General features: G+C 33.3%; 8 protein-coding genes across 10 annotated transcripts; 3 read left to right on the top strand and 5 right to left on the bottom strand.

Annotated features, from left to right (window-relative positions):
* The first annotated feature begins 4,946 nt into the window (after positions 1 to 4,946).
* LOC140041581 (cytochrome P450 2J4-like) lies at positions 4,947 to 7,318 on the top strand. Its single transcript, XM_072087646.1, has 4 exons — positions 4,947 to 5,301; positions 5,509 to 6,164; positions 6,555 to 6,927; positions 7,080 to 7,318. Exons 1-4 carry the CDS (start codon positions 4,947 to 4,949, stop codon positions 7,256 to 7,258), a joined length of 1,563 nt encoding a protein of 520 aa, XP_071943747.1. The 3' UTR covers positions 7,259 to 7,318.
* Positions 7,319 to 7,336: 18 nt separating this feature from the next.
* On the bottom strand, positions 7,337 to 12,027 carry LOC140046543 (small ribosomal subunit protein uS14m-like). The gene is made up of 3 exons (XM_072091233.1): positions 11,906 to 12,027; positions 11,143 to 11,331; positions 7,337 to 8,090 (listed from the first exon to the last, which is right to left on the bottom strand). Exons 1-3 carry the CDS (start codon positions 11,960 to 11,962, stop codon positions 7,908 to 7,910), a joined length of 429 nt encoding a protein of 142 aa, XP_071947334.1. The 5' UTR covers positions 11,963 to 12,027; the 3' UTR covers positions 7,337 to 7,907.
* Positions 12,028 to 20,077: 8,050 nt separating this feature from the next.
* On the bottom strand, positions 20,078 to 31,789 carry LOC140041565 (uncharacterized). Its single transcript, XM_072087645.1, has 7 exons — positions 31,720 to 31,789; positions 27,566 to 27,670; positions 26,902 to 27,000; positions 26,184 to 26,414; positions 23,286 to 23,546; positions 22,019 to 22,600; positions 20,078 to 21,768 (listed from the first exon to the last, which is right to left on the bottom strand). The coding sequence occupies exons 1-7, from the start codon at positions 31,772 to 31,774 to the stop codon at positions 21,512 to 21,514; spliced, it is 1,590 nt and encodes a 529-aa protein (XP_071943746.1). The 5' UTR covers positions 31,775 to 31,789; the 3' UTR covers positions 20,078 to 21,511.
* Positions 31,790 to 46,825: 15,036 nt separating this feature from the next.
* Positions 46,826 to 49,351, bottom strand: LOC140046533 (uncharacterized). The gene is made up of 3 exons (XM_072091220.1): positions 49,228 to 49,351; positions 47,819 to 48,736; positions 46,826 to 47,510 (listed from the first exon to the last, which is right to left on the bottom strand). The coding sequence occupies exons 1-3, from the start codon at positions 49,323 to 49,325 to the stop codon at positions 47,363 to 47,365; spliced, it is 1,164 nt and encodes a 387-aa protein (XP_071947321.1). The 5' UTR covers positions 49,326 to 49,351; the 3' UTR covers positions 46,826 to 47,362.
* Positions 49,352 to 49,710: 359 nt separating this feature from the next.
* Positions 49,711 to 60,212, bottom strand: LOC140056414 (dolichyl-diphosphooligosaccharide--protein glycosyltransferase subunit STT3A). The gene is made up of 15 exons (XM_072101784.1): positions 60,150 to 60,212; positions 59,216 to 59,347; positions 58,134 to 58,316; positions 57,573 to 57,718; positions 56,901 to 57,098; positions 56,320 to 56,511; positions 55,685 to 55,841; positions 55,086 to 55,238; positions 54,526 to 54,608; positions 54,217 to 54,378; positions 53,700 to 53,888; positions 53,474 to 53,590; positions 52,688 to 52,790; positions 51,737 to 51,925; positions 49,711 to 51,029 (listed from the first exon to the last, which is right to left on the bottom strand). Exons 2-15 carry the CDS (start codon positions 59,325 to 59,327, stop codon positions 50,884 to 50,886), a joined length of 2,130 nt encoding a protein of 709 aa, XP_071957885.1. The 5' UTR covers positions 59,328 to 59,347; positions 60,150 to 60,212; the 3' UTR covers positions 49,711 to 50,883.
* A 382-nt stretch (positions 60,213 to 60,594) lies between these two features.
* Positions 60,595 to 84,650, top strand: LOC140046523 (solute carrier family 12 member 8-like). 2 transcript variants are annotated; one of them, XM_072091207.1, is made up of 11 exons: positions 60,595 to 60,653; positions 61,623 to 61,889; positions 69,986 to 70,129; positions 71,366 to 71,557; positions 71,782 to 72,013; positions 74,031 to 74,320; positions 75,250 to 75,396; positions 78,006 to 78,474; positions 78,915 to 79,003; positions 79,464 to 79,639; positions 83,952 to 84,650. In XM_072091207.1, the coding sequence occupies exons 2-11, from the start codon at positions 61,686 to 61,688 to the stop codon at positions 84,139 to 84,141; spliced, it is 2,133 nt and encodes a 710-aa protein (XP_071947308.1). In that variant the 5' UTR covers positions 60,595 to 60,653; positions 61,623 to 61,685; the 3' UTR covers positions 84,142 to 84,650. The 2 variants fall into 2 exon arrangements, with proteins under 2 accessions (XP_071947308.1, XP_071947299.1); XM_072091198.1 differs by lacking the exon at positions 83,952 to 84,650 and adding an exon at positions 81,642 to 82,000.
* A 4,904-nt stretch (positions 84,651 to 89,554) lies between these two features.
* LOC140056404 (very-long-chain (3R)-3-hydroxyacyl-CoA dehydratase 2-like) lies at positions 89,555 to 95,189 on the bottom strand. Its single transcript, XM_072101772.1, has 6 exons — positions 95,059 to 95,189; positions 93,937 to 94,054; positions 93,484 to 93,591; positions 92,916 to 93,077; positions 91,259 to 91,397; positions 89,555 to 90,845 (listed from the first exon to the last, which is right to left on the bottom strand). The coding sequence occupies exons 1-6, from the start codon at positions 95,145 to 95,147 to the stop codon at positions 90,766 to 90,768; spliced, it is 696 nt and encodes a 231-aa protein (XP_071957873.1). The 5' UTR covers positions 95,148 to 95,189; the 3' UTR covers positions 89,555 to 90,765.
* A 362-nt stretch (positions 95,190 to 95,551) lies between these two features.
* LOC140056388 (ras-related protein Rab-32-like) lies at positions 95,552 to 108,893 on the top strand. 2 transcript variants are annotated; one of them, XM_072101761.1, is made up of 6 exons: positions 95,552 to 95,693; positions 99,767 to 99,892; positions 102,448 to 102,526; positions 103,348 to 103,529; positions 105,620 to 105,763; positions 106,203 to 108,893. In XM_072101761.1, exons 1-6 carry the CDS (start codon positions 95,691 to 95,693, stop codon positions 106,311 to 106,313), a joined length of 645 nt encoding a protein of 214 aa, XP_071957862.1. In that variant the 5' UTR covers positions 95,552 to 95,690; the 3' UTR covers positions 106,314 to 108,893. The 2 variants fall into 2 exon arrangements, with proteins under 2 accessions (XP_071957862.1, XP_071957855.1); XM_072101754.1 differs by lacking the exon at positions 95,552 to 95,693 and adding an exon at positions 96,464 to 96,536.
* Positions 108,894 to 109,863: the final 970 nt, after the last annotated feature.

Raw genomic sequence — 109,863 nt, 5'->3', positions numbered from 1 at the left:
TATTTTAACATGATGAACAACATAACAGTAATGTTTACAGATTGGAAGTACTTCCGTACTTTGTTTTATAAAACGCGGAGGAATGTAGTTTTAATCAGATAATAGTAAAGCTATTATGTGACATTATACCTTATGTAACATTGAAAAAAAATCAAATGAAGAGGATTTTAACAGACTAATCAAACCCACTGAAATTCCGTTACAATTAAGTGTAAAAATATAATATAATAATAGAGAAATAAGTATTATTACTGGATTATTTCTCCATGACAAAATTGATCTTGGTTCCCACTACTATATGACGAAACGCAAGAACCTACGCCGAACTCAATTGGAATTATATCACCTTGTGATTGGTCAATCTATATATATATGTGCATCCTAGTGGGACCATCTTTTTGATCTCGAAAGAAGAGGTCTACGGCGGTTGCTAACAACACTGCTTTCGTTGTAAAATACAGCGTCTGCTCGAAAGCTCTGTATTAGAGCCACGGGACGAGTTGAAATACTGACCGGCCAAATGAACCTGTAGAAAAAAGCTAATAGCTATAAATAGATTTTTTAGATGTTTCCTGTACATTTTAGGACAGTCAATAAGGCAACACAATTCTTCTTCCTCGTCCAATCTCATGTATAGAATAACAAATAAGGCATTGCATCCTAATTTTACGCCTACCTCTACGGGTGCAGGTCAACTCGGCCCTAAACCGTCTCGGCCAAAGTCAAGTCGGCCCCACGTCAAGTCGGCCCCAAGTCAAGTCGGCCTCAAGTCAACTCGGCCTCAAGTCAATTCGGCCTCACGTCAACTCGGCCTCAAGTCAACTCGGCCTAAAGTCAACTCGGCCAAAAACTAATCCGTCAACTCGGCCTTTAAAAAGTATGGAATGCAAAAAGTGCTAATATAGTAGTTCATTTATTACAATGGCAGGATATGTACGGTTAGGCCTATATAATAGACGAAATAAAACGGAAATTTCAATGTAAATTATAACACACTGGCTGATCGTTTTTCGTTTAATTGATAGGTAATTTTTATTTATATTGTTGGTTGGTTTGTCTCAGTAAGAACCCTCAGTAATGTGTTTGTTAGATCTATTTTGAGGATGTTCCCAGAAATAATCGCAAATATTCTTAGAAGGCCTATATATTATATAGATATTATTAGATTAATACAGTAAAATAAAAATGGGTTTTTTTTTTGTATATATTCTCTCTCAAATTATTAGCAATATGTCACGGTCAAAGTGAATAACTATATGTGACATTAAAATGGTATATTACAGTAACAAAATCTTTTCACACATTTATTGACGATGTCAATCAAACTACCGAAGAGATTATGGAAACAAATTCGGAATGTTCTGTCATGTTAAATTTCTATTGCAATTGTGCGCTATTCAAATTGTTTTATTACTTTTGTTATTTGATTATAATGGAGAATCCAATGAATACATTTATGGGAAATTAATCTAAAACACACTGAAGAAATCATCATGAATAAATGGTGTATTTTTATTTTGTCAAGCATAAAAACTAATCTAAAACACACTGAAGAAATCATCATGAAAAAATGGCGTATTTTTATTTTGTCAAGCAAAAACTAAAACATATTGTTTGATTCCAAAACAACGGAATTCCTAAACAACATAATATTGCCTTTGCATTCTCATCTGTTTTTTAACACCCACCGCGCCCTGTATTGTTCAATAAAATTGATCACCTAAAGGGGCATTCCCACCGTCCGTACCTGTTCCGTTTCGCGGACGGCGCCGTTTTTTCAACGTGACGCGCGCCCGTTCACCGTTCCGTTTTAAACATTCACACCTGTTCCGTTTTGTGACGTGACGTTAAAATAGCAGCCGTTTCTGGATGATCATCGGATGATAGTGAGGAAGAAATTATTCTTTTTAGTTTAATTAAAGATGATATTACAAAACGGGACACAAGATTCCCGATGATAGTACTGTATAACAACACACACCATGACAAATTCCATGAATCCATAATTAAATACAATAAAATCACAATCACTTCCCTATGGACTGTTATGGAAGCAAATTTCTCTCTTCCCATGGTGTACTGTATTAATTATGAATAATTATGAAGTACTAAACGAAATGAAAATAAAAATGTCATACAAAAAAAACCGTAAGGCCTATTTGAAAATAATGCACATTCATGTCTGGGGTGTGTGTGCGTAACCTATACCCATAATGCTTATGCAATTTGTTTTCTTGCCTTTTGATTTGTTTTGATTTTAATGTCATTTTATTCTTTTTATATTGATGTATATACAGTTGTAGACCGAAGTATATTGTTTAAATATTATTTTTTTTAATGTCTTCTTCGACAGATTCCTGTATACAAAATGTGAAGAAATATTTGTTTGTTTCAAACAATATAAATAAATACTACCTATCAATTAATATTATATAATCATTTATATTGAATTTTCCGTTGTATTTCGTCTATTATGTAGGCATAACCGTACTATATCCTGCCATTATAATATTAACTACTATATTAGCACTTTTTGCGTTTCATAGTTTTTAGAGGCCGAGTTGACGGATTAGTTTTTGGCCGAGTTGACGTGAGGCCGAGTTGACTTGAGGCCGAGTTGACGTGGGGCCGAGTTGATGTGGGGCCGAGGTGACGTGGGGCCGAGTTGACTTGGGGCCGACTTGACTTTGGCCGAGACGGTTCAGGGCCGTAACCAGGTTTGACGGCGGGGTGGATCGTTAAGTTGTTTAGTGGAACCCAGGGGAGGATCCAGGATATTGAAATAGGGGTGGCGTAGCTTTGCGAGCGAAGCGAGCAAACATTGGCTGGGGGCCAGGGGGCCGCCAAGGGCCCCCGGTCGGGATCCAGGGGCCGACGGCCCCTGGAAATTTTGGCATTCTAGCGCATTGTAAGTCGTTTAAAACGATTTACAAACAATTCATAATGTCATTTACCAAACACTCTAAAGCTCGCAAATTACGACATGTGGAATATGCAGCTGATACTTACCTAGGGTACCAAAAGCAAGCTAACAACTTGCCTGTACTTTACATCTAAATTTTTACAACGCGACAATGTTTTTCACCTTTATATTATTATAAACTTGCCCTAGTCTAGGCCGGTATTATTTTTTTACACGCGCGCCGGGTCGATCGCGGTCACTATACTTCGCATGCAGCTAAAGTAAAATTACGTCACGTTAAAGCGGGTCGTCACAGAGTCTCATGCATATTAATGAAGCAAACTTGCTGAGAGTGTTTTCACCACGCAACACATGCGACGACAGATTTATCGAAACTCCGAGCCATCGACTGCTGACGGTCATGTTTTTGACAATTAAAATCACGGCATATTCAACGACCTGGTTTAAACGATCGTTTAAAAATTAGCGGTCCGGCTCGATTACATTATATTTAGTGATTTGAAAAAAACAAAACACCTCTTTTGTCATGATGTCATCGCGATGTGTTTATGAGAATCATCGACGGGAAATCAAATAAAACAACAAGGGTCATGAAATGCTGCAGCATTGTTAATATTTTAATAGTAATACGTTATAAAATTTAGCCCTAACGGGATAATTTTCATAGGCATACAGTCCTAGCCTTTGTTTTTATTGTACTTAATAAATGGGCGCGTAGTATAGTAGCACTGACCATGTGGCTTCATCAACTCTATTGATCGTCTGAGGTACCGCTACTCTACAATGCGGGAGTGACGATCACAAAGGATGCCGCCTGCTTAGTGGAACGCGACCAAGCTCACCACGTGGCTTTTATCAACTTGCTCCTTTTACACACAAAGGATGTCGACGTACATGCTTGGTGGAATGCGATCAAGCTGACGATGTGCTCCGACGTACTATTTTCACTATGAAAATGTGCAAACCATCGGTGATTGATGACCGTCGAAACGATACGTGTTTTTAAAATCTATTTAATTAAAAAAAAAATACGCCCCCGCTAGATCCGCCACTGGAACCATACCCTCGAATTTTTTTTCTCTATAGGCCTATGGCCGCAAATCGCATTTCCGGCTATTCTCTTTTGTTTATGAACTATATTGTTGGTGTAATTTCCAGCCCACAAATTTCAATTGCCGACCTTAATATTGCCGACCTTATATTGTCAGAGGACGGCATTCTCTTGCCGACCGAAATTAGGCTAGATCCCTCCTCCTTTCAAGCCTCCTCGCAACAACATGGTACATTAGGGATCGTATCATTGAGACTTTAACAGGCATATTCACCATCATGTGGTGTTTAGGTAAAAAACCATGGAATTAAGATGATTCCTGAATTCACTCAACCATTGCATCTTGCACTTGCGTCCGTGTGAGCTGCATGCTTTCTCTATCAAGCAGCTGGCTGGGCACGTCACACACGCACGCGGAGACCTGTGTAGGGGAATACCCTGTTATGTCAACCAAACAACAACTATGCTCTGTGTACAGCTCGCTAGCTCCAGAACCACGATGTTCAGCAGTTATGAAATAGAACTTATCTTGTAAATTTTAGTGTTAGGTTTTTATATTTTAGTTAAAATATATATATATATATATATTAATTTAATTTATTAAGGCTTGACTAGGCCTGTAGTGAACAATCGTCGTGTTGTGTTAGTATGCCCAGCAAAAAAAAAGTGGGAGGCCAAGCGGAACTCGCTGTTCAGCGGGGGGGATCGTACGATCCCCCCGATCCCCCCCCCCCCCCCTGGTTACGGGCCTGCGGTTTAGGGCCGAGTTGGATCGAAACCGTTTCTAACACTGTACCGATTCGCCCGAATAAATTCGGTTAGTGGAAAACAGACTATAGAGGTCCGGTACATGTTAACGCTTCAATGCGTTACAAAAACAGTAAAGTCTGCATTACTTTGATTTGTACTATGATCATTGCAATCAATCATTGTAATCAATCAACATAACAAATACTATAGAAAGGCTAAGATATGGAAACGATTGTACTTGTAGGCTCCTGGTTTTCACCAGGCTTACTAGTGATACTGATAGCCGCATGCGTGTGCCTTTTGTGTATGAATGCAAGCAAGGGTTCGACAACAACACATATTCCTGGGCCTAAACGGTGGCCAATCTTTGGGAACGCTTTAAGCATAGATCGTAATGCGCATGTCACCTTCACTAAATGGGCAAAGACATACGGATCAGTGATTGGAGTTAAGTTGGGACCTATGAATGTTGTGGTGTTAAATGATTTGCAATCTATTGAGTCAGCTTTTACTAAAAGTGGGGGTATTTTGAACAGACCTGCTCCTGGTTTATTGAAAGCTGCATTTTCTAATGACGGTAAGCTATTGAATTATTGAATGCTCTGTGTACTAGCATATTGTAATCTACAGTCTATACTGGATGGGCGAAGGTATTGGGTTAAACAAGGATGTTGAAGGATTCCCCAAGTAAACTTCTCTTACTGGGATCTTTACTTAGTAAAACAAATTACATTCCTAATAAAGAACATGAGAAAGTAATGTTTCTAAATGCTTATTTCTATAGGTAGTTTGCTTTGGGAAAATGGAGAAAAATGGAAAGAGACAAGAAAATTTGTTTTGCGATTCCTACACGATTTCAAACAACAAAAGTTGATAAAGTTACTTAATTTCGAGAGTGGAAAACTCTGTGACCTTATAAGGCAACATAATGGAGCAGCTATTGATGTTTGCCAACCAATCAATATGGCAGTGTCAAACGTGTTGTGTGCATTGTGTTTTGGGCATCGTTTCGAATACGACGATGACAACTTTCGATCGCTTCTTAGTAATTTACAAGCATTAGGTAAAAGTGTTTCTGGTACAACAATTGGCCATTTTCTACCGTTTTTATATTACACACCTTTGTATAGCAATTTTCGAAATCTTGCTACGAGTTTCACGGATTTCATAGATGGAGAAATCTCTCAACATATTGAAAGTTATGACCCAATCAACGTTCGAGATCTGATTGACGCTTTCTTAACAGATGAAGTAGAACTTGACAGAGTACCAAACAAAAGAACTGAAACCCGTGTAAGAAGAGCAATTATTGATATGTTTGCATCGGGAACTGACACAACAAGTACTGCTCTAGAATGGTCAATACTTTACATGACACAATACACAGAGCAGCAAAAAGCTGTAAGTGAAATATTTCAAACATTTGTCATTTTAATTACAGTTCCTCCTTCATCTTGACTGAGTTTATCATCTTGAAAGACGTTTGATATTGACAGAAGTTTGTTTCCTTTGACAGAATTTGTTTTCATCTTTGACTGAGTTTAATCATCTTTGTTTGTTGATATTGACAGACGTTTGTTCCTGTTGACAGAATTGTTTTCATCTTGAAAAAAGTTGACTTGACTGTCAGTTTGACAGAAATGTATTTATATTTACACATGACAGAATTGTGTTGGTTATGACAGAAGTTTGTCCATATTGACAGAAGTTTGTCCATATTGACAGACAGACATTCATACTGACTGAAAATTCTATATATTGACAGAAATGTGTTCATACTAACAGAAGTCTGTGTACTTTAAAAAACAATAATGAATCTGTCTTTTTTAGATTAAAAGGGAAGTGGATGATGTAACACGACAGCATCAACTACTAACGCTACAATCTTATTATGAGAAACTGCCATATACTCAGGCAACTATAATGGAAGTTTTGCGCCATGCCAACGTTTCGCCGCTTGGACTACCTCGGAAGGTATCAAAGCCAATGTCAATTCAAGGCCACTTGTTTCCTCATGATTCTTGGGTGTTTGCGAACTTATGGGCTGTACACCATGATGAGCAGTACTGGAATGATCCAACTAACTTTAGGCCAGAACGATTTCTTTCGGTTGAAAAGAAGACCGTAATTTCTTCAAAAGCATTCATGCCATTTGGTTTAGGTAGGAATTTACACAACACAAATTGTGAATTGACAGATCTATAGATAAATTGTTACATATGTTTAATTTTGTTCCTGTAGTATTATTGTATTGTATAAGTACAACAAACGAGTAGAGTCTCAATACAGTCTAAAACCTCTCCAACAATTATATTACAATTGTCATACATAACATGTTATTATTTCTTTTTTCAGGTAAAAGATGTTGTGTTGGTGAAAAGATCGCTATGTCTACAATTATTGTTATATTGTCAAAGATAATGCAGGAGTTTAATTTTAAAATCCCAGAAGAAGACCCAAAACCTAGTCTTGTGGGCATAAATGGACTCACTCTTTCACCTGCTCCATTTAGAGTTTGTGCAGTTCCTCGCTAAATATATTGAAGATATATAAGAGCAATTATATCCTGCCTATTGGCTTTTTTTTTATGACTACTGTTTTTTCCTACTAAATTCAAGAGAATTTTATGGAGAAATTAATTAATTACATTTAATAGAATCAAATTTATTTGATAAACATTTTTTTTGCATTGTATGAAAATTATCACTACAATCTGTTTATTATCAATGTTACTCTGGGCAATTATCAATGTTACTTTAAGCACCATTCAATGTTACTATAGGCACCATTCAATGTTACTCTGGTCACCAGTCAATGTTACTCTGGTCACCGTTCAATTTTACTCTGGTCACCGTTCAATGTTACTATACGCACCATTCAATGTTACCCTAGGCACCATTCAATGTTACTATACGCACCATTCAATGTTACTCTGGTCACCATTCAATGTTACTCTGGTCACCAGTCAATGTTACTCTGGTCACCATTCAATTTTACTCATGACACCAAAGCATTTAGTATGCTTTGCCATACAGTATACAGGTGAGTAATCAGTGGTATCACTTGATATTAATATTTTAGAATGTCTTCTTAGTCTTAAATTGCCAACAGAAGCGTTAGTATCAGATCCAATAATGAACTTGATTAATCATTGCAATAATGTGTGATAAGTGCAGTTAGACCTCACCACCACGCTCTGATGACCCCTGCCATGTGATTTCCATCTGCTATTTGTCTCCACATAATTCTACTAAGTCTCCACCTATGTTGGACAGAACGTGCTCTTGATGTTAACCCACATCTGTGACGTATACGAATGTAGTTGCTGTCTCGTGGCAAGGCTATTACTTCTCGATGTGCTACTTCCTGGAAAATTAACACCACTAATTAGAATGGATGCATAAATTATTATTATTTACTAAACACAAAATGTAACATAAAATGAGTTTCATTATTGGAAAAAGTAAAATTGAGATCAACAAATATAGCACTTTCTGAAGTCATTTTTTTTTCCAGATGCAATAAATTTTCATTCCTTTCTTTGACAGATGAAATTATGATTTCTATTTGATAGACTACTTCAGTGTTCTCCCAATAGAGAAATCAATTCCGGACAATTAAGTGAAAGTACAGTAGGCCTACCAAATCATAAGTGATCTGTTAATGTAAGATTTATCACTGAATACAAAAAAAGTACATTGTACTTTATCAATCCAATTTACAAAATATAGGCTGAATCAGAGTAATCAGCCTGATTACTCTTGTATTTAAAGGCTAGGGCTATAACTTAATAGACAAGAATTTTCATTTATAATTTTCTTATCTCCGGATATTTGGAAACTTTCATGCATAATACCGGTACCTAAGAAACCTAAGATTAACAGCATGAATGATTTGAGACCCGTTGCACTCACGTCTGTCGCGATGAAAATATTGGAACGTATTATTTTAAAAATTATGCAACCTTATGCTGAAAAAGTGTTAGACCCGTTGCAATTTGCTTACCGATCACTCCGTAGTACCAGTGATGCAATTTATTTCAAATTACATAAATTGTATTCACATCTAGATAATGTAAAGAAAGGCCACTCGGCACGTATTATGTATTTTGATTTTCAATCTGCGTTTAATACCATACAACCCCATATCTTAGCAGACAAAATGTTGAATATGGAGTTTCCCCGTCCGATTGTTCGTTTAGTTTTAAATTTCATTTGTGATAGAAAACAATTTGTTAATATTAATGGTGTTAAGTCAGAAATCGTAACCTCTGACACCGGTGTTCCTCAGGGTACTGTCAACGCACCTAAATTATATTCCTTGTATACGGCGGATTACAGATCTTTAAATGATGAGCTTTGCCCCGTTGTTAAATTCGCTGATGACACTAGTACTATTGGTCTCATAGTTTCAAACAATGATGAAAATTATCGTAGCGAAATACAAAGATTTGTTAAATTTTGTGACGATAATTATCTCCAAATAAATGCATCAAAAACAAAGGAGATGATCATTGATTTTAGGACTAAACATAAATTTAATTTTCAACCAATCACTATCAAAGGTAAAGAAATTGAAATTGTTGACCAGTACAAGTATCTAGGAATTGTTTTCAATGATAAACTGAGTTGGGGAGACCATATAGACTTCATCAGCAAAAAATTAAGTCCCAGAATGTATTGTATGAGAACTTTATATAAATTTAACTCCTGTGATTTGATGTTACTTTCGTTCTATAGATCCGTTATATGTAGTGTTTGGACGTATTGCCTCTCCTGTTGGGCTGGTAATGTTACCGGAGGGAATAAAGGACGCCTTGAAACTTTCATCCGTCGGGCTGGTAAAATGATTGGTCTGGAACTGCCTTCCTTTACCGATGTGCACCTAGAACACCTCCAGAAAGATTTCGAACGCATTGAGTCGGATGCCTCTCATCCTCTCCACAAAGTGATCATAGACCAACTTAATCCAAGTGGTAGATTGAGGCTCCTCAGTGTGAAAACAAATCGATTTGCTAAATCCTTTATTCCCTCCGGTATCATCCAGTACAACAGGAAGTCAAGAAGATAATTTTATATTGTAATTTTTTAGATGTTTTTATATGAATGGTTTTATGCTATATTTGTTTTTATTGTGTTTTCTTTGTTATTATGACGAGCAATGAATTTCCTTTTTGAGGATCAATAAAAGTTATCTTATCTTATCTTATCTTATCTTATCACTATTTTTAATATACAGTACTGGTTGGAGCTACCGTAACTGGCAAATCTTGTTAGCTAAACCTGCTTTGGGACAACACTGAATACAAATACTAGTAATCTTATACTAAGTATAAGATTACTAATATTTATACTCAGTGTTCATACTATGTATGAGTATGCACCTTAAATTTGTCAAATGGATGCTACAGAAAGACAAGGTGGATTCTAGAAACCTTGGGGTGCTTCTGTATTTAACGCCCGTATTCTTAAACCGGACTTTAGTCGTAGTTCGAAGTTCGACTTGGAAAAGTCGTAGTTCGAGCTATTACTTCAAATTCGATTCAAAAACGAAGTAGTCGAAGTTTGCAGTTCGACTTAATGAAGTCGAGCTTTTAGTAGAGTTGCACACGTCTGGGTAACAAAGGCTATACATTGGCCAATGACAAGAGAGTATTTGAGGAGCAGACGAAATTTTGCGCATTGATATCACTTTCCATTTCTTACAACACTTTTTACGCATCAGGACTATATACATGAAAAATAATTTTAATCGTTAATTATTAGAACAATATCAGTATTAATTTAACAGTGAAGTATATTTGATTAACAAAAAATAAAATCTTAAAAATATATTTAGGAACCATGGCGGTACGGTAACTTTTATATTTTCTAGGCCCCCAACAAAGTATGATCGCCACGAACCACGCACTTCATAGCGTGACAAGAAAGCGCTAGGCCCCCTAAACATTCCATCGCGTGGTGAATTGCCACATCTCCCATTGTCGCTATGGCGTGACGTAGCTCAAGTCGGACTTGCGCGAAGAAAATAATGTAATTTGTATACAGTTGTAAATAAAGATGATTTTCATTATTATAATTTATACCAATGTATATTTAATTAAGCTAATATAAATATAGATATTTCATTCTTTAATATCTGGCCAATATAACAATTCAATGACTGTTACGTTTTTTTATAAACATCGTTTAAAAACCATTTAGTTGACCATTTAGTCTGCCCCCTCCAGGACTCAAAAAATCGATCAAAATCCGTCTCGATTTAGTCGAGGTTGGCCTGATTTAGTCGGTGATTTAGTTGAAGTTCGGTTTATGAATTAAAATGACGTCATTTTTTTAGTTTTAGCTTGAACTACGACTAAAGTCCGGTTTAAGAATACGGGCGTAAATGTTAAGATTCAAACTCTGATGCGACTTACCTGTAGTTCTGCAGGCAATATATCATTTTTTCTAAGAACATTGATGGAGCGTCTTTCTCTTCCCATTTCTTTTACAAGCCGCCTTCGTTTGACATCACGTAACATTCTCCAATCTACATAACGTGTCCTGACTGATGTCACCTGACTTGTTTGTGTTGATAACAATGGCTGTCCGATGACAGTACCAACCTAAAATAGAATGTCAAGTATATTACTATATTTAGTGGCTTGATTTCTTTGTTCAAAATCAACTAGGCCTAGAGGCTTATTTTACAGTATGTTTGAGTTATATTTGAATATTATTATCCCCTGAAAGAATATTAATTAATAAATATGCCACCAAAGGGCTACTGAGTGCAGTAGGCCTAGGCCTACTAGAGGCCTAGCCTAGGCCTATACTGTATTTTCACAATTAATTAATATAACATCTAATTCTATTTATAATAGGTCCTCGCTCGGCCTACTTATATATTGTAATTTATATATAATATGACATAGGTCAACCGGCAGCCCATTGCGTACTAAACCTAAAAAGTCAATGTTGCCTTTTTGGTTAAGCCTACCCTTCGGCTTTCTGGCTAGTTAAGCCTAGGCTAGGCTAGGTAGGAGGGTGCCGGTCTCGACTCGTGAGTGAGGCCAGTCCAGTTGGCAGTCACAGTCAGGCTAGGCTCTAGGGTAGGTCTACCCATTGGTTTTTCATGGACAAAAGTATACTTAAATTCACAAAACATTGCATAAGCAATGAAAAGAAAATTATACGAACCTGATTCAAGCACTTTGAAGTCATGTTTACAAAAATTCTGCCTAACAAATTCGCCATGATTTCACACAGTCACGCATGAATGCATCATCAAAGTAAAGGATTATTACCCCTCTATAGTCTATAGTTTTACTTACTTTTTTCTACCAAATTAATATACAATCTTTGCTCCGTTATTTAAATTCTTATAGGCCAATGCCAAATTTGACAATCTCATAGTAGGTAAATAGATACAATTTGAAAGTATTGTAAAGTAAATATACTAACCAAGTATAAGGTATATTACTTATTATTATTTGATTACCTGTTTCTGTGCAAAAAAAATGCGACAACCCGTTCATATTATGTTTTCTTGATTTCTAATGTTTCAATATTTAAAAAGTTTAATAGTTCGAACTGTATTGCATCTGGAAAGTTCACATAATCAAATTGTCTTTCAATATTTTTCTAACAATCTTTCTTCTACCATGATGAATTTATTCAACACTGCTAATTTTAACCATGGTAATAACCTAAGAAGTACTGTTTATTTATTATCATTGTACTCAAACTAGACCTTTTTTTGTCATGACCTTTTTTATTTTATATATAATTATATACAAATGTATTTTCTTCTCTTCGTTTATGGGTTTTGCATGACCAGAAATTTCTTCTCGCAAGATCCTCTATTAATGGTATTTGTGTACTCATCTCATTAAATTACCACTCTTTAATTATTGCATTGCTTTACCATGGATAGAAACTAATAAATTTTGAATTATTGTTATTATTAACTAAATCACAGAACGAACAAATAAATTACCCTACATACTCCAATTAATGAAATACAATTCTGATTAGGACATAATCAATATCATATTTGAGCAAAATTCACTTATTAATTCTCTATAATTATACATTGACTATTTTATTAGTTCTGTTTGCATCAGGAAGTCTCTCTAAACATAAACCGGAAGGCCGGTCCGCCTATCGAATAAAAATTTAAAAAATAAGGAATAAATTAATCTAGACCTAGTGTCCATTCAATGAAATATGATTTTTGATTATAGGAAAAAATCAATAATCTGAAGATTGGGCACAATTCGATCAATTATTAATCATTCTAAATTGACTAATTGTTGTACAACACTTAATTGATGTTACCATAGGTGCATTCACGGTGGTAATAATCTTTACAATGCTAGTACGTCATGCATATTGGTATATTAAATCATATTCAATAAATAGTGATAATGATGTGTAAGAAATGATCTTACTTTGAAAGTACCTATACCGTAATTAGAGAGCCGTGTAAATGGTTTTTCTGCTTTTTTTGTGTGTGGTTATTTTGGGATATTCTATGGATTATTTTTGTGTGTAAAGCGCTTTAGAAACATTGTATTAGGCGCTATATAAGGCTACCATTATTATTAGCCTTATCATATTCTTGTCCGACAATGTTTCCAGCTATCATTCTGTTCTTCTTAACGCAATAGAAACATAATTGTGTATCAATCAATGATAGCATAGTACAGTACTACATTTTATTACTTTCAAATGAGACAAAAACCACAACGAATACAAGTGTCATTTGTGTCTGAGTTCTGCATGGGTAAAGTAACATCTACACAGTAACTGTAGCTCTTTCGCAAGTGAAATACTTGTTATTGGCACCCGAGGAAAACACTAATCCCAATACACAGTAGTTTTACTTTACAACACTGCACATTGAATCTCATGGCGACCTCTGACCTCGCAATGTATAGAAGGAAATATAAACAGGCCCTACGTACATAAAAATGTTTTTGAATACATTTCCGGCTTAAAATATTATATAAAAACATGTTTTCAAAATTCTTCGACGATAACGAACGAAACTTTCCAGCTGATCATCCTTTCATATATTCATGAAGTTTATTCATTTTGACGAATATTAGCAGTCGTGTTCGTACTCTAATTACGAAATGAATATGTTTTTGATATAGGATAGGATAGCAGTTTTACATTTCTCGCCCGCTCTCATTTTTACTGATGGCCTAAAAAGTCTACGCTGGCCTTTGGATAGTACCGTCGTTGTTTTGGACTATCTTCGCTCTGTCTACACTTTCAAACTAGTTTGACAAATAGTATGTTGGCATATCAAGCAATTCATCTTTTCGTTCTGTTGACACACATGCCAGCAATATGCACCTGCCTTCATAATACGAAAACCCTTCGCAGAAAATTTTGCCAAGACACAATTGAGAGCATTGTATCAAATATCGACAAGTGTGCTTAGAAATTGTTTTACCGTGAACTCGCTCATTCTTGGGGACTTTCTTCAAGATAGATTGTTGAAGAAATTTGAATTCTGAAGAAAAAAAACAAGAAACCAACTTTACAATAAAAACATCACTGGTAAATCTGTCACTGGTAAACATTCCACTGGTAAACATGTCACTGGTAAACATGCTACTGGTAAACATGTCACTGGTAAACATGCCACTGGTAAACATGTCACTGGTAAACATGCCACTGGTAAACATGTCACTGGTAAACATTCCATTGGTAAACATGTCACTGTTAAACATGCCACTGGTAAACATGTCACTGGTAAACATGTCACTGGTAAACATGCCACTGGTAAACATGTCACTGGTAAACATGCCATTGGTAAACATGCCACTTGTAAACATGCCACTGGTTAACATGTCACTGGTAAACATGCCATTGGTAAACATGTCACTTGTAAACATTTCACTGGTAAACATGTCACTGGTAAACATGTCACTGGTTGGGCAGAGATTAGAAAGAATATTAAATCCGTCTCATTGTGTCGTGAATAAAATTAACTCATAATAATAAAAAAAAAACCTACTATTAAACTGAAGATCTCTTGCCGCTTTCATTGCCTCTTCATTGAGTACTTTATCGTAGATTTGCACCATGGCCAAACCGGTATCAGTAAACTCAGTATTGAGGTCAATATCTTTTTCAAATTCCAAATTCGTGAATGACGTATATCCAATGCTCGCAATTTCTCCATTCCTCCAGAGTTTTATATTTTTGTTCTTTCCATCGAACGTCACACCAATGAAAGTCCATACGTTTGGTTGTAAGACGAAAGCTCGAGTCAGTACATCATCTTTGTAGTTAACCGTTACCTCAGAATGATAAAACTGCTTGTCTGACACGGTTTGTTTAATACTAAGATAGTTATCATTGTTACCAAGACGCACAATATCCCCTACCGGGTTGTAATCAGAGTGAAAGTGAAAACATAAAGTAAAAGATTGGCTTGTAAAAAAAATCGGTTTTAAACGCCGTGGTTGGACAACCTGGTATTTCATTGATGTTAAATGTAGTTGTAGATCTGTATTGGTCTGATGACAGTAATGCTGTATAATCCCTCGCCACTATTCCCATAGGATTTGGAATGTCTTTAGAATCTGAAAAGCGACAAATAGCTGCAGTTAATAGCTGGAGCATTAATTTAATATTTTGTGGGCCAAGTAATACAAGTATGTTGCTAAAGTAGTGTGCAGAGTTTAGTATTAAATAATAGTGAACTAAGTTTTAGAATCATTAAAACATACCCAGTGGACAATATTCGTTAACTTCACCAACGTCACAATATTCCCATTCAGTATCTACATCGTTGGTATAACACCACGGTCCTCCTGCTTTGCCATCTGGGTTCCTGCACAGATTATGATCACCAATTCCTTTATCTGGATCTTGTATAACAGAATGAGAGTGTGGAGTATTTGACGTCCATTCTTGACAAACTCGACCGTTCCTGGTGATGGCCACAATACCTCGATAATCCTCACCAGATTCAGTGACTCTGCATTCATCTAGTATAATATTATCGTTATTTTTTTTAAATACACAGTAGGCCTAAATTGTAGCAAAGTCAGGTGTTTTCTTTTTTTGCGACGCGATGCTGGTGACAAAACAACTAATGAATGTTTATATTCTTTATTAAATAAATACCGTTGATGCTATGCATTTAAAATAATTTTGTCTATAATAAAATTCATTTAAAATGCATAGTATTAACAGTTTGTATAATAAAATTTATTTTAAATACATCATCAACAGTGCATTTAGGCCTATTGTATACCTACAACATCATAATCATTTCCACAATAAAATAATAACTTTCATAAGATCATTTGCATACCGCATGCAAAATGACACACTAGGATTAAACTCGCTTCATGTAGTCTTCGAGATTTGCGGCCTATCGACATTCGAGAGCTTTTGCGCCAGACCAGGTACAAAAAATGAAATGCATCATACGCTGTTGCTATTGTAATATGTTTTGCTATCAAAGTTTGTGTTTCTGAATTTGTACAATAATATGTTCAAAGTACAGTATGTATAGGAACGATTTGCAGTAACAGCAATAACAACGTCACCTTTGTCTAACTTACTTATTTCAGGTTCGTCCTCGTTATATACACGTATTTCGCAAACATGTAAATATTCATATCTTGGATTCCATATAAACACATATCGACCTCTGGTTTCTTTCTGGCACAGAAAATCAATGATTGGGCTCGATTCAGTATCAGTAACACTTTCGCCACATTTGTCTGCTCTTCCAATAGCTGCTTGTGAACTGGTTTTTACTTCAGCGTCCTCAAGCCTGTTATCAACGAAGTCTAATAAAAACATAATAATTTTTCTGTGATTTAAAGATGCATTGTCCCTCAAAACATGAAAAAAGTGGGGAATAAAATAATTTTTAATGAATAGCTAAGTCTGTAGTTATTGTCTTTTAGTTATCTTCTTTTATGTTAGTCCACTGTTCGGCGGTTCGAAAACTATGAGAGCAATATTATACGTATGAAACGCCATATGCGCCAAAATATTCACCTAGATACGGTCACCTTTGCCAACAAAAAGGTAACAGTTTATCAAGAGTTCATTTGACCCTTCCAAGTGATTGGAAGGGTCAACTGTGCTTGATAGAAAACTTCAGCTTTGGTTGTTGTTTGTTTATTTTAGTTTATATGTTAGAAATAACCGTACCATTTATTCCAAATTGAACGCGGTTGATTACTGTCACTCTTGTTATGTTATACTCTTTTTCCAGATCTACTCTTAACCATTCACCTGTGGACATTCCTGTAAAGGCAAAAATAGATTAACATACTATCTTTGTGACTATCAATCATTACTGAATCATAGAGGTTATCTAGATCCATTCAGACGTTAGGAAAATAGACGAAGGTTTGTAAATGGGTTTCATTTCATTTCATTTCATAGTAACATTTATTTCCTTCATAATATACAAAATAAATAATATAATACAAAATTCATGACGAGAAGAAAGATAGTTAAAACAATACAATTTTTTTTTCTCATCTTTAACATGAATAAAACAATATTATGAAGGAGGCACAATTTCTAAAAAGCAAAAGCTTGTGTTGAAAGTGCCTGAAAAAAACAAAAAGTAACTAAAATCAAATTAGTAAATAATAGTAAATGGTATATAGGAATAAAGTAATTACCATAACGGAATATGAAAACAATAAAAAACTGATACCAGAATATAACTAGTTAATTAATTTACTTTTGTATTAGATATTGTTTAGTGTTAAAGACGAAGCTATGTTTGTTTGCAGAAGTTGTAATTTTGTTAGGAAGTGAGTTCCATATCTTGGGTCCAGTAAATCTAATATTATGTTGAAAAGAAGTCTTTTTGTGTTTAGGAATATAAAGGTTGAAGCAAAATCGGTTTGAAGAAGACTCTAATCTTCCTTTTCTTTTGTTTGTATTTTGTAAATACAAATGGTTCGAAAATTCTTAAATGTTGGTATTTTTAACATGTTCAACGTCTTGGTTGTGTCCTAAAGTTACATGAAATTTTCTGTAAATATTTTTAACTTCTTGAACAATAACAATTGTTTTACAGTACCTGATGAGTGCGTGCATCCATACACAAGAAAGTCGTTGCCATCAGTTGCCTCCTCAGAGAAACCTGATTTAGATGATGTGGGTTTCTTGAATGAGAGGTACGCTGAAAAATAAAAACGTTTTGAAGAAGAAAAATTCCATAATTACAGCTGGTACAGTTGTTATTTTGAAATTTTAAATAGGCATAAAGTAAGTAAAGATTATCAAAAATACAATGAGAAATAAAAATGTCACACAAAAGTTGAAAACAACAATGTATAACAGCATTCACTTATTTAAAAGAACACATATCGTTTCTTCCATAAATACTTAGCCAATGACTTATATACTTTATCAATTAGAGATTTTCATCAAATATTTCAATGCTTTTAAAATTGCTTTTGATCAGATGAAGGAATGAATTGATGATTGAATGACCCGGAAGGTTGGAATATCACTGATAATAACGAAATCAAAGTACAAAAGCAGTAAACAACACCAACCAATGAAGCGTGAATTTGTGATTTAATATAACTTAATTAATCTCAATGTTTCGCTCAATTCACTCAATAACACCATTATGCTAAAAGTATTGTATAACGTATGATTGCTGCTATGAATAACATGGCGCAATATTTAATCAACGTAATGCTTGGAGGCATTTTTGTCAATAATCATCGAAATAAGGAATGACATAAATGTGACAACATCTTATACGTTTAGAGTAGTTTAACTTCTGTGACCACAGCTGCATTATTTACTTTCATCGCGACAGAAATATAATTATGCTTAACATTAGGAAAGAAAGAAATATAATATGTTTAACGTTAGTAAAGATCGCTTCGCTGTAGATTCTCTGTTTCCTAACAGAAATAATGCAATTGTTGATAACCGTCTTCTGAGAGAAAGATGAAGAGTAATTGTTTAGTTCGACTCATTGCCATACATTCAACATTCTCCATAAAACAGAAACATTAAAACATTCTCAACCATACTTTAGAAACACATTGTCTACCGCAAACCTACGTCACTATAATAGTGTTAATTTGCCACGCGGACCTTTAAACAATGGTGCTTGACGAGACCATGAACATGTTATAAGTAGGCCTATACTAACTTCAATAATCCCATCCCAATATCTTTTATAACACAAACTACATGTAGGAATCGAACCGAAGCACTTGATTTTTTTTCATTGGTTCATTAGGCGAGTATTTTCAAACAAAGCAAATACGCATCGAACTTAATTTTAATTTTAAAATATTTTACTTGATCTTTTATCCGAATTCTAAGTCGTCCAATACCGTATTTATTAATACAATTAAAACAATGACGTTGTATTTTACACAAGTATATAACACTCGATTAAAAAGCCATACAGTGTCGCATAATCGAGTATATCAATCTTACCCTTATTGAATCACGGACAACTAATGTTAATTTTAATTGAATACAATGAAATACAATAAAAACTATATGTACTCACCAGAATCGCTGACTTTCATAAAAGACATAGTCAGAAAAAATAATACGAATACCAGTTTCATTTGTGTAAATTGCTGCATGGTAACTTCCTCCATGGTGGTTGAATCACAAATACAATACGGTACTTGTTATTGGTACCGATGCAAATACTAATATCCGTATACACTTAGTAACTATAGCAACTTTATACTTTACAGTAAGTCGGTTTTTCTTTAAAGATGTCACTATCACCTAATAATAGGGAGCTAGCTTTCGAGGACCCAGGAGTTCGTATTACGACGTCATATGGAAAAACTATTCGAATACATTCAGTTGAGTTTGTCAAAGTGACAACATAGGATTTATCTAAGCTGGACGACGAAATTACACTGCATAATTTACAGACCTAGTCCAGAAATCGAAGACTCTTTAATACTTGGTTCCCACTTGAACGACGCAACACAACGAACGTAAGCGCAGCAGCTCAACCTATTTAACAAATCACGACTCAATAGATAACGCTTGTGATTTGACAATTCCTAGCGTTTGGTCTACTTCGCGTTGCGGGTAACAATAAATGTAAAATAAATGTACATGCATGTATGTATTCGCGCAAATCGATCACCCGGACTCTGGTGGCAAAAAAAAAACTGCACGAAAATGGTGGTGGTCTGGAAACTTAAGTATGCTATTGTATACTAGGCTTTAATCTAAACTTCATGCAACAAAAAGTAGAAGATCATCACTAACAGAAACTGAATATATTAATATAAACGTCTACCTGCGCATATTGATTCAAGATTCAAGACATTTTATTGGTCCACTTAAAATGGAAATTCATTTTCTTGACATATTTATGACAATAAAAGACAATAAAACTACAAGAAAAATACATTGCATGCACATGATTGTTTTTTTTTTCTCTTTTGTGAACACCACCTTAATCCACATACATTTGCCCTCCAGGGTAAGTACATTTTGTTTGGATATATTTTTTTAAACCATTATATTTTTGCATTTGCCTTGCCATCCCCTTTTTGCAATGAATAGTCCTTGCTTAAGGTAAGCATTTGTCTTAGGATTTGATTCTCTTATTTGATTGTGTACTGATTGCCTTTTGTTTCATTGAATAAAAGTGGTTTAACAAAAAAACATACAAAAATGAGTACAACTTTACAATTTTTCTTATCTGGATCGGTGGTCTAAGCATAACAAAGCAGAATAATGTAAAATCTAAATATTTAGTTAATTTTGCAAACTTAAGAAAATATCCGTTATATACTCATTATCTTATTGTTTATGCTTTCTTCAAACTTAAATCAGCTATTCTGCACTTCATTAGCACTGGTATTTTTCACTGCTGAATCTATATTTCACTTTGCTACCATCAATGGTAAACTTTACCAAGGTGGGAACATTGCCTGCGAACACGCCATTAATATCGATGTCTGTTTTGGCCAGTAGAATTTCTATTTTAGCATACTTATTGCTGTTGTATCAATTGCTACTAGTTTACTTGCTACCACTTTATTTTGCCATTGATATTGCAAAAAAACTTGAGAAACTGACAATTGCTGTTTCAGCATTCTTTTGTTGTTTTATTACGCTAAAATAAACTGGTTATACTGTGCTTAGACTGCTCTTGCTATTTTAAGCAATGATTTTGCTAATTTCTGCTAAAAAACTTTACTTTTATAAGTAAGTTTTAAGCTGATGAAACTGTGATTGCTCTATTGTACCATTGATATTGCTAATATCTGCTAATACAATTTTCCCATAGTGCTAAATGCAATATTTGTAAGTGAACCAATTTTCTACGTACAATACAAAATAAATATATTGTGTGTACGTTACAAAGTATATGTGTATGTATAATGAGACAATGACATAAAATATTAAATATTCAAATGTTGAACTCTACAAAACTTAGGCACACTTGCTGACTTAGTGTACTGTGCGGGAAACTATCTGCACAGGTTACAAAAGGCACAACTCAACCATGGCTCTGGTGGCTCTTCTCGGGAAGAGGACTTTAAACTGTCCAATGTACACATCTGGCTCGCGTTTAAAGAACACAGTGCAATTGGAAGGTAAACATTGAACACTTTTGATTGCAATGGTTTCCTCAACGTGATAGAATCCAACATTAATACTTCCTAATTTGATAATACGAAGATTTGTTAATTAGTCTCTAGTAATAATCTGAAATCGACTAAAATACCCTCAAATACAAGAAAACTGTCATCAATAAATCATACTAATTATTTCGTAGAGGATCTCCTAAATAAATTGATTATGACCCTTCAAGTAGTATGTACCAAGTATTTCATCTTCTTTTCCTTTTGAGATCTGAACACATCCCAACAACGTACATCTGCCTGTGTAAAACCAAAACCCTTCGCAGAAAATATTGCCCAGACACAAGTGAGAGCATTGTATCAAATATCGACAAGTATGTTTCGAAACTGTTTGGCCGTGAACGCGCTCATTTCTGGCGAGTTTCTTTAAGAAGGCAGCTTGTTGGCGGGATTTCATTTCTGAAGAAAAAAAAACAGACATACACATTCAAGAAAAAATGATGTACGTTGATAATATTTTTTATTTAAACTGTTATCAAAGATGGCTGAAGACGTATTGATTGGGTAAAATTTAAACGAGGATCAGAGAGCTCGGCAAATAAATAATGGAAAAAGTCTAAGATTCACCTCTGGTCAGAATAATGATGCTTTGTACGTGTAACCAAAATGATTGTTTTGGTAAATTATTTTGCTATAATAGAACACCTACTAGGCATATTAAACTGAAGATCTCTTGCCGCTTTCATTGCCACTTCGTTGATCACTTCATCGTAGACTTGCACCATGGCCAAACCGGTATCAGTAAACTCAGTTTTGATGGTATGTTTAAATTCCAAATTTGTGAATGATGTATATCCAATACTCGCAATTTCTCCATTCCTCCAGAGTTTTATATTTTTGTTATTTCCATCAAACGTCACACCAATGAAAGTCCATACGTTTGGTGGTAAGACGAAAGCTCGAGTCAGTACATCATCTTTGTAGTTAACCTTTACCTCAGAATGATAAAACTGCTTGTCTGACACGGTTTGTGTAATAGTAAGATAGTGATCATTGTTCCCAAGACGTACAATGTCCCCGACCGAGTTGTAGTCAGAGTAAAAGTGAAAACCTAAAGTGAAAGATTGGCTTGTAAAGACATCTGTTGTAAACGCCGTGGTTGGACAACCTGATATTTCATTGATGTTAAATGTAGTTGTAGATCTGTATTTGTCTGATGATAGCAGATAGCAGATAGTAGCTGCATAATTCACTACCACTATTCCTATAGGATTCGCAATGTCATCAGAATCTGAAAAGCGAAAAGTTTAGTTTCAAAAACGATCTTAATAATTTTTTTTCGTAATTTGATTTGATTTGATCACTTTATTTCAGAATAAATATTCCATATATACTGTACAACAAAACAATAATACAAACCAGAAAATCAAACTAAAATAGGATTTTTTTTACACCTAGTGTAGAGATTTGAATGTCGTAACAAATAGTTTGTAATACACCTAACCAGATCATTTTCACTATTCACAATTTGAACTCGCCAATTGAAAAATGGATACACTCATCATGCTAATATGCTATATCTTATTTGATGCTTAGGGGGTGTAGAAAGATTCATGTCGAGTAACCCTAGCAGTAGGTCAGGATTGAACCCTGTACATTGGATGAGAAGCACGTTAACCACTAAGCTACAGTTAGTGATTGGCATCAGCAACAGGATCGTTCATGTTGGAGAACATATGTATTATAGTATGTACTAGCAGTAGTTGCGGTAGTAGCAAGTATAGAAAAGCATCACATTTCAGAAGTACGGTAGCAATTGTAGTGAGATTGTAGCAAAAAGTAGCAAGGAAAGTAATTGTTGCAGTAAACTACAGGCGTAGTGAGTAGTAGTAGTAAATTAACATGCTTAGCCGTATTATAGTATTACTATGAATATCGTGTAGGTTCCGTTATCACGCAAAGTTGGAGAAACATACCAAGTGGACAGTACTCGTTAACTTCACCAACGTCACAATATTCCAATTCAGTATCTGCATCGTTGGTATAACACCACGGTCCTCCTGCTTTGCCATCCGGGTTCCTGCACAGATTATGATCACCGATTCCTTTATCTGGATCTTGTACAACAGAATGAGAGTGTGGAGTTTTTGACGTCCATTGCTGACAAACTCGACCGTTTTTGGTGATGGCCACATTACCTCGATAGTCGTCACCAGATTCAGTTTCTCTGCATTCGTCTATAGGATTATCATTTAAGTATGGATTAAAATTTAATAATGTATAATCGTGGATCGTACAAAAATGCCTAAATTATCAAATATTATTAGATAAATTCCTTTTGTGGTCCAACAAATTTTCAATACTTTTTAAAACAAAAATAAACCTACCATAAAATAAAAACAATACGACTGGTGGTGTTGTATAAAGTAATGAAAGTCCATTCGAAACATTTTTTGAAGTAGTATAGTGTAATATAGTGTTGTGTTGTTGAGGTACTGACTTGTAATGAAGACTCTTACTCGCTTAACTGTCGTAACACATATATTGTTTATTCAGTATAATACTTGATGATACAATAATACTTCAGTACAATATACAACTATAACTAAGGATAAGTATAGATAAGGAACAGAGGATCAGTGATGCTGTCGGTGAGGTGTGAAGTGTGTAGGTCTGCTTCTGAAGAAGTGGCTGTGAGGTGTGTGCTCCGTGAGGTGACTGTAAGGTGTGTCTAGGCTCTTCTGAAACTTGGGGGTATATTGGCTTCGGTTCATTTGCATACGTCACTACGTCATCTGTGAGGGTAACGATTGGTCCTAAGTTGATCCAGGGGTGTTTAAGTGGGAGTAATTGATCTTATCTGGGAGGTTACAATGATGAATTGGCCCTGTCGAATCTTTGCTTAAAACTGTCAATATCTAATTGTTTTACGATGGGAACAGTTAGAGAGGTCAAATAAACTGTTTACTTTTGGAATTTAATTATGAGCTAAATTTACTAAATGTACTTTTGAAACATCTGGACAATTTCTCCTCTGGACTTTCTGGGTCAAGTTTGCGAACTTATTTGAATTCTGATACAAAGGTCGATTTCTTAATTATAAAAGTATATCATTATATTACATCCCTCTGTTTCCCTTTTTTTTTCTAATCTATTTAAAATATAAAAATGGTTATAATAGTGGCATGCAAAATTAAAGTTATATAAAAGGAAAAAAAACATTATTATACATATAAGCAAAAATTGAGTTAGCCAAAACCATTGACTCTGAAGTGTAACCTTATCACTTTCACTCTCTCTTCTCTCTCTTAAAAAAAAATGAAATTAAAAATGAATTTGGTATAAAATTCGCGTAAATCAAACATAAATCAGTTAAAAATAAAATACAAAACTTAAAAATAGTATGTTACATTGAACATACATCAAATCTTGCGACAACTTATCGCGTTCTAATGGCCTTCAACATAAATCAATCAAATCAAAACATAAAACTCAAGAAAATCAAAATGTCAAACTTAATCACTTAAAACTTTAAAGAAACAAATGTGTGTGTCGTTGACACAAACTTATCCACAATATATCATTATTTTCACAACTTTATCAATATAATGATATACTTTTATAATTAAGAAATTGACCTTTGTATCAGAATTCAAATAAGTTCACAAACTTGACCCAGAAAGTCCAGAGGAGAAATTGTCCAGATGTTTCAAAAGTACATTTAGTCAATTTAGCTCATAATTAAATCCCAAAAATTAAACAGTTTATTTGACCTCTCTAACTGTTCCCATCGTAAAACAGTTAGATATTGACAGTTTTAAGCAAAGATTCGACAGGGCCAATTCATCATTGTAACCTCCCCAGATAAGATCAATCACTCCCACTTAAACACCCCTGGATCAACTTAGGACCAATCAGTAACCTCTAAAATTACGTAATGACATATGCAAATGAACCGAAGCCAATATACCCCCAAGTTTCAGAAGAGCCCAGACACACCTTACAGCCACCTCACGGAGCACACACCTTACAGCCACTTCACGGAGCACACACCTTACAGCCACTTCACGGAGCACACACCTTACAGCCACCTCACAGCCACTTCTTCAGAAGCAGACCTACACTCACACCTCACCGACAGCATCACTGATCCTCCGTTCCTTATCTTTAGTTATAGTTGTATATTGTACTGAAGTAGGCCTATTATAATGAATAAAAAATATATGTGTTACGACAGTTAAGCGAGTAAGAGTCTTCATTAGTACCTCAACAAACATTATATTACAATAGTAGTAAAAGTACAAAAATGAAAAACTTAGTATCGAATTTCATTGATCACTTTATGACACAATTTAACTTTGTTAATGACACAAGCATTTGCTTTCTTGGTGACGCCACCATTATTTGGAAATAAATGTTATTTTTTGTTATTCAATTCAATTCAATTTCTTTGTATTTCGGAAATATCATCCATATTAATAAACTTATAAACAGAAAAGAAAATTCGTAAACTCTAAACTTGTTTGGATATTACCACTATTCAACATACGTTGAATAGCAACTGCTTCTCCCTATACTGTATAATGCCTATGAGCTTCGTTGCAAATAACGCAACCATTTTCATACATACTGCATTTTGCCCAGTACCATAGGAATATTTGGTAATAGAACATTTCATTTGTATCATATGTGGTGCTTGTATTAAGTAAGGTTAGGTGAGGTTAAGTGTTTTATATACAATAATAAAATACATGTGAAACACATGTGATGTTGTATTAGTAAAAGTTGCCGATAATCGAATAACATTGTATTATGGCCTTTTGTTTATTATTTTGTTAATTAAAAAAATACAATTTCGCATTTTTTAAACATACTTATTTTAGGTTCGTCCTCGTTATATACACGCATCTCACAAATATGCAAATATTCTTTTCTAGGATTCCATATGAACACATATCGACCTCTGGTTCCTTTCTGGCACAGAAAATCAATGATTGGGCTCGATTCAGTATCAGTAACACTTTCGCCACATTTTTCTGCACTTTCAATATCTTCTTCTGAACTTGTTTTTACTTCAGCGCCTTCAAGCCTGTTATCAACAAAATCTAATAAAGAGTAATCAATAATTAATTGATTGTTTTAATTTACTGTGATAAAGTTCGAGTTGAGGGCGCAATTCACACGCAATGTAACCCACGACTATGTAGGTGATTCCTGCAAACGTATGATTCGTTAACAATTAATTAACCACTCTATAGATATAGAACGTTATATTACAATTGTTGAGCAACAAAAGTGTGCTCTTTTGAATGTGATAAACTACATAACACTAAAAGAGATAAAAATCCTACATTTTGAATTCAGCTGGTCATATGACGTTTTAATTAAATTCGGTTTATCATTCGATTCTTACAACGTCGGTGATTAAGCTTGGTTCCTACTACAAGGACGTAAACTCTCAAGCGATCGTGGACCAATGACAAGCGACAGTTCGAATAATCTATCGCTTGTGAATGGTAAACCCACTTTGTTGCGCGTACGTGCTTGTGTTGCGTCTCAGAGTAATAAAGCATTAGAGACAATCCTACTTACGATGGTTTTCATATTCAACGCGGTTGATTACTGTCACTCTTGTTATGTTATACTCTTTTTCCAAATCTACTCTTAACCATTCACCTGAAGATGTGCTTCCTGTAAACAAATAAAATGAAATGAAATGATCGATCCGGATTGTTTTTAATGGAAGTAAAGTGATATGAACCAGAGTTAAGACAGAATAAGTGGGTGGTTGAAGAAGGAGAAATTTCAAAGAGAGATCTATTAATCATGCATTCTAGTACAGGCATAGGTTTATTTGCCTCTTCAATATTGTTTGTTTCTACCGAGACTTCAGAAGGGATCGAGTTGTTTTCGAGTACAGCCTTTTATGGAATATAAATATATCAGGGAAGAATGAAATTACAGTAGTTTAACTCTTCTCTGAGTATATTAATATAATAACCTAGAAAAGAGAGGTTCGGTCACACTTCGTTAAAAAGTGTGGATCTTCTATCCAACTACTCGTATAAGTGGACACTCCGTAAGCGAACTCTTTTCCAGACACGGGTGTCCGCATCAATTCCCCGTGTCTTTGGGGAGGTGTCAGTAAGAAACTATCTAAAAATATATATTCTAAAAATGCAATATCAATTGGGGATGATCATCGAATAAACTGAACTTTTCTCAAATAAATAGATGTACATGTAATTAAGCCTACCGTGGACTGAGTGCGTGCAGCCTTCCTCAATACCGTCTTTGCCATCAGTTGCCTCTTCAGAATTACCTGATTTAGATGACGTGGGTTTCTTGAAGGAGAGATAAGCTGAAATAATGAACACGTAGTTTAATTGATTTTTTTAACACGTTTAGAAATCGGATGTTTCTTAATGTCACTTAATTGTAACAGGCAGGGAAAAATGAAATTGTAGTGATAACCAACTGAAATACGTCTATATTGAAATGATACGCGTTGCGTTGCAATGAATTTGTCCTCCAATCTTTTAACTTTAAAAATAGAAAGAATGTTGTAATTTTCTTCATAAAACGTTATAAATACAGTAAAATACTATTTTGTATTCGTGTCTTCACTTAACTTAATTCACTGCAATAAACTCTCTAAATTGCACGACAAAATCGATTGGTTTAAGTTATAAAAACTGTTTTTATTTTTTTATTTAATTGTTTATTTATTTATTTATTTATTATTTTTTTCTTTTATTAAAACTATTTTTTATTTTAAAGTATCACTGGCATGTTAAATCATATTTAACTATACTGTATTGGTCATGGAATCTGTGATAGTGTAAAGTACTTTATATTTTTTAACGATGTTGATAGATATGTGTAGACTATTACAACTTTTTAAACATTTAATTCTTGTATTTTAAACATTTGTAGCTTATGCTTCTCTTTCGGGAGGTTTTTGAAATAAATAAATAAAAATACAAATTACTTATTAATACTCTTAAAACAAATTATTTAATTTTTCACAATTCTCAACGTAAACTAAAAGTTGATGACCTAAATATACTTCTTGGCGGAATTCAAATTGAACGCAAAACTGAAACACTTTTTTTAGGTGTATATATTCATGAAAACCTCAAATGGACCAGTCATCAAAATTACGTTTCGAAAAAAATATCAAGATCTATTAGTATTATTAACAGACTTAAGCACTTCTTCCCTCTAAATATTTTAATTTCTCTTTATAACACACTTGTACTTCCTTGTTTCCAGTATTGTAACATTATTTGGGCTGCAGATTACTCTTCTAATATTGCTAGATTAACTAAATTACAAAAACGTGCAGCTAGAATTATTACTTTTTCACCATATAGAACCTCATCTGAACCCCTTTTTAAACGTCTTGGTATATTAAAATTAACGGATATCCACAATGTTCAAGTTGCCAGTTTTATGTTTAATTATTTTAAAAACCAACTTCCTATTTCTATGATTGATATGCTCTGTAAACATACCAAATTTCACAATTACAATTTAAGAACTTCTCATTTAAACATTCCTTTTGCTAGACTTACAAAAACTAAATTTTTTATAACTATATCAGGTCCTAATTTGTGGAATCATATCCCACCAAATATCAAAACGTCAATATCATTATTTACTTTCCGAAAAAAGTTAAAGAATCATTATATATCTAAATATTATACTGCTTAGTTAATATGCTTATTATCATTATTTATACTCACTATTTATGTCTTACACAAAATATTAGTTGTTGTTTATTATTGCAATCTTTAATCTATACTATATATAATGTATATATAGTATATACTATATATATACTGGAATTATAATTTATGTATACATATTTTTTTTTCATTTACCAATATCGGTAGTTATTTCATTTATAATTATCATGAAACTATTGAAATATAATTTAAATAATTTGTATAAAGAAGATGTTAGTTATGTTATTATACTGTAATTTTTTATCCTAAATTATATAATTATATATTCTAGGTTATTTTTATTTTTTTAGTAATGTGTTTTGTTATGGGTCCCTACGAGACAAGTTTTTAACTTCTAGAAGGGATCCATGGTAATAATGACTACCAATTACTGTTTTATCTATGTTCACTTTAATATCTTTTTTCTATTTTGTATATATTCATTCATTATTATCTAAATAAATATTATCTGAATCTGAATCTGAAATGGTTTTGTACTACGAAAGCCATATAATTTACAGAGATGACAAACGTCATCAAGACCAGCCAGACCAACTGTTAACATAGCATTTTGAGGAGATTCTTCCTCCATGGTATTCATACCGGGAGGTCCAGATATATAAGCTTAGTCGTAACAGTTAAAAGATAATGATCCTTTTCCGATTTAGAAATCTGTTCATATCGAAAATCAATCAAAGTTTAAGGTACGAAGGAAATGTACTCGTGCTTGTAATTATTATTACATAATTTATATACAATCGTAATGTAACGTTTCAATTATTAGACCAAACAACAAATTTTACTAGCTACCGTACTCTTGCCTACTCTGATGCATAATTCTAAAAACGAGTGCCCTAAGGCTTAATCTCCAGAGTTTTGCTTGGTGCTTTCATTAATCGTTTCTTTGTGTCCTCCTCGTTAATGACCTCTGAATCTTAAAGGTCCAGTAATACTATAGAATACTTTATTTTCAATAACTAGTTTCAACTCCATAATAATGCAATGGGTAACATATTGGGCGTGCGGTTAAGACATTTATTTCCACATCTTATGGCAAGGTTTCAATGCTCACTCGCTTCATGGTTCTGGTTTGGTAGAACGAGTCTCTTCGGATAAAGATTATAAACCGTAGGTCCAGAGTGTAGGCCCACAAAATGCGCATATACACTTTAAAGTTTTTTTAGATGAGTATAGGGGCAGCTGGGGTTACCCCGGTGTAGGCCTACTATTTACAACATTTCGGATTTGAGTTACGGTACAATATTAACTTTCATTCGCTCTCCTTTTATTTCATGTCTTTTTATTGCACTAAACCCTTGTTTCTAAAATTGCACTGTGAACCATTTTCAGTATAACATTTAGTATAACGTTATTTACGTCAAATGTATTATCGAAAAATACGTGACGTAATCTTAATTTGCCAATTTGTAAATGTTCTATTGATTTGTTTTATTCTTATTTTATGTAGGATTTTGTCCATGGCATTTTAAAACATTTATGTAAATACTAAAAGTATTAGTTCTAATAGGCCTAAGGGAGGCAATTTTGACATTAAAAACAAAATATTCTTGGTCGTAACAGTTAAAAGATAATGATCCTACATTTCTTTTCCGATTTAGAAATATATTCATATGTAAAATCGACCTACGTTTATAGGCTACGAAGGAAATATGCTCATGCTTTTAATTATTATTACACAATGTACATTAATCGTAATGTAATGTTTCAATTATTAGATCAAACAACCAATTGTGCAAGATATCGCATAAATACACTCTAGCCTACTTTGATGCCTACTTCTAAAAACGTGTACCCTAAGGTACCATAATTTCTAGAGTTTTGTCCGATGCTTTGTTAAATCCGAAACCGTTTATCGTTTTGTTGTGTCCGATGACCTCTGACCGCTGATAAGTCTTAAAGGTCCAGCAATTGATATAGAATATTTTATTTTCAATAACTAGTTAACTCTAGATAAAAATGAATGGTTATTTAAGAAAAGTGATAAGATGAGTGATTGGGAGAGTGAGTGAGTGCAGGAGAGAGTGGAGGAGTGGGGTTTAATACGTGGAACCGTTTTCCACAGCCTCATATGGTAAGGTTTCGATGCTCACTCGCTTCATGGTTCTGGTGGTAGAACGAGTCTCCTTGGATAAAGATTATAAACCATCAGAGTGTTTGGCCTACAGAAATGCTCGTGTGCTCTTTAAAGTCGTTCTAGATGAGTATAGGGGCTGGGTTACCCCGGTGTACCGGACTATTTACAAGATTTGGGATTTGAGTTACGGTTCCCAATATCTCCAATTATTTATCTTTTTTTAAGCGCTAAACCCTTGTTTCTAAAATAGCATTGTGAACAATTTTCATTATAAAATTTAGTGTAACATTATAAAGTATTTTCTCAACTTCAAATATACTCCTAATTTGCCAATTTGTAAATGTTCTATAGATTTGTTTTGTTCTTATTTTATGTAGGATTGTGTCCTTGGCATTTTAAAACACCCATTTTAAAAATACTTATTCACAGAAAGTAGTTCGAATAAGCGCGGCAATTTTTACATTGAAAACAAAATCTTCTTCCTTTCTTATCACTGTTGTTGAATTACAAACGGCACATAAAACACACTATTATTCTTACAATTTTATTATTAATTATGTATGAAATGAAAGATAGCCTACTCACCAGATTCGCCAACTTTCAAAAGAGACAAAATCACACATAACACGCAAAGTTTCATTTTGGTGTCTGTTTGTTGCTGGTTGAATCACAAATAAAATACTTGTTCTTAACACCCGATGGAAATACTAACCCGTTTATACATTAGTAACCATGAAAAGCAAAGTTATAAATCTTTTCAAGATTCACACGAATTGGAAATCGTTGACTAAAGCGCATGCGTATTCATATTTTCATCTACTGCTTGTGACGTGATAAAATGCTTAACCAATGTTCGAATTTAAAATAACAGTCAAAAACAGCCTTGAATTCACCTCTTAAAAAGTATATATAATAGAATACGCAAGCGCATACAATTCTTTCTTCGAAATGTTCAATGTGCATTCGTAATATACAAAATGTATAAAAGCTTTGACTAAATGAATTAATCGCTTAATAATGTAGAGCCTGTAGGAGGCCTGTCGTGCTTGTAATCAAACAATTATGCACATAAAATCAATATTTCATTGTATATTTTAATGGTAAAATCAAAGTAAGGACAACAAGAAACAGTACATAATAGTGAATAAAACCTTCTATACACAATAGCAAACTTAGTTTGCAAACTCAAAGTTTGGTAAACTTTGCTGCTTCTGAACCCTGGTTTGCACAAGTTAAGCTAAGGCCTAGTCCATAGTCCTAGTAAAAATTCGTTTTCATACGAGTTTGACAAGACAAGTTTGCTACTGTAGAACAGTTGTTTCAGAAAACTGCAAAAACCTACTGATTTGCACGAGTTAACCCTATACGATATACAAAGGAATGGACTCGTGTTTGTAATTATTATTACAGAATGTAGGCCTACATTTAATCGTAATGAAACGTTTCAGTTATTAGATCAAACAACCAATTGTAAAAGATGTCGCATAAATATACTCTAGCCTACTTTTATGCATAATTCTAAAAACCTACTGATTTGAACGAGTTAATCCTATAGGCCTAGTCCAAACTTGTCTTGCCAAGCTCGTTTGATCTAAGTCTTAGTAAACATTCGTTTTCAAACGAGTTTGGCAAGACAAGTTTGCTAGTGTAGACCAGTTGATTCAGAAACTACAGAAACCTGGTTAAGCCTAGGCCCGGTCCATACTTAGTGAACATTTGTTTTTCAAACCAGTTAATCAAGACAAGTTTGCTACTGTAGACCACCAGTTATAGGTCTATAGTCTACACTTAGTAAACATCGAGTTTGAAGACAAGTAGTTTAGACCAATTGTTTTTGAAACTTAAAAGCTATTAATCCACACTAGCAAACTTAATTTACAAACCTAAATTTGTTCTTGGTGTATTAATTCTAAAGCCTAGTTTACACTAGCAAACATTACCAAATGTTCGTTTACAAACTCGGGGCTTGCAAACTAGACTTCTGCAGTTTGTCAACTGGTCTGGTCTAAACTCTAAACCATAAAAACGGTTTTCTTTTTTGACAAACAAACAAAGGTTTGCCATTGTAGACTAGGCAACATTATGTTTGATTAAGTTTGCAAGTATAGTATAGACTAGGCTTTAGAATTAATAAGTAATAGTTATGATGAATAGTATTTATTTTACTTGTTAGCACAAGCACATTATTAAGTTTCTCTCGCTTTTCTTTGCCACGTTTAATTTGTTTGTCTGGATCAACTGGGGTATGGGAATGCTATTACACCAAAAAAAGGCTGAGGCTAAGAGTTTGTTTCCATTTATAAAACACGTGGATTTTTCCGATCAAGATCAACGTGATTTACAACACACTTGGATTTTCTATTTAAGATCAACGTAATTTCATTTTATTTTCATTTATTTATTCGATATCATGTCCTGGGAAACCAAAAGCAACAGAGTCACCATATTATGAAATGTCTGGGGTCCCAGAAGAACTTAACTACATAAAATTAAAATCAATATACAGTTCAAAAACATTGATTTAAAAACATTTTAAAACCAGAAAAAGAGGAAAAAGAAAGCACACCGGATTCGAATTAAGAATCAGTAAAATGTTGTTTTAACTGCCTGAGGAAAACAGAAAGAAAAGAAAGGACAGACGAGAGGAACGAAGGGAAGACCAAAGCACAGGGAGACGATGTATAGGCGAAGGTTTGAGTGAGTTTGTAAGAGCATAGCATGATTTTTAAATGTGAGGGAGTCAGGATAACTATAGAATTTATTACGATATGATCAGTGACATTATACAGAGATTAAAATAACTTCACGTCGTTCCTTAACGTAATACAAATCACGTGGACTTTTCCGTTCACGACCAACGTGATTTACAAAACACATGATCAACGTGATTTACAACACTGGACTTTTCCATATAATACTAAGCAATGGTACTTGGTGAATTGATTCTGTTGAAGCTCATAACGAGGCTACACTGGGGTTGTAGCCTGGGTACAGTACAAATTTTGCGGAAAAAAAGTATAGGAAAATTGTTTTAATTTTTTTCTGATAGAGTATACCATATAGAATGTCAGAAAAAATCCCCATCCCAGGGTCTTGGGAAAATGTTGTAGTGTACAACACACTGGGTATGTCCATGTAAAAAACAAATTAAATTTCTACTGCTAACTACTTATTTTTGGGGTAAAAAAATGATTGCTAATTTTTAACCAAAAAATGATGTTTATCCCCAAAATAAGTAGTTAACAGTATAAATATAATATTTCATATACCCAGTGGGTCGTACACTACATGATTCAATCACTTTTATACTGGTTCGGTGGGGTTTTCTATGTTTTTTTGGAGGTTTGCGAGGGTTTGCGGGGTTTAGCAATACCCTGTTTTTCCCGCCAAATTGGACACCATATTGGATTCTGGTCGTATCGACTTGATTCATCAACTACTATAAGAAGTAGTTATTAAAGTAAGCCTATACTAATTGTAATCATTAAACACAACTGCAAGTAACAAAACCCGTTAATTGATTTTCCCTATCCCCTATATAGGTATTTGTGTGTGTTAAAAATAGGAATTTGTGTGTGTTATATAGGCCAAAATTTAAAAGTGCCGTAAAAAATTTTCCCCAAGATGGGGATTTTTTTCTGACATTCTATATTATGGTATACTCTATCAGAAAAAACCAAAAAAAAAAATTTCCTATACTTTTTTCCCGCAAATGTGTATATTAACTGTTCTGCATCCAGGCTATTGGGTGTAGATGAAGCACCAGAGTCAAAATGTGCAACAACGTATTTACAATTGAAAGGACAACTAACGGGAAACAAGGGTGCATTAAAACTGGTCTTAATATAAAGATGATACTTGCTTTACAACATACGTGGACTACTTTCAATACACATACAGCTTGAAGAAATAGAGTAATATAATGTAATTAACAGGTTGGCTTTACAATACCGTTTGTGATATTTCTCAACTCAACTGTCTTGTTTGATTAAGATTTTTAACGGCGATTCGTATCACAATCATTTTCGATCACATTATTCGAAAGTTTACACTATACTGTTATGATCCAAGCTGCACTAATATTCCCTACCCACTCGCAAAGTTAAAAGACGAAACGGCAAATATATAAGCATAATATAGCCTACAGGCAATTTAAATTTACCAAAAAAAGTTATGCGCAGTAATTCAAGAGAGCGCAATCATTAATAACGATACATAATTAGTTAATGTTTCTATTTATAAATGTGAATAATTGTTAAAAAACATAAAATACTAGTACTCTAAACCTATAGGCTTAATTTATTAGGCCTATGTTTACCGTATGCATACTGTTTATGTTTAGTCTAGTTTAATTCACAGTTTACATTTATTAAAATTTGTAATATTCCATTCATTTTTTGCAACATTAATAAACAATAAGCAGCATTGTTAATTATTATATAATACTACTATAACTTAGTACATTTCAGAAAAATGCTGCAATAAACATGATTTTGTTCTAAAAATCTTAAATTTGTATTTGCGTTGAATGCTAATTTTACAACATTTTCATAGTTGTCTTTTTTATGCTTTTAATGTTTTTTCTAGATGTTACGTGTTTTTTAATGTTTGATTACTATATAATGTACATTAGTTTTAAAGTTTTTATATCTGTACAATTGTACTCATTTCAGCCTTTGGCTGCCTGTATGATTTCTTTGATTGAATAAATATACCTTGAATAATAATAATCTTTTTTAAATAATCGCGTAGTATGTACCAAGTATTTCCTCTTCTTTTCCTGTTGAGATTTGAACACATCCCAACAATGTGCATGTGTCTGTGTAATACCAAAAGCCTTCGCAGAAAACATTGCCAAGACACAAGTGAGAGCAATTAATTATAGACTGACAAGTGTGCTCAGAAATTGTTTGACCTTGAACACGCTCGTTTCCATCGATTCTCCTAAATATATCTTGTTGGCGAAAATTCAATTCTTTAAAAAAAAAATACAACAAAGATTAGAAATCCTCATAGTCTTTGTCTTTCCTTCATTACAAATTCAACAGTAAAATATTACTCAATTGATGAGGCTTGAGGGTTGAATAGGAGGAGTGCATCCTTGTTACTAGGTCGGGATTGAACCCTCAACCTTGGAATTGGATAGCAAGCATGTTTACCTTAAAACTACAGCTTCACTACATTGGTTATTTTAATAGAGGTTAAATTAGGTTAATGAAGAGGTTAAATGAATAGCAAATTAACATTATCATTTATATAGCGCATTTACACAAAGATAATTTATGCAGCAACCAAAGCTTTCAATTACTATAAATAGGCCTATACTTACTATTAAACTGAAGATCTCTTGCCGCTTTCATTGCCACTTCATTGAGCACTTCATCGTAGACTTGCACCATAGCTAAATTGGTGTTACTAAACTCACTAAACGTCTTGAGTGCAATATCTTCATGTTCAAATTCCAAATTCGTGAACGACGTATATCCAATACTCGCAATTTCTCCATTCCTCCAGAGTTTTATGTTTTTGTTCTTTCCATCGAAAGTCACACCAATGAAAGTCCAGACGTTTTGTTGTAAGACGAAAGCTCGAGTCAGTACATCATCTTTGTAGTTAACCGTTACCTCAGAATGATAAAACTGCTTGTCTGACACGGTTTGTGTAATAGTAAAGTAGTTATCATTGTAACCAAGACGTACAATGTCCCCGACCGAGTTGTAGTCAGAGTAAAAGTGAAAACATAAAGTGAAAGATTGGCTGGTAAAGACGTCTGTTGTAAACGCCGTGGTTGGACAACCTGGTATTTTGTTGAATGGTCTGTATTGGTCTGATGATAGTAACGCTGTATAATTCAGTGCTACTATTCCTATAGGGTTTGGAATATTTTCTGAATCTGAAAAGCGAAAAGTGTAGTTTCAGAAACGATCTTAATTCTTTTTTTTTCATTAATTTAAACGCGCACAGTAAAGGATGGATACATTCATCGTACTTATATGCTATATCTTATTTTAGGTTTAGGAATGTATAATGGAAAGAGTCATGTCGAGTTACAACCCTGGCAGTAGGTCAAGATTGAACCTTGTACATTTGATAACAAGCACGTTAACCACCAAGCTAAGCTCGTCATTGGCACCAGCAACAGAATCGTTCATGTTGGAGAACTTGTGTATTATAGCATGCATGAACTTATGTATTATAGAAATAGTTAATAGTGGTATAGCAGTAAATATAATAGCATTGGTGGCGGTAGTAGCAAGTATTGAAAAGCATCACATTTCAGATGTAGCAATTGTAGTGAGATTGTAGCAAACAGTAGCAAGGAAATGAATTGTTACAGTAAACTACAGGCGTAGTGAGTAGAAGTAGCAGAGGTTAACAAGGTGTGCAACACAGAATGTCGCTGCCGCTAGGCCTAAAAGAGCACACCAGCATGTAGTGTCATATAGGTGCCATTACACGCAAAATTGAAGAATCGTAGAAACATACCAAGTGGACAGTATTCATTAACTTCACCAACGTCACAATATTCCCATTCAATATCTACATCGTTGGTATAACACCACGGTCCTCCTGCTTTGCCATCCGGGTTCCTGCACAGATTATGATCACCAATTCCTTTATCTGGATCTTGTATAACAGGATGAGAGTGTGGAGTATTTGACGACCATTCTTGACAAACTCGACCGTTCTTAGTGATGGCCACAATACCTCGATAGTCTTCACCAGATTCAGTAACTCTGCATTCATCATCTATAAGATTATCATTACATCTTCCATAAAATATAATTTAAATTCCACATTTATAATAAAGATGATGCAAATTGTGTGACATATTGCTTTACCATTGATAGAAACTAATAAATGGTAAATTATTATATAATGCTTAAATGTATCAAGCAGTAAATAAATTCATCAGGTGGTTCCAAATAATATTATTAGGTTTTGAATCGTTTTTTTTTTTTGTTACACGTACTTTTAAACAACGACTGTCGACGTTGTACAACGTCATAAATCTATAAATCTATTACAGGCCAATCCAAACATTAGTTGTACAGACGTAGTACAAACAAAATAAACACCTAATATCGAATATTAAAATGAAAGGCACCTTTAAATGCATGTTTGCACCGATAACAGTATCCATAATATACTCCAACACCTTTTTAGTCTTCACTGCCAAAACGCAACCACTTGGTGCAAATTTTGCTTTTTTACATTTTAACTTTGTATATATTATATTTATATAGGCCTATTTGTTATCTTTGTATTGCATATCTTTGTATTTTTATATTTATATGACTAATTAATTGTTTTTTTGGTCACCCGTCACGGCGGAGAAAATGTGTAGTACCAGCAATTCAGTTTACTTTTGTTTATTCCTGACACCGTCGCGGATTTTGCTATGTTTTGTTTATATGTTTATCTGTACTGACAAAATAAACGATATGAATTGAAATAAAACTTAACCTGAGCCTACATGTGAACGACTACCTGTAAATATGGATTATTTTGTGAATTAAAAAATATAATACCGCATTTAAACCTACTTATTTCAGGTTGGTATTCGTTATATACACGCATCTCGCAAATATGTAAATATTCATGTCTAGGATTCCATATGAACACATATCGACCTCTGGTTCCTTTCTGGCACAGAAAATCAATGATTGGACTCGATTCAGTATCAGTAACACTTTCGCCACATTTTTCTGCACTTTCAATATCTTCCTCTGAACTAGTTTTTACTTCAGCGACCTCGAGCCTGTTATCAATCAAATCTAATAAAGAGAATCAATTGTTTGTATTTATTGTGATAAAGTTAGAGTTGAGGAGCGACACACACAACACTATATCATTCATAAGTAGTCGAACAAGAAATATTGGAATCATAGTTGGTAGACCAACTGGTCAATCAATAGATTTACTCACAGATTTTAACCACCAAATGTAAACCTGTTCAACAATTGAGTTTAGCTAGAGAATTAGTAACGATTAAAAACGAATTTAGGTTAAACAATTTTTCCCCGAAATAGAGTTATTTTTCAATAAATTTAGATAAAGTTTGTATGTTTTTATTGTACCCAGTGTATTTTTAATCTATCAATGAAATTAAATTAAACTTAGGTTTCAATTCATCTTCCGCGCAATTCGCACGCAATGTAACCTACTACGATGTAGGTGATTCCTGCCAACGCAATATGATGCGTTGACAATTAATTAACCGTGCTATAGATCGAGAACGTTATTACAATATGTTGGGCACATGAGCAACACAAGTGTGCTCTTCTCTTTTGAATGTGATAAACTACATAACACCTGCTGGTCATATGATGTTTTAATTAAATTCGGTTTATCATTCAATTCTTAAAACTTCGGTGATTAAGCTTGGTTCCCACTAGATACGCAATACAAGGACGAAAACTCAAGCGATCGTGGACCAATGACAAATTAATGACAGTTCGAATAATCAATCGCTTGTGAATGGTAAACTCACTCTGTTGCGCGTACGTGCTTGCGTTGCGTCTCAGAGGAATCAAGCATAAAGCTTGGTTCTTCCCACTAGAACGTAACGCAAGGACGTAAACGCAACGCAAGCGTTTTAACCAATGACAGGCGAAGTTATAGACAGTTAGCAATCACAAGCGAATAAGCTTGTGATTGGTCAATTCGCTTGCGTTGCGTTTACGTCCTTGCGTTACGTTCTAGTGGGAACCAAGCTTTAGAGACAATCCTACTTCCGTTTACTCCATATTCAACGCGGTTGATTACTGTCACTCTTGTTATGTTAGACTCTTTTTCCAAATCTACTCTTAACCATTCACCTGGGGATGTGCTTCCTGTAAACAAATAAAATGAAATGAAATGATCGATCCGGATTGTTTTTAATGGAAGTAAAGTGATATGAACCAGAGTTAAGACAGAATAAGTGGGTGGTTGAAGAAGGAGAAATTGCAAAGAGAGATCTATTAATCATGCATTCTAGTACAGGGATAGGTTTATTTGCCTCTTCGATATTGTTTGTTTCTACCGAGACTTCAGAAGAGATCGAGTTGTTTTCGAGTACAGCCTTTTATGGAATATAAATATATCAGGGAAGAATGAAATTACATTAGGGTAACTCTTCTCTGAGTATATTAATATAATAACCTAGAAAAGAGAGGTTCGGTCACACTTCGTTAAAAAGTGTGGATCTTCTATCCAACTTCTCGTATAAGTGGACACTCCGTAAGCGAACTCTTTTCCAGACACGGGTATCCGCATCAATTCCCCGTGTCTTCGGGGAGGTGTCAGTAAGAAACTATCTAAAAATATATATTTTAAAAATGCAATATCAATTGGGGATGATCATCGAATAAACTGAACTTTTCTCAAATAAATAGATGTACATGTTATTAAGCCTACCGTGGACTGAGTGCGTGCAGCCTTCCTCAATACCGTCTTTGCCATCAGTTGCCTCTTTAGAATGACCTTATTTAGATGGCGTGGGTTTCTTGAAGGAGAGATAAGCTGAAATAATGAACACGTAGTTTAATTGTTTTTTTTTTAAACGTTTAGAAATCGGATGTAGCAGGCAGGGAAAAGTGAAATTGTAGTGATAACTGAAATAGGTCTAACGCCGACTTTCTGCTTGATCAACCAGATCAAGCAGAAAGTCGGCGTCAGAAAAGTTTCACAGCTCGGCTATCACGGATCATATGGCGACTCTTGGTCACACACCCAATTGGAACAACATCAAAGTCTTAGCAAAAGAAACTGAATGGAACACAAGAAAAAATAAAAAAAGCGATACATATAAAAGATTACACCCTAATAATATGAATAGAGATGAAGGAGCATTATGAAATATCGCACATTTACGATAACATTCTAAAACGTAAAGAGACCGACCCCCGCACATCCCGCTTGGATAACTCCAAGCGGTAAACTTCACAATGGCTCCTTTCAACCGTGTCACCGTAACGTCACCGCTACGTCACCAAAACGTATTCACTAATTATGATTATGCCTTGCTGTTAGTAGGCGAAACGTCAAGTTCTCTGGAAATGTAAGTACCGATATCATCTTACAAACAATTGACACTATATTGGATCATATAGAAGTAACCTTTTTTCACATTACATATTATCATGAGATCCAAATGAACTTATTTAATAATGTTTTAATTTTCTTCATAAAACGTTATAAATACAGTAACTATTTTGTATTCGTGTCTTCACTTAACTTAATTCACTGCAATAAACTCTCTAAATTGCATGACAAAATCGATTGGTTTAAGCTATAAAAAATTGTTTTTATTTTTTTATTTAATTGTTTATTTATTTATTTTTCTTTTATTAAAACTATTTTTTATTTTAAAGTATCGCTTGCATGTTAAATCATATTTAACTATACTGTATTGGTCATGGAACCTGTGATAGTGTAAAGTAATTTATATTTTTTAACGATGTTGATAGATATGTGTAGACTATTACAACTTTTAATTGACGGCTAATTAATTGCTGTACATGTGTAATATATGCACAATATACTGTACATAGCATGACTTGCATAATGCTATAAAGGAAGATAATAATCTGTAACTTAAAATTCGCCGCCATATATCGCTAGACAAAAATAATAACAATAAAGGACGCCCTCAATAATTATTTTGTCAGAGACTTTTTATAGACCGAATATGCCCGACTCCTTTCTCACAGAAAGCCGGTATTTACCAGTTATATTTCCGGCACGATAGTCCGATGAGAATGGGTATATGCCGGTAACGATACCGGCACGACGCCCGCAGCATACTACCGGTATATTGCAGGCACATCTGTGAATTACCTTGAAATTAAGGCTAAAGCAAATTGTTTATTCGCCTCTCTGGAATTACAAATCTCTTTTATTTATTTATTTTATTTTATGTCTTTAGGCACTGTGGCATACGGCTGAAACTTCTGGTGGTGGTTTTTCCAGTGTTAATTCAAATTAGACTTAAACTGATTCAATGACTTGACTCTACGGCAACTCTCGGCAAAGTGTTCCCAATCGTTAACTACTCTTGCTCCAAAATTATTTGATCCCCATTTAGTTTTGACCCGCGGCTTTGATAGTTTGAAAGAATGACCTCTAGTATAATGGATAGTTGACATATTAAAAAAGGTTTCGATGTCCAATTTATCGATTCCTTTCAGTATTTTAAATACTTGGATCAGAGAAGCTCTCTTTCTTCTATAAACTAACGTAGGACGATCAAGTATTTAAAGCCTACATACATACTCCGTACCCCTTAGTTCCGGAATGAATCGGGTGGCCTTTTGTTGTAGCTTCTCCAACCTATCCTCATCCGCTAAAAACTTAGGAACCCAGACATTATTACAGTATTCCCGGGTTGGACGTACAAGCGACTTGTATAAAAGCAACAAACTCTCAGGGTCCAAAAAAATGTAAACGCTCGATATATAATACCTAACTTCCTGTTAGCAGAAATTACATGGGACAAATGAGATCTAAAACTCGGCTTTAGCCTACTCCTATACTATATTTAAACTTCTGGTTGTTGTTACCAAAATGCATGATCTTACACTTCGTTAGATTGAAGGGCAATTGCCATGTAGAGGACCATTTATACAATAAATCAATATCACTCTGGAATTTAATTATATCGTCTATATTATTGATGCTAAAATACATTTTTGTGTCATCTGCAAACATTTTAATTTTTGATTGGTTTACTGAATGCCGCTGTTACTTCTGAGTTAGGTAGATTACCACTTTCTTTGGATTGTTTAGTTACAGTTATAAGATTTTGGTTACATATTATTACTTTAGATCATGACAGATTCATTTTTAAGTGTTATGAGTTTCAACTTAGAAAAGTTAACCGTAATGAGAATTGTTGGGCACAACAGGTCAAACACTTACTCTTTTCTACTGGTTTTGGTTATATATGGTTACAACAATATGTTAATAGTAAAGGTTTATTTTTGAGAGAATTTAAGTTGCGCTTATGTGATATTGAAAAACAAAAATGCATTCAAAAATGTAGTTTACATAATAAGTTAAGGCTCTTTTCTCTTTATAAAAAAGAAATATGTTTAAGTTATCACTTGACCAACATCATTAATTTTAAACAAAGAAGATTATTAACTAAGTTACGTTTAGGGATATTAGAGCTAGAAATTGAAAAGGGCAGATGGGAGGGTGTAGAAAGATATAAGAGAACGTGTAAATTATGTAAAAAGAACATTGTTGAGGATGAATATCATTTTATTTTGCAATGCACATTTTATAATGATTTAAGAAAAAGTTTTATTCCAAGATTTATTCGTGTTTTTCCTTCTATTAATAAGCTTTGTTTATTACTTTCCAACACAAATTTTACTTATAATTTAGGAAAATACGTCTACTTTGCTTTTGAAAGAAGAAACAATTATCTTAAGTTATAGTTAATTTTTATGTTTGTATTAGGGCCAAAGGCCAATATACTTTGAACCAATAAATTCCCTGAAAAGGGAAAGAAGAATCAGGGATGTCGTTTATAAAAATTAAAAACAAGACAGGGCCTAATACACTCCCTTGCGGAACTCCGCTAACAACATCTCTCCACTTAGACTTGATTCCTTCTACTGAAACTCGTTGTTTTCTTCCAGACAAAAAAGACTTAATTAATCCAATTTAATAATTTTCTTTTTATTCCATAAAATTTAAGTTTCCTCAATAAACGACAATAAGGCACCTTATCAAAGGCCTTTTGGAAATACAGATACAAACAGTCAAAACTCTCTTGGGAATCCAAAGAATTTTGCCAGTCATTAAGAACCTCTAAAAGCTGAGTTGAACAAGATCTGCCCGATCTGAAACCATGCTGAGCAACGGAAAAAAGGGAAATTAATTCAAAATGTTTCACTATCTCATCTCCAACAAATGTTTCCATTGTTTTATATAAGTTTGATGTTAGGCTTACCGGTCGATAGTTTAGCGGAGCTGACTTGTCTTCTTTCTTATAGAGCGGAACGACATCGGCATATTTCCAGGATTCTGGAACCACACCCTCACTCATTAATTATTAAGAATAACTGCTAATGCTTCACCCAAAATATCTGAATTTTCTTTTAAAATCCTGGAATGGATCTCATCCGGACCTGGCGACTTACAGATGTCTAAACCACTTAAATATTTAGTTATATCAGACGCTAAAAGCTTCATATCATTGACCGGAATTATATCTGGTTTATCAGCCATTTCAGGAAACTCCTTAAGATTCTCCACTGTAAAAACTCCAATAAACGATTCATTAAATAATTCAGCTTTATTTATTTTTGACGACACAAAATTTCCCTCATCATCTTTTAAGTCTAGAATAAAAGGCTTATATTTTCGCTGACTATTTACATAATGCCAAAGGATTTTGGATTTATTTTAACATCTGAAGCGATTGTTTTCTCTAAAGAAGCTCTTGCCTTGCGGACTTCATTGGTAGCTTGATTCCTAGCTAAAACAAAGCTATTCCAATTACTCTGATTTTTACATTTAAGATACTTATTCCATGCTTTGTGTTTAACTTTGATTATATTTTCTATCTCTTTATTAAACCATAGTTTATTAGTGGCTTTCTTATGATAAGCGGACTGAAGGGGTACAAACTTATGCATTCTTTTAGCTTTTCAGAGAGGTACGAAGATGCATGAGAAGCACCTAACACGTTACAGTGAGTAAGGGCATGTATTGTCCCATAAAAACTCTTAGAAAGTAGGAAGCCTTTTGCAATTTCCCCTGACTGTTTATAGATGTATATTGTCCCTTGAAACACAAAAAATGAAAAAAAAATATTCTAAATTTAAAATGACCATATCAAAGTAATATTAAAGTTATTCACTTTAAGTCGAAAATTTGAGGCAAAAGGTTTACGTAATTAACAGATAAATTAATTTGATTACATTTCGTCTGGAATATCGTCACGAGCGAAAGTAAACAAAGATTTCAAACCACGAGTATGCATTATGCATATTGCTAATTAGGATTGTTTACAACTCGGTTGAGAAGGTGTTTTCACACAGATCGCGAGGAAGTTTTATGATTATGCATACAAGCGCGTTGCATTATGAGATATGTTTTGATCGAAAACTTTGACTGGAAGTCAAGTTATTTTTTGAACAAAAAAACGTCCGTATTTCGGTTAAATAATTTTTTTTCAACTAATTTTTGGTGAAAGTTAACTATTATGATACTTCAAAATGACCCACTTTTTTTTTCGAAATAATAAAAAAAAAAAATTGTTTTGAATTAGTCAAAGGGACAATACATCTTTAAGTATTTTAGTTTTGAATAATTTCACATTTTTTAAAAAGGCATAGCCTACGAGGTTTTGCTTGGTTTTTGAAGACATTTCTAGACTGAGGAATTTACTCGGATTCCGGTATTCAAAATATGTTATGAACCAGTAACATACATAGGCCTGTAACATATTTTGATAGAATGCGACGCATTGCCATAAAGGTTCGTTGTGTATATGGAATAACATATAAAGTAGAAATGAGAGATGTAAGACATTGTTATTCAAAAGCGTGGTCCGGTTAGATACGCAACGCATGACCTGTCATTTGTCAAATCACTTACATTATCCTTTGCGTCTCTATAGTGGGAACCAAGCATTTAGTTTTGACATTGGATTTAAGGTAATTTACGGTAATTTTTTCAATAATTTGTAAGTTTAAAGTGTGTGGACTTCTTGTTACAAAGATTTACAAGTAACTAATATTTTTACTACAGTACAGTAATCGAATTAATTAATCAAATTCGACCAAAGATTATTAATAAATAGTGGGCCCTTATATTATTTGTATTATAAAAATCGTAAATGATACTCACCAGATTCGCCTAATTTTAAAATAGATAAAACCACCAAAATTACGAATACAAGTTTCATTTTGGTCTTTGTTTGTTGCTGGTTAGAGCGCAAATAAGAATGTATTTTAAACAACACCCAAATAAAAACAAATAAAAATTAATTAGCAACGTTATAATATATGTCACCGTCTTTTTCTATAAAAGTCAAACCAACATGATGAAAATGCGCATGCGTCACACAACTGAGCAAATTGAAGTCTCTTTTCCAATTGGCGAATTTATTTTCGCATCAAAAGCGTTGACTTCTGGGAATGTGTATTCATATTTTCTTCTACTTTTTGTGACTTGTTAAATTGAGCAACTAATCAGAATTCAGAAATGTGTTTAGTTTAGTTTTATTCACTTGAACCATGAAGGCTTGAACACGACACATGCATGCAACATCAATATGTAATACCTTGTTTTTAATTAAACATTTTTGCTTTTTAGTACCGTATCTATGATGGACGTTATATTATAGCCTTGGTTGATTAAATAATGTATTGATAGGAATCTTTTATAGCCCGATATTGAAATTAAAAATAAGTCTGGGGCATCTTAGACACGTTTCTTGTCCTTTCTTCTTTCAATGGCGCTCACGTCAATGTTTGTATACAATATCATTGTCGCTTTATTATTGTAATTAATAACAACTTCGTTGTTACAGCACTGTCTTATAATACCTGTATAATGAGGTCCTTAAAAGGGCCTCATTATACAGATATTATACACTGTAAGCTAAAGGTAGACGATTTTTTGTTTTTTTTAGCAATATCTTTTATTTTTCACGCTGCAAATATAGTTTAAGATGTATTTGTCCCATCAAAACATAAACTGAAGGTGAATAAAATCAGACTTTAAAAAGGCCATTTTGCAGTTTATAATAAACCCCAGTAAGAAAAAAAAAATAATCATTTCACCAAACCAAACTAAACCAAATAAACTATTAAGTTAAAGCAAAATCCCATTCCCAGACTATGTTTTGTTTTGCTTTACTTACAGCTTTTTAGGTAAATATATTTTACTTGCATTAATTGTTTGGTCAAACAAAGTAAATAACTATTATGTGACATTAATATGTGACATTAAAATGGCACATTCAACAACAACAACAAAATTATTTTTTTTGTAGACAATATATCTTTAATATCTGCTTAAAAAACCTTCATATCATATAAGCCTAATAGGGTGTCTCTCTGCAATGCTTTACCCAAGGATTACTGAAGTTGCCACGGTCAGGTTATACGTCTGAATCAGCTCCTACTGTAGGGTACCATATTTTTAGTACAGTATCTAATAGTCTAAGACTTGTTGATATTATTGTGGGAATAAGTGTCCTATTCCGAGGCTACAGTTCTTTTCATTGATGTAAGGAACCTTGAAAGAGTTTAGATGACTTAATTAGTGATTGTCGATAGTCCAGCAGATTCTGCCATTCATCCTGGCTCTTCAGAAGGCCATTGTTCTTATGAGCTTCATAGCAAAATTGAGGGGTTTTCAACTCATACCTATAAAAAACAAATTCAATATTGAAATGATATCTAAAATTGAATACAATATTTGTTTTCAATATTATACAAAAACAAATAAATTGTATATGTGCTTACAACTCTCTGGTACACTATAGTACATTCAATTACATGCTCTTATGGGACCAGAGCACTATCGATGACATGGACAGGGTATACCAACTCTAATATTCACAATAAGTACTGTATAAGTTTACAAATGTGCTTCTCTTAACCAGTGCAGGAACTTTCTGAACCAGTGTGAAAGAATAATCATAATCATCATATGAAAATTATCATAAACCAACCATTTAGGCTGCGGACCTCTTATTCGTTCCAGTTCATCTTGTCTTTTAGATTCCAAGATTCTGTCTTCTTCAAGACGCAGCCGTTCCATTCTTAACTTAGCAAGTTCATAACGGTAAGGAGAAACGATCTCTTCCCCATCGACAAAGCGCTGTGAAGCTACGAGATAATTATAATCCGACGTTGCTTTTGTTACCAGTTGAGCACATTTTGATAAGTAATTTCTTGACCTTCCGTTCTCCGACGGTGGTCTACTTACAGTGCTTCTCAGAGTGGATTGTGACGTCGGAAGAAAGTACCGACGAGTGCTAGAGTCTTGCACAATCCCAGAATTAATCCGGTGCTGAGCAAGTTCAGTTCCCAACATTCCGGCAGTTCTTGAATGTGGTGATACCGACTTCATACTTACTCCGAGGGATTCAAAGACAGGAAACTCCATGTCATCCTTCAGATGTACAGGATCGATATACCATTGAGATTTTGGGATATTGCTGGTTTGATACTTCTTTTTCTCGTACTCGTCATTTTCTTGTAAATCGCTATCGATGAGTCGTTGTAGCTCGTTCTCAAAAGCTGTTAAACTTTCTTCGTCACTGTCTGCTTCAGCTTTTTGGCGAGCATGAGACTGATGCTCTGTGAAACTAACACTTTTGTTCAAGCTCTTGTTCAAGCTGCTATTCAAACTCTGCAGATCCAGGGAGAGTTCTCCAGTTTGTCTCCGTCTACCGGGCTTAAGACTACTCTTTTTCAGAATACTGCTGACGCTATCATTCAATTGTTGAGTATCATACGTCGAATACTTTCCAGATGAGCGACTCAACGTTCCATTGCGCAATCCAGTGAGTATTGCTGATTGCGATAAGTTAGTTGTACTCAAGGTCCGCTCAGAGTTAGTCTGGTATTGTCTTGAATTTTCTTTTCTATAAAAAGAACAATCAATTACAACTAAAATCAATTACCTTGCTCTACAACCAACTTGTTATAAGGCCCTATACTGTAGCTAGCTAATGTATATTATACTCTACTACCTAGAGTAGGCCTACTACTAGAGACTAGCTGCTAGAGAGGATATTTTTATAAATTATTCTAGGCCTAGCCTAGCCTAGCCTAGGGAGGCCCCCAAAAAGCTAATAATATTCATTAGACAATAATATTAATATCAATCGAATAATTAATAACATAAGTCACTAACATTAATGTTATTGTAAATGGCTAGTCCTTTATAATTTCATTTAGTCTAGGCCTAGTTTAGGCTGGCTAGGCCTAGTCTAGTAGTAGTTCAGAAATGCTTGTGGTGGGGAACTGTAGCTCCGCGTCCGTGGCAACAGTCGTAACTAAGCCACGGCGTAGTAGTAGGCCTAGAGATGTTTATGTTTGGCTGCCTAAATTGACATTAGAAATGCAAGTGTACCTTAGTGGCGTTGATGTACCATGTAAAACAAAGTCTTTGTCTGGATTTCTAGTCAACATCGTGTTTTTTTTATAACTATATATCTTTAAAATGTTCATAATAAAAATAAACAATAACAACTCGGCATTTTTTACACACTTTTACTGGATGTTTGTCGCCATCTATCGCTCAACAACATAAAACGTGTTATGTGCTGTTTGGAAAAACTTGTTTTTCTGAATAATGTGTATTTAGTGTAGTTTTTCATCTATAAGACAATTAAAACTAACTTCGAATTTATATTGAACTCTGTATAGTTTATGGTGACATTTTTATAACAACAATGATTGTATTTCAATGTTTGCTTTTCACAATCTCTGAATTTATCAGTATCAAACTTTTTATGTTTTAGTAACTACTGTAATTTAAAAAAGGGTTAGTTTTCATAGTACAGTATAAAGTGTATTCTAAAGTGCTGTTGTAGCAATAAACATTAAAGATCAGTAATTTTCTCTCTATGTTTTATTCATATATCTTGAGAGCATTGTACATTATACACTTCACAATGCATCTTATGTATCTCACGTAACGATGAGTTTATTGATGCAAATTTAATGGAAATTAAGTACATTGGAAATTATATTCAATAACTACAGCTAATGAAATAAAAAAAAATTTTACAAAATGACCAATTTATGGGACTGCAAAAGTACATTAGCGTGTATGTTGTGTTCATAAGAACGTCCTGTAGTTTTAATTTGTATATATACTGTATGTTATTCTTAGAAGTTGTAGCTTTATTAACACCCAACAAGTATTTAAATTTTAATTTTGACAATTGTATTTGTGTATTTTGTACTTGCCGTAGCGAGAGGTTAAAAACAGACGAGGCAAAGATGCTTTAAATATAATTGTTTATATAAAATATGACCATTTGTACAGTGTAATTGGTGCGAGTGGTAAAAATTAAAAACGTTTGCAGCCCTGTGTACACTGTATGCATGTGAATGTTTATTACTTAATGAGATGTCAATATTTAAATACCAAGTCATCAGTTGCCTAAACGCAAAATTTTGCCCTTCACCAAAAATGCTTATTTTCAACTTTTTTTTGTCAAGAAATAAATACAAAGGTTGAAAGCAAAAAATCAAAATCTGTTGATATTGTCATTCTTTTCTCAATACTGTATATTTACACAAAACATTACTTTATGTAATGTTTACGTAAAGTGTAGACCTAAAGCTCTGTCTATACTATCAAAGTTTATGTGACAAAAAAATGTGCCCATATATAGACATGATGATCACTATATCACTACCATATTTGGGCACAGCAGACTTTTTGTCAAACTAGTTTGATAGTGTAGACAGAGCTTTACAGAAGCTAAGACTAGCTACGCTACCACATATAAATGACCTGTCGACCTTGGGAGGATCCGGCAAGGTTGCTAAGTAATTAAAATCAGGGGACAAAAGATAAAAATCCTACACTGCTACAAGTAATATTTTAGAGGTGCTGATGAGAACCATATAATGTATTTTCCTTGGCCGTAATATGTGAGAAAAATTGTAGAAAATACACAAAAAAGATTAAGAAAAATACAACAAATGTATCCATACATTCAAAATTAATTCAAAAGAAATACAAGAAAAAAAATATCAAAAAAGTAATCATTAATTAAATTCCACGATTTTCTAAATCTTTAACTTGGTAAATCCTAACAAGCCAGTGCTCTGTTGTGTATGCTTCTTCAAGAACATCCAACTCAAAATCTTTATTACCAATTTCTGCATTTCTAACACGATCATATCCAGTGGGTTTATCTGTTGAAATAATGAATGAATTAATATTATTATAAAGTCATTGAGGCCTAGGCTAGTTTGCCGATGTATTGGAGAAAATGCTCCTTTTCTATAGAAACAGTAGAAAAGCCTGGTTTCCAGATAGAGGCAATGCAACAACTCAAGTAAGCTGGCCAATCACAGGCAACAATTCGGATAACCCATCACATCGTGATTGGTCAAATTACTTACAGTGGGCTAACATCCTTGTGGAGCCTCCAAGTGTGAACCAACCTTTATAAATCTATTTTGTTAAACTATAAAACACCTATTAAGGGGACACGGTCAAGATCCAACAAAGTGTACCCTTCATAAAAGCGTGCCTAAATGAAAAGTTTGCCATTGTTTTAAAACATATATTCTACTGTAAAATGGATTATTAGCATAAACAGTCAATGTTTTTTTTCCAAAAAATATAGAATTCTAGAATGTGTTTTTCCACGATCGTAAATAATTAGGATGTTTAAGAAAATTCTGGCTTAGGAGACTTTTCAGTTTTCAGATGGAATTTATCTCCAAAATCTACCTGTTGGCCTTTACTGTTATGTTGACCTAACAACCACACAAAAACATGTGACCCATAAAAGCCTATTTTAAAAATACAAAATAGTTTATTGGGGTCAAATGACTTTGTCTCATCTACTGGACTAAAGCAGACATGGTTTTCTTGATTTAAAACAATTACTTACTTCCTTCGGTGTAGACCTCACCGAATCTGTAATAACACATTTTATACATAAGGCAGTTAAGCAGGGTTGGGGAACCCTCTTTATCAATTCTAAATTCTCCTTGAGGTGTGTAGTAATCGTTCTCTTTGATGTGAGCGCCACGGTCAGTACTGCCTCCAATACGGACCATCCACAAAAACTTATTAATATCTACAAATAATAATAATTGATTGTTATTTGATAGCTCCGAAATTTCTTTCTGGCTGTTTAAATTCATTTTTATTTAGCTTTTGCTTATTCTATTTGTTTCCCCATTGAGATCTAGCAACTGATATCTACAGCATTATCTTTTTTTCAGTTATTTGCCTTTGGATTTAAAAATAAATATAAATACAGATAAACGAATACGAAGAGTATTGCTTAACTTTGATGTAATTCTACTGAATATTCTTAATCCAATGAAAAAATAAAAGACAAAATAGAAAAAAAAAAATCAATTGAGTATATGCAGTTTTCAAACTATGGTACAATTGCCAATTGTATCAAGCAGTCAGAGTTGGGAGACACAACCGACTACAATAAAGAAGTGGACAAAAAAAAAAAAACCTTTTTTATCACATTGGCTTAAGGATCATTTTGCTTGAAAAATTAGTAGTTTTTTTCCTTTTTTTAATAATATACGTAAGGATGTGTGGCGCAGTGTGTTGGACTACTGATCGTGAGTTTGCGGTTCGAATCCAACTCTGTCGCATTGCTTGTATCCTTAGGCCTCTCTCCACCCAGATGTATAAATGGATACCCGGTTAGATAAAGACACAACTTTGAGCTGATTAATAGCTGCATATTGGGAGTAGGTTTCCATACGTGTTTGATGCAAAAAATTACCAGGGTAATAATGTTCAGCGCTTAGAGGTTTCACAACATTAGGCGCTATATAAATCCAGGATATTATTATTATTATATACAACATACCATCTGATGAATATCCAGTCAATCCACCAAAGATAACTAATACATAGTCAACATCCAGCTCTCTCATTATCTCGTACGCTTTGTCTTCAGGCGATGCCATGGCCTAATAAAATAAATTAAAGTATCAGCATTATTGATCGTAACACAGTAATTAATTAATTAGGATGATATTATGTGCCGAGGGTAACTGTAATAATAAAATATAGTCAGGAATAATTAAATAAAGATGAAAGAAAAAATATGAAATGCATAAACCATAGAACAGTTATTATATCAAGAACTTTTGTTGCTTGTTTTTGCTCTTGTTTATGCTTTAAGTTATGATGCAGTGAAATTTGTTCTATAGAGGGTGCTATACCATATCTGTTTTGTTAGCATGTTGGCCATGACGATACTGCCTACAAGTACCACGTTCTTAGTTCAAATCCAGTTTGGTTTCAGTTTTCCTTTTTCAACAAAACCCTCTTTCTATACAGCCTAAAGCTCTGTCTAAACCATCAAACTTTATGTGACAAAAAAATGTGCCAATATATGGACATGATGATTTCATATCACTTCCATATTTGGGCATATCACTTCCATATTTGGGCATATCACTACCATATTTGGGCATATCACACTTCTTTTGTCAAACTAGTTTGATAGTGTAGACAGAGCTTTATGCATATACTTTATATCGTATCAAATTTTGTGTCTATACAGTTTGAGATTACCACCTTTGTACGTAGCAATAGAAATATGAAAAAAAATAGAATACATTATGACATTTAGCTAACTCAAACTAACCTGTCCAACTCTTGATATATGTGTGTTATTCCACGTATTATTGTCAACTAATATTGTCCGATTCGCCATTGCCGTTATCTGATATCCGTAATCCCACCATGACATGATCTTGGCATCCTGAAAATGATCAAATTTACAATTTCAAATTAATAATAACTAATTATTTGTAGCAAAAGTGTGCACGAAAACTAGAGTTTTCAAAAACATTAAATTTCAATTTTCTTACCTCCGGAGTGTTTTGTCGCAACCAATAGTAAGCTTCCCTGAAGTCATCAAAAATAATACGTCCACCATCACCGGCACGAGCTGATAGCACGATAGAGGGCGACGAGTAAGCCTCTGATGTCACCCAGGTACAGTGGAATGTGTAGGTAATTAGAAAGAACGTTACTAGTAGGATAACAGCTGTTGCAACCTGAAATATAGAAAAATATAGTACTGTATTGGTAAAGATAAACATGTACTGTGTAAAGATAGAAATGTCTATTTTATTCTTAAGCTCTGTCTACACTATCAAAATAGTGATATGGTGATATTACATCGTGACCATAACATTTTTTTGTCACATAAAGTTTGATAGTAGAGATAGAGCTTAAGACAATAACAAAAATTACATTACAAATAAATATAATAATAGTAAAATATTTAAATTACTCCAAAAGAAAATGTGTAAGTCTTAGTGTGGAAAGTAACGATTTGACAGAGAAAGGTGAAATATAAGATGAACTGCATTGAACTCTAACCTCATTTCTGATTGGATAACTTGAGTCAATTTTCTTAGTCTTCTTATCCTTTCTCGATATGTCCAAGTTCTTCATGTACGTTGTTAAAACGGACGAGATTCCAATACCAGATAGGATGCACATTACCGGTGCCAAAACCAACATAAGACGTACCATCACACCCTGGGATAACACACAAAAAAGATACCTATTATACAACAAAATTATTCCAAGAGTCCAATAAAATAGAACAAACAAAGACACCAAACATATTTGGACACATTTTTTGTCAAACTAGTTTCATAGTGTAGATAATGTATTGGTACTTACAGAGAAATAAAGACTGGTTATTCCATACAAAATGATAAATATATTAGCATCAGTCAGCTTGGAGAAGCAGTAGTACATACCAACTGTAAGAAATAGATTTATTTTTGCTGTCAAAATCCATGAAATGCGAGTACAACAATGCTCTTATTTATCAAAACAAATATATATCTTTGCGAAAATATTGATAACCACACACACGGTGAAGCAGAATGAAATAAGGCCATATGGTACTGCAGAACTTACTTTTCAATGACTTACAACTAACTATTTGTAATAAAAATATTATTTTCCAATCCAAAATCAATTTTATTGTTCTTGCGATTTACATACATACAAGACTTAAAAGCAGAAAATGTATTGGAGAAATCACCGTCGTCCTCTGAAGCTCAGAAAATGAATTTAGTTAAAAAATTAAAAAGAAATTCCAAGCAGTAACCTCACATGGAGACTGAACATACTGGGGAATTATGTATCAGTAATAAAGAGAGATTTTCAAATGTAGAAATACCCTATTCCTATATGAATCATATTTTATATAAATTAGTCCCATGGGCTTATACCTGGAAACATGAAGACATGTAGTTGTAAATCAAAGTAGTATGAGCTCCACGTGGTCGGTTGATGTTCAGAAACGGAAGCGATAATGGGAATATTGTTCTTGGCGTAAGATGGATCCAAAAGGGAGTAGAAACGTCCAGTCCATGGAGAAATTTCTGAAGAGATTGGTTAAGGATATTACCATCAATTATAACATAGAATATAAAAAGATTTAGAGATTTAAATCTAATGCTCTGTCTACACTATCAAACTTTTTGTGTGATTTATTTATGTTTATATGGACATGATGATGTCAAATAACTACCATATTTAGGCACATCACACTTTCTTTGTCAAGATTGATAGTGTAGACAGAGCTTAACATAAAAAGTGTGATATAGTATAGTGCCTGGGTGCCTGCCATAAAACCTGGGATCTTGTAGTGAAGCTGTAGCCTGGTTAAAATGCTTGCCTTTCAAGGTCCAGGGTTCAATCCTGACCTAGTGCCAGGGTTGTAACTCAAGACTCTCTCAAATGAGACTTATATATGCATGATCAAATTTTAAAATAGTTATTCTCGTATGAAATAAAATAATTAATAACTTTAAAAACTAAAGGATACTGCCAGTCCACGATAGTACAGCACCAACTGCAGCCACGACAGACGTTACCATGATGAGAACACTTCGGAAGAGAATTGAAAAATACTGCTCACTAAGATTGGCACGAAGGTAGTCGGTCAGAGCATATATCTGGCACAATCCAAAAACACCGAAAGCCTAGAAAAAAGGGGGAATGAAATATGATTATTACCAAGAACTATGTTTGTTTTCAAACCAACATCTAAATATCTAGACATGATGTGATATCACTACCATATTTGGGCATATCACTACCATATTTGGGCATATCACTACCATATTTGGGCATATCACTACCATATTTGGGCATATCACTACCATATTTGGGCACATCATACTTTTTGTCAAACTAGTTTGATCGTGTAGACAGACCTTAAGGAATGTTAAAAACTGAATTAAATTCAAGAAAAAGGCTGCACACATAAAACACCAGGAAAGAACATTATTCAAATCTGAACATTAAATCGCGACACTAAAGCCTATTTCACAAAGGTTGAATAGAACAAATCTTTCAACTCATGAAAAATGTTCTCACCATCCAACTCATAAACATTAATTATTTGTATACTATTCAATTGACTGGCTAGCTTATACAATAAAACTTGGTATTACTTACAGCCATATGTTCGCTGGACTGCACTGGTTGAAATCCAACGAAAGAAATCTGCATGGATAGGATTGTTCCAAGACAGTAAAATGTACAGTATGCCAAGTAGATCCTATGGGAGAATCGACCGGTGACCATCAAGCCAAAGACATGGATAGGGATCAAGTTGACCAGAAAGACATATCCTCCCCATGACGATACCTGTAAATTATAATGAATGTACAACCAATAAGTTAAAAATTTAAAAGAGTTAATATGGATAAGTAGAGTGATATGGCATAATTGGTATCATGTGAGAGGCATGGGTTCAAGCCTGTCTGTGCTATAAATTGGTTGTATCCTTAGGCAAGGTGCTTTACTCTCATTTTTTTGTCCTTAAGATAGGGATGCAATGCTGTTGGTTGGTCTCATGTACATACAGTGCAAGTTAGGTGTTCCATAGAGGGCCTAATTCAAATTTCTCATCGGTTTCCACTAAAACATGCCAAGACTTTTCTTAGGCCCAAGATCTATAGAGTACTGCATATATAAAACTGTATACTAGCAGCTCAATTATACCATTCATCACTCCAATTGAAAGTAAATCCTACCATATAAAAGTATGCAATGGCACACAAGCTAGCCCAGAAGATGGAGCCGGTTTTGACGGACTTGATCCAGAGGGCATAGGTCAAGAGCATGCAGAAAATGGCAATTCCTTCGTTATCGTAGGAGCCTGCTACAGATCGAGAAATGTAGCCAGGAACAATGGATATCATGGCTGCTGCAACAAGGCCAGCACTTGTATCCTACAAGAAAGAATTAATAATTTTAGTCTATAAACGACTGTGCAGACTGAGGAAGAACTCCGTCTGGTCAAAAGGGTAATTCAATGCTTTCTATACCAAGCTTAATTTCACCTCAGTACCCACCAAAGAAAACACTAGATACGTAAAAGTAGCTTTGTATTCCTTTTTTAATACCTTTCACCCAATACTGTAGAACCCCTCCTTTGGGACACTCTGTTAAAAGGGTACACTTTCACATAAAACATACTAGTGAAGATATTAGTCAAAACTATGGTCGGTCAATCCTTATGCAAGAGATACCCCAATTAAGGAGGCACTTTTGGGTCCAGAATAGAGGTTCTACTTCTACTATTTTACATGTATGGGTAGATACGAATATCTAAAAGTTGGTTTCACATGTTTTGAGGGGGTGCAGTGGGAAGGAGGAGAGAAGCTATTCCAGATCATGGTACATATTTGATAATAAAGACTTACTTTAAGTTCTTTTGTGAGATGGTATGTCACCAGAGTAGTCAATGAGGAGAAAAATGGCGCTAAAAAGACACATACATTGCGGACCTCAATGGTGATGTGCAGGAAATTTAGCAAATGGTAAATAATAGCAGATGTTACCATCAACCCTAAGAAAAAAAAAGGAAGTTAATATCCACATATTGGCACATCATATACATTGTCACAAAAGAGTTGATAGTGTACACAGAGAATTCCAAATACGATTCATGTATTATAGTTTCATCCCCTAATTTTCTATATTTTGTACCAATACTCTCAGTGAATACAATACCAGGTTATATACAGTATTAAGGATCTTACTTTTAATTGTCCTTAGTACCAGTAAATCACCAAGGAACGAACTCCTGGTATTTTTCAATTAAAAAAAACAGAGTTTTCCTTGAAAGGCAGTTTAAAAGTTTAAATGCCACTACTTTTCTTAACTAATAATTATGATAGGTAGAGTTGGAGGGGGATACATTTTTATAAGGGGTATCTTTACACCAAAAAAAGCTTTTCATAGTGACCCATGTTTCAACATACCTGGATAAATTGTTCCTCCAATAATACGTCCAAGGGGATACCATGCTCTATCATCAAACCAATTATGAAAGCTATAGAAACCTTCCTCGGCAAGGAAGCGAGTTGTACGATAATTAAAGTACGGATCAAACTCGTGAATAACGCTTTCAAATCGCAATACAGAAAACAGACGAGTTGCAAAAGCTGAAAAAAAAGGAATATAAATTAACAAACCTAAAATGAAAATTTAAAGATGGAACATTTCAGCAAATGAAAATAACAAACATTGATAAATCAAAATTATATTAAACTAGCAATACCGGTTTTACTGAACTTGTCTCTAGTGTGTATCTGCTGCCCTCTATTTTAGGCAATAACAAAAAATTTAAAAGTATTATAGAGTATCACGGTGTGAGGTCACAACGATAGAGGGCGCTGCATGGTTGCTAGCCAACAAAAAAATGCGTTCAGCGCTACTATGTTGATAAACAGTAAAGATCGGTATTTCTATCAAATTATGTATCTTAGCTTGATTTTTTTAACTTAAACTGCAGTTGAAGAATAGATATTAAAAACAAATATTCAGTGATCTTTTGAAATTTTAGTTTTAAAATTAATCACTACTTCAATAAGCCTATTCCAAACCAATGGTGACATTTGAGTCACTCATGCAGGCTCTACGCATTTTTGGTTGCGCTAGCAACCATGCAACGCCACCTACCGTCGTGACGTCAGCACCGTGATACTCTAAGAAGCATTGTTTTGCATTCACAACATAGATCAATAAAATATATAGTAACATACAGTCAACTCTCACAATACCAGATGTGTTTTTAACACTACAGTAAATAATAATTCAAAGTGGCTTTCCTTAAGACTAGCAATAATACGAAAATCTATGCGCAATCATCAGTCAGTTGGATACCTGAATTCCAATTTACACAGATGCGCGGTAATGGTAAGTGGAAAAACCATGTATATCTATCCTGAGCAGGTTTCCGATTTGTATATGGTCATAAAAAATATCATAGATTATATATGCTTGTTTTCTGCTTACCGTTACGCATCTGTGTAAATTGGACATTGCGATTCGGAGAACTTACATAAGATCATACATGACACAAGGATAAACAATTTTAATAGAGTCTCCTGTTTCTCATAGGCCATTCGACCTAAGAAACCTGGGGGTTTGTATCCTGCAGCCACTGCCATCATCAAAGTATGCTTTAATCAATCTATAATGAACAAAAATAAAATGATGATTCATAGTATGAACGAGTATACAGTTACCTACTAATACATACAGAAACTGAACTACGCTAGCTAGGCCTAAAAAATAAATAATTATTTTATCTAAATAAATGTGTTTTTATATATATACCTGGCTGGGATATGATATGGAATCCAGTCAAGTCGCTCCAATGTAGTGCGACCTGGGACTACACGAGGAGCTCCCAATTTTATGCCTACACATTTCGTGTCATTTTGTGTTCAAATTGCGAAAGAATATCATTGCGTAGTAATTTTACGCACTTGTAAACTATTTTAACGTTTTAGGGGCGACTTTGCGATGGGACGACTGTGTACTTTTTGAGATGATATATTTATTATTATTATTATTACAGTAGAGTAGAGTAGAGGCCTAGTCTGAGTGAGGTCCTTTTCTGCTACCTACTGCTACTCTAGGCCTCAGTCTAGGCTAGTCTAGAGGTGGTCCTACCTAAATGCCTAGACCCATCCATCCCATCCAGGGTACTGATGCTTACGTGGTTTATGCTTTATTCGGGGCTACCCTAGCTAGGCTAGGCCTATAGAGGCCTAGCTAGCTAGCTAGGCTACACCGCCGCGGCAGGGTACACCGATTCGTTTTATTCATTGATTTTGTAAAAACAGAAACTATGATTAAAGAAATTAGAAGGTAAATGAATACATAAAAAATTAAAGAATAACAATTCATAGTAAAACTTTGATTTGTTACGTCAATCAATTTCAAAATTTACATTTTTTAAACTCGAAAACACAAGCCTCTTTACTTACCTAGGGACCGGTGCAAAGAGGGTACACATACGGTTGACTAATGTACACGACGACACCTGGGCGCAGCCATTATAAATCCGACAGTTTCCGAATAAATCCGAACACCGATTGTATAAGTGAATGAGATAGATTTCTTGAATACCCGAACGGTTTACGATTTATTCCGACTGTGCACGATTTACAGTAACTGTTTAAAAAAGTGGGTTATTTACTATGACAGGGAATTTTAGTTATTCAAATGAACATGGATATAAGTAGAGAATTGAAATATATTGTAATTTTTAAGTATATGTTTCAACGAAATAGTAAAACAATCAGTTGTTTATTTCGAGTTCATGCCACGTCAACGGGGAGTAAAAATGAATGAAAGAATAGCTATACCCTGGTGTCAAAGGTTAAAATAGCTTTTTCACCAAAATGAAGTTACCCCTCTGCTGAGAACACAAAATAAACAACAAGATCCGGCAGAAGATACAGAAGCAAGAAGTGACACCTGTTTAGGAGGTAAGAAATTGTATCAAACTATAGTTATTCATAAATTATTTGTGCACAGGCTATTCAGGAATAATGTATAATAATGATGGAACACTATAGTCACACATAAACGACACAATTTAAGGTATATTGAAGTAAACTAATTTGGCATCTGGACACGTCTGCTGTTTTGTGTTGTATGATTAGTTTTACTTTAGGCTCATCATCCTGATGATGATGAGCCGCCTGAACCTGTGCTGCAATGTTGATATCATCACTGCCCCCTCTCTGGCTGAGATGGGCCTGACTGGGTGTTGCTTGATTTTGGTTAGTTTTTAGGCCTAGACTCAGTGGGCAATGAAGAAAGATTAAGTTTCATTTGATGCTACTAACTTTAGTTGAGTCGATGATGAACGATAATTTCTCTTCTCCCCCTCCTAGCTCCTACCGATTCTACTAAATGCGCCATGTAGCAATGTTTCCTCTCTCTTCTGAGTTGAGCGCTTTGTATAGCAAAATTAACAAACTTATATAGCCCCGTCGACACTACAGTATATAATGCATTTTTCAATTGTATAATGACCCACTAACTATACGATCCCCGGGAGAGGTGTATCATTTTCCAATGTGCATCATACCTTATGAATACTTTGACGCACCTGTGCATTAAAAAATGACTTACCTTTAGGTTCATGATATTGTCGGTGATAAAGAGACAGACATTAACACACACATTGTGCACCTCTCCCGGGGTCGTAGTGGGTCATAGTCATTCAATTGACATGTGCATAAACTGTCAATGTCAATGCAAAAATGGCATACATACATACATTTCACAACTACTGTAGTTCATGAGGCGATCATAATTTCCACATTGACTGCACATACTAACAAACTTAGGCTAGGCCTATATCATGTCGGAACAATCTTCTATGGCTAAACAAAAAGCATTGTGAAATCTGTTTTCCAAGACAATTATTTTTGTTTTCTGCTTTTTAGACTTGCAAGACAAAAATGCTGAGGTGACCAAGTCAACAAAAAAATAACAAAAAGAAATCAGCAATGGCTGAAAATATAGGCCAAGAAGGTGAGTCTGCCAAATTAATGACATCATCGAAAAGAGAATCACCTAAGAACATTGAATGGGGCCGGTTCGGTCTTGCTGAGGATTACAAAGGGGCTGCAAGTAATGCCAATCCCGAGGGCTACCAGCAGACGCCAGGTCAACATGGTGAAAAGATACAGGAGATATTCGATGAGCATCAGGTATGTATGTATACATGTTTTCTAAGCTACAGAGTTAGTAAATACAGTAGTATACAGTAGTACAGTTTACAGGTGTGTGTGTGTCAAGCTATGTTGTTCACCAACAATAGACATATTGCAGCCACACATACATTAAATTATTAATTAAAATTCCATAGTTAGGAACAGCGGAATTTAAGAATTAATTTTTTTTCTTAAATTCTAACTAATGTAAGTAAAAATACTATAATAAAAATTACAACAAAGAACTCATTGTACTGGGGTTTTACAAATTTATGCTTGATAGAAAGTTAACAAATATATGTTTAATTTGAAATAAGGATATTATATTATTACTGGACGATGAATATTCATGCTTTAAAAATGTATTTACTTAAATTTAATTTAAGTATACAAACATACTTTACATGCTTAAATTACATACACAGTACAGTACTTCATGTACAAAAGATAAGCATAGTCTTATAACTTTATTATTTTCAGTAAAGTAAAGTAATATTTTAAGAAAGAGTAAATTAGACTAGAGGGAAAGAAGAAAAATAACTTAATCTTAGAGAAATCGAACAATTGCAAAATAACATGAATTACTTTTTTAACTATTCTTTCATTTCATTTTAAAAACTAGGCCCAATCTACAGTATAATATTTACAACTCTATTAATTGTCAGCTTGCAACTATACTGCAAGAAACATGCATAAATTGCCCTTCACAACTCATTTGTTATGCGCACATAGTTGCTGAAAACACGCTTGAGGTTTTAGACACTCGCAATCTGACTAACGGTTGTCGTTTTTACAAATGAGCATCATTGCTAAGATGCCGTAAATGACGCATTACCATCGACAGACACGTTTCGTGCCACCGACCTTTGGAATCTAGAATCCAAGTGCTGTTTTTCTCATTCCTACAGTTCATAATTCTAGCATCACTGTGCCATATTACATTTTCTTCAAAATTTTAGTTTTATGCTAATTGACAACATATTTTAAAAAACAAACTATATGCACATAGAAACTTAAAATGTTGTGGATGTGCAGATTTTTAAATAATATTTATTTCCTTCAATCAACTGATTTGAAATGTTTGTTATATTTTTTTTTCAATAAAAAATGTGTTTTATTTTTATTTGTAAAGTGTATTATTAACTTGTACTACAAACAGGTACTGTAATTTTGTTCCAGATAAAATTGAAATTTTTCAAATACAGTGCAGTGTATAATATGTTTACTTTAAAACAATTTGGTGACAATTATTCTGTGTTGTAAATGTAGAAATAAATAAATTTAGTATTTAAATATTTAGTTTATTATAAATAAACATCTTAGGGACAATATTTAAGGTAGGGTATAATGTTTTAATCTGACAATGATAATAGAGAAGTATAAGTCGAATATACAGTATTTAGCAGTGCAGTATGTCCCCCATAAAAAATGTTTTATTAAAAAAAATAATATTTTTTTAGTGACAGTGGTATATACAGTAGTTTACCTGAAAAAAGGGGTTTAGTAATTTAATATTTACCTTTTTTTTAATCTCGTCTTTTATGCAATGACATGTAAATTTGATTTATTCGTTTAAATTTATTTTTTTTGCTAGTATCAGTGAAATATGTGTTAATGCTGAGACATTCAACATTACCTTTAATTTTTTTTTCTGTACAGTATGTAATGGAAACTTTTGCCTTAGTCCCATTTTATTTTAGATCAAATCATTTTACACAGAAATTTATTTTTCAAACTTAAAATATTTTTATGGATTCTTTTTGAATTTGATTAGTTTTTCTGTATTGAAAATATCGATAAAATTGAAAATAATTAGGTACTAGGTTAAAATGAATCTGTGTCTATTTTTACATTCTTTTGTTTGTAAACGAATAAAATCATTATTTAAAAATATACTATTAAAAGTTAGCCTTTTTTATGATTATATTTAATTATTTATTTCAACAGTTTACATTAATATAATTATAGTTTTATTAAAGTACAATACGAATAATAAATAGAATGTCAGTTTAGACAATTACTTATTACAGTATTACAGTATTGCTTATTTTTGATAAATTTATTATGAATGATTGATGATATTATTTGATTAGGTTTAATTAATTATAAATATTAGCAATCTGTAAGTTTAACGTCAGCGGATGTTAAAAATAATCTTTCAGTTCTAGTAATCTATCAATTCTGTATTTGATCATGTTAATTCGCTGAACAACATCTGCTGTTGAATGTAGCCTTCGAAATTAACACAAGGTCTTGCATCAAAAAATTATATCAGAACGTCTCCATGGTTGTAAGTCAAGTCAAGTCAAGTCAAGTCAAGTATCATTTATTATCATTCGTTTTAGGAAAAACATAGAAATTCTGTTTGCTCTGTTGGCGGAGCACAATATCCAACGGACACAACACGAACTCAAAAAACAAGAACATTACAAAAAAAAGTCTACATCATATTTAAGGCTCTAATAGATCCTGGAAAGAAACTATTTGTAAATCGTGCCTTATTGGCCTTAATAGAACGAAATCGCCGACCGCTGCACATCAACTGGAACATACTAGAGGCCGGATGAAAATGATCATCTTTGATAGCCACTGCCTTTTTCAGAAGACGATCCGAAAATATGTTCTCCAAAGGCAGTTGTGTAGATCCAATTATACGCGATGCGGTCTTGACTATTCTATTTAGGTCACGCTTTTCATTTTCGGTAGCGCTACCGAACCATACCGTTAAAGAATACGTTATTACACTCTCTATAACTGACCTATAGAAGGACGACATTATTTCAGAGTTTATACCAAATGATTTAAGTCTACGTAGGAAGTAGATTCTTCTTTGGGCCTTTCTAATAATGTTACGTGTGTTAATATGCCACTTCAGATCATTTGAAATATAAATACCCAAGAATTTAAATTCTTCTACAAACTCAACTGATATACCATTAATAAATATTGGATATTTGACATTAAGTGATTTACGGAAATCAACAACCATTTCTTTAGTCTTAGATACATTCAAGAACAGATTGTTTTCGTTACACCAGTCTACAACTCGTTTAACTTGGTTGCGATAATTAGACTCATCACTGTCATCATTGATTAGACCTACAATGGTAGTATCATCCGCAAATTTAGCGATGTGACAGTTACTGTAGTAGGTAACACAGTCATAAGTAAATAAAGTAAAAAGAAAGGGCGACAGTACACAGCCCTGTGGTACACCTGTATTTATAATACGCTTATCTGATATAGTGGTACCCACTTTAGTACGTTGGGGTCGATCAGTTAAAAAGTTTAACACCCAGTTACATATAGAAATATCGAAACCGATTTCAACCATCTTAGTGTGTAACTTATACGGTACAATCGTATTAAATGCTGAACTAAAATCTATATATAAAATCCTAGCATATCTTTTATCACATTCGAGATGCTCTAAGATCCTATGCAAAGTGATCGATACAGCATCTTCGGTAGACCGGTTTGATCTATAGGCGAACTGATATTGGTCAAGATCTCGAGGACACTTGGCCTTTAGGTAATTAAGGACTATATGTTCAAAGCATTTCATCAGAACCGATGTTAATGTTATAGGTCGATAATCATTCAGGGTTTCGATTGGGGAACGTTTCGGAATTGGAACTATTATAGAATCTTTAAAACATCGCGGAATAATTTGAGATATAAGAGAGAAATTGAAAATGTATGTAAAAATATGGGCAATCTGTTTGCAACAATGTTTAACAAGCATAGGGGATATACCGTCTGGACCAGCTGACTTATTTGACTTACATCTACTAAACTCAATACAAGTATTCTCTTCAAGAACAACTAACGGTACATCATTACCATTTTCATAATTATTGTCTTCATGGAGAGGGGGAGTGTCAAAACGACTGAAGAAATCATTCAGTCGTTGGGGTAGGTCATCATTTGAGTTAATTTTATCAGATTTTGGTTTGTAGTTAGTTATTTTATTTAAGCTTTTCCATAACTCTCTGGAATCGCCGGAAGATATATCTTCCTCTAACCTATTTTTATATTCTCTCTTGGCTTTATTTATTCCCTTTCTTAACTCGTATTTTGATTTCCTAAATAGATCCTTATCATTTGATCTGAAAGCCCTGTCTCTATTTCGTATCAGATCCTTAATAGACTTATTAAACCATGGGTTTTGATTTGGATATATCTTAACTACGTCTTTATCAATACATATGTCCTGGCAGAATTTAATATATGAAATAACGGATTCAGTACATAAGTTAATGTCCGAACTGTCCTTAAAAGCATTCCAGTCTGTACAATCAAAGCAGCCTTGTAGTTTCATAATATTATCCGGTGTCCATTTGCTAATCATGCGTGATTTGACAGCCTCGCGCTTGAACTGACATCTGTATCGTGGTATCATGTAAATTAGGTTGTGGTCGGACTCGCCAAGTGGAGGTCGCTTCAGTGACCTGTAAGCATCTTTAATTGTTGTATAACAATGATCCAAGATGTTATTGTTCCGGGTCGCAACCGTAACATGTTGAAACAATTTGGGGAGCGTTTTCTTCAAATTTACGTGGTTGAAATCACCTAATATTATGGAAGTTGCATTTGGATGTTTTAATTCGTTGTCAGTTACTATAGTAGATAGTTGGGTAGCCGCGGATTCTGCATTTGCATCAGGAGGTATGTAGACTACTGTTATGATTAGCGACGTCAACTCTCGTGGTAAGTAGAAAGGACGACAGCGAATCGTAAGCGCCTCCAGCTGCGATGTGCATATGGCTGACAGATTCTTTACATCCTTACACCAATTTTGATTAACAAGTAGACATACTCCGCCCCCGCGGGATTTCCCTACAGCTTCCGAGTCACGATCCTGTCTGTACATCCCAAAATTCTGTGGTGTGACGTACTGATCGGGTACATTTTGATCAAGCCAGGTTTCCGTAAATGCGAAAATACAAGAGTTACAAAATTCGCGTTTTGTGTTTAAGCAGCAGGTAAGTTCGTCAAATTTGTTTTTTAGAGATCTCACGTTACCTAAAAAGATACTTGGTAACGGTGATTTCCACGAATCTCGCCTAAGCCTCGCTAAAACACCGCCACGCCTACCTCTTCTTCGCGGGGTTTTCAATACCGGATTTGGTAGGCCTACGTCGTCGGGCTTGAAAAAATCGTTGTAAAGTAGAGACTCGGGCAAGTTGATCGGCCGATTTGACACATTTTCTCTAATATTTACCAATTCAATCCTGGTATAAATGATTATTGCACCAATATCATCCACAAGAAAAGACAAAAACACAGAACACATTAACAGAGCCAACAGAGCTGTGTCACCATAAGCACCGTAAGCAAAAATAGTTGCGGTACAGCAATAATGTGAAGCGCTTCTCAATATTAAAATATTTTTTACGAAGGCAAAGGTCAAGAAAGATGCCAAATATAGAAATGCAAGACAGCAAGCCCTAAAAAAAAAGAAGATGTACAGTAGATAATAATACATTTTAAATGATTAATAAAATAAAAAGCAATCTTCCACATCATATCAAAAGCAGTAGGAACAAATCAAGGGACAATGAATTTTGTGTATTTTTTACTGGTAATGTTTCGTTGAGAGAGCTGTACAGTATTTTCATTGTAAAACTAAGCCCTTTCCCCTCCCCCTCCCTGAATCTTTCCTGAATAGAAGCTAAAAATAAGATAATAAATTATTAATAAAATAAATAAAAATAATAAAATGCATGATACATGACTGAAGATTAGTTGTTGCTTTGTTTGACAGCCTCTAACTTCAGCCCTGATGAAACATGAATTTTATCATAACATTTCATCGCAACATCATCGCAACATCATCCCACACATAAAGTATTTAAACAAATTCTGCATTTTGCTACCAGCCCACTCAATCTCTGATGTTAATAGTTATTATCATTTTCAATAGGCCTACTTGACGATTTACCTGTGAACACAATTCAGTAAATTGTCCCCATTTAAAAAAATATTTGTTGTTGAATATGCCATGTCAAATTAATAGTCATTCATTTTGACCAAACATTTGGTTAAAAAAGAAAAATTATATTTACCTGGAAAAACAAATCGAAATGAAAAATAGTCAAATTGTCATAAAACAGTGGTTTTGGTATTCAAATGTAACTGTTTATTTTCATGAAAATAAAATCATTATTTTTTAATATTTGGGTTTTTTTTCTACAGAAGTGAATAAATTTCCTAAAACTGCAAACTGGACTAGTATCAAATTGTGATCTTATTATCTGCATTTTGCTACCAGCCCACTCAATCTCTGATGTTAATAGTTATTATCATTTTCAATAGGCCTACTTGACGATTTACCTGTGAACACAATTCAGTAAATTGTCCCCATTGAACACTATTAGCAGATAAATAAACACAGCATAATATTGCTTCAAAAGTTGGGTTACTGTAGCTATATAGCGGAGAAAAAATGTTGTCTATTTAAATTATTTGATGCACACTTTACTGTACAATACAATTAATACTATAGTATTGGTGTTATATTATAGACAGTAATGATAAAAGCAGCAAAGTCTGAAATTTTTCCTGCGAATTACATTATTATTATATTATTGTTGTTTAATATAGTTTCTTGCACTGTATTTTTTAATGTAATAACTAATACTACTTTTTGGAATTATAATAATAATATCTATTTCTGATCATTTCTCATTTATTTTACATTACAAATTTTCTACCTTGAATAAAACTATGCCAACCTTTGACCTTTGAAGTAGTGTGTTTATGATAATGAAAATTCCTTTTATGAATTAGAAAAATGATAAATTTACATAGTACATAAAGTGTGGGTGTATGGCATGATGCTGCTGTACAACAAAATATTTAGATAAGGTCATGACCATTCAATAATAAATATAATTTAGATATTATTATGTCAAAATTATTCTATTGCAGTTACTGACACAGTGACAGTCTCTGAAATAAACAATGTGTATGAATGATTGCCCCCCCCCCCCCCAAAAAAAAAACAGTATTTAAAGAATTAACGAAATATACAGTTACTGCAGTAACTGAAGTAAAATCATTTTTACATTTTAATTATTAACTGTATGAACGAGTAAAGTGCCTGAGGTCTGGGTACAATATTTAACGAGGAGTGGGATTATACTTGGATTTTATTAATCAGTAAACAATATAGTTTTTGTTTCTGAAGTCTGATCAGTGATACTGTAATATCATTTTTATAAGATAATTTACGTTACAATCTACTTTACAGTAGACATTTTTTAACTGAAACATTCTACCCCGAGTATTTATATCATAATCATTATATCATTTTTGCGTCACCATCCAATGTAATATTATTTGCCGGGCCTGTGCAAAGGTCAATGGCCATCAACATTGTACAGTAGTTCAGAATTGATTATATTGTTCTAAAATTAATCTGATTTTATATCTCTGTTCCCACTAGGACGTAGCGAGTTGAACCAATCACACGCAACTGTTCAAATAATCAATCGCTTGAGATTGGTCAATTGAAATCACTTTGCGTTGCGTTATGTCCTTGCGTTGCGTCCTTAGTGGGAACCAAGCTTAAACAGTAAAAAACTATATTGTCAATTTCTAAAACTGCTAATATTTTTATGTATTGTAACATTAACAGAAGGGAAGCTCTAAATGTGGTATACTGTACTTTTGGTTTGCTTTTTAAATCATAATTATTAATATTATAAGTTTCTATTTTATTTGGTTTTACAGTACTGAATATTATTTTGAATACATTTTTTGTTGTAATTCCAATACACTGTCAGTGTCATTCATTCGTTTTTTTTATGTCCAGCTATTTTGGTTTTGGTCTCTGCTAGGCCTAAGCTACAGGCTTTCTTAAATCATGCGTACCAAGATGGCCTTCCCTATTATTTTGGTTGGTGTCATGTACCCCTGGTCATTCATTTAATCTTGTGCTGTTAATTTATTGTTTTTTTATGTTGATTTAAATAATCCCGTCAACAATTCTACAGTTCACAGTCATGTAACGAATCATATTCATTAAAGGTTTAATTATCTCAATTATTAAATGATTAATTGTGTTTTGTGTCCTGCTTTTATTATAGAGTGGCACAGGGCATAAACCGTGGTGGAAAGCTAACTTCTTTATAAAGGAACCGGTGCTGTTTGGTACATGGGATGGGGTATTTACATCATGTATGATCAATATATTTGGTGTGGTGATCTTCTTACGAACTGGATGGATGGTGGTAAGAAATATTTAAAATCTTAAGCTATGTCTACACTATCAAACTTTATGTTGACAAAAAAATGTGATACTGTATATGGACATGATGATGTCATACCACTACCATATTGGGGTATATCACTACCATATTTGGGCACATCACACTTTTTTTGTCCAACAAGTTTGATAATGGAGACAGAGCTTTAAACACATAAAAATGTTCATTGAAATTTTATTCAAATACAGTATCAGTGGAAGTAATGACATCATAAAGATACTGTTGAATTTGTTCATAAACATAAATTTGATTGATCTCATTCTGTGAAGAAAATAACAAGACACTATACTGTAAGATTTTGAAATTGTTTACATTAAATTATCTATCACACTACAGTAAACAAATATACACCAACACAAAATAATATATATCGGTATTGGTGTTGTCAGTGATAACGCATGATTGTGGGTTAATGTATGTTTGATGTGTAAATGTCGTAAACAAATTGGAATGAAATCAGGCGAAGTAATAATGCCTGATCAACGCACATTGTAAAGCTGCTTAATGCCAGATTTAACATGCTGAAAAACGCAAGAGAAAAAATAACATGGCTCAATCTGAGACACGGAAAGCTAAAAGCAATGGATTTTGTCGCATTGCAAACTTGGTAGATTGATTGAAATGAGAATGACTAATGTAAGCTTGTGCAGTCATGCGTGACAAAGCCAATCAGAGCTTGTTATTATTATTCCACGCGTGTCATTTTGTAATTACACTATTGTGGATTGCTATTAATGACACAGATCACCGAGTGCTATTTTGTTTATAAAGATTTGTTTAAAATTAAAATCTGTACATGTTAATTACAGTAGTACATTTCCTTTAGGACACCCCTATTCAGGGACAATTTTCTCATTGAACGAGGGGCAATGTACTTTTTAAAACCTCTATTTAGAGACACCTTGAATAATTTAACATTTAATAAATCATTGAATTTTGTTCAAAAGCAATGATCATAAAGATTAAGAATAATATTACAATAATAATACTTAATTTTCTTATGGAAAACCCAAGGGTGTTTTCCATCAAAGCTGTGCAAGGCCATACTGTACGTTAATGAAAACAGAACTGAATGAGAAAAGAAAAAAGAACTGGATTTAAAACCCTGACAATATGCAATAGAATGACGTTTAGACTCAATAGCCACCGTTAACATACTACCATTGCATTGTATAATATGTTTTTCATGATTTTTTCCAGGGCAATGCAGGTATAGGATTGTCAGTGTTAATTATCTTCATCACTGTAATCGTAGCGTTGGTGGCAGCATTGTCAGCAATCGGCATTTGTGAAAGATGTAAAATTCAAAGTGGTGGTGTTTATTTTCTATTATCACACGTGTTAGGAAGTAGAATGGGCGGAACTTTAGGAATTATGTATGCATTTGGCCAGGTAATAAATCACAAATCTTGCTAGGTTTCTAAACTTATGCGTAACATACATATTCTCCATTGTAAATGTGAAGCATTTCCTGTCAAAATTTACTTTTTTAAAACAATTCAAACAAGTTGTTTGAACAATCACAAGGAATAGTACGGATGATCCGTCTTTTCCTGATGGTCAAATTACTTGCATCTTTTAACAATTGATTATTTTGAAATTCCTTTCCAAAACAGACGGTTGCCTGTGCGTTGTATTGCACCGGTTTTGGTGAATCCGTGTCGGAAACGCTCAACTGGGACAACACATGGGCTGTGAGGGGCGTGGGTATTGGAACGATCCTGCTTCTACTTGCTGTAAACATCGCTGGGGTGAAATGGGTCATTAAAATGCAGCTTATTCTGTTAGCTATATTGTGTGTTGCTACCTTGGATTTTGTTGTTGGGACATTTACACATTCTGATGCAGGTAGGAAATAAAATAATTTCAGCGAAAAGCTTTTTAATCAGTCTGTTTGTTCTAAAGTTCACTAAATCATTGTTGTTATATTTCATTAATTTTGCTACACAAGTACAAACAAAAAGCAGCAATAGTGTTTGTGCCAAGGAGTGGCAAAGCCAACAGCATCTATTGCCACTCCAACATACTATCTAGATGTACATTAATACAACTCCTGCACAAAAAAATTATTAAATCACAGAGACTCCCGAATATGCCTACATCAACCTTCCAATATGCCGTAGATTGAATCCACCACTTAATTATTTTATTGCCATAACAATAGTTAATTTATGTTGACAAATACGACTAATCCCTGTCCTTTTTTGCCATCGCCTAGAGTAATTGGACATTTAGTTCTACCGTATGTCTTTTTAGTGTGTAGAGGAAAGATACCGTACTTTTATACTTATATAAAAAGTCATTCAACGACCTTTAGAATAGGAAATAAATCTTCACCAGTATTTTGTTATGGCCACTCCTTGTTTTCTTCAATTGTCATATCCTCCATTCATCTATTGGTGTATTATATAACAATTTTTTTTACAGTTGTAAAAAAAAGTTATGTTGGCAGGCCCAAAAATATAAATATATATATTTTTCTAGGAGGGGAGGGGGGGGGGGTTTCAATTAAAAAATAAATAAATAAAAAACTCTAATTTTTTTTTCTTTAAATAAATACAATTTCTAGGGTTGAGTGTATTTTTTTCTCCTTAACACAGACTTTCAAAAGTACTCACCTTGTGAGACCATGATTGATGTTCAGTAATTTATGCTTTAATATAAAATACTTTAATTAAACATTTGTAGGCCTACAGTACAATAAAATGTAAAATTACTGGACTATATTTTGTTTACTCTTTATAAACCTGTTTAATGCTTCTTTTTTAGACTATCTATATACTATTTATCATAAAATTCTATAGGTAAAAAAAAATTGATCCCTTTAGTTTTAAATCTTGTATTGTCTTTTCGATCTCAGCTATCTTTGTGTATCGACCAGATGATCAATAAAATGTGTAAAACTAGTTTACAGTGATATATTTACTGAAAAAAATCGTACGTCACAAAACCCCATTAAACATGTTATACGCTTCTCATTATCTCAATTGACTTCCTTCGGTAATAAAGCAATTACAGATCCATTCTTCACCAACAGCACAGATAATGAGCGAATCTTCATTTGCAATTTACCAATGAATAGCTCAGTTAAATGCTTTCTTTTTCATTTGGGAAAACAGGGCTCTCAGTGAAAAGCTTTCTTCACAGTATAGTACAGTAAATAATATGATTCTAATTCTTAGATAAAATTTGGTTACAAATTTTAAAGATCTATTTTATATGACTTTGTTTATGAAGCATATTATGTATCCCATCGAGCCATGCCTAAAGCCTTGTATGTATGCTAAATGAAGCTGTTATATCGATCAGTATATTACTGGTACAGCATACTTAATGTTATTACAGTACCTTTTATAAGCTGTTTATTGTGATAATGAAGTACTACTGATATTATTTTTAAACAACAATTACATTGTATGTACAGTATGTACTTTTTACTCTTGCGAGTTTATTCGTTTTTTACAGCAACTGCTTTAAGGGTAGCCCCGGGTTTAAACACCATTTAAAAACAAGGGGGGAGGGGCGTTTACTGTATTCACGATGCTGTTACAGTGTTAGGCTTAATAGTCATAGTATCTTTATATTTGTCCATTAAAAAGAATTTTGTTTTAAAAACTGGCATGTCATATATATATAAATAAAACAGTAAAAATACACAGAACAATTGCACCAACACAGATGAGTACTACAACAACACAAAAATAATACAATTCTCTGATAGAAAGTGGCGAAAAGATTACTGAAATGAGGAATACAGTATTATAATGTGGTTGCAAAGGTTTTCATTTTATAACAATAGAATTTAAAGCTGTAAGTAATGATCTGATAAATTATTATTTTTTTTAAATGTTCTTTCCTGTTTCAGCAAATGGTTTCCTTGGCATCGGCAGTAAGACGTTCAGAAATAATACTGATTCTAGCTATATGCCTGGTGAAAACTTCTTTACTGTGTTCGGTGTGTTCTTCCCGACTGCCACCGGTGTGATGGCTGGAATTAACATGAGTGGCGACTTAAAGAATCCTCATAAAAATATTCCGCACGGGACATTATCCGCCCTAGCAGTCACAACAGTCATGTATTTAGCCTTTTCTCTGCTGTTAGGAGCAACTTGTACAAGATATGCCTTACAAAATGATTATATGATTGCTGAAAAAGTAAGATGTTTGTATTATATATTTGTAAATAATATGGTCAGCCAATTCTTGGACAGTATCATGCCTAGTGACAATAAACAGTGTGCAGTATCATGTTTAGAGACAATAAACAGTGTGAAAGTATCATGTCTAGTGACAAACAGTGTGGAGTATCATAGTGACAATAAACAGTGGTACAGTATCATGTCTAGTGACAATAAACAGTGGTACAGTATCATGTCTAGTGACAAAAAACAGTGTGTAGTATCATGTACAGCAATTGGCTAAACTACTCTATAGCACATACCTCCTAAATATTAATTTACCTACCTTTGTAAAGAAAAAGGGGGAGAATAATTTGTAAAATAGATTTTTATTTTATGTAGCGATGACTGTAAGACTATTTCAGAGAAGGTTATAAAACAGGTTTTATAAAGTATCTCAATGTGTACAGCCATGTAATCAATTCACTCGCAATTCAATTTTTTTTTTCCAAAGAGTATGAAAATAAAAGCCATAATAAAATGTACTGTCATAGTTTTAAAAAACTCAGACAGTTGAACCGATTTTTTGAGTACTATACGTATACACTGCCCCAAGCACCAAAGAAGAACAAACTCATTTACAGATTTTGTTGTTGATAGAAAGATTTTGATGTTGCGTTGAGTATTTGCTTACAAATTGAACGATTATTTGATTGATTTGTAATGACTTGCTTCTTGTTATTCAGTAAGTGTCAAGTTTCAAACGCCTTGTCACTTATCTACCGTAAAATTAACATTTAAAGCAGAAAACGAAAGGTTAAAAGGTCTCATTGCGCACATATATTTTTAAAGTGGGCGAAGTTAAAACAAGATTGTAAAAATTATAACAAACATTTTGTTACCAATGAATAAAAGAAAAAAGAAAAGATTTAACAAAAAGGGTTTTTTTTTTCAATTTTTTCTCAGGTTTCGTTAGTTGGGTTTCTATGGTTACTGGGTTTGTACATATCCAGTTTATCATCTTGCCTTGGAGGATTGTATGGAGCGCCTCGTATACTGCAATGTATAGCAAATGAAAATGTTATTCCAATTATCAAATTCCTCGGTCATGGAGTAAGTATATTACATGTTAAGTGTATGTTACTTCAAAGTGTATAAGTATACAATCCAATTGGTTAGTTTGGTAACAATGATTTTAAATTCACGAATATAGAAAATGCTAGTTTTAGGCTTACAAATAATACAAAGTTTCACCATTCAACACCGATTTTATACAATTAATTAATGTTTTGAATGCTAGAAAACACACCATTGATGCGATTATTCATGTTTTCTGTTTTGTAACTTTTATTTAGTATTTTGTTTTCTTTTTATTTTTCTGTTTGATTTTTCTGTACGTTTGGTAAGTATGATTATCAGGATGATTTTGGACAAACTTTAATGTCTTGTAGGCTTCTTAATTTACAGATACAAGTGTATGTCAAATGTAAGTTCAGGGTATTAAATGTGTTGTTCTGTGTATATGTAGGCCTAGGGTTTGTTAATATCGAACAGAATACTTAATACTAAAAAACAATACAAGGTAACATGGTCATTTGCACAATGTATGTCTGGTAATTGGTAGATAACAAATTATTTCATTGATAAATTTACTAGCCTTATTTATAGTTATTATAACACGCCTTGGTTTTTATCACATGACATTTTATTCCATTAAACAAGAATATTCAATTATTCTACTATTCAATGGCCAGCTTCTCTAAACTTTTGAGATTGTTGTGCCACACTCCTAATTCAAGATACAATAGAAGCAGCGGATATTATTTGTTTTACTGACTGAAATAATTGATGTACTATAATGAAATAGTTTTTGTACAGTATAGCTGTGGTATAAAGAAAATAATATCTTGATAAAAATTCATTATATGCTACAGTACTATACTATTGCACAATGTCCGTCTACTAATATTTGTGAGATACATACCGTGCGTACACATTTCTATACTGGGTTTGTTTAAAACTTTAAATAATGTACTGTATTAATATTATGATACTAAATAATGAACGCATGAATGTTATAATTTGCACAATATACATATCTAAGCCTATGGCCCCACCTCCAGGTTTTGCTGCACGGTTTGCGTCAGCAGAGGAAACAGGACCTGAGATCCGTAATATGAAATAAAATGAACGCATGAATGTTATAATTTGCACAATATACATATATTTGGGAGGGAACATACAGTATATGCAAACAAAAAATTATTGTGTATAGAATGATATAGTACTGGTTTCCTTATGTAGTTTTAACACTATCATTATAATAACTAACTATGGTCTGGAGATAACATTAATATCGTATCATGCCATCATCTTTCATATCATGTGTACAGTATTTTCAGCCCAAAGCAACATATGCAATTATAACCATCTGGATAGATAACTCAAATTCTACTGTCAAGGAGCTCAAATACACTTGAACACGAATAATTTTGTTAAATTATCACAAAATGATCATAATACACCCACACAACTCCTTGTTCAATACACTCCCTGCCCTTTTTGGGTTTAATCGAAATAAGCTTATCCCACACAGTTTTGCATAAATGCAAATCCTAATTTGGAGTCGATTTATATTCCAGGATGGGCTTACATGTTAGGTCCATGTGTAAATGAGATCATAATATCCACACAGCTCCCACTTTACTTCAGATACAAAATCAGTTAATAGCCACATTACATAGTTTATAGCAAATCCTAATTTGGAGTGGATGTATACTGTATCCCAGGGTGGGCTTATATCCGAGGTCTGTGTAATGGATTTTTAAATTATTGTATTGACCTAGTAATAGTTGTTATAATACACCCCCACAGCTCCCCCTCCCTTTCTAATACAAAATCAGAAATACCCACATACTGTAGTATTGCATAAAAGCAACTTCTAATATGGAGTGAATTTATATATCCCAAGATGGGCTTAAATTCAAGCTCTATTGTACTGTAATGGGTTAGTTTTTGCACATTCGGCATAGTTTTGCATGGAAATTCCTCTTAAAGTAATTTATTGTGTGATTATTCAAGATCAGGTGATACCGGAGTACCAACACAACAGTTTTTCATAATTAAATATGTGGTGTTTTATCCCAAGGTGGCCTTTTACAGTATCTGGGTACAACACAAGTAGTTAGTGTAGTATTAACAAAAACATTGCAATGATGTCAACATACAGTACATTAGACATCATGGTTGCGCATACTGTATATATATTTCAACTGAACTTTGTGCCAGAGTGCTAGGGGTCATAGTTAGGTCATATGATGTTATTTGTAGTAGTTGGCATTGTTTGTTGCTTTAAAAGCACATTAACACTCATGATTAAATGGGATAAATCATTCATTGTCAGCACTAATAAGCAGGATATATTTGTATTATCAATGTATGTATAATACACTCCTTGATACTGTTGCTAACTTCATTTAACATTAATATCAAAAGTTTCACTACCAATACTAAAAACGGAAATAAATAAAACTGAACGAACAAGCTTGTGTTACTTAACCTTAATTACAGTAGTGTTACCGTTGAAAACAGGTTACCCAATCAAATATGCCAAATTTCACGATCAAAATACTGTAAGAAGTCGGTCAATGTTAAAGCCAATAATTATCAATCATTTGAACTATTCTCAAATTTTTAATAAATTTAATTTCTTATTGAAACAGAAAGGACCAAACAAGGAACCCGTAATAGCCCAACTACTGGTTTGTTTCGTAGCTATCCTGTTCATCTTTGTCGGACACGTCAACCAACTTGGACCGATCGTGACCATGCCATTTATGCTGACGTACGCAGGCGTTGACTATGCATACTTTGCACTGGCCATGAGCTACGACAAGAAAAAGATGGAAAAAAGCCACAAGAAAATGTCTGAAAAGCAGGAGAGCTTTCTTTCGCATCTTATAGACAAGAACAAGGATGAACAGGTGGTGTTGCCGAACGGCTACGGTAGTATGAAGAACATCGACAATGTTGATGACGAGGAGGAGGAGGAAGAGGAGATTACCGATAGTAGTTCTCCGTTGAGGAGTAAAGAGACGTTATCTGATAAAGAGACGCAGGATAAAGAACCTTCGGAAACTGGGGACAAGAAAGCTCTATTAGATGAAGATAAAGACACTGATGATAAACAAGGTACGTTTTGATGTGATTCTGGCTTCATTGTCTCTTTAGAAGCCCCATACATTTGTTGTCAAACAAATAAATGAAAATTGTTATTTAATCATTTTTTCCATTATTATATAATCATAGGGCATGTTTCTAATGGCAAGAAAAACAAGTTTTTTTTCTCTGGCATTAAAATGTTGCTGACCAAAAAATGTATTTTCGGTCTCCGCCGTCAAAACCAATTTTAGCTGCATTGCAATCACATTTTCAAATTGACCACCTTAGAAAGTAAATCTCTGACATGATCAACCAACCTGAAATGACCACTAAAGCATGCAATTTTGAAAAAAAATAGTATTTATTTCATACTGTATGCTTTTTCAAAAAATCATCATTCCTTGTTTTTGTGCAAGAACAAATTTAGAACCAGCAGTAAATTAATAATTTTCTTTTTGTTCATTTTTCAGACCCACCCAGGCCCTTTGCTACTGAGATCCACCGAATGCCAGAATCTTGGTACTCCCACCTCTGCAATAGATGGGTGTCACTTTTTGGGGTTTGTATTTTTTATACTTATCTTTTAACCCTGAAATTTATATTGATCATAAACCTATTGAAAATGTCTCATTTTTATGCCTTAAAGAGGTTGTAATAAGAATATGTTCATAAAAGTCATAATTCCATAGTTTGTTTTGATACTGTAGCTTTGATGGCCACAGCTTAGGCTTACTTTTGGTTATAGGCCCACATGTTTACGGCAATTGTTAGACAACTGTAACTGGACATCACTCAGCTATAATAATGGACTTGACTGACAACCCCGCTCTTACATTGGCACAGCCTAATGTACCACCATCATCATTTCTTTTTGTAACATTGTTTTGGTACAAGCTACAAAACTCTGTCTATTTCTATCTGATAATCGCGAATGCAAATTGCGGGAACTGTTTCAGCAGCTTATGAACGACCAGTCAATTAAACGCTAAAGTTCTAAATGTAGGCCTCTATTTTTGCAGGTGTTGTGTTGTGTTGTGATCATGTTCTGCATTCAGTGGAGCTATGCCTTAGTCAACATCTCCATTAGTCTCATCATATTCGTGTACATAGGTCAAGCCAATCCCGGCGTTTATCCAGGAATTGCAGATTTCAATTTCTTTAAGTGGCTACAGTTTTCCTGTCAGCGACTATGCAGGTATGGGTTTTGATAAAATTTCCTAATGGATCATTAAACAATTATTCTACTGCAGTTACTGCAGTAATTAGATTTTTTACTACAATAAATATGACTGTAGTTTGTACAGTAGAGGTTTTTGAGGCAGTATACTGCAATGAACAGTGTGTGGGATTGCACAGAAAAGCTGGCTAAATAATTGCATATACAGGATAAAGAGAAAACAAAATGAAGTTACTGCAGTGTAACTGCAGTAGAATTTTTCACATGACCCTTTATAGAAATCTTTTTTTATACATTTTCTTAATATTCTATATACAATTGGTATTCTTCTTAACTCTGTATTATGTAGCCTTTCAAAAATATACACACTTTACTACTTTCTCGTTAACATGCATTAGCTCATCAATATGTACAAGAAATGTTTATGACACCCTTTATATGCATGAGTGATTTCAGAAATCTGCTGAATGTGTTGAATATATTGAATTATCTGTTGAAAATGATTTTCAACTAGCACCTTTTTTTCAATTCACTTCTAGTATACTATTGCTCAATGTAGCGGCTTCAGCCAAATTTAACACCTTTTTTCTTATAGTTATAGCATTCTGTAATACTGCATAACCATCCTTATACTGATTTACTATTAAATGCATACAATAACAACTATTCATTACACTCTTTTATCAGCTGCACTAACACAGTCAACTACAGTATAAATGTTTAAAATAAAATTGCTTTGAAACTGAGCAAAAAAACTTGATAGAGCATGTGTTATTTATTATAATAGTGGATGATGAACACCACAATTGAAATTGTTCAAACTTGATATTAAAAATGGTAAAAGTGTTTAAATAAAATTAAGTGTACTTAATACAATCAAGTCAAATGGCTTATCAGAGTGCCAGTGCCAACTACAGTGTGCAATGTACTGGTACAGCTGATTACACCAATCAGGGAAGAGTTCACTCTTCCATGCACAAACCAATAGTGGTTTTGGAAGGATGGTTGGACCGACCATACAGCCAGTGAGGAAGAGCCAGAGTCTGATACAAAAAGATACAATTTTACCCCCTCTACAATAATAGACTAATCCACCAACCACATACTTAAGGATCGGTGGCAGGGGCACATGGCAAAGCCCCCTGGTTTAGTACTCCTAAGGGACTCTCTAACCATGGAGCTATAAAATTATCTAATCTAAATATATAGCTCCGCTGAGTAGTTGCTTTGGACTGCTGATGCTCTGGGCCCTAAGCTCTGGGACCCCTGGGTTTAGCCAGTGAGCTCATAGCTTTTACGCCACGGATTCATGAGAGGAAGTAGACGCGCAGTTTAATTTGTGGATGAAGCTTAATATAACACTTTGTTTTTTGGAACATTTTAGTAGATAAAAGATCACATAAAAGCTGTTGGTAAAAGAACTAATTGGGAGACAAAAGTGTAGAATGGCATATCTAATCCATTTGAGTATGTACAGGGCTATGGCCTGTGGAAAAATGCTACTAACCTGAATGTAATGTACAGTTCTACACTGAAGACAAACGAGACTGGATTAGAGCTATATTAAAGATGTTTAGTTTATCTTGAATTTCCAAAACATATTAATTGATGGCTGGTTGTAGTTTTTCTGAGAAAAATGTTTATATACAGTCAACTCCCCCAATACTGGACACCCATGTGCTGGCCTAATGTTGGATGTGGATCTGGAAAGTATACTGAATGTGTATTTGATAGTAAAACAGATTTTGTGACCTTTAATAGGACCTCAAGAAAAGTTTGGTTTTTGGAAAGTTCCTGCTTTTCGGAGAGTTGACTTTACATTTCATTTTTTCTTCTGGATTTTATCTTTTTAAATTTCTGCCTGCTTTTTAATTATTATTTCTTTTAGCATTATTAACCACTTTTACACCAAACTTTTTTCATTTAGGCATGCTTTTTCTCTTTCTTTTTGGTGATGGTTTAAAAAAAAAAATTGATCACCAATTATCCCTATACGAATTTTATTTTTGCCCCTTCCTAGGAGTACGCCTTTTCCAGCAGACCAAATGGTTGTGACCCCAATGATGGGCGGGATGGGAACGTCGACCACTCAGCTGACCGAAGATAGCCAGGACTACGCGACACGCGGACGTTACCATCACACGTCTGTTCTTAAGCATAACAACTTTGATGATGATTTTGAAACGCAAAAGCTAATGGTTGATTCAATGGAAAAAGAATAAAATTATAAATTAAAAATAAATTCTTAGTTTTGTCATATCATCACTGCTCTTCATTAATTATATAATAATTACTAGTTGATATCAAGAATACAAATAATCAAACAGTGTAGCTTAAATATATTATTCTGCCTCATTTTAGTCAAATTTCCATTCCATATTCATAGTGTATATTTAGAATGCATCTAAAGTATAATATATATTATGCAAGAAAAAGTAAAATGTATATTAGGAAGTATAGTATATATCTATAATTAAAAGAAAAAAAATTAAAAAAATATTTTTTTAATGCGGTATGAGATTGCAAAACTAAATTTATCACACTAAAGGTTCTACATTGTAAGAAAATGGATGTACTGTAGTAGGCCTACTTGGTATAGGAAAGACAATTCAACATCAGGACGCTGAGCTCACCTTGCCAAGAACTCTTAACAGTCCTTTGATCTATGTCAGCTGCGACAAATTTTAACGGTACTTTACTATGTACATATTCTCAATTCTCAGATAAACTCTTTGATCCCTAGAGCTTTAGCATCCTGTTAGATTGTCTTGGTATACAGATACCCAAAGTTTTTGTTCAATAAAGGGTTGTTGGCTACCTTTACCGACAGTACAGAGACTGTACACCAATGAAGATCTCTTTGACTGAAGTCATTACTATCCTTCTATTTGATAATTTTAATTTAGTTGAAAATCAAATTATTAAACTAATTAATTTCATTTCATAAGGTACAGTAGGCATTGTTTTTATTGTAATTTATCTTTACAAAAACCCAGGGTCCACTAATAAGTTTGATAGTACATTTAAAAAAGTATAGGCAAGCCATTTTCAAACTTTATTTATTGAATATAGAAGATTAAAAGTGTGCTACTGTATATACAATTACTGTATATGGAATGTAATCTTTCTTCCATTTTGATGTTGGTAGTTTAAAGTTGTTGGTAGTTTAAAGTTGTTGGTAGTTTACTGTATATTAGGGAATGTCATCATTTATCATCTACCTTTGTTACAATTGTTTTGCTTTCATTTTATTTTGTCTCATAATTATAAAAAATGTAATAAAATAGTGCAATTTTTTTTATCATAATTTAAAATTCATAACAAATATGGATTCATTTTGATTTTGGTCATGGTATATATCTTTTCTAAGTTTTAGGAAATTGGTGATTGATTTCGATACAAATTTAATTTAATATTAAAAATATTTTATTATTGTTGCAACCATTGATTTGATTGGTTCAATATCAAAAGTTTAAAGAATAAATAAACCCTATACAATTTTAATTTGTGCAAATTATATAAACCAAATATAATTTATAGGTCATATTAAAATTTTACACTATATATTTATCATAATTATAACTAATTTATTATTACTAGTATACTGTATATTATTATTTAGTTTTATTCATCAACCATTAAAATGTAATCAACTTTGATTAATGTCTAATTTAATCAAATAAGTGTATGCATTTTGTGATTATTTAAAAAATATGACAAATTTGAAATAAAAAATGTTTAAATGTAATGTCACAGTGTTTTGTATTCCATGTATGCATTCTGAATTATATTATTTCTTTCCACATAGTTTATGCTTTTTATTGAAAGCTATTGATCATGACACAAAGTTTCATATTCTGCATCAACTTTACTCCAAATAACAGAAGTTGGTTATGTTATTTTTTTAAAGATTTTTTTTTTGCGTACAGTTTGTTTACCTCGTTTAATCACATGACCATTTTAAAAAGCATAATTTGTTCACATTTAATATGTATAATTTAATTTCTAACCATGTATCTCAGATTCTTCCAGGAATCATTATTTAATTTTAACAGCACAGTATTATGCAATACTGTTTATCTGTTAGTATTTGAACATACCAAACAATGATGGCGGCTAAACTATCCCATTTTATTACACAAGTACTATTGGTATTACTACTATTAGCAAAAACCGTATCCTAATTGAATTTCACTTTTTCTTATTCTCACAGATTTCCTCATCTTTTTTTTATTTTTTCCTTCACCATAAACAAAATAATTTCAAACAATATTTGTTGGAAGGAGATGAAATTTTTTCAATTTAAAAAAATGTTTTCTTTTAAATATAGGAAAGATGTATCTTCCCAAGAACAGATGATAGTAAGTGGGCAATCCTTCACACCAGGGACATCATACACCGAACAACTAACCGAAGATAATGAAGATTTTGCCAACAGAGGGCGCTATCATCAGTCTTCGGTCATGGAAGGAAACAACTTTGACGATAATTATGAATATCAAGAAAAGAAAGCATTTTAAGGGAATCTTGACATACTGTATATATTTATTTACAATATCTGTGGCAGTCACAGAGGAATATGTAGCATATATGGAATAATAGATTGAATTTGTTAATTTATTATATATTATGAAAAAGGTTATATTAATCTCAAACATACTTAAATTAAATATATGTTCCCCATTAATATGTGGCATACTTGTACAGTATGCCTTGAGAGTAATTTATACCACCTTCGCACATACACACTTATCTTTATATCTGTCTGAGATCAAATCCAGTGGCATAATGCAGGGCATAGGCCCCTGGTTTAGCGCTAAGGGGACCCTCTTTAATGCTCGGTAGTTGCATTGAGGCTGCCCGTGCACTGGTTCCCTAAAGCAGCTTAGGGAGTAGTCTCGCTGTACTTCTACTATTGAGTAGAATTTCTCCTATACCTCCATATTAATTACAAAAATCACACCTAAGATCTTTAGTTATTGTATGCTACTGAGTGCTTATTCTATCAGATATCGTAACAAGTAATATCACTTTGTTGCGATAATGGACAGATTCTTCTTATCCCTGCCATGTGTGTTGGAGTGCTCTAATATGTGTGCCTATGACAGTTTGAATGTTATAAATATGTATATGTACTGTATATTAGATAGTATATTTACCATAGTGCTGTAAACCCCATCTAATTACATTGTGATGTGCATATAATTTAAGGTGATTTAATAATTATATTGTATTTAATGAGGTTTGGTTAAACTTGTTTGTAGCATATTGATGGTATGTTTAAGAAATTCTAAAATAATATATGTCTTGTCTTCATTCCAATGTAGTAGATCTAAGGTTTTAAATTAAAGAATTATTATTATCAGTGTGTAATACAAATGAATTTAATATATTTATTGATCGCATTAACATTCCAAAAATATATATCTTAAGTGCTATAAATCCCAGCTAAGTATTTTAACCAGGTATTTCTTCTTATGTAGATATGCATCTTATATTGTGATAGGATTTTGTTGCTAAAAATAATAATTATTATGCACATTTGTGGGCGTTAACTTTGTATCCTACACTGTGTTTCTTGCTGTTAAAATTTAACATTCTGTATATCGATCAGTATTGTAATAATGCTATGTTACTAAAAACACACTATGATGTGTTCATTGTCTGTGAGTGAATCTGCTGTAAAGTTTGAAAATGCTCGTAAAAAATGTGCTACGTTGATAAGAAAGCTGTATGTGTGTACTGTAAGAATTATATCGGATTCTCAACAGGTGGCCCGTAATTGATGATCCAGGGCTTCACCCCCATGGTCCCTTTATGCTCTATATCTGGCCTGCAGGATTATTTGTAAATTACCATCTGGCCAACACCTGTACTGTATAAAGTCTTGTAATGCCATTTGTTACTATAGCATCGTTTAATATATGTTCAATGTCTTTGAATGAGGCCTAGAATACAATGTGCGATTGCAATATTATGCTGAGCTTATTATATCTATTGTAAAGTTGCACATGGATGTCTACAAAACGATTGTAAAATAAATATGTATAGCTTAATTTAAAATTGTAATAAGTATAACATAAAGATACTTACGTTTATTTAATGATAAATAATACTTATTATTAAATAAATCCAAGTATATTCAAAAGCAAAATAGTAATTCCAACATATTCACAGGAAAACTTTAACCATGAATACAGTCAATTGATGAATACAAACGCATTGTAGATCCAAATGTTCACACTGGTACAAAAATATACTGTATCCACAAGTAAACAGGTAAAAGACAGGCCTATTCACAAATACATTAATAATTGAGCCGTAACTATCTCACAGGTAAACTTTAGATATATTCAAACTTTAAGTATAATACAGTGGTAACAAAACTACAAAGATTTGTACAGGCCAACTAGTATACAGCAGAAGCAAACATTTAAAACATGGCCTTATGTTCTTGACTGCTTCACTGCTAGTGAGTACAACAACCAAGGCCATTGTACAGGATGCAACACATGGAGAAATATGCAAATTAAGTTCACTTGGAATACCTAACAATAAAGGGTGCAACCTACTATATTAACCAACTTTTAGTTACAGTAGTTAAAAGACTAAAACCAAATTCAACATTTAAAATACACAATTTTGATTAAACATAGTAATACATAAAACTTTCCAGTCACAATTAAATATATATTATATTATATAATAAATTAAATGGTATTTTTGGTACAAATTGTTTGGTAACATGTATTTACTGTATTAGTATAAATATCTGCTTTAATATGTTCTGAAATAACATGTGCCTGTCTAAGGGGCACCACATACTTTAGCACACTTCCACCCAAAACACCCTTCTTTTTCTCCACATAAAGTTTTCCTTGTCTAGATATGCCATTGTATTACAGTATTCTGTATATTGTAGTGTGGAATAAGTCCAGTCTATTTATAGGTTAGGTTGTGTGGTAGATAGTAGATAGTTTGTTTTTAGCATTTTAAAATGTTATATTTAATACTGTAGTAATAACCCAGTTCATATTATATTAGATTCCAATACCTCAGCTGTGTCAGTAACACTCTTGTATAGAAATAAGGAGTGTGATGGTTTGTCAAATCTGTGTTATTTAGTATTGAATAGTCACCATACTGTATATGGCATGTGACATATGCAAACTCCAGGATTTACTTTGAGACTATAGAATTCTGCAGACCCAGGGAAATCTTGGAGACTATAGAATTCTGCAGACTCCAGGTGAATCTTGGAGACTAGACTTCTGCAGACTCCATGGGAATCTTGGACACTACAGAATTCTGAAAACCCCATGGGGAATTTCAGAGACTACTGAATTATATACACTGCAGGATAATCCTGGATACTAAATACTAGCAATAGCATCACTTGTAGCACTTTCCTCTAAATAGATATACATTTATCTTAATAGCACTAACAATATTCTGGTATATTAAAGTAATAATATGTAAATGGTGTGTAGTTAATAAAGCAATATTTGTCAAATAGTTGAGCTTTTGTGCAATGAAATGAATGGGAATTGTGTAAAGTATGATTTATGATTTAATATAATAATTTATTATGTTACAGTATAACTATAGTGTTAAAGTATCAATTGGTGAACTGTGTCGCTCAATAGGCGGCTTTTTATAGTATAAATATACAATATATATAGCTTTCATTCATTATAAATCATAAAATTGCTTTTTCCAATAAATTGTATAATTCACAAATATCTAGCTTTATCAAGGAATTTATTTATTTTACATAAAATATTAATATTTTACATTTACACATTGTAAAACATGAATTTATATTAAGTGTTTTAGTACATGTTTTACAATTGTTTTGTAGTTTTAGTATTGTAGAATCTTAACAATAATCGTATTATGTTTTGTAAGGACTACTGATTAGTGATTAAGGTGTAATTGTTGAGAATTTATAATTTTCTAGTAAATAAATTATGTGCAATTATTGAAAATAGTAATGCAATAATAGTATATGTTGTAACAAAGATTTGACCCCATCTCTTGTAAATCACATGCCTGGTGTCATACCTTTATGCCACTATTCGTGGTGGACGCAATACAATTATAAGAATTCAATTTCAGATTTCCAAATATGGAATTTGTATTGCCTTATTACAGTAGTATTATATTGTAATGTAAGAAATTAGTTTTGCAAAAATGTACAGAATTAATAAATGATGAAAATGTGTGCTATAAAAAGGAATTAAAAAAGCAATGTTAGAATTAAAATGAAAATCGTTATGTGTGCTAGGAAGTAAGTATAAGTACAGCATTATATATAAATATATAATTATTGCTTCTTGCTGTATTATTGTTGGTTTATTAACAAAAAGTGTACTTAATTCTGTATGTAAATTCAAAATAGCGTCATTCCTAAAATCTTCTCCTTACCAATAAATGTATCCTATTAAACTATTTAAATTATACATGTTATAAGTGAATGTTATGTCTCAGCATAGTTTGAACTATTCCTATATATTTCACATTTGTCAATATTCTATTCAAATTATACATGGAATATGTCAGTTGAGAGAGAATTGATTATCGTATAGGTTGTTAATCGATGTATTTATATGTGTGAAAAGATATCATTTAGCTCACAAATCATTCAGTATATAATATATTTTGATACAATCGTCGCTCTTTAAGCCTGTTTTCACTGTAGACAAATTTACTATGACTATGACGATTTTTATTGTTTTTCACCATAGTTTAACTACAAAACTGAAGAGCTGTAACTTTAATTTTGATCGCATTTTGCTTATTTGCATAAGTTTTATTTAATTTCCTGAGATTTGGTTGGTTGCACAACCTGTTTCATAAAATGTACTGTATTAAAAATGGATATGCATGCGCCAGATGCTTCCAATGTTGCCTAAAAGCCTGGTTTACACTGGGTGAATTTGTTTGCGCAAATCTAACATTTACTAAAAAAAAACAATTGATTTTCACTCTAAGAGCGTATATCTGCGATTTTCATTTCCATCGCGTTTGCATGAGTGGTTATTTTATAAGCTTTTAATTTTTACGCAATTTTTCGCTTTACAAAAAGTAGAAACTATTTAAACTACTAATTTTGCTGAAGTGAAACACTCAAGGAACTAGAATTTGTTGTAGAGAGGGATTTGAAAGATGGAAACATAAATAGGCATGCGTATAAGCTGATGGTTTTGATTCGCCTAGTGGAAAACAGGCTTTGAATAGTATGATTAAGATTAAAAGCGATAGGTAGTAGTATCAACATGCATTGTGATAGCTTCGGCATTGACCCCAATTTAAGAACTTACCATATAACTTTCACAATGCGGGTGTGTAAACATGAAAACCCTGAATATGATTACAAATATACATTGTGATAGCTTCTGCATTTACCCCAATTTCATAATCTTCACACTAATTCAGATCTGTTGCTTTACGTTTTAATGCTTTGTTTGGTACCAGATAGTTTTTAAAAATAACTATAGTGTTAATATTGCTAATCTGTATCATTTCCATAGTAAGCCTCTATATATAAACCTAAGGCTCTTGCACTATCACTTTTTGATAGTATTGAACATTCTACTTACAAACTTAATTCATGTCATCAAAACTAGACAGTACTGTTAATAATATGTTGAAAAAAGTATGAATATTGTGTTATAATAAAGTGGATCATTGTATTATTCTCCCAAATTATTGTTTATGAATATTCTATGTTTACTTAATTTAAGTTTTTGTATAATTATATAGATTTTATTTATTTCAACAATATTTTATGAGGTTGGTCCATAGAGCTGAAGGTAGCCTTGCCCCAAGTCTGTATGTGCCAAAATAATTATCGTTTTACTAATTTCGGTCTAGAACCTAGATAAGTCTAGTAGGCCTATAAACAACATGAAGACAAACCAACTCCCAATGTGATGTTAAAAGTTTGGACTTTAATAAAGCAAAATTGATTTTTACTTTTAATTTAATTTCTACAAAATTCATGATTTCATACACAAAAAGTATTGATTACTGATAAATGGACATCATGACATTTGTGTGCATTGGTTGAAGGTGAGGCTCACATCAAACTCATAGATTAATATCTATCAACAAAATAAAATCAACGTTCTGTTTAAAATTCACAGCAAACACCCTAATGTTCTTTTTAGCCAATTGTCATTACTATAATACTTAGTATAACTTTTTATATAAAGTAATTACAAAATTAATGATAAAATCAATTACAGTATGATGTTTGTCATAAAAAAATAATATATTTCCAGACCTAATGTAGTGCATAGATTGTGTTGAGTGATACTGTGTACAGGGTATAAAGATTAATTGTTGAATTCGCCAGACATGAACACGGTATTATTTTGCAAATAAAGTTACCTAGGATCTAGGTGCTGTTCGGGCAAGTTATTTATCTGGGTAAGCTCAGACCTACCCACAACAGTTAGAGCCATATTTTCTATATTTTTAGACGTTTTGTAAAAATAATGCATATTATATTGCTTCAGAAACATTAAACCATAAGGTTCCTTAACTTATGTTTTATGGTAAATTATGAAAAAAATAGAGAAACAATGCACTACGTTAGCTATAGGCCTAGCCTGATGTTGTCTAGTTGCCAAATTAATTGTCTTTCTGTTTTTACCAGAATCCATTAATACAAATTTGGAAAACCCTTGTATTTCCGCTGAAAAGTTAATCAAATTGTTTTGGCCTTCATGATTGATCAAAGTGAATCACAGAGGAAAAACAAAAATATCAATCTGCACACAATGAATGTTGGGATTTATAGCGGGCCGCTTAAATTATAATAATTATTTTTCACATTTTTAACAGTTTAAAGATGAAAACAGTTATCGCAATAGGATCATGTTTACATTAATTGTAATTTTTTGACCTTAAATTAGATCTAAAAACCTAGGGAATGGAACTTTACCGACAACTGTGTCGCTGGAACCACACACCAAGTAAATATAATCCTGCACAGACTCTTTAACTGTCAATCAATGCACTCTTCAGTTTCAATTACAAAACAAATTATACTCTTATAGTAATACTGATCACTACAGCTTAATATAAGCACACAAATTGAATCATTAAAAGTCAAGCCTAGCTCTGAACACCTCTCCTCAATCCTGTTTACTTCTTTGAATTCCACCAATCACCTTCTTTCTCTGTCTGATCATGTGTGAATATAATCGAGGAAAAACTAAAAGAAATAATCGTTCCATTAAGTGTGAAAATAATAATCAAAGCAAAAACAATTTTCTGATATGCTTAGGAAACAATCGCAAAATTATTGTAAAAGAAAATCTATGCAGTAACTATAATGCATACAATAACTATTCTGTATGTTGCAGAAAGTTTGTTAACATTACTGCATCAACTACAGTAAGAATTTAATATAGTGACATAATACTATTTCAACACCAAGCCATTCATAAATGTGTGGAATGCTATTTAGGAAATTTGTCATTTGTTCAAAAAAGACTGTGTATGATCCAAAACAGAACCAATAGTAAATTTACAAAATCACAACTACTATTAAAATGCATTGCAATACTAAAAATAATGTAATAACATATTTATGCATCTAATTAAAAAATAAACAACTTTACTTACCAGGTAAATACATCACCATTAAAAAGATGAGAGCATAGTAGAAATTAAACGATATGTTGAATTGATTCGGCAGCATTATTGAGTACAAACCATTCCTTTTTACAATTGGTAATGCAGCATATATTGTCAATAATTCACCCTGTCAAACACAATTTGAAATAAATGAATTACTGTCTTCTATTTCCTGTATAAAATTGTATACAAAAACTAAATGTAATAGATTTATTTATATCATTATTCTATGAGTTCATTCACCAAGAGCTGATAATTAGGCATTCTCAAAATTTAGGATTCATTTGGAATTCTCAGAACATACATAGCAACATTTCTTTAAATATTTTATGCAAAATTGAATTCTATTCTAAAAGTTATTAAAGATGTATTGTCCTCCCAAAAACATTAAAAATGAAGATTATTAAAAACAGACTTTAAATAAGCCATTTTGCAGTTTTAATAAAGTTATTCACTTCTGTAAAATAAACAATAAATTAAAGACAAACGAAACGGTTAATTTTAACCAAAAACAATTTAAGTATTTTTTGCTTTAAATAACATTTTTTTTAGTTAAATCATTTTTTTTATCCATTTTTTGGTCAAAGTGAATAACTATTACGTGGCATTAAAATGGCATATTCAACAACAAAATGTTTAGTTAGACAATACAATATACCTTTAACATAAACTTTTGCAATTAATTCAATTGTCGATATCATAAAAAAAACTGACTCTTTCAATTTACCGGATTCTGAAAAGCTGGAAAACTCTCCCAATACCAAGTCTTGAGGTCCGAAAGGCCCCAAATTCTTTTTATCATTAAAAACACATTCATAATGCCAGAATTTCTAGAAAACCACACTTCTGGACAACCATTCTAAGGATGTCCAGCATTGAGATGTTGACCATGACCATATTTAGTAGTACAGTATATTTGAATAACCTGAGTTATTGATTGACATAGTTGATTTTTATCACTGATTAAAATCAATAAATCTATGCATAGATGTATACAGTGGCAAACTTCCGCTTAATGATTATTACTCACATTGAATTTTAGAGGTCACTGCGACCTTGATGATTTCTATTTACCTTTATTACCCAAATTGACATGAACTGACACACTGAACTGTGGTCTCAATTATAAGCCCATTGGTAAGGTAAACCACATTGTACAAGTCTACCTTGAACAGGGTAGATGGGCTTACAGATACAGTACAAGCTTTACCTTTGGATACCTACAGTATATTCAGGATACTCCTATCAAGGGGACACTTTCCAGTGAAACCAACAAGGGGAAATATATGTTACACAACACTATTTGTTTTTATATATTTAGGTGACAAATTGCCAAGGATAACCCTAAGCTAATTCATTCACTATCCTTCTTAAAGGTGACAATCCCAACCACAAGACAAACATATACACAAGATGCTCTACATAAACGAAGTCTTAATACAAGTCTTGGGAGAGGAGTTATAATTTGTCATTATCATTAGAAAAAAAACCTGACAGGACATGAACCCAGAATCCACTATACACGTAGGTCAACTCTTTTCAAGAAATACTGCTATTAAGGGGACACTGTTTGGTCACAAAGGTGTCCCCTTTCTACTGTAATGTGCTTAAAACGATTTAAACAAATTTAACGAACAATACTTACACAAACGCCAATTGGGTATAGAATGATGAAAAAAGTATAGCGACACCACGTCAATAGGTAGGGTAGACGATTTAAAAGACCAAACGTGTAAAATGCATAACGAATCACCTCGGTGGTTGTCCAGGCAACTACAAACATGGTGACACTTGCTTCATCTTGAACCTATGAGGATGGCATAAAAATCGAACATCATGGAAAAGAAATGTTTTGTTTGTTTATTGTTTTTCCACACAAAATTGTTGTGATTAGTGATTTTTTTTTATGACGATATTAGAAATTTATTTAGTTTTTTAAATAAATTTATTTATTGGAAAAGGAATTTAAATATCCAATACATACAACAAAGACCACCTATCTTATTGGAATTTTATATTTTATTTAAAGACCACCTATCTTACTGGAATTAGCTTATAATATGACTGACCTGGAAATTGGTAATCAAACACTGCTTAGCTAGTCATAAATCAAGAAACACTGATACTCTACATGTTATGAGTAGTAATGTAATATATATGACATTAATTTTCAAGATGACATTGCAAGTCATTGATACTAGAGAATAACATACCTGAGGTACACTGTGTGTCACTGGCCATAATAGCATCAATCTTGACATGACTTGAAAAGCTGTTAATACAATATTTGATGAAACAATACCAATCGCTGCATGGAAAACCTGAAAAAAAAGATGTACTAAGGTGTTCAGTGTAGTTGCAAGCTAAATAAAAAATAGCATTCTTACATCTAAACTAAGCACATTCGCATTGAGATTATGCATAGTGTGGTTTGTGAAAATTTACCAGTGTGGTTTGTGAGCATGTACGAGTGTGTGGTTTGTGAGCATGTACCGGTGTGTTGTTTGACAGCATGTACTGTATGCCAACCACGCAGTGTGTGGTTTTTGAGCCATGTAATGTTGTGTGGTCTGTGAGTTTGTACCAGTGTGTGGTCTGTGAGCATACACATGTTTGGTTTGAGATTAAGATTAAGATTAATTGTCTGTTGCACTTTAAAACTATACCTCAAGTAAAGCAGCAGTCTGAAACACCTTCAGTGGCAACTCAAAAGCATCATATGCACCAAGAAAACTTTTAGTAGACATATAATGCTTTATTCCAATAACACCAACACTTGCCCATCTATGCAAAACAATATTCATATTAGGATCGCTTCATTTATTCAAAGTAATTTTAGTAATATAGTATCTTAATTTTAAAATTTCAACTGTCCAAATGGCAATTTATTATTTTCAATCAGCATAGCTAGTTGACTGTGTGTCTAATGAAAAGTTTCTATTAGCATGGTCCACCATGGTCCATGCTGCACACAGTCGATAGCTAGTTGACCAAATAGAAACGATGTCAATGAATTTGTTGATTTGCTTATTTGGCCTTATGATAAAATCACAGGAGTTTCTCAATATTTTGAGTCATCCTCTTTACACTAAGGTGAAATTTCTCCCGATTGCTTAGAATTAGATGAAAAAAAACCATTTCAATAATGTATATTAATCATAAGTCTTGAAAACCAAAGCAAGGTATAAATTCTGCAGCCTAAAGAAAGCGACCTCTACTCTATTCTATGTTTTTTTGTATTGTATTGTATAGTATACTAGTATTACTATTAGTAATAGTATAGCATATTGTCTGAGAGAGTCTGATGTCATTTATAATTTTCTTATATTTTATTTTATTAATATTTTTATTATAGCATAGGATCTTCTATGAAAATGTATAGTTTCTCACTCGGTTCCCATACCTACATCTAGGCCTACAATAAAATGGTCCGGAATCGCCTATCTACAGCTCCATCATAATAATTCCACCACTCCACCACTGGCTCCCATCTAGACTAAATAATCAGACTAGAGTAGAGGCCTATAGCTAGTAGAGGCCTATTCTATAGAGAGGCTAGGCCTACCTTATTACTACTAGGCCTAACTAGCTAGCTAGCCGAGCCTAGGCCCTGGCTAACCTTCTTTCACCCTTCCAGCCACTCAGTCAGTCTCTCTGTATCTCTAGACTCTAGGCCTAGGCTAGTCTAGAGGCCTAGGCTAGCTAGGACTCAGTCAGGAGGGTAGGCTAGCTTATTAATTATAAGAAGCCTAGCTTGCTAGCTCTAATAATTATTTTGAAATACCCACCCTGCACAAAGAATTACGTTGTACAATACAAGGTACGCTGTAGCAACTCCTGACAATCCTTTCTTGGTGCTGGAATTTTCAGAGGCCATATCTCGATTCTTCCGTCGTTTTATAAAAAAGACCGAAATGGTTTCTCTTCTTAGCGTATAGAGAATGTGAATAGGAAACAAACAAAAACAATACCCATTTGGCGCCCTCTTGAGCCAAAGAGGACAAAGCCGGCCATGCTCTGTATGTGAAGAAGTTATCGAATTTTTGTAAACCTTTAACCTTTGTAAAGTAATAGTTAATAACATTATATTTTTTAAATAATATACTATAATGTATTATATTGAATACAAAAATAATAAATAGCAAATTTATATATTTATTTTATTATAGTTTTGCTCTTTTTAAAAAAATATGGCGATTTTAAATTATAACTAAGTAGTTGACTCTGAAGGAGCCTCTTGTATATAAACAAACTTCCGCTGCAAAAGTACCATGATCGCTCTTTAAATCACATGATAAAATAATACAAAACAGAGTCTTTTTTACAGCCTAGGTCAATGGTTAGTTTCAGTTTCCGACATAGGTTTACGCATTAAATAAAAAAAGATAAAACAGATACGGACGGACAAATAGAATAAGCCATGGTGAGTTTGTAAATTAAGTTAAAATATTAAACTCCACTCCCCAAAAAAACGGAAGGTAGGTAGGCCTACTACTAGAGGCCACTCTCTCTTTTTTCCCCTCCCTCTCTTAATTCCCAATCCTTCTCTGTCTGGCAGTGGTGGTGGGGAAACTGAATGGGATGTGGATATAAAGTTTTGATATTATTCAAGGTAAGAAAACAAATTACTGTAAGTAGTAGTAATAAGTTTCAGAAGATATTTATGCAGATATACTGTATTATTATTTTTGACACTCAGGTTTTATATTATTTACTGTAATAAAATATGGATGAACTTTTACCTACTAAATTACAATACCATATTGACCTAAGTAGGCTGTTTATTTACATTGTATACATTATTTGTTTATACTGTGTATAATAATTACAATAATTGGATTTAATGCAAATGATATAACGATTGTTTATACTGTTTGTAAACACATATTTTTTGAGTAAAGTTGAATTGAAATGTTTAGATATTCATAGACTTTGAAAATAATTTATTTGATAAATAACTTTAATTTAAAAAAAAAAATACTTTGGCAATACCAATATGCCAGTAATGGTTAATTTGATTTATGCTGGTAGATGATAGTAATTCATAATGTTGATTTTCATGCCGCCATCTAGAATTAACGCAATTATTAGCATAGAGAAAGACAAATTACCTGGTAGTTTGCAGCCAAACTGTATGGCATAACAACTTGTCTCTTCGTCAGCGTATTTTTTGGATTAAATTTCAATATATTATATACTTCTTTTTTATGCTTACGATATGATGATGGAAATAGAAAACGAAGATAGTCAACAATTCCATTCACTAGTAAGTAAGGATAGTATTTGATTGGTTAAACTGTTTTGAAATCAACCTATTTTACTTTCACTCCACTGGAAAAATAACAGTTTCCCTTGTTTAGTTAAGGCCAACTCGGACAACATCATATGATGAGGCCTGATGAAACTTCTTGACTCATCGGTGCTGTCTGATTTGAATCCCGACGAGATGAGTCGTCTTGATATTATACATAGTGTCGGGTGTAAACAAACATATATTAATTGAGATATTTTTTAGTTAGATCATTTCAAATAAACATTTTTAAAAAGAAGTTGAAAACCTTTTTTTAAAATTAAGTAGTAATTTGTTAGATTACTCTTTACTAAAGTACAGTAAACTCACTATAGTACTTGAAATTTTGCCTTGTGCTACAATGAGGAAGAAAATGTTAAAAACAACCAAAATACTAATATGCCTTCTTTGTTCTTTGTAGGGCATTATATACTGTATATAGGTAACTTTATTCCCAAAAAATGTAAAAAAACCACGCACTGTGGATTTACAAAATCTGATTAGTTCTTACATGCATGCATCCTACAACAACAAAAAAATACTAGATTTGAACTCGTCACTACGGACGAGTTAGGTTATCCGCAGCCCAAAAGCCACGTGCACGTCATACGTTCGAATATTGCGCGCAGAAAAACGATTATGCCATTGAAAAAATGTTAGTGCGCTCTCTATTTTACGTCACGTCTGAGTATATACGGTATACACTATATATTGTATACGTACTAAAGACAGTGCAGAATAGGTGAAAATAAGTTATTGACGCTTTTGGAAATGATGACGTCATAACAATTTAAATATTTTTAACTCATGCGAAAGATAATTGATTGACCTAGACAATATAAAAAAATTGAGTGAAATGGAATACGGATAAGTAGAGATGCGCTCTATTAAATTTGACGAGCTATGACGAAAGAGAACAAAATCCTATTTTTATATTCGAGTGGCCAAACGATGACGTCACAATGTCCGGTTAGCCATATCGATGCATGATTCTATATCTACAACTCATCAAATTCCAGAATATGTAATTTTAAAAAAGTTCACCACGTAGTTTAGAATTTATGACTGTTTAAAAAAATGTCTAATTTTGACGAATTTTTGAAGTTTTTCTTCAAAAACGTGCATAAATTGTTCAATTCTACGTGCTCGTATGACGTGATTTTAAGTCGAAATTGATTGAAAATTGATAAATTTACTAGAAAAGGCTGAAATAACAAAAATCAAGCAAAAAAAATACGTTTTTGCGCTACGTGCGCACGCGCGCGTAAAAAAATTGCGAACGCGTGGGAATTTTTGAAATGCTCAAAATGACATGAAACGCGTAGAAAGTTGATTAGAAATTGAATTTTCGCATTTTAAAATTTTAAACGCGCGTGCGCGCGTAACTTTCTGTCAAACATGCCATTTTTAATCCATAGAAAGTTTGAGCATGTTATGACTTAAATTTTCACCAAGTTTCAATACAAAATGACTTTTAGTTTTTATTCTATGATCAATCATTGAAATTCATAAAATTGCGCGTAACTTACGCTGCGCAACTCGAAATTCGAAAAAAAAAGTTTCTTGCACATCTACAGCTACAGGGCTATCTTTTGACAAAGTTATACAATCATATGTTGGCCAGAATTAGAGATACGCTGCGAACAAAAATCGTGGAAAGAAAGAAGAAAATAGAAGAAAAAAGAGAAAGAGAAAAAAAAAGATCCTGACAATAACAAGAGGTTATCCGCCAAGTGCGGATAACCAATAAAATAACGTAACGTAGGGCATTAGATTGTGTAAAATGCAATCAGTCAATTTCAACGAGATAATGGTTTTTTTTTTTTAAGGAAATAACAATACATTTTCAACTGAATTAAAATTTAAAAATGAAATGTTTTTTAAAAAAGCAATTAAAACTAATTTCAGACAAAAGTAAATACTGTAATACACACTGGCAGTTTAAATTGTATTTAATTTAACGAATAAAAAGTTAAAAAATGGGGAAAAAAGAAAATAGATAAGTTCTCAGAAAGTAACCAAGAGACATTTGGCAAAATGCAGAGAGCGACATGTTTTTTAATGAGCATGTTTTTTAACATTTCAAAATGTTAATACGTTTTTTTTATGTCATCAATATTGAATTTCTTGAAATAAATATTCATAAAAAATCTGGACAATTACTTGATGAAATTGTGGACAACATCTTGCAAACAAAAACCCAAAAAACATGCAAAGAAAGTAATATGTGGCATAGTGATTTATTCGTAGTTGTTTATTTCCATTTTTCCTCAAGTTGACTAACCCGGAGGATAAGAACTTTGATCCGGTGTTCACTCACCGGGTTGACAGTGACTTGACTTAGTGACTAGTTTTACACTTCACCGAGTTAGATTCCCGGTTCAATGCTGTTGACTTCTTCAAGTTCAACTTGGTGTTTGTGTGATAAGTGTAAAGGGATTGATATATAATAATTTACGTACGTATATGATGATACTTTGTGGTGTGATTGAAAAGTGTTTGATTGCTGATAATTGTTGTTTGTTATATAAATGCTTAAATCAAAGTATTGGACAAAGTCCAAATCCTTTGCTTACATAAACTACCTTACACTTTATTAAATAGTGTGATTACACTAAGTGTTTAACCTTCACCGACAAATTAACTTGCTAGTTGTGGATTCTAATATTTAAAATTGCGAAGATTTAAAAGTTGATACTACTATGGAGGTAAGACTAGAGGAGAATGCATTTAATATCTTGGTATTTTGATGTAAAGCCTATCCCCGCTAAACATAAAATTATGTAGCGTTCCTACGTAAGATCATTTACAATTACAAAGTTAAACATGTGGCCTCACACTCTGGGAAATTTATACCAATGTTGCTTTGCATGATGTTTTATACACAGTGGTGCTAGGTTAGGAGCGCTTACTGGCTAAACTCAGGGGTCCCGAGCCAATGGGGCTCCGGAGCTAATGGGGGCCCCTGAGCAGTGCTGAAAAAAACAGGCATTAAAATATGTCAAACGGTTAAAAATGCCCAAGGCTTCCAGCGTTAAAGGGCCACTTAGAGTTCCTAAACCAAGAGCCTAGACACCTGCGTTATGCCACTGTTTATACAGCAATTTTGTGGTGAAATAATAGTATGCTAGTCACTAAAATGTTGAAAGTCATTTACAAGATATAGTGTGGCTCAACCTTTTTATCTGTTTTTTTTTTCTTTTCAGTCAACATCGGGTGAGAAGAGAGAGCATCTGTACAAGGTGTTGGTGATAGGAGATTTAGGTGTTGGTAAAACTAGTGTCATAAAGCGATATGTTCATCAGTTTTTCTCACAGCATTACAGAGCTACAGTATCCTTTTTAAAATATTATTAATATTATATTATTTTTTTAATCTACTACTACTGTAATAACAGTAGAACCCTTATTAAAGATTGGTTCCCACTAGGACGCAACCCAATAACGTACAGTACAGTAGAACCCTTATTAAAGATTGGTTCCCACTAGGACGCAACCCAATAACGTACAGTACAGTAGAACCCCTATTAAAGATTGGTTCCCACTAGGACGCAACCCAATAACGTACAGTACAGTAGAACCCCTATTAAAGATTGGTTCCCACTAGGACACAACCCAATAACGTACAGTACAGTAGAACCCCTATTAAAGATTGGTTCCCACTAGGACGCAACCCAATAACGTACAGTACAGTAGAACCCCTATTAAAGATTGGTTCCCACTAGGACGCAACCCAATAACGTACAGTACAGTAGAACCCCTATTAAAGATTGGTTCCCACTAGGACACAACCCAATAACGTACAGTACAGTAGAACCCCTATTAAAGATTGGTTCCCACTAGGACACAACCCAATAACGTACAGTACAGTAGAACCCCTATTAAAGATTGGTTCCCACTAGGACGCAACCCAATAACGTACAGTACAGTAGAACCCCTATTAAAGATTGGTTCCCACTAGGACGCAACCCAATAACGTACAGTACAGTAGAACCCCTATTAAAGATTGGTTCCCACTAGGACGCAACCCAATAACGTACAGTACAGTAGAACCCCTATTAAAGATTGGTTCCCACTAGGATGCAACCCAATAACGTACAGTACAGTAGAACCCCTATTAAAGATTGGTTCCCACTAGGACGCAACCCAATAACGTACAGTACAGTAGAACCCCTATTAAAGATTGGTTCCCACTAGGACGCAACCCAATAACGTACAGTACAGTAGAACCCCTATTAAAGATTGGTTCCCACTAGGACGCAACCCAATAACGTACAGTACAGTAGAACCCCTATTAAAGATTGGTTCCCACTAGGACGCAACCCAATAACGTACAGTACAGTAGAACCCTTATTAAAGATTGGTTCCCACTAGGACGCAACCCAATAACGTACAGTACAGTAGAACCCCTATTAAAGATTGGTTCCCACTAGGACGCAACCCAATAACATACAGTACAGTAGAACCCCTATTAAAGATTGGTTCCCACTAGGACGCAACCCAATAACGTACAGTACAGTAGAACCCTTATTAAAGATTGGTTCCCACTAGGACGCAACCCAATAACGTACAGTACAGTAGAACCCTTATTAAAGATTGGTTCCCACTAGAACGCAACCCAATAACATACAGTACAGTAGAACCCCTATTAAAGATTGGTTCCCACTAGGACGCAACCCAATAACGTACAGTACAGTAGAACCCTTATTAAAGATTGGTTCCCACTAGAACGCAACCCAATAACGTACAGTACAGTAGAACCCCTATTAAAGATTGGTTCCCACTAGGACGCAACCCAATAACGTACAGTACAGTAGAACCCCTATTAAAGATTGGTTCCCACTAGGACACAACCCAATAACGTACAGTACAGTAGAACCCCTATTAAAGCTTGGTTCCCACTAGAACGCAACCCAATAACGTACAGTACAGTAGAACCCTTATTAAAGATTGGTTCCCACTAGGACGCAACCCAATAACGTACAGTACAGTAGAACCCCTATTAAAGATTGGTTCCCACTAGGACGCAACCCAATAACGTACAGTACAGTAGAACCCTTATTAAAGATTGGTTCCCACTAGGACGCAACCCAATAACGTACAGTACAGTAGAACCCATATTAAAGATTGGTTCCCACTAGGACGCAACCCAATAACGTACAGTACAGTAGAACCCTTATTAAAGATTGGTTCCCACTAGGACGCAACCCAATAACATACAGTACAGTAGAACCCCTATTAAAGATTGGTTCCCACTAGGACGCAACCCAATAACGTACAGTAGAACCCTTATTAAAGATTGGTTCCCACTAGGACGCAACCCAATAACGTACAGTACAGTAGAACCCTTATTAAAGATTGGTTCCCACTAGAACGCAACCCAATAACATACAGTACAGTAGAACCCCTATTAAAGATTGGTTCTCACTAGAACGCAACCCAATAACGTACAGTACAGTAGAACCCCTATTAAGGATTGGTTCCCACTAGAACGCAACCCAATAACGTACAGTACAGTAGAACCCCTATTAAAGATTGGTTCCCACTAGGACGCAACCCAATAACGTACAGTACAGTAGAACCCCTATTAAAGCTTGGTTCCCACTAGAACGCAACCCAATGACATACAATACAACCCCTATTAAAGCTTGGTTCCCACTAGGACGCAACCCAATTACGTACAATACAATAAAACCCCTATTGAAGCTTGTTTCTCTCTAAGATACAACAAAATAATATAAGAAATGATTATTTATCCAAAAAAACAATAATTCTATTTTGTAACCAATATGCAGTCTTTACAAGTTAAACTATGCAGCATTAAATTACATTAAATTTACTATGGAAGTAAAATATATTGGTTGTTGTACTTAACAAAACAAATTTAGATTGGAGTGGATTTTGCATTGAAGGTTATCAATTGGGATGCAGACACATTGATTCGATTACAATTATGGGACATTGCTGGTAGGCTTAATACAATACGTTTCCTATCTATGAGTGTGCCCTGTCAGTTGTTTCTTGTTGAATATGCAGGTAGCCTATAGCAGGTGGTGATTAACATGTTGAAATGCTTGCCTTCCATTCCAATGTGATTCCATTGTGTTTGATTTTTGTTATTGCTTAGTAGGCCTTACTCACATTTTAACAGACTTGCCCCAAGTCTGTATTTATTGTCTTTTTTTTATGTAAAGTCTACCAGTTGTCATTTCGATGAAACGCCATGTGTGCTAAATATTTATCTTTTTACCAATATTAAGTTGAAATACAATTTAGAACCTACCTAACATTTAAAATACTGGGAATGTTTATGAATTGAAAGATGTTTCAAAATTCTAGGCAAAATATTGAACTTTAAATTGTGTATTTTATCATACACACTGATTTTTATCGTAACATGGAGTTATAAAATCGTACCTCCTTGATCAAAATATCATTTTTCCACTCTTTAAGATAAAATGATGGCAAATTCTTTTGTATATGACATTGGTGTGGGGCTGTCCCAACAGTACAGAAACATAATTACGTTTCTGTTTTTTTTAAACTCTCTCGATACTTTATCTCACTGTACATACTATTTTATTTAATCTATTAAAACATATTTTGTTGAGAATTTTGTTCATTTTAGTGTTAATATATAATTTTAATAATAATAGTGTTAATACAAATTATAGAATAGTTTATCCATCCTTTAATTGGCGATTTACTCGCTGTTGTATGCGTATGAAAAAAAAATCTCTTCAGCTCATAAAAATAAATAAATATTACAAATTAAATTTCTTTTCCAGGGCAAGAAAGGTTCGGCAACATGACTCGTGTTTATTATAAAGAAGCAGTAGGTGCCTTTATTGTATTCGATGTAACTAGGGTGTCTACGTTTGAAGCTGTTGCTAAGTGGAAAAATGACCTGGATAGCAAAGTACAACTTCCAAACGGCAGTAATATACCAGTTGTATTACTAGCAAATAAGGTTTGTAGATTATTCTACTATAGTAATTCTCACGGGTGCTGCAGTATTCGATTTAGTTTTTTGTGAATCTTTATCATGATTAGTTTGGCACTCGACCACAAAAAATAAATTACACATGAAATATGAAAGATAAAATTACCTACAGTGGAATAACGTAGTGAGCAAAGACCCCAAGTATTGAGTGTTTTAGGTTTTACTTCCAGAATTATGTAGATAAATTGAGGCCCACGCAGAAATAAACATTTATGGACACCCGCAACCCTTTAGTTTCTTAATGATCCAAAAATTATGTTTTATTACTGCAACAAGATATAACATTTATGGTGGTAGTGTTGGTTTGGTATAGTTAGTTATAGCTGCTGTTTATTGCTTACACATTTAAAATAAAACTTGACACAAACTAAAGTGTTATTGTACGTTTTATATATTAATCTAAAGACAAATTACTGAAAAATGACAATGCTGTGGGTATCAGTGACTGGATCTCAATGGCAGTACAAAATATAATAAGCAACTAGATTTGAACTCGTCACTACGGACGAGTTAGGTTATCCGCAGAGCAAACGCCACGTGCACGTCATACGTTAGAATATTGCGCAGAGAAAACCATTATGCCATTGAAAAAATGTTAGTGCGCTCTCTATTTTACGTCACGTCTAAGTATACACAGTATACACTATATATTGTATACGTACTACATACAGTGAAGAATATGTGAAAATAAGTGGCCCAAGTTATTGACGCTTTTGGACATGATGACGTCATCACAATTTTAAAAACGGTATATCATGCGAAAGATAATTGATTGGCATAGACAATATAAAAAAATGGGGGGAAATGGAATTAGGATAAGTGGAGATGCGCTCTATTAAATGTGATGAGCTATGACGAAAGAGACAAAAATCCTATATTTTATATTTGAGTGGCCATACGATGACGTCACTATGTCCTGTTAGCCATATCGATGCATGATTCGATATCTACAACTCATCAACTTCCAGAATGTGTAATTTAAAAAAAGTTCACCTCGTAGTTTACAATCTATGACTGTTTTAAAAAAGGCATAATTTTCATGAATTTTTGAACTTTTTCATCAAAAACGCGCGCAAATTGTTCAATTCTACGTGCTCGTATGACGTGATTTTAAGTCGAAATTGTTTGAAAGTTGGTAAATTTACTAAAAAAGACAGGAAAAACAAAAATCAAGCAAAAAAAAGATGTTTTTGCGCTACGTGCGCACGCGCGCGTAAAAAAATTGCGCACGCGTAGAAATTTTTGAAATGCTCAAAATGACCTGAAACGCGTAGAAAGTTGATTAGAAATTGAATTTTCGCATTTTGAAATTTTAAATGCGCGTGTGCGCGTAACTTTTTGGAAAAGTGCCATTTTAAATCCATAGAAAGTTAGCGCATGATATAAATTACACTTTTGCCAAGTTTCAATTAAAATTGCTTTTTGGTTTTCAATCTATGTTAAATACGCAAAATTCACAAAATCGCGCGTAACTTACGCTGCGCGACTCTAAAGTCAAAAAACGAAACGTCCTGCACATCTACAGCTACAGGTCAATCTTATGAAAAAGTTACACAATCTTCTGTTTGCCAGAATTAGAGATACGCTGCCAACAAAATTCAGGGAAAGAAAGAAGAATAACATAGAAAAAAAAAAAAAAAAAAAAAAAAAAAAAAAAGATCCTGACAATAACAAGAGGTTATCCGCCAAGTGCGGATAACCAAAAAGCGAAATCAAATTTGTAGAAATTACCTTTCTGCTATGAAAAAATAACCGGTTAATACATGTGTGAATAAATTAACCCTAATTTCTTGGCAGAAGAAACAAGATCAATTTTCAGTAACCTGTTAAATAAATACGGTTAAAAACAAACGCCATTTAACCGGTTATCACTGTGCAACTTTTAACTGCAACACAAAATAACGGTTATTTGATTGACAGATGCCATTTTATCGTGAATTATGTGCGAGAGTACCATTTCCGACTATCTAGAGGTGTTAGCGAAATTCACTTCACGAGTCTACCCCTGCAGTTCATATGAATTTGTATATAAATGTTATTGTATTTTTGTATTATAGTGTGATCAAGCAAAGGAAGGCTTAGTACAAAATAATTCACAAATGGATGAATATTGTAAAGAAAAGGGTTTCATTGGATGGTTTGAAACGTCTGCTAAGGAAAATATCAACATAGATGAAGCTGCACGCTTTTTAGTCACATCAGTAAGTTGGAGTTTATTTTATTTTTTAATTTCAGAAGCATCAAAAACTCTGTCTACACTATCAAACTAATTGGAAAAAAAAAGTGTGATATGGCCAAATATGGTAGTGATATGACATCATCATGTCCATATTATATGGGCACATCACATTTTGTTTTAATTGACAACATTTTACTAATCTAAAGTAATCTAGACCGAATTTTGAAAATATAAATATTTTTTCACATATGGCGTTCCATATGTATAACACAAAACAAAATACATTGGTGAACATGTAATGTTCTATCACATAATTTTCCTATAATTAATAGGCCTACTGCACACCTCATTTGTCTAGATACACACGATTATGCTTACTGTACACTAGCATGTTGTTGTATTTAATTTGCATATTAAGGTGAACTACCTTAAGTTTAACAAAGATTTGTTTTTTGTTCTAGATTCTTACAAATGATAAAGAAAACCCAGTAGATAGGGATCAAGACAAAGACAAAATAGAGCTTGATGCTCATGAGGCTGGGGAGACAGGTGGTAAGGGATCATGTTGTTAACATTTGATGCTTACAAGACCTGGCAGATAACTGATATTAAGGAATAATATTGGAGCTTGGAACTCACAAGGCAGGGGAGAAGTTGATAAGAGATATTGTTGTTAACAATAGAACTTGGAACTCACAAGGCTGGGGAGACGGAATATAAGGGGTCGTCATGTTGTTAACATTTAACCATCTCAATCACGTTTGTTGAATAGGCTGATGTGGTTTCGTAGAAAGATGAGTTTTTGTCATTCACAGTAATGCAAAAAGGACAAGGCATAAAGTATTTTCAAAGATGTAATTTGAATTGTAGGAAATGACTTCCTAATAATTATAATTTACCCCGCTACAGTATATCTCAATGAAATGCATCACATGTGATGTGATTACCACTGGTAAAATTGAAATGTATCACGAGTGATGTGTTTACACTGGTAATATGTGAAATACATCACATGTGATGTGTTATGCACTTACCTTCATTATTTTTATTTTTTTTTATTTTTTTATTTTTTTTTATTTTTAACCCTTTTTAACTGGTGGTCACGACTTAAAGTTGTCCGCAACTTATTTTGACCTCCATCTGCACATTTTTGATGTTTTTTTTGTTTATTGTAATTTTCTTATTTGCAATTTGTAATTTTTATCTTTTATTTTAAATGTGTGGAGAAACTAATAAAACAAACAAACAAACAAACTTAGTAACATGTGAATTACATCACATGTGATGTGTTTACACTGGTAATATGTGAAATGCATTACATGTGATGTGTTCACACTGGTAATATCTGAAATGCATCACATGTGATGTGTTTACACTGGTAATATGTGAAATGCATCACATGTGATGTGTTCGCACTTGTAATATGTGAAATGCATCACATGTGATGTGTTTACACTTAGTAATATGTGAAATGCATCACATGTGATGTGTTTACACTGGTAATATGTGAAATGCATCACATGTGATGTGTTCGCACTGGTAATATGTGAAATGCATCACATGTGATATGTTCGCACTGGTAATATGTGAAATGCATCACATGTGATGTGTTCGCACTGGTAATATGTGAAATGCATCACATGTGATGTGTTCGCACTGGTAATATGTGAAATGCATCACATGTGATATGTTCGCACTGGTAAAACAGTATGTGAAATGCATGAGTTCAGACAAAGCCAAAATGGTCTACTCACCTCACTTCTTAAGCTTTGATACAGTATACATTTTTTACAATAAAATTTATAGTGTTTTTAATCAAGGTAGAAAAAGAAATTTTAAATTGTGTATGACAATCTAATTGATTTTCCCTGAATTGTATAATATAAAAAAATCTATCACTAAGATAAGTTTATATATAGGTAAGATTTTTAAATAATTATTTAAATGGACAATCAGTAAATTTGTTTAAAATTATTGTGAATATTGCAATGGGTATTATAATTATGTTTGAAATAATATTTACCCGACACCGTTCTATTCTTTTTTAACTTATCGTTGTTTTACATATTTGCACATTATCAACTTTTTTAACGATTGTATACTTAAGCTTGTTCACACTGAAATTAAAAATGGTATATTTACCCAAGTTAATGGTAAATTTGATCTTTCCCACTTGGATAATTAGAAAAGATTGCCTGGTTAGATTTACCATATGTTTACCAAAATTTAATCACGATTTTAACAACTATGATTGAAGTGTATGTCAAAGGTCATGAACTCAAGGAGTGGATTGGACACCAACTTGGTTAGTTTTACCAGGACCATGGTCAATTTTACTGGACAGGCTGTGGTCGGTAAATTAATTGGTTTTAGTTAATTTAAATCAGAGTGAATTGTAGCCAGCGTTTGGATTGGCCTTTATTTGGTAAATATGCATATAAATACCAGTGTGGACAAGGCGTTATTACAGTTATATTGTCATGCCTACCTTTTGTACACTTGATTTAGAAACTGTTTTAATTCATCTGAACCTGCTCTTCTCTAGCAGTGCACTCTATACGATACTTTATGAATGTACAACAACAACTTTTATTAAATGAATTATAGACCAGTGCTTTCATTACAAATACTTATAAATACAGTAATATGTAGTCAATGTTTAATTTGTATTTTTCTAAGTCTTCCTCAGAATAAAAATGCAATTGAATTAATAATTATAAAGAATATTATAAAATATTTATGAACAACTTTTGTGCTTGCTTAATTTTGCATGATGTACAGTAAGTGATGTGTAGTTTGAAAAAATAAACAAATTTTAAATGAAATTTATTATATTTTTTAAATTGTAAAGGGATTAGAAACATGGTTTGGGTTAAGCTCTGTCAACTACTAGGAAAAAAAAAGGATGATGTGCCCAAATATGGTGGTGAAATGCTTAAATATGGTAGTGATATGACATCATCATGTCCATATATGGGCAAGTTGAGTTAAGGTTCAATGGGAGAGGTAGAAAAAACAATATTATTAAAGCACATTACTATAAATGATCTATCAAGTACTTTTATGTAACATACTCTAGTATCAACCATGTAGATACTCGATATCATTTATAGAAAAATAGTTTATTTCTAATAATTAAGACAATAATTGGATAAATTATAAATGTAAATACAAATTTATTATTATGAAATCAGTTGTCATTAGTCTTTTAATTGACAAGATTTGTCTAATCTAAAGCAAGTTCTAGACCGAATTTCGAAAATATAAATATTTTGGCACATACGTATAATACGCGGGCTCACAAAATATAAAAAATCGAAACGCCGACGGCGGTGGACTAACATAAAAATAATACATTAAAGATGTATTGTCCCCCAAAAACTAAATCAGACTTTGAATATGTTATTTGTAGTTTTAATAAAGTTTTTTTTTTTTTTATCTTATGTGGGTTCATCCCACTTTTATTTCCATACCACTGTTCTCTTTACATATATTTTTCACTATACACTATACATATCATTATATTTACAATGTTTGTTTAATCATCTGTATACATATACTTATTTAAAGAGTTTTATTCATTTGTTTACATATTATCACATTGATTACATAGCTTCCTCTTTTTAAACATATTATCTGTAACACATTTTCATTAACAAGCTTATTTTTTTTCTTACATAGTTGTTTTTGATTTTTTTCATCTACCACATTTTCATTTAACAATGCATATTCTCTGTTATACTCATTACTTACTAAATGTTTACTGTTAACATAATATTGTTCTCATCCTTTAACATTAATATTAATATTTTTGTTCTTTAATGTTTACAAAACCAGCAGATCCTTTTTTGCATCTATAACTTCTTAAATTTTCATTTAACTTTTTTACTTTCTTCTCTTATGTGGATTCATTCCACTTTTTTTTTTTTACTTATTTTCTTTAAAAAAAAAAAAAAAAAAAAACTATTTCCATATATTATTTTGTTTATACATACATTATCATTTAACCACATTGATTACATAGTTTCCTCTTTTTATACATATTATCTATAACACATTTTCATTAACAAAGCTTATTTTTTCTTACATAGTTGTTTTTGGTTTTTTTTCATCTACATGCAT

Source organism: Antedon mediterranea, chromosome 1 (assembly GCF_964355755.1).
Source record: "Antedon mediterranea chromosome 1, ecAntMedi1.1, whole genome shotgun sequence".
Classification (NCBI taxonomy): Eukaryota; Metazoa; Echinodermata; class Crinoidea; order Comatulida; family Antedonidae; genus Antedon; species Antedon mediterranea.
Note: the sequence above shows the minus strand (reverse complement) of the source record. Positions and strands in the feature narration are given on the sequence as shown.

What these genes read in the sequence shown, in the direction of transcription:
- LOC140041581 (XM_072087646.1), top strand. Translation starts at nt 4,947, where the DNA reads ATGGAAACGATTGTACTTGTAGGCTCCTGGTTTTCACCAGGCTTACTA. An exon ending in CATTTGTCATTTTAATTACA is followed by an intron (nt 6,165 to 6,554) that starts GTTCCTCCTTCA and finishes TGTCTTTTTTAG; the next exon opens with ATTAAAAGGGAAGTGGATGA. An exon ending in TTGTGAATTGACAGATCTAT is followed by an intron (nt 6,928 to 7,079) that starts AGATAAATTGTT and finishes TTCTTTTTTCAG; the next exon opens with GTAAAAGATGTTGTGTTGGT.
- LOC140046543 (XM_072091233.1), bottom strand. Translation starts at nt 11,962, where the DNA reads ATGGCGAATTTGTTAGGCAGAATTTTTGTAAACATGACTTCAAAGTGC. An exon ending in CTTCAAAGTGCTTGAATCAG is followed by an intron (nt 11,332 to 11,905) that starts GTTCGTATAATT and finishes ATTCTATTTTAG; the next exon opens with GTTGGTACTGTCATCGGACA. An exon ending in TATTGCCTGCAGAACTACAG is followed by an intron (nt 8,091 to 11,142) that starts GTAAGTCGCATC and finishes TTAATTTTCCAG; the next exon opens with GAAGTAGCACATCGAGAAGT.
- LOC140041565 (XM_072087645.1), bottom strand. Translation starts at nt 31,774, where the DNA reads ATGAAACTTTGCGTGTTATGTGTGATTTTGTCTCTTTTGAAAGTTGGC. An exon ending in CGAGGACGAACCTAAAATAA is followed by an intron (nt 23,547 to 26,183) that starts GTATGTTTAAAA and finishes ATAATCCTATAG; the next exon opens with ACGAATGCAGAGAAACTGAA. An exon ending in TAACGAGTACTGTCCACTTG is followed by an intron (nt 22,601 to 23,285) that starts GTATGTTTCTCC and finishes TTCGCTTTTCAG; the next exon opens with ATTCTGATGACATTGCGAAT.
- LOC140046533 (XM_072091220.1), bottom strand. Translation starts at nt 49,325, where the DNA reads ATGAACATTTTAAAGATATATAGTTATAAAAAAAACACGATGTTGACT. An exon ending in GGTACATCAACGCCACTAAG is followed by an intron (nt 48,737 to 49,227) that starts GTACACTTGCAT and finishes TTCTTTTTATAG; the next exon opens with AAAAGAAAATTCAAGACAAT. An exon ending in AGAGGTCCGCAGCCTAAATG is followed by an intron (nt 47,511 to 47,818) that starts GTTGGTTTATGA and finishes TGTTTTTTATAG; the next exon opens with GTATGAGTTGAAAACCCCTC.
- LOC140056414 (XM_072101784.1), bottom strand. Translation starts at nt 59,327, where the DNA reads ATGATGGCAGTGGCTGCAGGATACAAACCCCCAGGTTTCTTAGGTCGA. An exon ending in ATCTCACAAAAGAACTTAAA is followed by an intron (nt 57,099 to 57,572) that starts GTAAGTCTTTAT and finishes TCTTTCTTGTAG; the next exon opens with GATACAAGTGCTGGCCTTGT. An exon ending in TGTACTATCGTGGACTGGCA is followed by an intron (nt 55,239 to 55,684) that starts GTATCCTTTAGT and finishes CAATCTCTTCAG; the next exon opens with AAATTTCTCCATGGACTGGA.
- LOC140046523 (XM_072091198.1), top strand. Translation starts at nt 61,686, where the DNA reads ATGGCTGAAAATATAGGCCAAGAAGGTGAGTCTGCCAAATTAATGACA. An exon ending in TTATGTATGCATTTGGCCAG is followed by an intron (nt 71,558 to 71,781) that starts GTAATAAATCAC and finishes TTTCCAAAACAG; the next exon opens with ACGGTTGCCTGTGCGTTGTA. An exon ending in GATGGGTGTCACTTTTTGGG is followed by an intron (nt 79,004 to 79,463) that starts GTTTGTATTTTT and finishes CTATTTTTGCAG; the next exon opens with GTGTTGTGTTGTGTTGTGAT.
- LOC140056404 (XM_072101772.1), bottom strand. Translation starts at nt 95,147, where the DNA reads ATGGCCTCTGAAAATTCCAGCACCAAGAAAGGATTGTCAGGAGTTGCT. An exon ending in AGACTGCTGCTTTACTTGAG is followed by an intron (nt 93,592 to 93,936) that starts GTATAGTTTTAA and finishes CTTTTTTTTCAG; the next exon opens with GTTTTCCATGCAGCGATTGG. An exon ending in TATACCCAATTGGCGTTTGT is followed by an intron (nt 91,398 to 92,915) that starts GTAAGTATTGTT and finishes TGTGTTTGACAG; the next exon opens with GGTGAATTATTGACAATATA.
- LOC140056388 (XM_072101754.1), top strand. Translation starts at nt 96,489, where the DNA reads ATGATGATGGAAATAGAAAACGAAGATAGTCAACAATTCCATTCACTA. An exon ending in CACAGCATTACAGAGCTACA is followed by an intron (nt 99,893 to 102,447) that starts GTATCCTTTTTA and finishes AAACAAATTTAG; the next exon opens with ATTGGAGTGGATTTTGCATT. An exon ending in TTGTATTACTAGCAAATAAG is followed by an intron (nt 103,530 to 105,619) that starts GTTTGTAGATTA and finishes TTTGTATTATAG; the next exon opens with TGTGATCAAGCAAAGGAAGG.